A 144,179-nucleotide genomic window follows, 5' to 3' on the forward strand; every position below is an offset into this window, starting at 1 on the left:
ACTGGAGAAATGAGTAGCAAAATCTTCTCCTTAGGTTTTGTCCTTCGGCTGCATGCTTCCTGTTTGTTCTCATGTCTTTCTTCCTTCCTGCTGGGATTTCTACCCATTCTCTCTCAACTGTGGCTTTTCAGCAACATTATTATCATCATCATCAAGTCATGTTTGGTTTGGGAGGAAGATAAGCATGAAATCTTCAAGCACACCTAGTATGTGCCTTAGTCATGGACAGAGCACAAGACTTGGGGAAGGAAAAGTCTTTAAGGATAGAAGTACCCTTCTTTCCTACAATTTCATTTCTGTATGATGGATTTTTTGGATGGAAGATGACATAGCAGCTCCATATTTTGGGGGGTAAGGAATGGAATAAGTCCATGTGGCACAATTTTTTGTTTGACTAATGCCAAAAGGTGCTTTTATAGGAAGAGGGATATTTGGTGAAGAAGCTTATCTAGACCTCAGAAATGACTACATAATGACAGAGTCTACTATGGATTTTCAGCTTGTTTAATGAATAGCTTGGACAACTTCATAGTTCTTAATACAGACTCTATTGTGAAAATGCCTGAGAATCTCTAGCAATATAGCTTGTGTGGAGGGCAAAAATCAGTAGGAGAGTTGTCCAGAACAAAAGCATAAAAACAAATATTTTTCACCTAGGAAAGAAGATAGAATCAATTCCCAAAAAGAAAATGCCTCCTATCATCCGAAAGTACAAGTGGCTGTTTTGTTTTCTAGCTTTGGCACAAGTGGTTTTTCATAGCCTTATATTTCTGCCTTTCACCTCTCAAAGTTCAGCTATCATGCTGGGGATTTTTAGGGCTCACTAAACATTCCAAGTGCTTCCCTATATTTCCCCTGCACCGTTAGACCTTTAGGAATGAGGTGTGGGTCACCCCACGAAGTAAGGAACCATGACCAGCTAAGGTACTTGCTGAAGGCAAAGGGAATATGGAGTGAGTAGGAGAAGAAGGTAGTTAATATATACTAGTTACAATCATGTGCCCAGCTACAGAAACAAGGACTGTAATTGTCAAGAGTATTTCGTCTTTATTATGTTATGAATATGTGTGTGTGTGTATAATTTTAAGTATATATATTTATTTTCTTTTATTTCCTTGTCATGTAACATGACTAATATTTTGCAGTATTTCAGGATTGTTAACTTCATATCATTGTTTTTTTAATATTACAGGACAACAAGCAGAAGAGTAAAACATCCCTGATGAACTTTCCCTCTGCTTCTGGGGAAGGGGGTTATTACATTTTCAGTTGTCCGCAGGGTAATTATATCATGTCAGGTGGAATAATAACCTTGTTACTGTCTTTTCTGAGGGCTAGGAAGGGTTAAGGAGATGTGTATGGTGCCCTGTGGGACTTGTGGGTTAGGGTGGCGCTTTGATGGTCATGTACCAACTTGACTGGGCCACAAGGTGCCCAGGTATTGGGTCAAACATTATTCTGGGTGTTTCTGTAAGGGTGTTTTTCTATGAGATTAACATTTAAATTGATCGTTGTACAGAGTGAAGCGGATCACTCTCCTTAATGTGAGTGGGCCTCATCCAATCAGTCGAGGGCCTGAAAAGAATAAAAAGGCTGACCCTCCCCTGCCTAAGAGAGAATTCTTCCTGCTTGACAGCCTTCAAACTAGGACATTGTTTTTATGTGCTCTTATATTCCTGCCTTTGGACTAGAGATAAACCTTGGCTCTGCTGGCCTTCAGCTTGCTGATGCGCCCTGCAGGTCTTGGGACTTCCCCACCTTGATCATCCTGTGAGCCATGTCCTTATAATAAATCTCTCCGATAGACAGATAGATGGAAAATAGCTATCTATCAACTGATCTACCTTTACCCTCTTGATTCTGTTCTCTGGAGAACCCTGATACAGAGTAGCTGCCGCTCTATCATTCCCCCCCTCTGTTGCAGTGAATATGGAAGGTATGGCCTCCATGGGGTGTAACTCAAAATGAGAGACACCCGACCTGCATCAGAATTCACCTGAGTGAGAAACACACCTTTATATGTCACATCACTCGGACAACCAAGTATCCTAGCACAGTATTTTGGGATATAAGCTTTATTATCTGTGCAAGACCATGAGATTTAAAACTAGTAAGATACATACAATCCCCAAATATCAGGCCATATCATCTGATGGGTAAAATAAACATACAATGAAATCAATAAACCAATATTCACATCATTGCTTGCACTTATGCATGCAGACACACCAGGCTTTTTATGATCCCCATGTTTTCCAGGACATGCCCCAAGAAATGCTACACGTGTGTCTGCAACCCAAACTCTCACTCCCATGCACATCTGGCACCCATCTTGTTCTGCTTTGCTGTACATCCACTTTTGAACAATTGATGCCTAACAAGTCATCCAAAGAACCTTCTCATTGCTGCTACCCTGATTACAACCAAGAGGGCTGCCTGTCAGGGGAATCAGAGCCACAACATTGTGGAACCTACAGCACAGACGGTAAGAACTTCCTTCTCCAAGTTTTTTGCTAGTTTTTGTCGTCTGGATCCCCAAACAAAATGTGATATACAAATATATACCAATTTTCATAGTCCTTCATCAAAATAACTTCTCTAACATTTAGTGATCAGAAAGAATAATAAAAACAGAGGGTCTGAAGGAACAAAAGCTATGTCATCCCCACCATTCATTTCCCTCTCCAACAAAACTGGTTTTATTTTCTTAATTTACCAAATAAAAGCCCGCATATAGTTCAGTGAATGTGCATATATACTGATGGTTGGTACAGGTAAATATAAAGAAGAAAATGTCTATTTAAAAAATTCTCTTTTACAATGTTAAAAGTAAAGCTGTTTTTAAAATTCATCTGACCAGCAAAAGACATAACACTTCCCCAGTACTGCTACATTTTGTCTGCACTTCCTCATGCCTGAGTGTCATCATGATGAGCCATACTTGTTCCCTTTTCTGTCAGTATTCTGTGACATATCAGAAGATGTACACTGCCATCTAGACAGGTAGATAAACTGTGCTACCTAAGCACTGACATAATTGCAAATTACAAACATCAAGAGAACTAAACAAGTGATAGTTAATGTCCCAAACATAAGAAGACAGCACAACTGTAATTATTTGTAATGGTTTAGCTCAGAGTAATTCCAAAGGAAAGATAAAATCTGCAACGCAGGGAACTGATTCTGTGTGCAAGCTACAATAAATTTTTCTGTGAATGCATCTTTGTCTAATTATTCTTGAAAAGATAATGTCATCCAGCACCCAGAACACTGAATTATTTTAAAGTGAATCCCTTCAGGAAATATCTTAATTAAAATTGCTATATGCTCTCCAAATTTCTTAACCTATGCCATTATACACTAATAATATGTAGACCTACTTTCCATGACACAGTTATATAAAAAAATAACTGTATTAATCTTTATCAGTGGCCATGCATATGAAACTCATACTTAAGAATATTGATGTTTATTTTATGTACTACTCACCAGAGGGTAATATATGGCAGAGGGTATAACAATGTGGAAATCAACATTTCTGAAATGGTGTTCTCGAAGGACTTACCAGATAACTTAATGCATGATGAACACTTTTTTCTTGGTTTTCTCTCATTTATATCAAAAAGCATCAAGCACCAGCACCTGCAGAAAAGTTTAGATAAGACAGAATAGTCACTAATGTAACAGGAAAGTGTACAATAACTAATTTTAATGCTGGTTGCTTAACTATGATTTTTTAAATTATCTCCCCATGCTACCATGTTGTCATCCTTCCAGTTCATATCAGAAAAGCTTTGGGGCTTGAGGGAGGATGCCTGCATTAGGTTTTCATTATGCATCAATGTTGGAATCTGATATTCTAGGAAAATATGGTTATTCTGATTGGCTACTATCAGTAGATTCTATAGATCAGTAGCTGTTCCACTGAAGTAAGTCTTGGGTATCAGATTTTTAAAATAATTCCTGTCCATGCTTTTATGGAATTTTTTCACTTTTAGAAATTTTAAGATCTCAGAGTGAGCTTTTAGGTTTTTTTCCTATCACATTAAAAAAGATTACTTAGAATTTCTTTTCACTTGATTTGGCTTGTTTCCCCTCTTTGCATTTACCAAGACTTAGCACAACCTAGAATATATTTCTATTTATGCTCTCAACTGACAGGCTTGATTTTTCCTCTGAACTGTACCAAAAAGAATAATGATGTATGCTGGGAAAATTCATTACTGTTTCAGGGCAAGTCATTGTCTGGTTTCACCTTAAATAGTTGCATTATGATTATTTGTACACATAAAATTATATGTTTAAGATGTGTTAAAACTTTTATGGCAGCAGAGTTCATTAAGTTTTAGGTGGCAGCAGTTTAAACATGTTACAGAAAAAGTTGACAGCCATTTTTCACATGTAGGGTGTGAAAGCAGAAATTAACAAAATGGGTAAATAAATTGGGACCTCACAGGGTTTTCTTAAATCAGTCCTAAGGAAAGGAAGGTGAATTTTTACCCATTAATTTCCTCTTCTCAATACACCTTTAGAGAAAATGACATAAAGAGATCAGTTTTTGTTCCCGTTATCAAATGAAAATAGAGTAACCAGGTTGAAAGTCTCAATCAAAGAAATGAGATGGTAAAAATGCTAAACACTTATTACTCAATTGAGAGTTGGGTATCTATATAAAAGCCTGCCCAAAGGAGACATGCACTAAGCTTTCAAATACCACTGGCTCCTAGCACAACTATGAAAGATTTATGAACTTTAAGAGTAGAAACCATGATATGGAAATCAATTCTGAAAAAATATCAGAAGTTGGATATTATATACATATATATATATGTGTGTGTGTATATATATATACACATATATATTATATATATATATATATGCTTGAGGGTCCAGTAAATGCACTGATCTGTGCCTACCAAATTGTAATTGCTTAAATCTTGCTCCATGTTACCTTTTTTCCTAGGCTTTTCCTTTTACAGCTTACTTGAATCAATATTTATACTGAATATGATATTTAGAGGTTTTACATTTACAGAAAAACACATATGATTATGAAAACATAGATTTTATGTCTTGTTTCCTAATACATGACTAGAGAGATGAATTGTAAAGTTAACTCACTATCCCAAATGGTGATAACAATTTGCATTTCATGCAGAATTCCAAGAGGTCATGGCTTGTTCATGAGACTTTACGTATCTTCATACACATATATTACCCCCAGTCCAAAGCAGAGACTAACAAAATGTATCTTGGATAGTTTACCATGCAGCTGGGAGAAACAAATAGAGCCCCTGAGGCGTATCAGTGGGATGGGCAGTGCTAGGGAAAATACTATAAAAGGAAGCTCCTCAGGACAAAAAACCCACCAAGGAGAGGTCAGGAGCCTGTAAGAGCAGCAAGATAAGCTGATATTTGGGGGCAAGGTCATACTAGACTTCTAATATAGGACAGACAAAATGAGGCAGGCATGAGGCAGTACAAAGTTATAATCTGCTCAGGTATCATAGGAAGTTTGTGCCTGATTGGCGACAGTGTGCTTCTCCCTTAATATGAGGAATACGGAACATTTGACAAAAGCTATGTTACTGGTAGTTTTGTTATATGCTTATACAGATGATGCTATCTGGGGAAATGTAGTTTAGGGGCTTATGAAGTCATGCAAGTTCCGTCTCTGTGGGAGACCATTATACATTGTGAAAGAACCTTTGTTGGCTAAAGACCAGGATCTTTTAGTATATGGTATTTCAAGATACTGGCCCTAGATGAGCTATGTGCCAGCCTATTAAGTTGCCACACAAGATTCCTTTCAAGAGCAGTACCCTATGACCTCCAGCCCTTTTGTGCTTCTAGAGACCTAGAGGGACCATGAGGTCAGTCTCAGGTTCTGGCTCCAGTCCTCCCTTCACTCATCAAATGTTTCCCCAGTACTGTAATACACACTCAATATATTTTAAGAGACAAGAAACAGGAGTCTTTGTAAATACATATGGTGTTTTGATGTGGGTTCTCTCTGTGTAGAAAACCATGTGTAATCAGCTTCTCATAGGTATGCCAGCCTTTAAAATGAGAATAGGACAAACCATTAGCTATGAAAGATGTATCTCCATGACTCTTGAGGGAACTCCAGCTTCTCTGTAAGTTTTCCCGAATGGTTTTGGGAATTTCCTTTGGGCTTATTCTTATTGTAGCACTGTCATGATATATTAAAATTGTCTCTGTGATACCTCCCATTATACTGCAAGCTGTCTGATGGAAAGGTGCCATACTTAATTTATTTTTTCATTCAAACCCTGCATCCAATTCATGAGAAGTTTCCATCCTCTCTACTACTAAAATTTATCTGTTCCAACTCCTTCTCACCAACTTCACCATTATAACGCTACCCAAAGTCCCATAATCTATTGTTTGGTTTCATATAGTAGCTGCTCAAGTGTTCTTCTTGATTTCTTATCCCTCTATAGTTTGCCCTACAGAATACAGCCACAGACGTGTTTCTAAAACTTACATTACAATCATTTGTCCTTAATCACACCTCAAGTAACTTCCAACGGAAAGGATGATTAAAGCCAAACCCCTTACCCACTTACTTCTCTAAATGTTTCTTTCCATTTTTTCCATAGTTCATACAGTTTAGGAAAAATGGCTTGCATTCTCTTTCTTGAACATTCTACATTTATTCCCCAACAGGGTCTTTGCCCTGTCTGCCCTTCTGCTTAGATTCTCTGATCCAAGATCTTTGCATGGCTATCTGCTTCTAGTCACTCAGGTCTCAACTCAAGTATCACTCTCCCAAGGAGATCTTCTTAACTCTTCAGATAAAGTTGCCCACTCTGCTCCAGTTACTCTTCTACATATTTCCCTACTTTATTTTTTTCATAGCACATTTTAGTATCAGAAATTATCATATTTTTAATGTGTTTATTGTCTATCTCATCTCACTTGAAGACAAACTCCTCGAGAACGCAGACTTCATTATGCTCATTATTGTATTCTCAGTTTTGAGCCTGTGCTTGATAAACAGTAGATGCTTAATAAATATTTTGACTGAATAGAGAGTTGTCTTGTTAACCACTCTACCTCCAGTGGCTAGCACAACCTTAGACACATTTTGGATACATAAGAAATATTCATTGATTGAATTGGTGTTTTCTCCAAGAGTTAATGTTCTTGACAATTTTGTGGTACTATGGGTTGAATTGTGTCCCCCAAAAAGATATGCTGAATTCCTAAAGCCTAGTACCTGTGAATGTGATCTTATTTGGAAACAGTATCTTTGCTGATGCAATCAAATTATGAGGTCATTTGCTACTTAAGTGGCCCTTAATCCAATATGACTAGTATCCTTACGAGAAGAGCCAGAAAGAGACAGAGACACAAAGGTAGAATAGCATGTGGTGATAGAGGCAGAGACTGAACTGATATGTCTACAAACCAAGGATTACTGGTAACCCCAGAGGCTAAGGGAAAGGCATGGAAGAGACTCTCCCTCCGAGCTCTCCAGAAGGAGCCAACCTTGCCAACATTTCGATTTTTGGCTTTTGACATCCAGAACAATAAAAGGATACATTTCTGCTGTTTTAAGTCATGCATTTTGTGAGGCTTTGTAAGGGCATCCATAGGAAACAAATCCACATGGCAAAGAGGAAAAATAAGGATTGGGAACATGGGTATTAAAATGTGAGATGCCAATTTCCTTTACTATCATTCCCATACTGAGATGTCAGAGAGTGTTCTAGTTTTCTTTATTGACTAGTCATGTCGCTTAGTTTACATTTTAACCTCTCTGAGCCTGTTTTCTCATTTCTAAAATACAGTTCGTAATGCCCATCTTATAGGGTTATTCTGATATTAACACAGTTAACTTATGCAATGTACTTAGAACAGTGTCCAGTATGTAGTGAAAATTCAAAAAAAGATTACCCATTATTCTTACTTGGGGGCTGAAAATAGTGACTGTGCATAAGATTGGTGCTATAGCTACAAAAATTCTGCATTTCACTCAACAGTTTATTCCCACAGCAAACATTCATGAGTTCCAAGTATTGTACTTCTCTCACTTTGTTTCAATGCCAGATAGAGCTCTTTAGCAGAGTTTCCCAGAATCTTCTCTTTTTAGGAGGAATCTGGAATCAGATTTCAGCTTAATATAAGGTTTAACATAATAAAGTAAGTTAGTTCTGTTTAAATTTAGACAGAAATACTCATGGGGTGGTGACTTACCCAAGTGCATGTTTATTTGTCATAAAGACATAGATGAGATTCATAAACAGATCTGATAAAGCCCGCTACATTGCCATCTTTAATAGACCCTGTAATATGCTGCCCAGGGCCCCTTTTGGAACTTTCAAAAGGCATAATGACCCAGAGGGTAAAAGGGCTCCTAACTATCAATCCATTCTGGAAATTGCTCTTCTTTGAAGAGAGTCAGTTAACCTAAGGCCAATGCCCTCTTCCAGGGGGCAACCTGCATCCAAGATGGGCTGCTATAAGGGGTACAAAGATTCATTCCCTTCTCCCAACTCGGAACAACTCCAAAGGTTCATTTCAACTTTAGAGCTCCCCATGAAATGAGCAGACTTTTCCTGTTGGATTAAGGTAATGCTGTCCATCTGCCCAATGCCATTTCCATCTCTTCCGCCCCAGAGTTGAACCCAAGAGCACTCGTTAATAGCCTTTTTTTTTTTTTCCAAATTTCTGTCTCAGTCTTCTTGAGGAGGAACATCATCTGAAATAAAGCCACCAACCTCATACAAATTAATTAGCCCACATGAGCTCTTAAAGCCTAATTATTTGCCAGAAAGAAATTTGAAACTTTGATCTAAATATGAATAAGATGAGCTCATTTGCCACAAGGGAGGAAAAAAGCAAGTAAAAGGGAAAAAACAGTTGTCCATAATTTATTCACATAAAAATAATAAGCCAATGCTTCACCCTTTCTTTGTATCATTCAACAGTTGAATCTAACAGTAAAATTTGCAAGTCAAAAATTATTGCTTTTTATGTTGATAGACACATAAAAATGGATGAATGGAAAAGAAGTCGAAGATGTCATAACCCTTGCTAATACCACCTTTACATTTCTATGGCATTGGTGATTATAAAGCCTTTCATATGCTTGCTTTCATTTGAATTTCATTCTAATGTTGACAGAGGTGAAGAACAGATACCATTATTCCCTTTGCAGAAATGAGAAAACTGAACTGAGGTTTTTTTTTTCCTCCAAGTCCAGTGGAATAGTAAAACTCCATGCTGATCTTCTAACCAAGAATGTATTGCTCCTTAAGTCTCCCTGCAACTGTCAGGGAACTATGAAAAGACTTGGTCACATAGTCAGGTGCCGGTTGGATGGTCCTGACTCAGCATTCATTAGCACTGAGGACAGGTGACAGCAGCATTGGAAGGGGACGAATAAAAAGCTTACCTAACATAACTTTGCTGTTGTTGCTCTTAAAGCCAGGTTTTAAAGCTGGCATTTATTTTTAGGTGTTTGTGCCATGTGTGTTACACGTATTACATAAATTCATCCCAAGAACAACCCCATGAAGTAGGTGCTAATAAGCATACTGGGAACCAGGGCTGTAATTAAGATCAAGCATTACAGAGAAACTGCTTTAGAATCCTACCTCCATGCCTGAGCAACCCTGGGAAATATTTGACATCTCTAAACATCAGTCATCTCTTCCACAAAGGGATGAGTGGCATTATGCCTACTCCATAAAGTTACTGTGAAGATTGAGAGGTTAAGTATGAAAAGGGCATAGCTCGTAATATAACTTCAAGAAATGATCATTGTATCCATTTTACAGATTAAAGAATATGGGCCCAGAAAGACTGGTAACATGCCCTAGATCACACAGCTTGCTAGTGGCTGTGGATTTTCCCAACCATCAGATCCCCTTAGGCTAATATTTCATAACAAGATTTACCATTAGGCCATTTTTTCTGACATCTTTAAATGAGACATTGTTAGGACACATAGAAGGTGGTCCCTGTGGCCACATTATCATTGGGACTCGGCTCAATGGGAACTAGCAGATGGAAGCTTCTGGCATAAATTTCCCTTCCAATTCAGCAAAGAGCCAACATCCTCAGGCCTGTCTCACCAACCAGGCTCCAGGGCTCTGGCTGGCAGCCACTGTCTTAAGCTATTGATGTCCCAGGTGTATGCAGAGGCAGGGGAAGTCTGGGAGAGAAAAAAAGGAAAGGGTCCTTTGTGGACTGACAGATGGATTCAAACTCAGAAAGTACAGACATCCGCTTTGTGAAGGATGATTTGTTCAGGAGATATTTCATGTCCAGTATATTCACTTTCCAGGCACTCTAGCATTTCTGAATGAAAATGTGTGCTCAAACTTTCTTTTAAATCCTCCAAAACACCACTGTTAAACTGATCTTAATTAACACATTTTCTATTAACTGGAATGATCTGAAATTCTGAATCCATCATGCAAGACACCAATAGAATCGGACTGCACACTGCAAACGTGCATACTGCAGTGTTGTACATCTGCCTAGATCACCTTTAAAACAATTAAATGGTGGATGTGTGCCTAAATTACCACACTGTGTTCTCTGTTTAATTTCAAGGTTGAAGTGTCTTCCCATCACAAATGTGGGTAAAACCCTAGAATGCTTGGGGGACAGAATGGGAATTAATGGCTCTTTCTGTTGTTTTGATTTCCGTATCTTTGATAGCTTTGTGCGATTTGAATAATTGTAAGCTTCCAGCATGCTGATAAGGTTCAGCTACATTATTCATTTGCATGAAGTGCTGATCAATTAAAGCCTCTCTCTTTAAAAAAAACATCCTCCTACCCTACATCAACAAAGCTTAGGATGCTCCTAGCTGTCTCTACTTTCTGTTCCTAGAGAATCTCTCCAGTAAATTCCTATCAATCTTTGCCTTTCTACTCTTTTTATCCTGACCTTATCTGTGTTCCTACCCTTGCTCTATATTTCTTCACTTTACGATTCCAGTCTGATTACTGTACTTTTACCATTGATATCAGGAAAGTTTTTAATTAATATGACCCTTATTGGAAGAAGATTGTTAATTCCATGATTGCTGATTTACTGGCAACACAAAAAATGCATACATCCAAACCCGGCTGTGAGGATATGCAGAACTGTTTCTTAAAATGGGAATGTTTTCCTCCTTTGTCTTGTCCTGTAAGAGAAGTGTGATGGGTAATTTCATGTTTCAACTTGCTGCGCCTCAGTGTCCAGAAATGTAATCAAATATTATTCTAGAGGTTTCTGTGGAGATATGTTCAGCGAGATTAACATGTAAACCAGTAGACTCTGAGCAAAGCAGATGGCCTTCCCTAATGTGGGTGGACCACATTCAATCAACTGAAGGCCTGAATAGAACAAAAGACTGACCTCCCCTGACCAAGAAGAAACTCTCCAGCTAATGGCCTTTGGGCTTAACTGCAGCATTGGCTACTGTGTGGGTCCCCAGCCTGACAGCCCACCCTGCATACTTCAGACTTGGGAGCCTCCATAGTAGCCTGAGCCATTTCCTTAAAATAAATCCCTTTCTACATATATGTTATACACACACATCCTATTGGTTCTGTTTCTCCAAAGAACCCTAATGCAAAAGATAATCCACAGAGAATAACTACATCTATTTTACAACTGTGGAAAGAAGGACTAGTGAAGCTTAAATGTCTAGGAGCTTTCCCAAAGGTAATAAACATTTCATGTAACAAGTCTGCAGACAATTAAGTATGAGATATTTGGAATTAAATTCATTATGTTTTCTTGACAGTAGGAGTATAGCATCAAAAAGGAATAAGATGGGCTGGGAAACCTGGGAGAGTTAGGGAGAGTAATTCAGGCAGGAAAACATCACACACAAAGGCAAACAAGTGCGCCTGAGGGAAGGGACGGTGCAGCTGGTTAGATCTCCTGGGAGCCCGGATGGGGAGGCCAGGTCAGCCTCCTCCTTTGGAGCCCCGCTCTCGTGGCTTCCTTTGCACTTTCAAGAGCACACTTCATACTCCTTGCTGGGGTCTAGAAATGCCAACAAGCTCTTTCTCTTGCTTGCTTCTCTAAGATCTCCCCTTCCTACTTTCCTCTTTTGGGGCTTGTTTCCCATCCTCCCAACCCTGGGGCTGCAAGTTCATCCCCACCTCAGGTCTCTGCATACCTCTACGTGTACACTCAGGCCTTGGAAATAAGATCACCTCACTGCCGGCTCCTTCTCGCCGTTCAGGTCTTCCTCTGTCATAGACCTCTTCCCTATGCATCCTACATAAGGAGGTAAGAACCTTCTTGTCTCTCTCTCTCTCAAATACTCCACTCTGTTTTATTTTCTTCATAGAAGGAAGCAGTATCAGTATCATATTTATTTGTTCATTTTAATGCCTGTCATTTGAGTACCTCAAAGCCACCTAAGATATATTACACACTGGTCTAAAATAATGTATTAATTTAATTACCAATCAAACATTTTACTGACGCCAGGTCAGTAAGGGGCATTACGATTGAAGACTGCTCATAGGTAATCATGTTTAGTAGAAGAAAAGGGAGGGGAGCCTGTTAGGACCACTGAAGGCAAAAATATCCATAGTCCATAGGTACAGTTTTGCTAGAAATGACAGCTGGAGGAGAAGCTCAGCAGGAAAATGAAAGAGGGACAAGTAGAGATACTGATAAGAGAAGGTCACTAGGAGGGCAGTGGTGAACAAGCCAACCCAGTAAACGTGACGGTCTGAGATTCTGCAGACAGGACCTAGAGAACAGAGCACAAGGAGGCAATGGGAAGAGGCATCAGTCTGGAGCAGAAGATGAAAAAGAAAGAAGCACTATACCCAAAATTCAGTGTATTTAATACTGCTGGCAAGATGACTTTAAGTAATTTACAGATAGATCTCTTATAAAATTATTAGTTGAATATTTCCTAATATGTCCTAGAATACCTTAATTAACATATCAAAATGATAGTTTCATGACTGTATGAGTTATAACCATGCTAAATTCTTTTAAATGCATCAATTTAACAAAAAAAGTTGAGTGTATAATTTTACAGTTAATATGCAAACATGTTACAAAAATATTCATGAAGGAAGAAAATAAAAGAGTTTAGAATATGAGGTTAAAGAAAATGGAATATATTTTTGCCTCCCACACTGTTTCCTAAAAAATGTCCCTATCACTTCAACTAACAATTTCAGGCCTGGATCCCAAGCCACGTTGCCCTTCCTATAATCTGCTATCCAAATTCTAGCACTTTCTTATCCCCACCGACTTAAGATTGGTAAAAAGAAAAGAGCCTTAGACTTAGAAGTATAAACCATAGCTGTGCCATTTACTTGATGCATAACTTAGAGGAAGATACTTAACTCCTTGGCTTATCAGGCACCCTTATCAGGGACTGCTGACCGTGTGCCCGCTGAATCTGACTTCAGTCCACTCTCTCCCAGCCAGCTTCTCTGGCCCATAGCTACCATTCCATTCCTTCCACTTTCCACTGCCTCCTCCACAGCTGTTCTTGAACTCCACCATCTATCAGAATCACCCAGGGTGTTGGAAATATGCAGCTTTCTGGGATCATGCCCAGAAATTTTGATCCCTATATGTCTGTGGATAATCCGCATTCTAGCAGGCACCCTTGTGTTTCTGATGCCAAGGTCGCATATTAGGAAATACTCCTCAGCTCTCAGTTTCAGCATTAGAGCTCTAAAAAGAGGTACAAAGTTGTCAAGTTACTATTATTGCTGTTAAGTTGCCTGTGAATCAGTGGCCTCCCTTCCCATCCTCTCTGTCTCCTAACTCTCTAGTCCTACCTGTTTACTGTCACGCTTTCTTTCTTTCCATGGTGGTTTAGTCTAGCCACACATCTTAGCCTCTCCAGTTTATCTCACCCACCTTCAGTCAGGTGGCTGCATTGCCATTCCCTCCAGACTAATAAACACACAAGAGAAAAGTCATTACTATTGAAAAAGACACCTAATGAGCTACATAGTCCATAACTGCTCTTGGACTGAGAAATAGCAGACATCCCTGAACCCAAGAGCCCCCATCTACAGGCTTCTGTGTTTCTACAGTCTGGAGCAAATCCGCCTAACCCCAGATAATTGTTCAGCTGCCCCTCGCAGCTGCTCTTAGAGCCTGTGTATAGATAATCAGTGATGCACTGCTCAAAAAAACTAATAAGGTTAATATCTACTTTAGGAGGAGATACAAGAAGAAAGCAGAGAAGAGCCATAATTAGGGGTCTGGAGGGTCCTCTTCTCTTTCCCCGTGACATATTGCAAAACTGATTAGGGATCCTTGGCAAGTGTAGGCGGAGATGCTAGGTTTGCACAGTTGTTATAACACATAAAAGAAATGAGAGAGATAGCCTTCTCTTCCACCTCCCCTTTGTTGAAGCATGTTGCCTTCCCCCAAGTCTTCCCTGAAGATCTGAGCACAGGCTCTTTTTATGTACACATATTCTGCTGAAGGCTTCAGAGTCACAAAACAGCCCAGGAAAACAACACCCAGCACACAATATGCACATTGTTTTGATTGAGACATTGCTGTTTGAAATGCATTTATTTCTGCCTCCCGTAAATACTCCCCCACAGTTGAAGGAAAAAATTACAAATGCATTGCAAATAGAGGCCCAGACATCTTACACTTAAATTACAGTCACGTCATCCCAGTCCTATCCGATCTTTCAATTATAGTCATTAATAGAGGATGTAACCCAGAAACAATTACATCCATGAAATTCTAATGAGTCTCCTGTAGTTAATATAAAAAGAAAACAATGGGAAATGCATGCTGATGCCAGAGTCTAATCCAATTCTGTCGATTAAAATAAAGAACAGCATTTTTGTAACATGTAAATCTGATTCTTTTTCCTCTACTCAGTTTCATTTCTTGGGGAGTGACAGACTCTCTGCATAGATTTGCTTATCTAACAAGTTTATTGAGCTGCCCTCCCTCAATTATGGCCAGAGCGCATCTGAAAACTCACCAGTGGGGAATATATTTTGCTCAGGGATTACTCTGTCAGGGAGTCTCATATTTCCACATGAAAAGTCCATTCTTATTTACCCAACTTAAGTGGGAATACCCCTCATATGTTCACTAGGACAAAAATAATTATATTAATTATAATTCTGGAAGAACATGGTGACAGCTTAAATTTGAATCTTTCTATTTCTCCTGGAAATAGAACAACAAAATAATGAAAAGAAAAGGGAAGAAAAAAATCACAGACTCCATTTTCACTTAAAATAGGAGACAAAGAAAATCCACAAACTTCAAATTATGTGTACATGCTGCCAAAAGCAACTGAGACCAACACAGCTAGGCATGAAGGCCCCAGAGCAGCCATGAGGCAGCCATAGGGAAGATCAGGGGGTGCTGACACTACAGAGGCCAGTTCCAGAAACCAGCAGCAAAATAAACATCTGCTCTCCAAGGACAGGGTCCCAAACTGTGGGCAAACAGCTTTAATAGCACTGACAGACAACAGGGCATGAGAAGGGGGCATTTGGAAGACTTAAGATTTGCTGAGACAAGGGCAGAGAAGGATATATTTAGAAAATGCCACTTTCTGAAAGTCAGTGAGTCACACTGGAAGGCAAGAAGTGAGTCACTGGGCAGCAGCCAACAGAATAAGTAGAGGAGATACAGGACTGGATGAGGAGTCCCTCTCCAGTCAAGTTAGGTTTGGAGAGACAAAGGAAGGATGCCTACATAGAAGTGCCACATTATAAGGGACGATTTCTGACCCCAGGGCTGATAGTTAACAGAAACTCATTGCTGAATATTTTTATTTTTTTCTCTAAATCGTAAATGGTTAGCTGAGATATTGGTTTTAAATTGGTCAGTTCCCATACCATACTAGTGCCCATTCCATTCTAGCTTGAATTGTGAACAAAGAAAGCTATCCCTGTCCATCCTACCCCACCTCATACTCACATCCAAGAATGTTTTGCACTCATTTATATATGAGAATGAAAATAGGAAAAGGTAAAGACAAAAAAAAAGTATAAGAAAAAATGTGAAAAAATTATATATATATATATGTTCCAACAGAAAGGAATACTCAGTAAAATTATCTTACTACATAGCAGATAAAAATTTTAATCCAATATCCCAATACAAATTTTTGAAGTAACAGTGGACTATTTACAGCCATAATGGAAGATCACAAAGAAGAAATACAAGAGTTCTGAGATAACACACACAGTAAGAGGTGACTGGCCAGAAAAGTTTTAAAAAAGAATTAGCAGAACTCAGGAAAAAGGACAAATTATTTCAAAAATGAAAGAGAATGACAAAGAAACTATAGTATAGAATAGTCTCACAAATAGAAGCAAGAAAATGAAACAAATAAGAGATGGAAACAAGGAAATGTTAAATGATAGATATAGAAGATAAAGGAAATTTAGTACAGGCTCAACTGAAAGTTCCAAGGAAGAAAAACAATGGGAGAGAGTTACTATTTTAAATTATATCCATTTTAAAAGTGTTCTAACTGAAAGAAGATGTCAATCCCTATATTGAATTTAGCTCAAGACAAATAGGTCCCAAGATATATTCTAATAAATTTATTAGGCTTTAAAGGTAAAGAAAAAAATTCATTGGATAGACAAAACCATTAATACTCTCATAAAGGAAAAAGTAAGGTTAGTGCCTGCTATGGGCTGAATAGTTGTGTTCTCCCAAAAATTCATATGTTAAATCTTTGGGAGGTAATTAGGTCATGAGAGTGGAGCCCTCAAAATGGAATTAGTATGGAGCAACATCTACAAGATGTTTAAAGAAAGAAAGTATAAGCCATAAAAGAAAATCAGGGATAGTGATCTTGATATTAGATCAGGCAGAAATTAGAAAAAAAGTATTTTTTAAAAAAAAGAAAGAATACATCACTTTATAATAGTTAAGTTTCAATTCTTAATTAAAATATGATAGTAATGATTACCTACATATCAAATACCATAATGTAACTTTAAAAAGGGGGAGACTGTGGAAAATTACATTCTCTCTTCAATTGCACCATTTCAATTAATGGAAACAGAGAGGCATTTCCACTACAGTCAGAAAAAAGGCAAGGATCCACAGTCACCATTACCTTTAACATTATTCTGAGGCTTATAGCCAATACAACTGCGCAAGAGTACAAAATTAGAGAGAGAAAAAAATCCTTAAAATTGAGATGAAAGAGGTAAACCTCTTTTTGCTGATTATCTGATTATATAACTGGTAACAGAGAATCAAATATAAAAGAAAGAAAGTGACAGACTTCTATGAGGTTTTAGGGTTACAGAAGTAAAATAAAAGATTGGTAACATTCATTAAATAATAAACAACCAGTTAGAATATAAAATAAAAGAAAAAACCAATTTATAAAGACAACAACAAAAAAAAAGTGAAAGAAAAATATTCTCACACACTGTGTCTTCTAAAAAGGACTTCAGCAATGTGTTCCATCCTACATATTCTTAAAATGTGGCTTACGTATTTATCCTATCACAAGGTGGGATCCATGTCCCTCCCCTCATGAACTGAATGGGCTTGTGAACATGACTGAAGTGAGGGTCTGTGACTTCTAGGTTATCACAGGTAATCCAGTTTCCATCTGGGCCTCTTGGGACACTCGACTTTGGAACCCCAAGCACCATGTAAAATGACCAAGGCTACTATGCTGTGAGGCAGCCCAGGGGACATATAGAGGCCATGTATAGGTGTCTCAGTGACAGCTCCAGCTGAGATTCCTGACAACAGTCAGTATTGACTGCTAGACGTGTGAATGAAGATGCCTTCAACTGATTCCCCCTCCTGCCAGCTTCTGATGCAGTTCCAGCCTTTTCGGCTGACATCATAGAGAAGAGAGAGAGCCATTGCCATTCTTTCCTTTCCAAATTCCTGACCCACAGAATCTATGAGCATGACGGAAGTCTTGTTGTACACACACACAATACGTTTGGGTGGTTCTGCAGCGTTAATAACTTAAGAATAGTGAATAAGAAATATCCAAGCCCTTTGTGAGGAAAATGTTAAAGCGTTTCTGACAGACACAACAGTATACTTGACCGAGGAAAGGACAAGCCATATTCTTTTTATGGTTTTTGGGGGGATAGGGTAGAGAAGGAAGTTGTTTATTTACGGTCGCTGTTGTTTTGCTTTGTTTTGGAACTCAGAGAGGTGATTCAAAAAATGCATATAGAAAAATTAAAAAGTAAAATGACTTGGGAAAACTATGAAAAAAAATGACAGAGAAATTATTGGTATCATCTCTTAAAGTTATTGAAGCATATTACAAAGCTTCTATAATGATCAGTATATAATAAAACAGATTTTGTAATGAGTCACTAATCAACAGTAAGATCAATGACACAAAAAAATATGAAGTCCAGAAATAGATAGAAATATGTATGGAAATTTAGCATATAATAAAGGTGATATTTTCAAATAGAAAGAAAAAAAATAAGTGTATTAAGGCAATTGCCCAGCCCCCTGGAAAAAAGACAAAATTTGATCCATACCTCTAATCAAATACCAGAATACTCTCTAAATGTTAGACAAATGAAATATCAGAAGTATGTAAAACCATAGAAGTACTGGACTAAAATCCGAATAAATTATTTTATAACTTTGGGGGAAGAAAAGCTTATTTAATTATGAACTTAAAAAAAATAGAAATCTTAATAGAAAAATTAATAAATTTAAAAATCTAAGAATAAGAACATTTGCATGATAAAAATATTAGTGCATTTTGTTATGTAGCTCTATTCCTATTATGTTAATGTATGTGTGCAATTTAATTAGTAGTTTAAAACCTATACATGCTTATGTTACTCTACAAGAAGATATGTCAAAGAAATAATCAATCTTCCCATATTTTCTTCCGTCTGCTACCTCTATAGCTTTTCTTCTTCCTTCCTAACTATAACCCTTTAGTAGAATTCGTGCCTCATACTGAAAATTACCGAGTATCATAATTCTTCCAAGTGGTAAAGATACCTCAAGACAAATGCTGGGCATAGAAGCCACAGGGCATAAATCTGCAAAGAAGTAAAAAGCTAACCTTTTCAAACAATATGGCTTCTCTCTCACTTACCAACTTTACATTTCCCTGTATGGCCCCGGAAGATGACTGGTTAGCCAGAGATGGGTAAGATTCCTCAAGGGAGGAACAACCTAAGACAGGCACAGTCGCAGGGGGGCCATCAGAAGAGAAATTGGGGAGCAACAGAGGGGATGCTTAGAACCTCACTCCCCCTGTTTTGAGAGAAATCTTCTACATCCGTGGATGTTTTGTTGCCCTTGTCTGGCTTGGATTAATACTTAGTCTACAGGCACACACCTGATCATCTACATTTGCCCTCTTACAGCACTAAATTATGTTTTCTACTTTTATCTTGCATCTACCTACCACTTCAGCATTTTATTAAATAATAATAATAATAATAATAATAATAATTAATAATAATAATAAAGGAGAAATGTGGGATCCACATATAAATCAAGTATAAAAATCAAACGAATAATCATATTTGACCTGATTGTTTATAGTTCATGATGCGTGGTCAAAACCGAAAGTTTCTGTGATGACTGCCTTTGCACTGTTCACCATGTAAGAACTTATTCACTATGTAAGAACTTGTTCGTTATGCTTCAGAAGATTGGAGACTGTTGAGATATAGGCTTGGGGTTGATTAATGACTGTGCATTGAGTCCCCTATACAGAATTTTATTGTTGTTAACAACCATTTGATCAATAAATATGAGAGATGCCCTCTCAAAAAAAAAAAATAATAATAATATAATCAACTGAATATTTTACAAAGATTTTGTAATAAGAAATAAAATAACAAAACTCTGCGGTTTGAAAATTAAGCAACCAGAATGTAAAGTAGCTTTCTATGTAGAATGCATACATATGTGTAAAGTTGCTCATTAATTGATTTAATTTTTCACTTAAGATTTATTTCTGTAGGTCCTATGTCTTTCAATAGAGTAGACATTAACTAAGCATTTAGACTGACTGGTTTTCATTTGATTGTTTGTTCCCTAATTCCCCTAAGCCCCTGCCTTAACCTGCAGCCAGTACAATAAACACCTCTTATGATCTAGAAAAATATATATATATATTAGTGCAAAGCTAAAAGAAATAAGATGGAAAAACTATTGGCAATTTATATATCACAGACATAGGGTTAACCTCTTTAAAAAGATGCTTTTAAAGAAAAAAGTATTTAGAGACTACAATCTGATTGTTGGGGTGCCCATAAGTGGTTGTTGTCCCTGCCTTCAGGACTCCTTAGTGGCCAGAACTACAAGTATATATATTTTTATAAAAATGAAAATTAGTGATTTTCATAAAAATGAAAATAAAGTGATTTTACCAGTTCACATCTCAAATTACAGGTTTTCAATTAATTTCTTTGATTTTATAATTTTTCCATGGTCTAAAAATATTGATGTCTATACAACTAGTAATATGTTAAAAGTAACAATAATAATAGAACTGAAAATAAGTCTACTGAATTCTGTCAATTATTTTTTAAATGGATGTTTGTCTTCAGGGTACATCTTATAAGAGTTATACAGTAAAACTACTGCATTTTAAATCATACAAAATAATCATTTTTTGTGTGTGGTTATTCCACATATGATAAATAATTAGGATCATTTGTTTAATCTTTATTCAATTTTTAGTGATGATCCTATTTGTATTTATTTCTTATTAAAATTTTGTAAAACATTAAATGATTCCAAAATAAAAATGTAATGCAATGTATTTAGCTCAAGAAATTGCTTCCATCTTGATTCTCACCTCTCCTCCTCTCTCCTTCTTTATAAGGGGGAAGGAGAGAATTTTCTGCATTTTTTTCATTTACCCAAATACCCTGGAGCTACCTCATATCAATATATAGATCTTCCTCATTACATTGTACAGAGGACTGATACTCTATGATTTGAACATATAATTTATTGAATCAGTTCATTGTGGATAGACACATAAGTTGTTTCCAGGTTTTTGCATTTTTAAATATTATCAAACTTAATATCCTTGTCCATAGGTAGCTTCAGATTCTAGGAAGGATTTACTCTATACAAGAATAAAGACAAATATTTTACTGGATATTTCCAAGTTCCCTTAAAATAGCATTTCGCATTCCTACCAGCAATAAATGAAAAGTGCCTGTTTCCCCAGAGCTTTGCAAAAAAGTATGTGATCAAAGTCCTTGATACATTTTCTCACCATGGTTTTAACTTGCAAATCTGCCATTGTGAATGAGTTTAAGCACTTGTTCATAGTTTTGGGACTAGTCACATTATTTTTATTTATTTGTCAATAATTAGTATTTTTCTCCTCATTTTAAAGAAACTCAATATATTAAGGGACTTCAACTTTTGTGTTATAAAAGGTATTTTCCCAATCTTTCATTAATACTGTATATTTTGCTTATTGAGTTTTATTTTTTTTTATACAAAGGTTTTTTTAAGTTATTTTTGTGATAAATTTTCAAATTCTCATACAGTGATGACTTTCAAACCTATCCAGGCTTCTACACTGAAGCTCAGATATAGATGTAGCCATCTATTCAATGTCTAAATCAGGCCACCTAATTCCCATTTATTTTCTTTAGCGTTCCTGATTAGTTAATGGCAACTCTATCTTTCCAAGAGCTCCAGATTTATTAAAAAGTGGCCCTGTGTACTGTCCTTCCTCACGTCTAAATTGTCAACAAATCTTGACTTTAGCTTCAAAATAGCTTGGGCTCTGTCTACTTTCACAGTCATCACTGTAACACCTTGGTTCAAGAGTACATCATCTCCTACCCAGATTATTGCAAATGTTTCCTTACTCTGTCTCTACCTTTGCCCTTCCTATTATACATTCTCAAAATAGTAACTAAAGAGCCAGGATGGCGGCGTGAGTAGAGCAACGGAACTCTCCTCCCAAAACCACATAGAATTATGAAAATATAACAAAGACAACTCTTCCTAAAACAGAGACCAGAGGACACAGGACAACATCCAGACCACATCCACACCTGCAAGAACCCAGCGCCTCGCGAAGGGAGTAAGATACAAGCCCCAGCCCGGCAGGACACGAGCGCCCCTCCCCAAAACTCCTGGTGGGTAGAAAGAAACCGGAGCGGTATTTTTTTTCTTTTTTGGCGATTGCTTTTTGGAAGCCTTAAAGGGACAGGGACCCCAATACCAGGGAAACAGGGCAGTAAGACCAGTGAGTGGGCGCCAGAGACCGGCGCCTGAGGACAAAGAAAATTGCACGTTTTTCCCTTTTTTTTTTTTTTTGGTGAGTGCTTTTTGGAAGCCTTAAAGGGACAGGGACTGCAATACTAGGGAAACAGGGCAGCAAGACCAGTGAGTGGGTGCCTGAGACGGGCGCCTGAGGACAAACAATATCGTGCGTTTCTCTCTTTTTTTTTTTTTTTTGGTGAGTGCTTTTTGGAAGCCTTAAAGGGACAGGGACCCCAATACTAGGGAAACAAGGCAGCAAGAACGGTGAGCGGGTGCCTGAGACCGGTGCCTGAGGACAAAGAAAATAGCAGGTTTTTTCCTCTTTTGTTGTTGCTGTTGTTGTTTCAGTTTGGAGAGTGCTTTTTGGAAGTCTTAAAGGGGCAGGACAGGACACTTAGCCCAGAGGCAGGGAATCTGGGGATCTCTGGGCACTCTAACCCCCGGGGCAACAGGGAGCACAGAGGCCCCTTACAGAGATAAATAGCATCCCGGCCGCTCCCCCTCCAAAGGGGCTCCACCATTTTGGAGGAGCAGCCCCAGCCAGGCCACACCCACAGCAACAGCGGAGATAAAATCCATAGCAACCGAGTAGGTAGCAGAAGCCCTGCCTGCACACAGTTGCCAAGCATAAGCCACGAGAGGTCGCTATTCTCCCAGGAGAGGAAGGCCACAAACCAACAAGAAGGGAACCTCTTCCAGCGGTCACTCGTACCAGCTCTGCAAACTATCTCTATCACCATGAAAAGGCAAAACTACAGGCAGACAAAGATCACAGAGACAACACCTGAGAAGGAGACAGACCTAACCAGTCCTCCTGAAAAAGAATTCAAAATAAAAATCATGAACATGCTGACAGAGATGCAGAGAAAAATGCAAGAGCAATGGGATGAAGTCCGGAGGGAGATCACAGATGTCAGGAAGGAGATCACAGAAGTGAAACAATCCCTGGAAAGATTTATAAGCAGAATGGATAAGATGCAAGAGGCCATTGAAGGAATAGAAATCAGAGAACAGGAACGTATAGAAGCTGACATAGAGAGACATAAAAGGATCTCCAGGAATGAAACAACACTAAGAGAACTATGTTACCAATCCAAAAGGAATAATATTTGTATTATAGGGATACCAGAAGAAGAAGAAAGAGAAAAAGGGATAGAAAGTCTCTTTGAAGAAATAATTGCTGAAAACTTCCCCAAACTGGGGGAGGAAATAATCAAACAGACCACGGAAATACACAGAACCTCCAACAGAAAGGATCCAAGGAGGACAATATCAAGACACATAATAATTAAAATGGCAAGGATCAAGGACAAGGGAAGAGTTTTAAAGGCAGCTAGAGAGAAAAAGGTCACCTATAAAGGAAAACCCATCAGGCTAACATCAGACTTCTCGACAGAAACCCTACAAGCCAGAAGAGAATGGCATGATATACTTAATGCAATGAAACAGAAGGGCCTTGAACCAAAGATACTGTATCCAGCACGACTATCATTTAAATATGATGGTGAGTTTAAACAATTCCCAGACAAGCAAAAGCTGAGGGAATTTGCTTCCCACAAACCACCTCTACAGGGCATCCTACAGGGACTGCTCTAGATGGGAGCACTCCTAAAAAGAGCACAGAACAAAACACACAACATATGAAGAATGGAGGAGGAGGAATAAGAAGGGAGAGAAGAAAAGAATCTCCAGACAGTGTAAATAACAGCTCAATAAGCAAGCTAAGTTAGGCAGTAAGATACTAAAGAGGCTAACCTTGAACCTTTGGTAACCATGAATCTAAAGCCTGCAATGGCAATAAGTACATATCTCTCAATAGTTACCCTAAATGTAAATGGACTTAATGCACCAATCAAAAGACACAGAGTAATAGAATGGATGAAAAAGCAAGACCCATCTATATGCTGCTTACAAGAAACTCACCTCAAACCCAAAGACATGCACAGACTAAAAGTCAAGGGATGGAAAAACATATTTCAGGCAAACAACAGTGAGAAGAAAGCAGGGGTTGCAGTACTAGTATCAGACGAAATAGACTTCAAAACAAAGAAAGTAACAAGAGATAAAGAACGACACTACATAATGATAAAGGGCTCAGTCCAACAAGAGGACATAACCATTCTAAATATATATGCACCCAACACAGGAGGACCAGCATTTGTGAAACAAATACTAACAGAACTAAAGAGGGAAATAGACTGCAATGCATTCATCTTAGGAGACGTCAACACACCACTCACCCCAAAGGATAGATCCACCGGGCAGAAAATAAGTAAGGACACACAGGCATTGAACAACACACTAGAACAGATGGACCTAACAGACATTTATAGAACTCTACATCCAAAAGCAACAGGATATACATTCTTCTCAAGTGCACATGGAACATTCTCCAGAATAGTCCACATACTAGCTCACAAAAAGAGCCTCAGTAAACTCCAAAATATTGAAATTCTATCAACCAAATTATCAGACCACAAAGATATAAAACTAGAAATAAATTCTACAAAGAAAACAAAAGGCTCACAAACACATGGAGGCTTAACAACATGCTTCTAAATAATCAATGGATCAATGAACAAATCAAAATAAAGATCAAGGAATATATAGAAACAAATGACAACAACAACACAAAGCCCCAACTTCTGTGGGATGTAGCGAAAGCAGTCTTAAGAGGAAAGTATATAGCGATCCAGGCACACCTGAAGAAGGAAGAAAAATCCCAAATGAATAGTCTAACATCACAACTATCGAAACTGGAAAAAGAAGAACAAATGAGGCCTAAAGTCAGCAGAAGGAGGGACATAATAAAGATCAGAGAAGAAATAAACAAAATTGAGAAGAATAAAACAATAGCAAAAATCAACGAAACCAAGAGCTGGTTCTTTGAGAAAATAAACAAAATAGATAAGCCTCTAGCCAAACTTAGTAAGAGAAAAAGAGAATCAACACAAATCAACAGAATCAGAAATGAGAATGGAAAAATCACGACAGACCCCACAGAAATACAGAGAATTACTAAAGACTACTATGAAAACCTATATGCCAACAAGCTGGAAAACCTAGAAGAAATGGACAACTTCCTAGAAAAATACAACCTCCCAAGACTGACCAAGGAAGAAACACAAAAGTTAAACAAACCAATTACAAGCAAAGAAATTGAAATGCTAATCAAAAAACAACCCAAGAACAAAACCCCGGTGCCAGACTGATTTACCTCAGAATTTTATCAGACACACAGAGAAGACATAATACCCATTCTCCTTAAAGTATTCCAAAAAATAGAAGAGGAGGGAATACTCCCAAACTCATTCTATGAAGCCAACATCACCCTAATACCAAAACCAGGCAAAGACCCCACCAAAAAAGAAAATTACAGACCAATATCCCTGATGAATGTAGATGCAAAAATACTCAATAAAATACTAGCAAACAGAATTCAACAGTATATCAAAAGGATCATACACCATGACCAAGTGGGATCCATCCCAGGGATGCAAGGATGGTACAGCATTCGAAAATCCATCAACATCATCCACCACATCAACAAAAAGAAAGACAAAAACCACATGATCATCTCCATAGATGCTGAAAAAGCATTTGACAAAATTCAACATCCATTCATGATAAAAACTCTCAGCAAAATGGGAATAGAGGGCAAGTACATCAACATAATAAAGGCCATATATGATAAACCCACAGCCAGCATTATACTGAACAGCGAGAAGCTGAAAGCATTTCCTCTGAGATGGGGAACAAGACAGGGATGCCCACTCTCCCCACTGTTATTTAACATAGTACTGGAGGTCCTAGCCACGGCAATCAGACAAAACAAAGAAATACAAGGAATCCATTGGTAAAGAAGAAGTTAAACTGTCACTATTTGCAGATGATATGATACTGTACATAAAAAAACCCTAAAGACTCCACTCCAAAACTACTAGAACTGACATCGGAATACAGCAAAGTTGCAGGATACAAAATTAACACACAGAAATCTTTAGCTTTCCTATACAATAACAATGAACCAATAGAAAGAGAAATCAGGAAAACAATTCCATTCACAATTGCATCAAAAAGAATAAAATACCTAGGAATAAACCTAACCAAAGAAGTGAATGACCTATACTCTGAAAACTACAAATCACTCTTAAGAGAAATTAAAGGGGACACTGACAAATGGAAACTCATCCCATGCTCATGGCTAGGAAGAATCAATATTGTCAAAATGGCCATCCTGCCCAAAGCAATATACAGATTTGATGCAATCCCTATCAAATTACCAGCAACATTCTTCAATGAATTGGAACAAATAGTTCAAAAATTCATATGGAAACACCAAAGACCCCGAATAGCCAAAGCAATCCTGAGAAGGAAGAATAAAGTGGGGGGGGATCTCACTCCCCAACTTCAAGCTCTACTACAAAGCCATAGCAATCAAGACAATTTGGTACTGGCACAAGAACAGAGCCACAGACCAGTGGAACAGATTAGAGACTCCAGAAGTTAACCCAAACATATATAGTCAATTAATATTTGATAAAGGAGCCATGGACATACAATGGCGAAATGACAGTCTCTTCAATAGATGGTGCTGGCAAAACTGGACAGCTACATGTAGGAGAATGAAACTGGACCATTGTCTAACCCCATATACAAAGGTAAACTCAAAATGGATCAAAGACCTGAATGTAAGTCATGAAACCATTAAACTCTTGGAAAAAAACATAGGCAAAAACCTCTTAGATAGAAACATGAGTGACCTCTTCTTCTTGAACATATCTCCTCAGGCAAGGAAAACAACAGCAAAAATGAGCAAGTGGGACTACTTAAGCTGAAAAGCTTCTGTACAGCGAAAGACACCATCAATAGAACAAAAAGGAACCCTACAGTATGGGAGAATATATTTGAAAATGACAGATCCGATAAAGGCTTGACATCCAGAATATATAAAGAGCTCACACACCTCAACAAACAAAAAACAAATAACCCAATTAAAAAATGGGCAGAGGAACTGAACAGACAGTTCTCCAAAAAAGAAATACAGACACATGAAAAGATGCTCCACATTGCTAATTATCAGAGAAATGCAAATTAAAACTACAATGAGGTATCATCTCATACCAGTAAGGATGGCTGCCTTCCAAAAGACAAACAACAACAAATGTTGGCGAGGCTGTGAAGAAAGGGGAACCCTCCTACACTGCTGGTGGGAATGTAAATTAGTCCAACCATTGTGGAAAGCAGTATGGAGGCTCATCAAAATGCTCAAAACAGACCTAGCATTTGACCCAGGAATTCCACTCCTAGGAATTTACTCTAAGAACGCAGCAATCAAGTTTGAGAAAGGCAGATGCACCCCTATGTTTATCGCAGCACTATTTACAATAGCTAAGAATTGGAAGCAACCTAAATGTCCATCGGTAGATGAATGCATAAAGAAGATGTGGTACATATACACAATGGAATACTACTCAGCCATAAGAAGAGGAAAAATCCTACCATTTGCAGCAACATGGATGGAGTTGGAGAGTATTATGCTCAGTGAAATAAGCCAAGCAGAGAAAGAGAAATACCAAATGATTTCACTCATCTGAGGAGTATAAGAACAAAGGGAAAACTGAAGGAACAAAACAGCAGCGGAATTACAGAACCCAAAAATGGACTAACAGGTACCAAAGGGACAGGAACTGGGGAGAATGAGTGGGCAGGGGGGGATAAGGTGGGGGGAAGAAGAAGGGGGGTATTAAGATTAGCATGCGTGGAGGGGAGGGAGAAAGGGGAGGGGGGGCTGTACAACACAGAGAGGACAAGTAGTGATTCTACATTTTGCTATGCTGATGGACAGTGACCGTAAGGTGGTTTTTACGGGGGACCTGATATAGGGGAGAGCATAGTAAACATAGTATTCTTCATGTAAGTGTAGATTAAAGATTTTTTAAAAAAGAAAAAAAAAAGAAAGAAAGAAAAGGGGGATTACTCCTTAATAGGATAAAACAATTGGTAAATCAAAGATTAACGCATGCTTTAAATATCCTTAATGTTGATCACTTAAAGAGTGTCAGATGATCAGCTATGGAGGTACTCTTTTCTGATAATATTCCTTTCTCTTAATAAAAATAAAAATAAATAAATAAATAAATTAAGCAGTTCCTGTGTGCTGACCTCCAATGAGTTGTACACAGTGGTATAGAGGGCATGTCAAAGTGTGGGCAAAGGGTCTGTTTCTTTCTATGCCTTGCTTGGCTACCCAGAAAATGAACTAAGATACGATATGAGGAGGAGCTTCCGGCATCAGCACTCTCTGGAGGACTCGTGCCAGGAGATGATCATCAAAAAGCCTCCACAGGGATCCGGACGATGCTGCGGTTGTAGCTGCATCCACCCCACCGTTTCCGGGACTTGCCATTGGAATGAGGAGGGAGATGTCTAGGCTGGCATGTGCATACAGTGAGACAACGAATTTGACTGGATCTGTACTGTTGGAACTCAATCAGGAGTTGGGAGGGGTGCAAGTTGTAGCGCTCCAAAATCTTACGACTATAGACTATCTACGGTTAAAAGAACATATGGGATGTGAACAGATCCCAGAAATGGGCTGCTTTAGTTTTTCTGATTTCTCTCAGACGGTTCAAGTACAGTTGGACAATATCCATCATATCATAGGCTAATTTTCACAAATGCCTAGGGTGCCTAAATGGTTTTCTTGGCTTCACTGGAGATGGCTGGTAATTATAGATTTGCTTTGTTTATGTCACCGTATTCCTATTATGTTAATATGTGTGCACAAGTTAGTTAGTAGTTTAAAACCTATACATACTTAAGGTACTCTACAAGAAGATATGTCAAAGAAATAATCAATCTTCCCATGTTTTCTTCCATATGCTACCTCTATAGCTTTTCTTCTTCCTTCCTAATTACAACCCTTAAATAGAATTCGTGCCTCATCGAATGTACCAAGTATCATAATTCCTCCAGGTGGTAAAGATACCTCGAGACAAGTGCTGGGCATAGAAGCCACAGGGCATAAATCTGCAAAGAAGTAAAAAGCTAACCTTTTCAAACAATATGGCTTCTCTCTCACTTACCAACTTTACATTTCCTTGTATGGCCCCGGAAGATGACTGGTTAGCCAGAGACGGGTAAGATTCCTCAAGGGAGGAACAACCTAAGACAGGCACAGTTGCAGGGGGGCCATCAGGTGAGAAATTGGGGAACAACAGTGGTGAAGCTTAGAACCTCACCCCCCACCCCCTGTGTTGAGAGAAAGCTTCTACATCCATGGATGTTTTATTGCCCTTGTCTAGCTCGGATTAGCACATAGTCTACAGGCACACACCTGATCATCTACAATTGCTCTCTTACAACACTAAACTATGTTTTCTGCCTTTATCTTGCATCTACCTACCACTTCAGCAGTTTATTAAAAATAAAAATAATAATAATAATAAAGGGAGAAATGTGGGATCCACATATAAATCAAGTATAAAAATCAAATGAATATTCATATTTGACCTGATTGTTTATAGTTCATAATGCGTGATCAGAACCAAAAGTTTCTGTGATGGATGCCCTTGTACTGTTCACCATGTAAGAACTTATTCACTATGTAAGAATTCGTTCACTATGTAAGAACTTGTTCGTTATGCTTCAGAAGATTGGAGACTGACGAGAACTAGGCTTGAGATGGATTAATGATTGTGCATTGAGCATTGACCCCCCTATACAGAATTTTATTGTTTTAACAACCATTTGATCAATAAATATGAGCGATGCCCTCTCAAAAAAAAAAATGAGCTCAGAATCATAAATGTCAAACAATCTATCCTCAATGGCACAAGACTGAGGATGTCTTATGGGAGTTCTAGAAAACTCAAAGAACCATAACTCTAGGCTTATTTAATCTCTTTCCAGGCTTATTAAGAAATATGAAGATACCCAACTCTTTTAATGTGGCTGGAGTAACCTTGATGCATAAACAGAACATGAATGACATATGAAAATGACATTGTTTAATCTCAGTTATAAATACAAATAAAGGATTTTACATAACTCTTAAAAGACTATATTAAATAGAAAAGCACTGTTCTAAAAATAATGCATCACTACTACAGTTTATTGCCAAAACACAGGTATTACTTCAAGTTGTAAAATCTTTTAATACAGTAACTACATGATATGTTATAAAGAGAAAACAATGTAACCATCTTAATTGTTACAAGTTGGGACAATGAATAGTTTTAGCAATTTAGCTTAGCAAAATTTCTAAATGTCAAATTCTGACCACATCATTTGTTGAAGGAGGATGGGCAATGAGTTTTCTCATATAATATTGGTGGGGATAAATCAATACAGCTATTATGTAGAAAAATTTTACAGTATCAATTTGATTTTTATAATTGTTAATAGGCATATCCTCAAACAGACAGTTTACACTTGTAGTTACTACAGAGAACACTCTCACATAAGTACTAACATATTTACACAAGAATGTTTATTACAGCATTGTTTGAAATAATGAAAAATTGGAAACAATATCAATTTTCTTAACTAAATAAAATGTGATACATACATATAATGAAATAATCTGGATATCTATATGAATAGCTCTTAAAAAACCTGATGTAAGTGATCATTTATGTAAATATTAAAATGCTAATACTTAAAAAAAATAGTAACTAAAATAATCCTGTTAAAAATGTTGATCATATCATTTCATCCTCCTGCTAAAACCTTCAAATATACATGTGAAAGCAAAACTGTTCCATTGACCTGTAAGGCCCTACACAATCCAGCTGACTCCCACCTACCTCTGACTTTATCTCCTACTACGCTCCTCCTTGTGGAGCTTATTGCAAAAAGACTGGCTTTGGTGTTACGGGAATGGTCCTAGCCGGTGTTCCTCCTCAGGGTCTGCCCAGTCACTTCTCGCTCTGACTGGCTGTCCTTTCCTGACTCCAGGGTGATTCACTCTCTCATCTCTGTTATATTTTTATTCTAAATCTACCATATAAATGAGGAATCCCCTGTTTAATCTGGGAAAATTGTACTGCCAAACTCCAGATTTCCTTGCTGAGCCATTTTCTACATAACATGAATTACCTACCCAAATTTAACCTACTATACATTTGTTTATTTGGCTAATCATTGTTTTCTGTACACTCACACGAGCAACACAAAACATGCATGATCCTAAGCACTGTGGAAGACTGTTATTTCTGTCTGTTTGCTAATTGCCATTATCTTTACTGCACCTAGAGTGTGCCTGTCCCAGAGTCAGTGCTCAGTACATTGCTGAAGGAATGAATTAGTGAAGCAGATGGATAGATGGAGAGAAAGAACAAATTAACCTTTTTCTGTAAAGTCCTATTACAGCAGAGGATTATTTTTCCATCACCACTCCTAGCCCTACTGCCCTTTTATTTCACATTTGCAACTTGACTGATGAATTCATATTTTACAGCTCTGAAATTACAATGACTGATTCTTTTTCTTTTAAATTAATCACAGTGAGAAATAAACAAAAACCTTGTTTGGCTCAAGAAAGAAAAAATAGCATTGTACAATGAAAACAACTAACATGTTTTGAGTGCTTACTAAGCTCTGGGTAAGCAGCTTTATAAGTATCAACTTATCAAATTCTCACAAAAACCTTGAGCAAGGTCACAGAGCTATTATGGGTAGATCATGGATTCAAACACAGGAAATCTCTCCCCATGGCCAATGTGCTCAGCACCGTCAAACTACTGCCTCTATATTCTTAAGGCTGTAGAAAACATTACTGCTCCCATTTTAAAGATGAGGAAATTGGAGGACCAATTTTAAAAAACCTTGCACTTTCATTAAGCCAGCAAGCGTAATCAGAGCTAAAACCAGCCTTTTACCTGTAATGTATACTGTTTCACTATTTTATTCTTTAAGAAAAGATAAACATTGTAATAAGCTTTAGCAGTAGGTAAATCCATCTATCCATTTTTCCATCTATTTATTCATCCAGATATTCATCATATATTTATTGAGCACCTGTTATGGCAACAGATTCTATGCTTGTTTTGGGAATATAACAATGAACAGGACAGATATAACCTTCACCTTCAGGGAGCTTATAATCTCAGAAGGTATACATGGAGGTATTTAGGAATTTGGAACGTGAAAATTCCAAGCATCCACAGCCAGCTGTTGAACATGAATGACAGCATATTTTTGTGCCTGAGAGACTTACTTAAATTGATAACTATCCTACAAATTAACAAATTTTTAAATAAGCAGCTACATTAATACCACATTTTGTGCACTGTTAATTGCCTTTTTGATACTGACAAATCAAAGATTAACATTCACAGAGAATCAAACATTAATTAGGAAAAATAAATAATCGTTTTATTTCTGGCCAAAAAATTCCTGGCTGGAAATAACAGACTTCCGAGAAATTACCCTTTCAAGCTCTGAGTACATCTATTTTCAGGACATTTTCACTCATGGAAAATTAGCTTCCTTTCTTTGGTGACCTCTGAGAATGAACATTATAAATATAGTAGAATAACACTCATGATTCCTATGAAAAGAAAAACTAATACATAATTCCCCTTCAGCTAAGGGGACCATTAAGTAAATAGCTCACATAAAACTATGTGTAATTATAGCTCTTCTGGTATTTTGGAACTCTTCTAAATGTTTATATGCTTGCAAGGGTCAAGAGTTGACTAGGAATTACATATGCTGTCCTCCTACATAATCATATAGAAACTGTGATTTCTAATATGTCCTACAGTTGGGTGAAATGTGGAGGCTAACCATCTGTCATCAATAATGCTGTCGAAAAGATTTGGAAAGTGTTCGATTGGGTCTTGGCAGTGTGTTATCTGTTAAAATATTGTTGGAGGCAAACCTAGGAAGTTCTGATGCATTTAAAGGAGACACAAATGTCTCAGCACATGGGCAGCCGGATACCACAATGGCAAAGTGCTTTCTTTAGTAGAGGCACAGATTTCAGTGCAAGTCAATAAAGAAGAGAAGCATTGCTGTGTTTATACAGTCAAGCATATATGCTAGGCTCCACAATAGAGCACTTTGCAGCACTCAGAAAAGATGGCATTGAAAGGAGAATCTGTTGAACACGTTTGGGAATATTCCTCTTGCACTGAAGAAGAAATTGGAGCATAGAGAGATAAGAGGGAACGCCTGATTGAAAATTAGGCATTAAGAGACAAAGGTAAGGTTCTGCTTATCAGACAAAGGGAAGTAGGACTGATAACATTATGCGATTTTAGACTCCAAGGTGTTAATATTAGGTCGGAAGAAAAGAGAGAAGAGTTAGGGTGGGGTCAGGGTGGTGATAAAAAGCAGGACATGAAGGAGGAAGAGACCATTTAAAGATAAGACATGGGTCAGTTATAAGAAGGATTTGATGGAACAATCAGGGAATATTTCTCATTCCAGGCCCTGGAGAGCAGCCAAAGTGAGCTGACCATGAATATCAGACAACCACCTCAGGATCTAGCAGGCTCTGCTTTCCAAGGGCTTCTGGATTTGTTTCCCAAGTCCTTGGGATCTTCTGGAAGTTTACCTGGTTGCCGCTGCCATTTACTCGGCAGGCCTAGTGAGTATCCAAGCACAGAGATTTCAAACCAAGCTGGTTTTTACAAACAGAATTACTGACAGTGAGGGCCACAGTTAATCTGTGGTTACTGTACTGTATGGAGGGTGATTCTAAGCAGTTTTTAGCAAAACATTAAAGAACTATTTTTGGTGGAAAAGATAAGGTGTAAGAGAGAAAAACAATGCCACCAAAAAATTTCCCTTTATTGAGGATATTTTTATAATAAATTATTTATACTTTTTAAAAATGTAACTTGGATTGATGGAAAAAACACTGGCATCAAATAAAAGGTGAAAACCTTTTTTTTTTCTGTTAGCTCTGTGGAATATAGATAAGTCTGTGCCTAATTTTTTTCTTGCTATAAAATGGGGATAAGTCTGATATCACAGGACTATAGGGTGGTTGTCTTATGAGAAGTTAAAAAGAAGCAAATATTTAATGCAAGGTCAAATCAAGTTAAAACTTAATTTTAATTTTCTTAAATAGCTTATGTTATATATATATGCATATATACATATATATAGATAATAATTATAGATAATATATATATGCATATATGCACATACATAGATAATAATTACCCCTTAAATGAAGCATCTTCCTGTCTGGAAATTTACAAGAAAGGAATAAACACTCATCAGTCTGTATTGATTTAATGAAGCCTGATTGGAAGACGAGAGATGACTTAAATGACTTGAGGAATATGGGCCCTTTTAGCTTATATTGCTTTGTGCTCAGTTTATCATTTATACTTACTTATATGTCTTAAAGATAGTTATTAATATATTTCAGTGAAGTGTATGTTTCATGACCCACTTGTAAATCGGAAATTCTTTCGCCACTGATAAAAAGAATGAAAATTGTTTCATCTCCATCTTTCGAGTGCATTTGATTGCCAAATTATTAGTAATGAACTAAGGAAGGCACTGCATGAGAGAAGAGGGAAAGTATCTCCATCATCAATCTTTCACATACACAAATGGCGGGGGTGGGGGGAGAGATATTTTCTTTCAACATTAGTATATGCCTTGGGGACCTGATGCTTCATCAGGAAAGGGCAAGAGGAATTCAATACCATCAGTGGCAAACAGAGAGTAATGAGGAAAAAGTAACGTCTTACGCACACAAACATACATTTCTCTCTTCTTGATTGACTGCCTTATTTTATTAACACAATTCTGAAATACCTCCTTAAACAGCAAGCAGGAATGTGTTAAGGAATAGATGAACTTTAGTTATGTTTTAGATTGAGGGTTAAAACATACACACATACTCATAAAACAAAGTAACTCCATTAATTCCCCATAAATCATGGGGTGCAATTCCAGACCAAATGAAATTTGAGATTTACTCTTTTTTGAACTACTGTTTTCTTTCATAAGTAAGGAAAACCCAGAATTGGCTCTAATTTCGTACATATTTGCATATGTTATAGCCAAAGACAGACCTCTAGCAATCCCCGAGCAGGGAAGAGTAGCTAGCAAATGCAAAACAACATTTTTATTCCCTGAAGTAATTATTTAATTAATGTCTTCTGTCATCTGTCTTGATTATAGCTTTAGTAATGAAAATATCTTTCATTTTACTAGTATATTTGAACTTTCTACTTCATTTATATCCTAGAATCAAAGTACACAGTTTTGTTTAAATAATAAGCAACCAAAAAATATCACCCTGGGAATACACCTATAATATCATTACATCAAGCAACATAAACCATTCAAACATCTTTAATAGTTGAATTTTATACTAATAAATACATTATTATGGATCCATTTTCAGACTCTAGGGAGCTGTTGACATTTCCACTTGAGGGAATGACATGATCATAGTTGGGTTTCAGAAAGATTCCATACACAGCAAAATGGAGAAACAAAATAGGAAGACGGGGCAATGGAGGCAGGAGCCAGGAACTCTTGAATCAATACAGTAAGATTGGGGGGCAAACTGGGAAGAAAGACTCAAGACTGGTTTTCTAAATTAAAGTTGACATACATTTAATCATCTGTGTTTTGTAATGGAAAAGGAATTCTTTCATTTAACAAACATATGTTGAGAAATTTTGTGTTTGGACCACTGCAAAAAAAAAAAAAGGACTATAGAGATGAATAAGAGGATATAAACAAATGATTACGATGTGTGATAAATATAATTTAAAAAAATGCAAGACATGAACCTAACAGAGAAGAGTCAAGAAGGACCACACTGAAGAGGTGGTGGCTGGGCTGGGACAGATGACTGAGAGCACGAGGAAGGGAAGGCCGGCCAGGCAATCCCGAGCAGAAAGGCAGAATTCAGGCCTGGATGAAATGTTTGTGCAGGGGTCACAAGTGGCCAGGGGTGTAAAACGTGCAGGAGGAGAATAAGAAAAGGAAGAGAATCTAGGTAGGAAAGAGCCTTGCTTATATCTTATTGAAAGATGTCGCTCAGAGACCTAGTATTGTCCGTTCTGACAGAAGCTCAGAGGGCGGAACGATGAGAAAACTAGTATGCAGGTGTACTAATGTCTAAGGATGCGGTAACAAATCACCACGAAGTCTGTGACTTAAAATAACAGAAATGTAACGAAGGTGTCAGAAGGGCCACACTCCCTCTGAAGGCCTTGGAGGAGAATCTTCCTCGCCCCTTCCAGCTCCCGGGGCCCTGCGTCCTTGCTTCCTAGCATCGCTCATCGCTCCCTCCATCCTCACAGGGCCTCCCTCCCTGTATATGTGCCCATGTGTCTTTTCTGACTTTTTATGTTTCCTATAGGGAGGGCGCTCACTCTGCTCACTCTAATCCAGTATGACCTCATCTGGACCCTTACTTTAAGTACACTTACAAAGACCCCGTTTCCAATCAAGGCAAATTCTGAAGGTCTGGGTGGACATGCATTTCTGTGAAACATTATTCAACCCTCTACAAGAAGCCACTACAATCACTCAGGCAGGGGTGTGTGAGGAGATATAAAAAGGTGGGCAAAAAGGCAGTTACAGTGCTAGGAAGTCATGGTTGGCTGAAGTGGAGGAAGAGGTGAGGTTAGGAATTGAGGACAACTCTCTTATTTCTGGCTGAGGAAACCAGGTGGATTTCAGTACCACTGGTTGAGATAGAACTACGGAGTAGGAACGGATTTGAGAGATGGGTTCTGCGGTGTGGAGGGGGTAGACGAATTCAGTGTCACACTAAGTGAAGTGCTTTGAGTGAGGATATCCTTGAGGGAAAGAAAAGTTTTAAATTGACTTAGATGACTGGGTGGGTAGTAGTGCTATTAAACCATGATTGGATGAACAATGGAATAAAGACTTTATTTTGTGTAAGAAAATAAGGTTGGTTTTGGAAATCTTAGGTTTGAAGGGTATGTAATATCTGCAAGAGGAGAAGCAGAGCCTCAAGTCGAAAATTTGCCTTTGGTTCTCTGGAGAAGAACTGACAATGTTTACCAGTTTAACAGAAGAAGGAAAGCGTGTCTTAGGAGGCTAAGACATGAAAAGCAACAATGAGAGTGCAGTGTCAGTAAAGTTCAGGTAGGAGTTTCAATAAGGGAAGGTCAGTAGTACTAAAACTTCAGTAAGAATGAGAACGGGGGATGATCACATTGCATATTATTAGACATCATTGTTTGCCTGACTGAATTATAGCACTGGTATCCATGCCATGCTGTGGTAAGAGTCAAGTGAATAATGACTTAGGAAGTAGAGATACACAATGCTGTCAGAGTAGACATCAAGTTGTTAAGCAATTTTTACAGATCGCAAATAAAAATCTACCTAAACAGACGTGCAAAAAAGAAAAGAGTAGAAATAGACACGTCAATTACAAAAAAGTACTAGCCTATTTATTGCTTTATTTGCTAGTGCCACTTATTTTAAGTGTTCTACATGCTCTTACATTAACCTGTTTCATTTTCATTGTAACTCCCCAAGGTCTTTTTCACCCCTGCGGCCCAAAGCTTAAAAGACAATATAGAACAAGGTAGTTGCTATTAATTATGAAAGCTTGGGGTGGAGTTTCTCCAACCATTGTCAGTTCATGGATAAAATGGGACACAGAACTGGCAGGGACCCTCACTCCACTGATTCTTGTTCCCACCTGCTAAACAGAACTTCCTGGTCACTAACTGTTCAAACTGTGGGAGTAATGAAGCACCCGAAGACACGGGGCATGATGCTTATGAAGGACACAGATTAGACACATGTGAGATAGCATGAACCTGTCACTGCTCCCAGAGCAGAAGGCTGAGCTAGCACTTCTTGGTACTTGGTCAACCACCAGTGTCTGTTAAAAGTCTACTGAACAGGCTGAAGGGCCTAATTTGATTTTCTACTGCTTTCTATTGTGTGAACTACCATCAGTTTCAAAGAGACTTGACCCACTCTACCTGATTCTGCTGCCACCAGTGTATCTAGAAATTGTTGAGAGAGACAAAATAATGTTGTGATGGCAAGTCTGGTTTGACCTAAAGTCAGAACAGGTGACTTAAAATATTTCTCCTGTTTTGCCCATGTAGTGTCAAACAGCCAATACAACTGGACAATGGCAGGAATTGTTTTTGTGTGTGGGGAAGTAGGTAGTATCAATCAAACATTGTCCTTTAACTAAATAGGTGAAATCAACAATCAAGTCACTGTTGGGTATTTTGGAAAGCAAAGCTAAGTGAATAAATGAAATTCTGTTCTTCCTAGACCACATAGCTTTGTTTCTTTAAAAGGCAATTGTGTGGTTAAAGACGACTTAAACTTCATAGGACACAGTTTTCGGAGCAATGTGGAATGCTACATATAAATTAAGGTTCTCCCTTTATTAGCAGATGGCCATAAAAACCTTCTTCTAATAAAGATTCCTTAAGTTTGACTTACTTGGATTTGTACCCAGGGCCCAATCCCAAATTGTAAGCCTTCAAGGAAAATGCTGGAAAAGACACTCCAATTAAACATGCCACATCAAGAATAGACATCAGGCTTCCAGGAGAGTGTGCTTCTGGTGCCATGTGGTCCCAGAGGTAACAGGAGCATTTTGAGCATGCTCTATCTCTACATCAGTTGCACATGATTCAGTCTCCAAAGAACAGCTAACTTTTAAACAGTTACAGTCTCCCTTAGCAAAAGAGGTAAGTGTTTTCCATAACAAGGTACAGAGACATTGGACATTGACTTACGCCTTTTTACTAAAAAAGAAATGTATACGGATGGGTGGGGCTGAGGATGGAGGGTTTGACTTTGGAAATGTGCCTAATTCCCATGCATCACATTTGTTTCCTTCCCAGTCTGAATTCCCGTGACCTGTCAGAAAAGGTACAATCAACCTTTCCTAAATAACTAATGCTAGGAACATTTATTACATGTCGCTCCTTAAATTAAGAAAATGACAAGTACATAAAATGTTCTATGCAAGTGCTTCTGTGATTTACTTAGCAAGCATCCTGAGCTAAGTAGGAACTGAATGAGTTCTACTGCAGGGTTATACACATCAAAATTCAATTAAGTCTCTGACCTAATGTCCCCGTTTCATCGATTAGGAAAGTCATGGATGGACCAAGCCATTCATAGAAGGACTGTGCAATTGTGAAATCTGAGCAGTCTATATATATTTTTTGCCTGTGTGTTCTTTTCAAGTCTCATTAGATTATTATGAGTGTTACAGCTGTGCTAATCTTGTTCTAAGAAATGAACTTTTAAAATTGCACATTTTAAAGTGACTTCTAGAGTTACCATGGTAGCTTCATTATAATGCACAGAGATGAACATTATCACAGCTATGCCTGATCTATCCAGGGCTGTCAGGAAATGAGAATTCCACATAAAGTACGTTCTCCAGGAGGGCTCATAAAACTTGCCAGATCAAGTGCCTAGACTTTCAGTTTAACAATTTTAAATGAAAAGCTTTCTATCACATGCTGCATGCATCTGTTTCCTTAAATGTATTCTTGATGACTCAGGGTCTCTGTTATCAATAGCTTATTGTACTTAGACCTACATACACTACTGTTTGATTTTTTTTGTCTTCTTTTTCATCTCAGTTTGCCAGCTGCTTATGATGACTACACATGAAGAGTCATTTCAGACCCTGGGAGAGTAAGTTTTTGTCTCCCACCTCCCAAAAAAAGGAGATTTATATAGATATGTCACCTAGACAATCCAAGTCCTTTTCTGGGGCTTGGGAGCCAGAAATGGCAAATTTGTACTGACATGCAATGTAGTTGGTTTCATAACCCCTCATTCTAGAAGCAAATTTGGTATTTTGTACTGGTTTCCCAGCTCTCTTGGTCCAAGATAAGCACTCCTTACCCCATCCCTGAGACTTGCCACATATTGATGGGCTATTTCTTAACTTCTTAGGGCTGAGTACCTTAAGTAGTCTCTTATACAGAAGTTTCTAGGGCTTTGAACAAAAGGCTAGGACTCCCCATTCATCACAGGACTTATCTAAGGTAAGGATAATAATACCTCATTATAGGATTAGAGAAAAAGTAGAATTTCATACATAGTAAGCACATAGGAAATTTAGCATCATGTATTTAATTTCTAGGTGTAATTACATTTAAAATGAGAACCTCTCTTTTCTGCATTGAAATGCAACTGAAAAAGTCTGAATTCACTCCTACCTGACTTTGTAGCTCACTGGAAAGAATGATATACAAAATTACAGAAGGAAATTCTCCACTATTGCTATAGAAATGGATCATCGAGCCTCTTACAAGCAGAAGAACATGCCCCACCCTTGCTTTTCCATAAATGCAGAAAAACAGTAAATACATAGGAGAGATTGACCTTTACTGTCCACTGGCCAAAGAATTGTGCCTTCCTCTTCCTCCTCCTGCATTTCTCACTTCCTTCAAGCTGTGCTCAAACGGTGCCCTCACAATTCAGAGTCCTATTTAAAATTGCAACCCTCTACCCACTTCCAGGCCTGCTCTTTACGGCACTTCCCACGTCCAATGTACTAGACAATTTACTTTTTGTTAGGGTATTTACTGTCCACATTTCCGCACAAGAACGGAAACGCTACAGAGGAAGACTTTTTTTCCCCCCACTGATGTATCTCAAACACCTAAAACATCGAATACTGTTTATTGAACGTTATGAATAAAGTTTTAGTATTGATTTTCAGAGACTATTTGGAAAGAGGGAAGAAAACAGAACAACATAGAATACTACTATTCGGGTACTAATTTTATGAAAGTTATTAAACACTAATTTTAATTGATAATAAATTAAATCAGCAATACAAATATATCAAGCTAAACCAAAGAGAGACTGTTTTTGTTCATTATTTGGAAGACTTATTTTTTTTTCTGCAACAGAAACTTCTGGTTTTAGTTGACTCCAACTCTTATTTTCCTCTGGTCATTCTGTAGGAATGCTTACTGCACATGGATCTTACCATGGCTACGAAGAATTTGGTTGTGTATTTGGCTGACTTTCTTCAATTAGATGTCCTCAAGGACACCATCTTCCACACCTGACCTGCTCAAATGATCAACTCAGAGTGCTACAATCTTGAGGACTGTAAATACAGTAAGTAGCCCCCCTTATCCAACGAAGATACATCCTGACACCCCCAGTGGATACCTGAAAACAATCATAGTACCCAACTCCATGTTTACTAGATTTTTTTTTCCAATACATACATGACTACAATAAAGTTTAATTTGTAAGTTAGGGACAATAAGAGATTAACAATAGCTAATAATAGAGCAATTATAAGTTATGTGAATGTGTTCTTTCCCTCTCAAAATGCCTTGTGCTGTACTCACCCTTCTCCTGATGATGTAACATAAGGAAATGCCAGGCGAAAAGCTCCTGTGGAGTGAACGTCCTAGGCACTGTGACACAGCCTTACACTACAATTGACCCTTTGACCTTGTGTCAGGAGGAGCATTGTTCCTGCCTTAATTGAAGGTGTCAAAAGTCAAACCTCCAAAAGTCAAGCCTCCAAGAGGTGGGGACTAGGTATTGTGGAACCTGCCTTCAGTCACACATGGTATATTTTCATCTTCAGGTAGCTTCACAATGGTAGCCTAGAACAGTATTTCTTAAACTTTAATGTGTATGCAAATTACCTGAGGATCTTGTAAAAATGCTTATCAAAAATAGATCTAGGTAGGGCTCTAGGTTCTGCATTTCTAATTAGCTTGCAGGTGATGCTGAGGTATGGATGCAAAAACACCCTTTGTATAACGAGTCTAGATTACAATTTTTTATTGGCATTAACCTGTTTCCTCCTGAGTTGAATGTCAGTTTGATTTCTTAAAGAGAACCTACACACTTTTTCTTTGATGGTTTAAAACTCAAAATCTGGTAACATTTTTACTCAATAATATTATTGATTTCAGGTTTGCACATAATAGCACTGTAAAATAAGAGAGTATTAGTTTTTAGGAATGCTCTAAAGACAGGTGTAGCTCCTAATGAGATTCCAATTTAGGACTCTAATGAGCCTCACTAAAAAGTGAAGTAGGAAATGGCAGATTTGTTTTGATAGAGACCAAGAATTTTAAGTGTGTGTTGGCTTTACACTGTCTCTGAAACTCTGTGCTATGAAAACACAGGAGCCAGGAAATGAGCCCAGCCAACTGCTTCCACTCTCTAAAGATGTCAGAGTCAGTTCTGTGCAACACCCAAATGTTTCTCTTTCAGAAGTGAAAGGAGAAAATGACACCATCATTTGTGGCTGAGTACACACCAAGAACTTTTTTCTCCCGTAAATTGGTCACACCTTCTTAAGTAAAAGCATCTTTCCTCTGTAAGGCCACTGAAACTTGTATCTCTTACTCTAGCTTAGACTTTCTTTTCCCAAAAGTGGGCAAAACTAATGAAATCATTTTGTTGTGTTGTTCCATTAAGAAAAAATGAACTAGCTTAGAAGGAAGAATCAGGATGTGTATCAGGAGGGGACTGACCAATGTTGGTGTCCCAGGCACTTCGCAGTTTCTTGTTTTCATTCAGAATTATAAAATGCTAATTGCTTTGACCCAACTGCCCTGTGCTGGGCAGGTATGAGTTCCACACTGGTCACTGAGAGACTGGGAATGCACCAAGCATTCTCCTCACTATTAGCAATTTTATTCACTTGGAGTTCTTTTTTATGACTCAGTGCAGCCCTTGTGCTAGGCTAGGCAAAATTAAAATCCTTATTTAATTCAACCTGATGCAGTCTAACTGGAAACTGAGTCCGTTGCCTTTTCTCTTAAAAATGTTGGTAATATCACTGTGACTGGAGCAGTTAGAGAAACTTAATGCAAGAAATAAAATTGTGTCTTTGGGATTTCAAGGTGATGGTGCAAGAGTTCTTATGGTCTTGCAATTGCATTGACACCAAGATATTTGCCTCTGAAATTTGGTAAACTGAGCTTGAAATTTGCATGAGAGAAATCAGATGTAATATCTCAAAATCTAGTAATTCTCCTTTTAGAGCACATGGTTTCTGAAGGAGAGCTGGAAGACCATGCTGCAACTAAAAGCCAAGACCATTTATGACAAAATCAACCTCAGAAGTTAATGTAACACTCAAAAGCAGGGGTTTTTATCATAGGAGCTATGCCTAGATGCTTCTTAAGTTTTATGGGACATTTGTATAGTTTATGGGATGAGAACATAAACTTCATCAGATTGCCAAATGGTTCTTCAAAAAGGTGAAGAATTGACCCAGGAATTTCACTTCTAGGAATTTACTCTAAGAAGGCAGCAGCCCAGTTTGAAAAAGACAGATGCACTCCTATGTTTATTGCAGCACTATTTACAATAGCCAAGAAATGGAAGCAACCTAAGTGTCCATCAGTAGATGAATGGATAAAGAAGATGTGGTACATATACACAATGGAATATTACTCAGCCATAAGAAGAAAACAAATACTATCATTTGCAACAACATGGATGGAGCTAGAGGGTATTATGCTCAGTGAAATAAGCCAGGTGGAGAAAGACAAGTACCAAATGATTTCACTCATATGTGGAGTATAAGAACAAAGAAAAACTGAAGGAACAAAACAGCAGCAGAATCACAGAACCCAAGAATGGACTGACAGTTACCAAAGAGAAAGGGACTGGGGAGGATGGGTGGGAAGGGAGGGATATGGGCAGGGAAAAAGAAAGGGGGCATTATGATTAGCATGTATAATGTGGGGTTGGGGGGCATGGGGAAGGCTGTATAACACAAAGAGACAAGTAGTGATTCTACAGCATCTTACTACACTGATGGACAGTGACTGTAGTGGGGTTTGTGGGGGGGACTTGGTGAATGGAGGAAGGAGCCTAGTAAACATAATGTTCTTCATGTAATTGTAGATTAATGATAACAAAATTTAAAAAATTAAAAAAATAAAGGTGAAGAACCATTTCACTATGTCTATCAAATTTAAAACATTCATGGTTTTAAGCTAAACATTCTTTTTCCAGGGACCTGTACTATATAAGTAGACATCCTAGTAAACAAATTTGATATACAAGTTTTTTTTCTGAATTATAATGGTGTAAGAATAGAAAGAATTTAAATATCCATCAGTAGAAAATAGTTTAAACGGTCACAGCACATTTGCATTATGGAATACTATACTGCCATTACAAATAAGTCTCACATGGAAAACTAAAATGCCCAGTTAATTTAAGACTCTTTTGTTCACCAGATGACCAGTTAAGCATCTGTGATGTGCTAAACACTGTGTTTGGTACTAAGGATAAAAGTGAGGAGATACTGACCCTTCTCTATTTTCCTTTTGCTTGAGGTCTAGACGAGATCAATATGTATTTATCACATTTTGATAAAATTATAATAAAACAATAAACAATTAAAAGATAATAATAAAATTACAGTGCTTGCTTGCAGGTATATATCTGCATACACAGACCTGAAGTTTGAAAGGATATAAGTCAAGAAACAAGGTTTATAATATCTGTGATTTGGAAAGGAAGAAGAGATTTTTAATTTTTGCTTTTATTTATTTTGAATTTTATTTAAAAGTATATATTAATTTTGTAATATTTAAATATTTCTAATTATGTACTTAAAACTCTGGGTGGGGGTATTGTTTTTAAACTGTGTAACTAGTTGTTATAGTCTTCATAAAGTAACAATAATTTGTAGCCTTCAGGTTTTTAAAAAATCAATTTCTGACTGATCTTAAATAGTCAGCTTATTATTTTGTATTGAAGACAATTAAAACTATCCATTGAGTCTCTATTCTACTCCCATGTAACAGCGATTACACATGAATACACTTCTTTTCCCTCTTCTTTGGGTGTATTGTAGATGTATAAGCTATTTCCCAATCCACAGTATTTTTTGGCATCCAAAATACTGACATCCACCCTGGAAGAATTAACAGTTATTTGGGTTAAACCTACAAATCTGTTCTTGTTTTGTTTCGTTCAGTATCTAACCACCAACCACATGCTCTTGGAGACCTTACTATGTGGTCAGTTCCCGGAGTATACTTTTAACTCTCTAAGGCCTCAGTATTTGATATTACTGTAACTCCGGGGAGGGGAAATCCTGGGGCAAAATACCTTTGAAACAAAAATCAATCAAAGGGAGGAATAAAGTTTAAAACCCATTTATTGCTCACAAGCAGTGGTCCCCCGTCACTCTCCTGCTACAACAGAAGCGAGCAAATCCTTCCCCCAACCTCCCTGATACAGATAAGCCCTCACTCGCCCATGTAATTACCCACTGATATGGAGACAGATTACTTCTCTCCACCCCTTGGAAACGCTTGCTGATACGGAGATGCACTAAAACCAGGAGAGAGATTCTAGAAATATGACAATTTTACCCACAACGACTTATAACATGTTTTACTGATGTTAAGTCTTTGTGGGGACATCTACAAAGATATTGTGCCTGTCTTGTGATTTTATTATTCATTGACTCTTCCATGAATGCAAACATGTGCCTTGTTTGAACTGTCTTTGAAGGCCAGGGCAGGGAAGCTGGGGTAGAGAAATCCATGAACATTACCTAAAAAGTCATTAAAAATCACATTAGAAAAATAGCTCTTAACATGTTATTTCCCAAGATAGAGCCCTCTAATGTGAATCACTGTCAGTTCTCTTCTCTTTCTGGGGACACAGGAGTGTCACCCCTGCTAGCCACCTTGCAGATTGGTGGGGCCACTTGCTAGTTCTGTTTAATGGACTAGGCATAAATTAATGTACATTAATTCCAAGCCAATACCTTTACTTGATAGGGAAAAGCCTTTCCAACATGGCTTTTCCCTTCCACAGTGAGTTGGAAAGTCACACTACATGTAGAATATGCAGCTACTAGGTGAAATTACATAATGGTAGCATTATGTCAGCCTGGATCCCTGAGTGGCTTCATGGACACTAGCTGTCCTTAGAGAATGGCCTGGACCATAAGCATGAGAAATAGGCCTGTGTTATGTTAACAACTGAGACTTCAGTGGTGTCTCTTCCTGTTGCATAATCCAGCCTGTTTTGACGAACAGAGTCATTCCCATCCCAAACAAATTTCAGTTTCTTTTTATTTAGTTTTGTGTAAAAGATGTTTTTTAAAGTCTTTCACCTACTAGGCATTACCTCAGTTACCAGGAATACAAAGGTGAGAATCTCTAAGGAAAAGGAGCATTTGCATTAGAACCATCTGGAATGCTGCTAAAAATAAAAATTTCTGGAATTTATTCAGACTTATTAGAAGACAATACCTAGGCATAGAGACCTAGAACAAGCTTACTAGAGAGGTCTTGGACACCTACATATTTGGGACTGACATAATGGTAAATAAGGGCTCATAGGTTATTTTTTATTTTTTCCTGTAGATATAAAGAGAGGATGACGTCCTACCTTGTGAAAACTATGGGACACCCACTAGAGTTCGACTTAACACACTTAGACCATAAGGGCACCATTCAGCTTTGCTTAAAACAAAAGCCTGATCTCCATTTCCAAAATGAATGGAAGAATTCAAGGGATTTTCATTGTCATAGACCTTTGCAAATTTAAATTTAAAAAAAAGAAAAGAAACCTATTTTTAAGTGACTATAAATTTCTCATCTTAATTTATAAACTTATAAATTTTGAACACCAATGATGGGATGTGATGAAGTGGCCGAGGTGGTAATAAATATTTTAAAAGAAGTTTCTTGAATCTGATTTGAGTGTGGAGACAGAAACCACTAATTTTTAAACACCCATGTGTGAAAAGAAATCCAAACGAAAAGGAAGTCTTACTTTTCCAGCAAGAACATTTAAACGCTGACACATGCTAGGGCGATGCTCTTGCCCATGTGGGTGTTGTTCTCAGTATGATTATTATGAGCTTTCAACACATTCATGCCTTTGTTCTCCTGCTGATCCAAATAGAATGCACTTTGCAGATCAATAAATAATTATCATACACAGAATTTATTAGTGCCATTCCCATCACTTAGCTGTCTGCAGTCTGTTAACTGCATTTGGGCAGAATTTAGAATTTGAATAGATGTAATAGCTAATAGTTTGTCATGACTGATAAAGGGTTTTATGAGATGGGAACAGGGAAAGCTCTCTTTTTACTATCCTGATGACAGCAAAACTGGGATTATCTGTAAGGTAAACAAAAATTTAGCTCATCGGTCTCGATTTCCAGACCCACTGTATATTGATTTTCTGTCGAGAAGACATACTGCTCTTGGAGCGTGCTGCCTGTATTCTTATTTATTTATGTATTTATTTACTCATTCATTCATTTTGCAGTGGAGTAATGTGGCTGCCAAATAAAATCAGCTTCTGGAGTAGTGGAATATATCAAAGCTTTTGAGATATGCACTCAACCTAGGAAAACACTCTTTTAGGAATAATGTAAAAATTGTCATGGAGGGTAGATGGTTCCTGTCTACTGTGAGCTTTGAATATTCACACTACAAAAATGAAGGTTTTAGAACTAGGATTCCACAGTGGGTGAGTCACTGGGTACAGTCCAGTGGAAATACAACATGGGATCATATACTGCTACCTAAATCCCATTTGATCTCCTTCCCTTATACCATTTTCTTTCTCCAGGTTAAAGAGAAAATGAGCAGTGGTCACAGCTCCAATTTCCTACAGACAGCTAAAAAAGTGCAACAATAAGGCAGTAATTTATTTCAGGAGCTCTAACCATTGGGGATTCATGGTGCATATTAGCATAGTAAAGGCTCTGAGAAGTCCTGTGGAAATGACACATGTTTTCTAAATATACTTTTTATGCCACCTATTAACTTCCCACAGAATGCATGGAAAATAAGGTCTGATTACATCTCCAAGTCTTATCCCTTACCAATCTGCATCTGAAAATATAGGTCATAGACACACATCCCTCCATCTCTACAGTTTTTACACATGCTGTTCTTTTTACATAGATTTTGCTTTGTTTTTGTTTATGTTTAGGGGTTTTTTTGCTCACCTCTCTGCTACTGCCCTTCCCAGCCTTAATGGACTAAGCCTCACCTGTAGTCTAGCTCACAGCTTAGCTGTCACTTTGACAGGGAAGTGTTACCTAACACCCTAATTATACACACCTGTCCTCTGTCCAACTAACCCAGTATTTTTGTCATAGCCACAGTCACCTTTCATTATAATTATATATGTAATGATATCACTTCCTTGATGAGTGAGTTGGGTGATAAGCTCTATAGACCTGTATGCCCTGGTTTTTGATTCAATGTTTTAGCTATAGCATCTTGTATGCTTTTTTTATTAAGTTAAATGAATATCTTGAAATGTTCTTGGGGCTTTCAGACTAAGAGAGCCACAGATTCTCAGTAAATTATTGTGCTTTTGATCTAAATGAGTGATATTAGGCCATATAAATTGTTTTATTTTACTCTATTTTTTATTTGTTTAATTTAATTTAATTTTATTATTTTATTTTATTTTATTTTGTATTTTATATCTGTGCCTGTCTTGGGCTCATGGTATAGTTTATGAAACAAAACCAGAGGTTTCCAGACTGTGGAAGTTATGACCCCTTGTTCTGCCAGCACAGCCATCCCAGTCTCTGTCAACAGTGCTGCCACCACTCCAGCCTTTGCTCTGCTCTCCTACAGCCTTGCAGCCCTGCCACCATGTCACCTAGAGCACTGGGCAGAGCTCTTTATATAGAGTTCATAACAAGGTACTGCCCACACATGTATAGTGAGCTAGCTGACTAGGGCCAAGTGAGAATCCTGGCCACAGGGACCTTCATTTTATCCATGTTTATTGTCAAACTACTGAGACATCCACGGAATGTTTCAAAGCATCAGGTAGACTTGAGGCAGGTTCCTGGTTATTACTGTGGATCTAAGAGCCACACAAAGTATATTTTTTGTTATTTCCTAGGTGACTCTCTGAAGACAGACGCCAGAAGCATGTGGAGTAACTTAAGTTTCTTTAATATTTTAGTTGCACTGCCGAGGAGTGGGGCCATGGCCAGTGTCCTGACCAGTCTTCATTCTTAGAATAATTTGGTAGCTCTGGCCGCCTCAGTCTGTCACGGTGCTTCAGTTTCTCTGGAAAATGTTTAATACTGAACCTCTGTGATGGTTAATTATATGTGTTACCTTGGCTGTGTGAGGGATACCCAGGTAGCTGGTAAAACATCGTTCCTGGGTGTGATGGTGAAGGTGTTTCCAGAAGAAATCATCATTTGAATTGATTGACTGGGTAAAGATGATCTCCCTCACCAATCACCAATGTGGGTGGGAAAAATCCAATCTGCTGAGAGCCTCAGCAGAACACAAAGGTGGAGGAAGGGTGAATTTGCTCTTTTTGAGTTAGCACATCGATCTTCTCCCACGCGAGGATGCTAGCTTTCCCGGTTCTTGGGTCTTCAGATTCAGCCAGGGATCACACCACTGGCTGGCCTGATGCTCAGTCCTTGGGGCATGGATAAGAAGCACACCACTGGCTGTACTGAATGTCCAGTTTTCAGAGGGAGATAATGGGACTTTTAAGCCTGCATAATCACATAAGCCAACCCCTCATAATAATTATTTTTCCATCTATCTACCTGTATCATCTATCTATCTATCATCTATCTATCTATCTATCTATCTATCTATCTATCTATCTATCTATCTATCATCTATCTATCTATCAATCTATCTATCTATCTATCTATCATCTATCTATCTATCTATCTATCTATCTATCTATCTATCATCATCTCTATCACTTATGGATTCTGTTTCTCTGGAGAATGCTAACTGATCTACCCTTTTCATAGATTAACATCTATTCAATCAATAAATATTGTGACTGATAATAGTGCTAGGTTGTTGTGCCTAGAGAGTAAAGGCTGATAGTCTCTAAGAAATATGGATATAGATATTGTGAAAAAGAAAAGTTATAGCTATGAAAGAAAATGGCATGGATCAGAAGAGAGTTTACACTTGGCATCAAGGGGAAACTCAGATCTCAGTGGGAAAACACTGGTCCCTCAGGGAGGAGAAAAGCAGAGCAGGTACCCAGTTGTCAGTCAACTCTTCTATTTCTGGATCTCTCTAATGCTCCCCAGTGGTTATAGCTGTATGTTTGCCTCTTCAGAGTGAAAGGTATTTTCTAGAATATTGTTATATGGTTAAGCGAAAGATACATTGTCTGTGGGCTACCTAGAGCCCCCATCTCATAATTGGATGTAAAAATCGAAATGACGTAAAAGAAAAATAAACCACAAAACAGAATTTAAAGCAATGACACAGTACAATTAGAAAAGATAAACTAACTGATAATGAAATGCCTTACATTATTCAGAGTAGCTGTGTACAACAGGTCATTTCTTCTTGCTACTATAATTAATGTTCAGAATTTTGTATAGTGGTGAGGACTTACAAAATTTAATGGAGTTTATTTTATTCATTTTCAGTTACAAAAGTAAAATGTGCATTTATTTTATAATTATACAAGATACATAATGCTGTATTTTTTAAAACATTAGGACAAATTATGTAGATTAGTGTCGTGAATAATGTGAGGCTTTAGCTCTATACTATCTCTAAACCTGTTTTATGTGTCAAAGAGCATTAAAGATCCTACAAATTCTAGCATAAATGTCCTGAGAGTATCCTGAAACTGCTTGCCCATCCCCACCAATCCTGTCCTTACTACACACAGACACACACACGTACACACTCACCCTCTTCCCTCCTATATCATAAAAACCTCCCTTTCTCAATCATCCTCTCTAGCAGCTCTGCAGCCTTGCCCATAAAACCATCTTCCTCATCTTTTGAACCGCTCTCTCGGCACATGTAAACACATTCAGAAACATGTAATTTTCACTCATCATAAAAAGCACACCGCTGTTGACAGCAGTACACATATGCATATATGTTATAAGCTCTCACTATGAAACAGCCATTTAGACTAAATAATAATGGGAAATGATTTACTTGGTTTATTCCCCATATTCATATTTTATTTATTATTGTAATTAGCTTGATGCATATAAGAAAGAGGGAGTGCCATTTGCATTTTCTATGGATAGGTTTCTGTTTTTCTCCCTCCACTTTTCAGTTACCCATGAACGAATTTTAGTAAATAGAAGAGGAGGGTTGGGGGAAAGGCAGAATCTCTGACCTTTGCAAGCGATGATGCTGTAAATCTAAATATTCCAAAATAAGATGTTTTAAAAAGTAAGAGAAGGAAACCCAAAAGCGAGGATATAAGGAAAGCAAGAGAAAGGGAGAAAGTGAAGAAAAAGCAGTGTGTGGTTTTGAGGACCCAGAGACAGCAGACCTCCCTGCATTAACAGCCCCATCACTCTGCCCACATTGTGTGTGTCTGATGATTTGTGGCGATCAGTTTTTAGTACTGAGGTATAGTGTTAATTAGGGCTTATGCACCTCCAAGCCAATTAAATCTGGTTTATTAATGCATAACTCATTACTGTTTTGTATAGCAAAACACTTAAAAGGATTTAAAAATTCTATCTTCTGATGTGGCCTGAAATATTTCAAGGAAACACCCATTGTCAAGTGAGTGAAAATGAATAATTATGGGAGCCCTAAAACCCCCCAGTTGAGCAGACAAGACAGCTGCTATTATTAAGCACTCCAAATTGAAAGTATGGATTCTATCATTACAAGAACAAAGACAGAGCTGTGATAATTATGGAAACGCTATAACTTCCATTATTGCTAATGTTTTTGGTAGAATGTTTAAAGCCGCAAAAGGTTAAGCTAGCTCAGTTTCTGTATCTTGTTACTCACTTAAATGAATGCGTTTTTCTACCAATTGTAGTCATAACAGAGCTTGCAATCCCTGCCACATCATGATAAGAAAGTGCCGATTTGGGCAAGAAATTAAATGATAATAAACATAGTGTAGACTCAGTAGGGGTGATATTGTTTAATGTCAGTGGTGATTGAAACTACCTTCTAGATGACTGAAGCTTTGTCGGCCTTGTCTGTTTATATTAATTTCTCCTTTTCAAAGGCCATTATCTTAAATTGCATGTTATATAACTTGTGCCGCCTCCTCCAGCACACAGCACCACTTCTAAAGCAACTTGATAATGCATATTGTAAGGGGAAAAAAATCTTTCCTAGGCTCAGCACCCGAGGAGATTACAATCTGGAGACTGTAATGGGAATGGATTAAACTTCGTACAATTTCCTTTTGTCATGTGAATTGAATCCCGTTGTGCCATTTCTATACCCCTTTCAATCCTTGTCACAAAAATGATCTATGAAAGTGTTAGCACTGCTCAAGGAAGCCTGGTCTGGTTTTAACCCAGTAAGGATCTTACAGTTTGGTTGGCTCTGAACTTTCCTTCCCTGAGAAAACAAAGCAAGAAGATTGGGGGACAAACCCACCCAACAGACAACAGAACATGGAAGTGGTCCTTGTCCTTTGGTTCAGGTAGGCTTAACAAGGACCATCAATGATCTTCATGTAGATCCTATTCAAAAAAAAAAAAAAATTGAAGGGAAGGGGAAATGTCACAACATAAACCCAGTCTTGGGACAGCAATGGCACTCCTCTGCAGAGGGAAACCAAATAGTAAAGGACAAAGGCCCTTCAAGCTCAGCAGAGCTTCAGATTTTCAGGTTCCAGTTGCAGACTTTTCCTCAGATGTTAGCCTTTCCACATTTTCATTAACAGCCACTCTTAACCTCTGAGGGTAGATGGAATCACACAGATGTTAATGGTGTCCACAGATTTTGAACTTGCCTTGAATTGTTGTCACACCAACAGAGAAAACAAAAACTTGCATATTAAGGAGGAGAATAAGAGATTCGCTTCCTCAGAACTTGATTTTGTTTTGATCTCTGGAGTGTCTTTGATGTCAGGCAAAGCTGCTGCGTGCAGTCCAGTATCCCGTACTTTGCTTGTGTGCACATAAAACTCGTTTGGTTGAAGTTTAAAAGCAAAAATATTTTTGCTACTTATTTTTATAGTGACTTCAAATAACTCCATGATTACCAATAAAGAACTAATTTCTCCAAATAAAATCATAAAAGTCACTACATTAAGAAGCCAGGTGAACCCGTCTATCTGATCTCTGTCTTGTTTTAATGTAATTCATTTTCAGGCAGATGCTTTTCAAGTGGCACATGTTTGCCATGTAGCTACTTGGAACATAAAATTTGGGATCAGGAAACCAAGGCTATAGGTGATAAAAGTCTTGGAGGATGAGCTATTTTACCCCAGGGTATCAAAGATCAGCATTATCCAGTGGGCTTTTTCAATATATTGACTTTAAGAAATATATATGTGGCCATTCAGATGACCAAAATATATTTCTCAGATATATTTGGTCTTCATCAGGGTTCCTACAAACGCTTCAGCACCATTAAGGTGAAATGGGATCCTAATAAGGAGACTTTCAGGACCCCTCCAAGGTCAGGGGCTGGTTTCCAGGGGGATTAACCAAGTGATTAGAGGGTGGGAACTTTTACTGCTTCCCACCCCAACCTCCAGGATAGAAGGGGGCAGAGGAACTAGTTGAATCAGTCAATGGTCAATAACTTAGACAATCATGACTATACAATGAAAACCTTCATTGAAACTTGAAAGAAAAGCTTTTTGGCCCATTTTTTTTTCCTTTTTATCTCTTCAGAGAACTTCCCATTTGAAGAACCACTATGTTTCTGCGTGCCTCTGAGCTTGGGCCCAAGTTCCATGAGGACAAACGCTCCTTTGTTTGGGGCCTCTCCCTCTGTATCTCTTCATCTGGTTGTTGATGCATATCCTTAATCATTTCCTTTAATAAATTCATAAACATAAGTGTTTCCCTGAGTTTCTGTGAGCTGAAGGAGGAGGTAGTTGGAACCTCCAATCTGTAGCCAGTTGGCCAGAAGCACAGATAACATCTCTGGGGCTTGTGAGTGGCTCTGGAATGGGGCTTGGAGGGCGGTCTTACAGGACAGAGTTCCTAGCCTGTGGAGTCTGATGCTATCTCTGGGTAGGGAGTGTCAGAACCGAGGTGAATTCTTGCACACCCTGCTGGTTTGAGAATTGCTTGGTGTGGCACATGGGGAAATCCCCCCAACCCCCAAACACACATATTCAAATTGGGTCCAGGAACCCTAGAACAATCATAGATTTGGGCTGTGCTCTTTTCTCAGGACCAACTCAGAAACAGTCTCCTTAGGCTTTAGTCCTGTCACAAATCTCCAGAGGAGCAACTGAATCTTTCTGGAAAGAGATTTACCAACAGAGAGACCAGCCAAGTGGAAAACATGCCATGTTGCTGCTACATCTTGAATAGACACAGGTTTATACAACATATGATACCCCAGCCAGAGTGGCCACAAACTGGCCTAAAGGGTATTCCATTCAGACCTTAACCCTTTTCCCCCAGGATTTTACCTAAGAATAAAAATTGATGGAACTGAAGAGCCAAGTAGTAATATTAATCAATATTTACTAAATGCTTGTCCTGTGTTAGCCACTATCAAATCAGTTTACATGTGAATTTCCTTAGTTTTATGTTACTTATGAGGGAATTACTATTACTGCACTGTTTTACAGAAAAAATCCTGAAGCTCAAATGAGGTATATAGTTCAACCATATAGTTATACAGTTTTATAGTATATAGTTCACACACCAAGTAATTAGGCAATTTAGGCTCAAAATTAATGCTTAATCAATTATTTTACTACCTCTCTATAATACTCTTGCTTTTTATATTGGGTTATCTTATTAGCTGATTAATAATAACTGTCCAGGACCTTCTAAAACTGTTTTGACTTTGAGTAAACTTTCATTTAAAAAAACATATTGTTGAGAGGGTATTGATACAGCATGATTGAAGGCAATTGCTATATCTCTTCTGATTTGTTTGTTTTGTTTTGTTTATTCTAGGCACCAAAATATCCCATGTACTGTCATGAAAAAGAAAATAAACAAACAGGTAGTTATAAATACAGGTAGAGATACAGATATAAACACAGATATCAGGTAAACTATCTAAATCAGAAGATGGGAAGTTGCTTTTTTGCAATCACAACCAAATCAGAATCTGAAAAGTCTTAATTTAAATGCATCTCTCTCAACCTTACAGGTAAAACTACTCATTACACTGCATTATTTCAGGTTATAATACAAAGCAACTGCTTAGACACGTGGAACAAGCTTCCTTTTACTAATCTTCTGATCCTACATCCTATTAGGATTCTTTTTCTTTATCTGCAGACGGTCCTGGTTCTCCACCATAAGAGCTTTCTGGAAACAGGACTAGACCCAGGTAAAGAAACTCAGTAATTCTGTTTAGTAGTTGCCTTTTAAAAAAGCCCATTAACTTGTAGCGGTACATCAGGACTTGCTTAATCTTCCAAAGTCTTGCAATAAGAATTTAGCATTTCCTAAAAGACAGTATTTATGTTACATTGTTCCTGTGCCTGAAACCATTGACAAATAAAAAGTAACAAATTAACAACTCTTTAGAAGCAATTATCTCTGCATTTTAGAGAGAGAGCTGGTAATTATTGATAGAATTTTATAAGATGGTGATATGAAAATCAGTAAACAATACCAATAACTAATATTGGTAAATGTATTGTTTTATTATAGACTGAACTGTTGTTCTTTGGAATTATGGTTTAATTTCCTTTTAGAAACAATAAAAGGAGTAGTTAGCAGTAAGAATAGTACTGGTTACTGGGGGGGGTTTCAGAATTGTGTGGAGGGCATTTTTTGGATATATCAAATGGTGAGTGTGTCAAGGCATTTAGTAAATGGGGACAATGAATGCTAAGTGTCCTGTAAATGCATAGCATTGCCCTATTCAACTTTTAAATCTCTTCCCAGACATTCAGGTGTAGGCCTCAGATGGGATCATTAATGTTGTGTGTATTATTTTAATACAATTCCTTCTATTTCTTAAAATTGTGAAAGCTAGGAAATTACACTGATTTTTAAAATTACATCATTGGTAGTTTTCATCTGTTAATTTCACTTTAAGAAAGGTAGGGTATTTTACAAAATGTTTGTTACATAAAACATGTTGTCTAAAAAAGCTGAGATCTACAGGGTGAAAAATAAAGAAGGCATTAGAGTAGAAAAGCATAAGATTAAATCTTGGAAACCCGTAAACTAGAAAATGTCTACAGAAGTATTATGATGGCAACATTTAAGAGGTAAGCACTACTGGTATCATATTGTAGTGCCCAGGTTTGGTATAATAGCTTGACCTTCTCAGCGCTTAGAGACCAGGGAGGCAAATATGTTGACTCAGTGATATTTTCAATAGTGTCTTGGAGTACCATTTCAAAGAGTTCAGGGAAAAGTTTTTCACTGATATTTGTCTAAATCAGGTTCTTGTTGTGTGTTCGCCATGGTGGTTGCATGTCCACTTTTAGCTGTTCTTGAGAATTATTCATGACATTTCCAAATGGAACTCTTTAAAGTTTAAGCAACATCTAAGAAAATCAATCCAGAAATCCTTGTATTAACAGCTCAAACTTAAATGTATTTACATTCCTTTATATTTTAGCCTGTCTGAGCTATATGACTGAAGTCTTGCCCCCAAATATGACCTTTTGAATAAGCTTCAAATGCTCAATGGGCCAGTTGGAAAAAAGTTCATGGGCATCAAAAAAACTTCTTTTTAGAGAATGACCAGTAAGAAGGCATACGTAGTCACTCCTAGTGGGATTCTATCCATCTTCTAAATAATTCAATCACCTGTGTAATCGTAAAGCTTAAAGCATACTGAACTTTATCTCCCTTTTACTTATTAAACAAACATTGACATCTAGCTATCTAATACAGAATTATCTTCAAAGAACATCTTTTTATCAGTTCATTTTTTCTTTGAAGCCAGAGGATGATTAATGCAGGTAAGATGTAACTCAAGAAAGAGCATCTTATTAAAATCCTTAGTTGAACAACATAGTAAGATTTTCTCTAAAAAGTAGCTTAATAGTAATTTTTCTAAAAACAGAAATATACATGAACATACGAAATGTCTAATAACATGTTGCTTGAATGAGAAAGAGTGCAATAATGAATGACTGAATATTTCTATGGCCTGTTTGTAAGCACTATTTAAAACTCCATTTTAGAGATATGAGTTAAGCTAAAAGAATGCTCCAGACATGCTTATTCTTATAGAAATACCATAAAAAGATCACAGTTGATCATACCAAAACAAATAACAATTTAAATGTATTTGGTGCTTTCTATGTGTGCCTGGTACTATTATTCAAATTTTATAACTTAACTCCATCCTTAAAACAACTCTGTGAAGTGTTGTGCACCATTTTATAGAGTAAGAATCTTAAGTGACGTACCCTAGGATGCATATGACTGGAATGAATTAAAATAAAAATTCTATTCATTTAGCCAATTAGTAAGATGATCAGATGGGTGTATCGGTGAAAACTCATAATTACAGACTTAAAAGAGTTAAGACTTTTTCAGTAAACACTGAAAACACGAATTAGCTTAAGCACAAAAAGGCAGGAGCCTCACAGACCTCAGGGTCAGGATGACGGCTAGATCTGCGGAAGGACAAGAATCAAGACAAGGAATGCTGTCTGGGGCATCATGGGATTTTTCTGTTTCCCCTACTTGCCTATCTGCTGGGCTGTGGTATTCTTCTTTCTCTCTGCTCCCCAGTTCACACGACCATCCAAGGCTTTCAACCCAACTTGTTGCAATGCCAGTCACAAAGAACAATTAAAATTCTCTCCGTTCAAATTTCAAAATCCTAGAGAAGGACCTTTAACCGGCCAGACTGAGTCCAGTGTTTGGATGAAGAGTGCAAATGTGCAGTTCTGTCCACCTTCTCCTTCAGTCATCTGCTGCACGGTTGTGAGCCACGCAGAACAAGATGGCTGCTGGGAGGCTCTCCTGTGATCCTGTGGAGCGCTAGTTCCCGGAACTGCAAACAGATGACTTATCAGACATCCATAGCAACAATGAGAACCTGAAGATGACAAATATTCCAGAGAGAGTCTTGCTAAGTTCCTCTAGACAACTCCCTCCTCGTGCTGGTCTATAGTGTTACAGGATCATTTTAGCACATCTGGGTCAGATTGCCAGGTTTTCTCATCAGAAACTACACTTTATAAACTTTATGTATATACAGATATCACACACAGACACACACATAAAATTTCAGATTCTAGGGAATTAACATTAACTTACAGGAGATGGCTTAAGACAGCCTAACTTAAAAAACAAAACAAACAAAATCTTAGCCCCAATTTGACACTGAAAAATAAGTCTGAATCAAGAATTATGAATAATCCTGGATATAAGAGACTAAGTTATAGATCAGCTTCTTGATAAAAACAGGCACAATCACATCACAATCGTTAGCAAGTGAACTGTCCTTTCTCTAAAGAAATAAGCAGGGCAAACCTCTAGGACACGGGAGTAGGTTCCACTAGGTAGTGTAGGATAAAAGCCTTGTTCTCCTTTTTGTACGCAGTCTGCCCTCTCTTAATAACAATTGCCTTAGTTATGTTCCAGGCATAAGGATGCTATGGTGAGCCAATTGGACTATTTCCTAGGCTTCCTCAATAAAATATTTGCAAACACCTCTTGACATATATAGTTTCTCAGAGGAATCCTTTCATCTTCTTTATTCTAATTTCTACTAGTTACATCAGAAAGTGACCTTTTGTGTGTGTCTACATGTGTGTGTATGTATATGAGAGACACACACACACATGAAATACAGCTTGATTACAATCAAGAATATTCTGTACAAAAAGACCTAAAATAAGAGATACTGTCAAGAGTTGAGGAAGTGGATGGGATCAGAACCAACGTCCAAGTATGAGAGTGAGTGAAGATGGCCCAGGAAGTCTGCCACAAATACCACTTGTGTAAGAATTGTCATCTAATATACAAACTAATGCCTGTAAATGCCAGGCTGGATAAAAATGCAAGATCAGTATGTACCCAGATGAATGAAGCATAGTGTGGGATGGCGAAGAAATGATGAATTGGAATTAGGTGAAAGCAATCATAGGCAACCTACCAAAACATTTTCATTTGATTGGATGAGTGGTGAACTGCACAGGTCTGGGGACACTTCTCATGTTAGTTATAATATATTTATATAACAAGTATATGGCAGATAATGAGAACATATCTTGAGAAAGGGGTGTCTCTTTTTCAAATTCATGTGAAGCTGCTATATAGGCTAAAGTACAAATTATCTTTTTGAATAGGTAGAGGCTAATATGATTAATGGCTATAAAGGAATTAAGTTATCTTAACTTCTGATCAATGTTAACAACCAACCTTTCCAAGAATGGACAATGCTTGGCATGATGTTGTACCTTTTATCTTTTGTCACCCATCAATGCAGGCCGCCAAGTTATCCACGTAGCTATCGTAACCAAAACGAGGTAGCTTATGATTTTAGTTAAACAGATTCTGAACCTACACCATTTCACAGCAGCAAAACTTTCTATTCTAATAATACAAAAAAAAAATCCTGTCTTAGAATTTTATTGAAAATTTTATTGAGAATTGTAAAGAAACCTTTGCATTTCTTCCTTTCTCCTTCTCTTTCCCTTCCTTCTCCCTCCTCTTTCTCTTCTGCGTCTTCCTCTGTCTCTCCCTTTCCTTGAAGTAAATTGTGAGTTTTTAGAACATCTTTGAATTTCCTCTACATATGTGGCTTGTGTGGGAGAGACAGACCAAAGAGAGAAAGAGATCATGGGAGCGAAAGCTTTGGTAACTGGGCTTGTGATGTTGAGGGACGGAGGCAGAGAACACCTCTATCAACCCTGCTGTGTTAACAGAAGAGCATGATTCTTACCACCCCTTTTGCAGGACTGACTAACCAGGAGTTGATTTTATAGTTTTGAAAGCCAAACAAAAGATGAAAGAAAACTCCTCTGTTTTGCCCATAATTCAGACCTGGAGATGCATATAGTCCCATAGGAGGCATGCAGCAGGTGTGAGAGCACGGGAGGTACATAGCGGGCATGAGGGCATGGAGGGCGCATGGTGGGCATGAGGGCATGGGGCTCTTGGTGTTGCCTGTCAATTACTCTCTATGTAATTTGAAAAGTTTTCTATTCCCACAGCTTTATGTAATATAGCAACAGGAATAGATTCATAATCCTTATCCAGCCTACTGGAGGCTCAGCCACTGTGACAGATGTCTTCTCAATTTCATGTTGTGGGCTCTCGTGTATTTTCCCCTCCCTCTGTAAAGTATCTTGTATAAAAATGTACATTAATGTATCTGATAATGATGACTACATCTAATAGGGACATTAATTTTTGATGTATAACTTCAAAGAAGTCGTCTACTAACAGTAATGAGTCAAACACACGATCACCAATTCTGCACACATTATATCCGCTAGAGTTTATGGCAAAGATTACTAGATAGTGAGCGAATGAACTCTTGAGGTCTACTTTTGCTTTTAATATTTGGACTGATTGATCTTTTGGGAATACATTTAAAGGCATTATTTTGTCTTAGAGCCTTGGAGATTTTGTCTTAAATTTATTTGTGTGTGTCTTTGTTTTCATATTGGAGATAGTCTATCACTGAATAGAAAATGTAGAGTAATCTTCAAGCAGTTCCACAAGATACAAGAGTAAGACAGAAAGGTTGTCTGTACCACCTAAACTGATAACTCTTGCAAAGGAAATTCCATGCAGACTCAATACACAGTATTTTTATCTCTTACCCAGTGGACTTCTGGATACATAAGGAAGGAACAACTGTATTTCCCTCTGTTTAGTTTCTTAACAAACCCTTGAGTTTAAGATATACATATATATATACTACAAATACCCATAACAAACACTAATTGGGCTTAAAGAAATACCTTTAGGGTTTGATATTACATTTATCTTTGTGCTTCCTTTCCCTTTGAATAAAAATTATTTGTTTTTAAGTATTTACCACCTGGCTTATTTCATCTGATTGGTGCCTCAGTTCTCACTTTCACTGTATTTTTTAATATATTGTATGAACTGCTTCCTTTAATTAATTTTGTGAATCTCAGAAATAGGTATGGATGATAACAATGAAGTGTATGCCTTTCAGAGAGAAAGAGATTGGGAGAGAGAGATCACTAGCTCTCCATGGCAAGCAGGTCTTTCCCCTACAAAGTTCTTTTGATTTTTTTCAGTTTGTCATCAGATTACCCAGAAAGCACAGGTTAAAAGCTTAAAAAAAAAAAAATCTCCCTCAGTTGAATTTGAATGCTTTTTGAAGAGCTTACACCATTTCTTCTCCATTTGCAAGTTTTCTTATTGCTCTGACAGTAAGTGGGAGGTGAGCTGGAAAGAACTGTGAAAAATATATGCTTGGTATGGATAAGTCTGAGATTTCTATAAGCAGTTCCATTTTCTAATATCTGAGATCAATTTCTTGTAATGACAGTAAATAAAAACCTGTTAATGCATCACTTGCAAGCCCTAAAGCTGCCCATTCTACAAAATGTATTTCTCACTGACTTTCATTTATCCTTGACCCCAATAGGAAGTATATTTAGCTGTATTGAAATTAATTTATTGAATGACACTAAAAAACATGCCTAAATGTTAAGATTGCCTTTTTTTGTATGTATCAAAGGTCCTGGGTCTAAGTGGAGAGCCAGTGGCCCTTTTCTGTTAGAAGAATAGAAATACTCAGAGGATAGAAAGGGAAGAGGCAGAAAAGTATTTTCCATCAATAGATCAAAGGTCATTTTCTTAGTAGTGAAAGCCATGGTTTCTGGCAATAAGATCATCGGGTAACAAATACCAGATGTCTCCTTTACACTCCATGTGGCCTTAGCTTCTGTATCTGTAAAGTGGGTGTAATAATAGTATCTAGCTTTACTGGGATGGTTTAGTGCAAAGTTCTTGAACAATACATGCTCAGGAGCGTTAGCTACTACATAGGACAAGTAAATACGGCACTTAGAAAAGTTAGGCTTCATCCAGTTGGGGCCTAGATTAACTCCAGTCTCTCAGGGCCGGGGGAAGGGCTTCATGTGGAAGAATGCTCCAGGAATTAAATGGCAAAACACGCAACATGGTCAGATCTTGTCACCAAAAGGCTTCCTGAAGCCTGAGTGGGTCTTTGTCATGGGTGATGAAGAGATAAGCTGGAAATCAGAACAGCTATTTCCTAGGTGACCTGGGAAACCTGCTAACTGGAAAATCTGGTGCTTTTCCCCAGGTTTGGAAACTGTTGGAGGGGGATGTCAGAGGACTCCTAGGATAAGCTGGCATATAATGGGCATTATTTGGTAGCAAATTCTTAAAGAAGAACTCCAGTTGTTATGTTGCCTTGTCCACCAGGAACCCTGATTTAACAGAAAAGGTCGGCTCTGTGTCAGCAGGCTTAGAGAAGTATCTAGTAAGATTTGGAGTTCAACCATATTTGTTAAAATCTAGCCATTATTCCCCCAGTGACTGGAAGGGTAGTCAGATTATGGCCATTACCTGAAAAAAATCAGTCTCGACCTTCAACATAACATGCAGGTTATTTCTCAGGCCACAGAGTTTATCTTTAGTTGGAGGCCTAGAGTTCCATAATCCTCTCTTTTTCCTTTTCTATTGTTTCTTCAGGGCCCAGATTCCATTCTGCTTCAATACTTTGTCATCAAAGTTTCGTCCTAAAAGGGATATGTTAGATCCTTACACTCTCCAGAAGGGATCAGCTACAAAACAAAACTCATTGCTAATACTGGGTGTCTCTTCTAGCAAACACCTAATGCTTGAGTATGATTTAAAATTAAAAAAAAAAAAAAAGACCCTCTCCATTGTGACAAGGAGGTTGCAAGGAGCACGTGACAGAGAGAACCACCTCCTGCCACAACATGATAGACTATTGGGAGATCTTCTCTAAGATGATGTTTCACTGATAGTCTATGATTCTGTAATTATATTTACCTATACAGAAAAATGTAGCCTTGCTTCTGCTGAAGCCAGGATACTTCATAATCAGACAAAGTTTGTCCAGAAATAAGTTGATAAATAAGGGATCAGTGTTGCATCCAATTTTAAGGAGACTTTTGGTGATTTAAGAGTCTAGGTTGTAAAGGAATAGTGGTAAAGAGAAGAACATGGTAGAAAGAGAAGAAAATGTAAAAAAAAAAAAAAATTAAAGGAAAGGAAAGGGATACGTAAAATAAAATTTGTGGCCTGAATAAACACAGCCTATTCAAAAGGGCAGAGTAACTAACCTTGCTGTATTTTGAGGTAATGTTTATGGTTCACATGATTTCAGTGAACTATTTAGCACTATTCCTTTTTTCTCCAAATTATATTTCAGTGATTATAAAAAAGGGAAGACAACCATCCCTTTACTTTTTCCATTTTAGAGTCAATAATTTGGTGTCATTCCTCAAAAGGTGAAATCTAATCTCACATGACCTCCAAGGTCTTTTTGATCTCTCCTCTTCAAGATGCTAGGAGCCTATGAAATGCTAAACACATAACCCAAATCTTCCATGACCAACTTGATTTCAGATTTCCATTGTCATCAAGCTTGTGGACTAGATGGATATGGGCTTTGTGGAGTGGTTTATAATTTATCTGGTTGTCTTTCTGTTCTTAATCCATCTGTGGGAGTGACAGTTTAACATAATCACTAGCTTCAAATAAGTAATTTTATTCACTATCGGTTTTTAATTTTATTTCCTCACCCCTTTATTAATGCAGTAAAATGGCAGTTAATCTGCAGAGCTCAGGCAAGCCCTGTGTTGTCAGTGTTAATTTCACACTACTGCATCTTCATGTTTGGTCCTATACAGCAATTAAAGGAAATCATTGTAAATTGAAATTAAGCTGATGTATAATCCTTGGTTTTAGTGTGCATGAGACCAATAGATGGTTCACAGCAATCTTTATTTTCTTCACATAACCAAGATTTTCCTTCTCTAGTAAAATAATTAGTCATGTGCACTTCTGTGTCAGTGTCTCTTATTTTATAATATGCAACCTATCCTTTAGGCAGATGGGAGTTATTCTTTTAACTTTGTTAAGATTTAAATTTCCTAAGGGCAGTGGTTCTCAGTTTGGTATCCAGAGGAGCAGTGTAAAATCACATGAGGTCTTAGCTTATCAGACTGCTGTAACAAATTACCATAGACTGAGTGGCTTAAAAACAACAGAAACTTATTTCTCACAGTTCTAGTGGCTGGATGACCAAGGTCAGGGTTCCAGAATGGTGAGGTGAAGGCTCTCTTCCAGGTTACAGACTAATGACTTCACTTCTTAGTTGTGTCCTCAGATGGTGGAAAGGGTTAAAGAGTTCTCTGGGGCCTCTTTTATAAGGGCACTAATCCCATCCATGAGGGATCCACCCTCTGGACTCAACTATCTCCCACAGGCCCCACCTCCTACTGTCACCACACTAGGGGTTAGGATTTCAACAGGTGAATTTTAGGGGGATGCAAACATTCAGACCATAAACATAAGTTCTTGCTGCAGTACAAACTCTACTGAATCATAAACTCTGGAGGGTGGGGCCCAGCAATCTGTTTTAACAAGCCTTTTAAATAATTCTAGTGTATGCTAAAGTTTTAGAACCACTGATTAAGAGTTTTTAAGGCATTTCAGATGGTACATCTATTTTACTCCTCACAATAGCCTGCAAAGTGGCATCACTAGCCCCATTTCATAAAGGAAGAAAGGGAGGCTCAGAAAACCTCAAGAACTTGAACATAAATTTACAGTATTGGTAAACTGTAGTTCCAGGATTCAAACCTGAAATTTCACGGTGTTCTTTCTCCCACATTCACCGATTTCAAAAATATCTCAAAGGAATTATCATGTGGATGCCTAATTTATAAATTAGATAAAATCAGGTATTTCTTTTATTGAAATGAAGTTATATGAGACTGCAAACTGCATAAAGCCCCATCCACTTACTGCACCCCCATCTCATACACACATATATTATCTTATATTCCCATGGTGGACACTCAGCCATCTATTGGTGAATTCTTCAAACCATGATATACAAGCTCCATTTTAGATTCTGTCCAGACTGGTAAATGCCTTGAATGTCATGCTAAAGAATGTGAGCTTGACTTACAAATCAGTGATTCAGCTCTTCTGGACCATGAATGGACACTTGGTTGTGGAGGAAGGATTGGAATTTTACAAGAGATCCACTAATCTAGAAGCATAGCAAGCAGTGACTTTAGACAGGAGTATAAGTAACATGTAATCCAAATACTGATCACATATCTAGTGATCAAAAAAATATCTATTTATCTAAGGTAAATATTAAACATTAAATTCAGAGTAATTTTGTCATCTGGATTTTTCTCAAGTAACAGATATCAAAAGTTCAACTACTAGTACACAGGCAAACAAGAATTTGTTTATGTTACCAGGGAAATTCAGACTTAAAGTTTGATAATTTTTGTCATTATGCTTCTTCCTGGTTCTCTATAATCTATTCACCACAACTTCTGCCCCCATTTGAATTCAGGGCTTAATTTGCCTTGACTATCAAAATAACTTGAATAACCATATAATTTGTCATTCAAAGTAGGATTCTTTTCAGAGTGAAAGAGGGCACTGTTAGTAATTACACTGGGATAGCTGCTCTAAACCATGGCAAGCCTAAGCCAATAGTGAGGTGGGGTGATCCCAGCAAACTCCTTCCCTGCTCTGGCCCACTTTTCTCCTATGCAACATGCACACAGTTTGCACGATTAACACATAACCCTACTCATGTCACTCCCTTGCTCAGAGCTTTCTTCATGTCCTGACACAATCAAATTTTGGTTCTTTGCATGGGACATTAAAGATCCTGCAGGATTTCAGGATTTTATTTTAATCATTTTCTCCAGTCAGGATCAGCTGCATAATTTTTGAGGCCTGATGTAAAATGAAAGCATGGTGTTCCTTGTTCAGAAGTTATTAAGAACTTCTAGTTATAAAAGAAACAAGTCATAGGGATGAAAGTACAACATAGGAAATGTAGTCAATAATATTGTGATACCTTTGTATGGAGACAAATGGCAACTACACTGATCAGGGTGAGTATTTTGTAAAGTATATAAATGTCAAATCACTATGTTCTATACCTGAAATGAATATAATATTGTATATCAACTATTCTTCAATTTAAACAAATTATTAATCAGGTACCGAAAGAAAAGAATATCAAGATGGTGACAGCAGAGCAATAACCCAGCATAATGCCCTGAAGACCTTTAAGTCACAAGTCCATAGAGGCTGGTCTGGCCTCCAATCAAACCAGGCCACCTGCTGGCTTCCTGCAGCTGTGGTACTTCCTACCTTTCTCAGGCCCTGCTCAGAATGTTTTATACCCGAGTTCTGTCCCTTCTAAACTCAATTTGTGCTCTGACGTCCAGCTTAGAAACTATTTCTTCCTCCATAAAGTCTATCTTAATTCTATTAATGTCTTCCTTAAAGCTCCAATTCCTTTCATCTGTGTGCTTCTCTTAGGTTATATCACCTTGGTCTTCTTTCTGTCTTACCTTAATCATCCTTACCACTTAGTTTCTAATCCAGGATAGCTATACAACACAGTAAGGATTCCAAGACAGTTTGATGAATGAATGCATTGGTGAATTTAAAAAATTCACCTCTTTTCCAGATATGTAGAATATCATTATCAGGTGACAACAATCCCAATTTCATTATACGTTTTTCAACATTGCCTGAGGAGGCCTTGGTTTATCATCATTTGGGGACATTCTTCACTCTGTACTTCAATATGTACATATAGTACCTGAAATTTCCTTTGTTCTTGGACCTTATGAAGGAGGGCGATCCTGTTCATTAGGCACATATCAAGTGCCAAGTAACATAATAGGAACATTCACAAAATGTATCTAATTTAGTACTTGCAAAGCCCATGTATTAACATGTCCATGTTACAATGGAAGCGAGCGAGACTCAACACGTAAAGTCACCTACCCCAAACCACACAGCCTGGGACAGAGTCAGAATCCAGAACAGTATCTGCCTGTCTCCTCCCTGTGCCTCCTACCATACAACATTGCTTTCCTAAGAGCAGCTCATTAAATGATAGGTGATGGCAATCTGTCAATTTAACATTCAGTTTATGAAAAGATGACAATGAACCAGTGACCAATGACTGGGCACTTCCACAGAGGCAGCCACCTGGTTGCACCTTCTCCCTGCATTTTGAAGGAGATGAGCCATCTCCAGGGTATGGTCAGTTCTGAAGCCACTCTAAAAGACTGTGTGGCCTGACAGGGGTTCCAAGGGTACCCACAAAATTCTGATTTTCTCTCCCTTCTGAGTATAACTGGACAAATCTCAACTTTATGCTGACCCTAGTAATGTTCTGTAGCCTCTAAATATTTGTTGGCTAAAATGAGTAAGTAGAGACATTATGAAACTCCTGAATTCCCACAGATGACTCTAATGAGAAACACACCTCAACTAACAACTCCAGATGGAAATAAACACTCAGGATCCCACGAGGGGCCACAGACCCAGCCCACCCCAACCACCACCACCCAAGGCTAAACTCCCTTAGGTGAGGACAGTTCTTTGCAGAACTCCCATATCTTGATTACAACATATGTTGAGTCCTTGGTGATGTTAAAAATCTTGACTTTGGCCTAGAAATCATAATACTGAATTTCCTAATTACTGTGCAGCCCCAAGAATTGCCCTCAGAATCAGCACATTATCATTTGCATTTGACAGTTAGGAAATAGCTGATGCTCAAAGAAGGAAAAAAAAACATCGTTATGAAAAGCTCACTTTAGAGCAATTACTCTGGATGGAAGCAAGGGTCTGAGCTCCCTGAGAAATGGCAACAATCAGAAGAAGGATTGTGCTTCAGTGACTGATTAGAAACATTGGTGTCTAAAATGAGAAGATCACAGTAAGCTAAACAGTGCTGCAGGGGTGAATGGTGTTTTTAACATATACTTCAGAGACCATCCTCCTTCTCTCTTCAGGCCTCACGTTATCTCAGAGCTTATCACTTCATTTCTAAGGCAGATCACAGAGACAGAAGGATAAACAGTGAGGCTATTTCCCCTCTAATTCTGGCACTAATCCATTCTTTAAGATTCAGTTCCAAAGTCAAATTTCTCTGAAGTTTCCCTCAATTGCCAAAAAGAGGATGCAAAATGTTACAGTAGAAAAGATTACAGATTTTGGATTCAGTTCAAATGCTAATTCTTTGATCTACTTGCTGGGGACCCTGGCCACATGAATTAACTTCTCTGAGCCTCAGACAGCTTCAGTGATGAGACTCACCATTGGGGTGATTTGTATGAGCTGGTACATAGTTAATAAATATTCATTCCTTTCCTCTCACCACATCCCCACTGACATGACTTGTCTCCTTTCCTATGATGCAAACTGTTTTTTTTTCAGAAAGGAGAGAAGTGCCTCCTTGTAAGCTCAGTGTGCCTGCTGCACTGCATGCTTTTTGCAAGGACTTAAATTATTTTTTTTCATGTAAAAAGACTGATCTTCCCTTTGAAAGGCAAAACTAATAGTCATTAATATAGACATTTCTCCAAAGAAGATACACAAAAGATCAACAGTTATATAAGAAGATGCTCTACATCACTAGTCATCAGGAAAATGCAGTCAAAACCATGGAGATCACCTCACACCTGTTAAAATGGCTATCATAAAAACAAACGAGAAAAAAAACCAAGAAAATAACAAGCATTGGCTAGCATGTGGAGAAATTAGAACCCTGTTCACTGTTGGTGGGAATGTAAAATGGTCAAGACACTTCGGAAAAGAGTATGTAGTTTCCTTAAAAATTAAAAATAGAGTTAACGTATGATCCAGCAATCCCACTTCTGGGTACTTATAGAAAAGAATTAGAATCAAGATCTTCAGGAGATATCTGTACTTCAACTTCTTTGCAGTATTCTTTACAATAGCCAAGAAATGGAGACACTGAACGTCCATTGGCAGAAGAACAGATAAAGAAAATGTAGTAAATACATACAATAGAGTATTACTCTGCCTCGGAAAAGAAGGAAATTCTGCAATATGCTACAACATGAGGAATCTTGAAGACATTATGTTAAGTGGAATAAATCAGACACAAAAGGACAAATACTGATAGTTCCATTTATTTAAGACATCTGAAGTAATCAAACTCATGGAAGTAGAAAGTATATTGTGGTTGCCGTGGGCTGCAGAGAGGGAAGTGGGGAGTTGCTGTTCAGATAGAGACAGAGTTTCAATCATGCAAGATGAAAAGGTTTCAGGGATCTGCTGTACAACAATGCGTGTATATTTAACAATACTGTGCTGTACTCCTGAGAGTTTAAGAGGGTAGATTACATATTATGTATTTTTTACTATAGTAAGAAAATAATACTTATGAATAATCTATTGCTAGTCCTGATTGTTTGTAAAGTTCTTATATTTAGAAATCTCTCAAAAAAAATCTTGGAGGAATGGAAATATTTTTAGTGTCTCACTGCTTTAGTCCCCTGGGACAAAAGAAAGTCAAAATGTAGTTTTCTCTGAGCAACACTTGCCTCTAAAATGTGATTCTTGACCTGAGTATAGAGCAGCTCACCCAGGAGGTATGCCAAAAGGGCAACCATATATAGTCAAATGGTTAAGAGCTCAAGCAGAGAGGGCAAGTCCCAGTCTCATTTCTTACAGAATTTTTCCTTTGAGTAAATTACCTGGGCTTTGGGTACCTTCATTTACTCAGATGTGCAATGAAGATATTAAGGCTTCTCTCATAGCATCATTATAACAATTAAAGAGGATAATACATCTAAACCACCTAGCTCAGTCTATGTGTTCTTTTAACTTGTACTCCAACAGGTAAGGTGCTCAGATTGCAAATGACTGTGTATGTGCATCTGTGTGTACATGCCATTGGCTTGTTTTCTACAGGCTAACCCTATGAAAGCATGGCCCTCACATTTCTGTTACAGTTAAATAATTATTTCATGATGTATTATTTTGTCAAATTCAATTTTTTTTCAAGGTGGGTCACTTTAATCTTTTCATCTATAAATTATGAACTCTTGTAAGACAGATTGTGTGCTTTTTTTTCTCTCCTGATTTTCATCTCTCCTCATGTCCACTCCAACCTCTAACAGATCAGACTGTCTATTGTGAGGTCTCAGCAACATTTTTTTGAATGAATAAACATTTATAAATTCAATTTTCAGAAAGCAAAACATATTGCAAGTATTTCATCAGAAGAGAGAACTGAACTTGCTCATTTTTTTCCAAGCATTTCAAATTCAGAATACTTTAATGAGAATGTTCATGTAAACATTTGCCTTCTGAGGGGGCAATTAATGGAAGACTTTTTATTTTATAGAACTATACAGTCAAGAAGATTATAAGGGATCTGACCATTCATTTTCTATGATTTCTAGGCTTATAAAATAGGAAATTAAACCCGAATTGACTGTCCAGGGCTCAGGCCATGGTCTTCTGGCTGCATTTGATCAAGATTCCTGGCTTCACTATACTAGAAACCGTAGCTAATACAACAGCTCCTGGTGTACTTCGGACTGTTCCCATCTGTGGGGAAGTAAATACACTAGCATTTACTCCTCTGTACCCTCTTAAAATCTCTTTTCTCCTTTCAAAATTACACACATACACACACACACTTTTTTACACACTCAGCCAAGGAACACGTTCCAAGTCCATCTGACCACCAGGGGGCCACCACGCGAATGGACAAGCCCAGAGCACACTCCTGCTTAAAATATCCCACTCACTCTGTCAAGGAAACGATTGTGTGAATTACTAGAACGCGAAAAACATTGCCTTTCAGAAACTGGAATCTTTGTTTAAATGAGAGTACTATAGCTGTGTAAAGTCATTCTGTCAGTAAAATAAAGTGCAGCACAAGAATTTAGTTTCACTACATTTTCATTCACTGAGCTCAAATTGTCATTTCCCTTCAACAATAACTGGGTATTTTATAGTTTTAAGGAATTATTATTTTTTGCATGATTTATGAAGTACATAATTTATTAACTAGTAGTATATGTATATAACTTATTATTCTATGTTTGCACATACATTGGAGTAAGGATTAGTATTAATTTTTGATGAGATAAATGGTATTATGGATAGTTTTTTTTTAAGTCCTTAGCCTTTAAAAATATACTTTAACTCTCTATGGATGAAAATGAAATGATGTCCAGGATTCACTTTAAAATATTTTAAGAAGAAATGAGAAGTATATGGGAAAATAGATTAAAGAAAGGAGACCATGTGAATTATATAATGATCCAAGCATCACAAAATATTATTTACATACTATATTTATATTTATGTAATATAAATGTATATCTAAATGTCATGGGTAGATGGATAGAGAGCATAAAAAGCCTATGATAAAATTCAACTCTAAATAATAGCAAGATCTGTAGAATAAGAGTACAGGTAATTTTTATCTTCTTTGAAATCTTTCTGCATTTTAGATAAGAAATACTTATAAATAATAGAACCAGAGAGAAACTATAAACACAAGTATTCAAAAATTATAAGTATTTGGAGACATTAAAAATTGAAGATGAATATAGATGAAAAAACAAAGATTAATTGTATAAAGAGGCATAAATATTCATATAAAAATTATATAAAGATGAACATAGCTCCATCTATTTTCCCCTAGTGTATTATAGAAGGTGGTCATATCAAACTACTGTTGAAATTTCATGATGGATTACGTGTTTTATATGCAAACTACAGGCTGATTCCATTTTTCCTCCAAGTTTATTTATGCCTTAAGGACTTCTTAGAATAGGGGTCTTCAATTAAAGAAGATACATCCCACCCAGGGGATAATTGGTCATGTTTAGCAGCATACTTAGTTGTCATAGCTTGAGATGAGAATGCTACTGGCATCTAGTGGGTGGAGGCCAGGAATGCTGAAAAATATAATACAATATACAGGAACCCCCCACAACACAAAATTAACCATCCCAAATTATCAATAGCACCAAAGTAGAGAAATCCTGTCTTGAGTCATGCTATTTCAGAGCTGGAAGGAATCTTAGTTCCACACAATACTTTCCTATTTGAGATCAGGAAGCTAGAAATTATTTTTTTCCTCAATAAGTATAGAGTCAAATACTATCTGCTGGTGAATTAGACCTGAATCAAAGAAAACCCTGTTGAAAACAGCTCATGGTAAACATTTCCCCTGAGATTTATATTTTATGCTATTTAGTGTCATCAGTAGAGGAGATTTTCAACTCAGGCATACTAGTGTGGTTAGTTTTGGTTTTTCCCTTACACAAAGTAAGTGCTCATCAAATTTGTGGACTCTAAGCCAGAGAGTACTTATTACAATAAGAAACTTAATCTTTGCTCCAGAACTTGGCTCAAACTTCATTGCCCCAGTTAGACCTCTTGAAAGAGATTTTGTTGGGAAGAATTGTTATTATTGTCCATAACCATTTGTAAACATGGGAGATTGATCCAAAGACCAACTTTTCAGCAGTTTTAAACTGTACTCTTCCATTTATCTTTGATATAACACAGAACCTCCACAGAATTGTATAGTGGAGAGGAGAGAGCAAGGATATCCTACTGTATTTCATGTTGCAGAAAGCATGGAAATGTTTCCAGATCTCAGTAATACAACACAATAATATAACCAAGACACACTGTTTCAACACACTTGTGATTTAAGCGTGCATTTAAAAATAGTTCCTCATGTTGAAAATCAAGCCAAAAACATTCCTCCTAAATAGATGGATCTGAGCATGGAGCTTCAATGGCTGCCAACAGCACAAAAATAGGGATGATCAGACACTGCATGCCCCCAACAAAGAATACATCACCACCTGTGTCTGTCCTCCCACTAAAAAAAAAAAACTTAAAAAAATAAAAATAATTTGAGTTTAATCAGGTCTCCAATTACTAATTTATATGAAACCCAGAGAATGAGAAACTGTGGATCAAATGACCCATGTTCTTCCATAAATAAGTTGCAAAAAAAAAAAGGTTTTCAAAAGTAGTGAAGGTGGAGGAAAATTGCTGACACGTTAAAGACTTAAGTAACACATTAATAAAAAGCAGGCAAAATAAACGATAGCGTTGAGGAAGGCACACTTGGGTGATAAAGAAGATATGAGAGACAGTGATTAAAGTTGGATGATGTTTTCATTCAGGAAGGCAAAGGAGGGCTGTGATTGAGACGAGCCACCTGGAGGTTCTCTTCGGTAACTATCAAGTCTTGTTTTATAATCTGAGTGACAGATGCATCATAACAACCCATTAAATTCTACATGTGGTTTATACAGTTCTTGTATATTTAGTAAGAAGTATATTTTTTAGATTTTATAATAAATATTTTACTGAAGCTTTTATTTTGTACCACATAATTATTTTATAAAAGCAAACCACTTATGGTCTAACATTTGCTCCAATATCTCAGGTGATCTTACACACAGGAAGGAAGGAATGGCACATAAAAGGCAAAGGGTCAGCATTGCCCACCCAGATGACACCATGCAAGCAGACTTTGAGTTGAATGCTCTTAAATAGTACCTTTGGCACACGTCCTTTGCCTCACGTTCACAGTCTCTTACCACTGTAACTGACACAAGCTGGGAAAAAAAAATGGCTTTCTAATATAAAAGGTAGGTGCTCCCATAATGATAGTGCTTGATCACTATTTCTCTGACAGTTTGCTACCACTGGAAACTCGTATCTCCAATCCATCATGTGAAACAAGTACTGCATGTTTGGCAAAATTACATTAGCATTTCATTAAATATACACAGTAAAATGGGTGACATTTCAGAGGCCCTAATGACCTGTCATTTGCTGGAGTTGTTTAGGTCAGTAGCTCTGATCTTGAAGCTCATTTTATAGCCAAGTCTCAATTACCCATGGGTAGATTATCCACAGGAGACATTGCATGAAATTCACATCAACAGTCATTGCTCCTTGTCTGCAGATGTGATACCATGGGGATGCTTTAGAAAGCATTTGCTCCAGTGCCTTATTTTGCAGATGAAGAAAATGAGACTCAGAGGGGTTAAATGAATTGATTAAGGTTGATCATCTGATAAAGGGTGAAAAGATGGGACCAGAATCTGGGTTTGTTCGATGCCAGGACCATGTTCTTACCACCAGCACCTTCTGAATAAGTTACATACTGTGTTCTTTCTCAGGTGTTGTAGGACTTAACCTGTTTGTAGTGGTGTTTACACCATTTATTACATCATTTAGGACCCAGAAATACTACCACTACCACTACTATGTAGAGAAAAATTGTCCTTCAGTGGAAAAGGACACACTGTCTATAGCAGAAATCTCTCCATTTAAAAATGTTGATTCTATGGAAGCTATTTTACAACTGTGTAGGCTGTAGATAACTGAGAGCAATAGAAACTAAGTCATGACTATGGACACAAGAGCTCTATCCAGTGGGCATTCAATATCCCCCCTCCACCACTTTGAAAGATGCCAGTTTGCCTCCCTTTTCAAAATTATTTTGATATTCCTAATCTATAAATATGCATATTCTTTAGATTCTCTTTTGAAGTGGTTATAGTATCTGCTTGGTTCCCTTATCAATGAATGAGTTAAGTAAAATTTAACACGTTCATTTTTATGTCTGTATGAATGTCAGGCTTTTTACCTTTTTTCTGAAAATTATCTTTTGATAACAACTACCACTACTACTATGGTTTCTACTACCAGAGATCCTAATATTACTAAGTTAACTAGAGGCTTTGAGTTATCAGAAATTTGCCATATTCTTCAAATTGGGCTAATATTTTACTTGTGTTCACTCATGTAATCTTCACAAAAATCCTAAGAGGCTGGCAAATCTGATTACTAACTCCCTTTTACAAATGAAGAATCTGAGCTACAGAGAGGTTAATTCACTTGCACATGGTAACATAGTTGGTATCATGCCTAGACCCTGATGCCCTTTGCATCCTACTCCAGAATTCATGCTCTTAGTCATAACATTATATTGACGGTCAGCACACCACCATTTAATTCAAATTATTCCCTCCACTGAAGAATGGAACATGAAATACTGACTATTTAAAAAGAAGTTGGGCAACTCAGGTTAAGTTGATGTTTTGTACCAGGTTATTATATTCCTGTCTTTATATTGAGACTGAAATAAGAATCTGAATCTGGACAGGGGTGAGGCAGAAATCAGTATAAAGTCAAGACAATGAAGTTGAATTTACTTAGCTTTTCTAATATTTATTTGATATATTTTGATCATTATATTAAAAATATTTTGTACCATATGATCTTGCTTACATGTGGAATCTAAAAACAAAGCAAAACAAAGCAAAACAAAATGAACAAAACAGCACTAGACTCACAGACACTGAGAAGTTACCGGTGGTTACAATGGGGGAGAGGCAGGGGGTAGGTGGGTGAAATAAGTGAGGGAGGTGAGGTGGCACAAAATCTCAATCATAATATAAATTAATTGCAGGGGTGAAAGTACATCACAGAGAATATAGCAGCCAATGATTCTGTAACATCTTTCTATGTTGACAGACAGTAACAACACTACTTGGGGTGAGGATTGAATAATGTATGTAACTGTTGAATCACTACTGTAGACTTGAAACTGATATAATATTGTACATCAACTATACTTCAATAAAAATGAATAAAAATTATTTTTACTACTGACAGTATCACAGTTCTAAATAATAAGGTGCAAATGCACAGGAAAAAATAGTCTCCACATGGCAATGAAAAGAAGTGTTAGAACTTCGCTATCAGGGGCTATTTCCTAATTTTCTTCACTATTATTAAAAATTATACAATATCACCAAAGCTAATAAAATATAGATTGTATACAGAGGCACCTTTATTTATCCAACAGAGATACTTTTAAAAGGGTATTTGTAAATATTTCCATATAATAAAATGATATGTAACCTTCAGAAATTATTTGTCCTTATTAACTTCCATGCATTGCTCATCTTCTGGCTTTTCATTTTTGCACTTGAGAATCTTATCAAATTTCTCCATCTTCTACATTTCCATGGCATTCTTTTATATTTTTCTCTTTTGGAACTCATCACATTCCACATTTATTTATTACCAGGGTCACTTTGCCCTGAATTTTTGCCTGCAGGGCCCTAGTAAACAGACTGCCAAGTGACATGGTAGCTTCAAGTTAAAGCTTCAAGTTCGGTAGATCCCTTATATGTCCACTACTGGAAATATTTCCTCATTGAGAAGTTGGCCCTCTAATTCGGCAGGATTAAGGTTGAGGCAGTAAGAAACACAAATCCACAAATGAATTAAGAATTAAGAATGATGATGAAAAGCTAATGTGACTTAGACCTTTTGGTTCCCAGACTCGTGTTCTAGCTATTGGGCCAACATATATCAGTCACAAGTTCAACAAACATGTGCTCTCTGCAAAGCATTTCTGAGCACTCTAGCATTTTCCATACCCATCTTCTTAATCTCATATTCCATTGTTCATCAGGTGTGATGTATTTCACCTACTAAATCTGTCTTGTGCTTGACCGCAGGACTACTGCCTTATTTCAAGTCCTTATCCTCTACTTAAATTTTGCAATGCTTCCTAACTGGTCCTTTTCCTTCTTGTCTTGCATCCATTTTTCAATGGTGCCAATAAGCATAATCCAAATGAAATGCCCCCCACTCCTCTGACCTTTTTCTAGGTCTACCTTTAGACCTGCTTCCAATCCTTATTGACCATTTACGGCATTGTTCATTATCCCACCCACAGCCTCAGATGGCTCTTCAAACATGAACACTGGCATTGCTTTCTGCTTATTCTGGCTGCATCTCTTCACTGCGTTTCAATTCCAACCTCTAGCTATACTTCCTCAAGCTATTCTGGTCTGGTCTAGACCTGGAAAAAGACCACTAGGTCTAGACTGGACTACTGGGGACAGTTCTGCCAAATGTTCCCTGGCCTGCCAACAAAGATCTGGATACTTCTTGTCACTGGGCTAAGTTATTTTATGCCATGGATGCATTGTACATGCCACTCCCTCTGTCTAAATACCCTTTCCTACTTCATGCTGGCAGGATCACTATTCAAGAATCAGTCATATATTTCTTTCTCTAGTAAGCCTCCCTTAGGTATAATAAAATATTCAGGCAGTCTTATAATACTTGACACAGATCAGTACCATAATACTTGTCACATTAATAATAATAACACATGGCGCAAGGTGTATTAAATGCCATTATATGCTGGTCTCTGCATTAATCACTGACCTATGTGGATCAGTCAACCTCCAAGCTGCAGGCTTCTTGAGGAAAGGAATCTCTTCCCTTCCCGTTCAATGTCCAACATAGAGCCCAATTCAAGCCATAAGGATGGGTGGTCATAAATAATTACTGAACTAAATTGAATTGTTTGGGATACACTCAATTTACCATCTTTCTTTCTACACAACAGTAATTCTTTCATATTAAGTCATCTAACACACTAAAATTTCAAACTTAATTTTTGCCCAAGATGGCCTTTTCCAAACAGCTGGCTTCCATCTTGTGCAATTGCATTTACCCTGGTTGCAGTTTTTTTTGTCTTAACAGTAACAGCTTCTGAGCAACAGAAATAACTTGAAAACTTGTTATTCCAGTTGGAGTGGTGAAGGCAAGGGTGAGGAGAGTAGGCTAAAGCCCCATCCTGCTTGGCACCTGGAGTGTTTGCTGTACTTTCTGTTATATGTGCCAGGGTCTCTATTTAACTGAGTGGAGGATTAAGGTATTGAACAAGCAAAGAATTGCTCAACTCCCTGGGGAGGTGGCTCTCATTCAGCATTTGAGAGGTAACTCATGGAATCTGAGTATGATCTGCATTAGAGAGACCACCGTCTGGCCTGTGTACAAAGTCTTTTCTGCTCATCAAGGCTGAAAGCACTTATTAGTCTGCTCGTGGGAAACTGAGAGTCTGCCTTGCCTCTGGGCACTGAAGCCTGAAACGAATTAAGTTTTCATTTCTCCCCTGGCTGTTTGGGTTTGAACCATCTCAAAAGCAGGCTAGTAAACAGGCAGACAAGATTCCACTTGAGTTGCAACCTATTTATGATCTTAAGTGAAGGACTTTCTGGAATCACACAGCAGGCTGAGGCCTGTTAGATGGATGTGAAAGAATCAAAGATTTGTGATGTAGACACAGGGGGTAGGGCAAGGAGGTGCTGCTGAATGAAAGTAAATGCATTTTTCAACGTGTCTCTGTGTGAGGAGGAGGTCAGCAAAGCTACAGAGTGTTCAGAAAGTGATCTGTGTCACAGCAGACGGCAAGCCGCCTATGTAAATTAAAGGTTTAAGCCAACGTGGAAAGCACATTTTCAACAAGTAAATAACGCCATTTAAGGAGACGCGATTGCTGAGGCAGCCTCATTGCCTAATGGGGGCCTAGTCAATCATTCAACAAATATTTACTGCCTAGACTTGGAGCTGGCACTGCTCTACATGCAATATAATGGCGAGCAATAACCTCCACCCCAGGTTCCAGTATTTCTTCATAGGATGCTAAATATATATATATGAAGAGATTTTTTTAACCCTCAATTTTTAATAGGGACCTGAAAGAAACTAAAAAGTGTTGTTCTGTTTCAATCGATATAGTTACTTGGGCAAACTATACAAAGGTATTCCTATTCTGATCTCTGTAGAGGGCCCTCCCACAGGGCAACCCTAACACACACGCACACATGCACCATCAGGCCCTAACCTTTGTGACACCTCATTTGAGATCTGTTACAACCGTAAGTTTTGACTGCTCTGGACTTTCCCATCATTCAGGTTGGGAGGCTGGAGGGTCTGAATCATATTTATGAGGGTCGCAACTGCCTGCAGAAATGTAGCTTTAAGCTTAAAGTTTAGAAGTTTAAATTGTCTGGATCAAGATTATACAAATTATGTAAACAACTGACCATTTTTTTCTTATCTCATTTAGTCACAGGGATTCCAATTGCTTAATATCAGAAATAAACATAAGGCTACCTTCACAAAGATTTCAGTAACTCCATTAACAGGTTGAAAGAAGAAAAGAAGAAATAGGACAAAAAGAATTGTAATAGAGCCACATGAAGTTATAAAAAACAAAATCATCATTAGAATACACAAACCTAAATGTACCGAATGGCAGTATCAATCCCTGTTGGCAGAATGATCCATACATTATGTAATGAAATGTCGTCTCTTAGAGAGAGCATTCCAACCCTCCTCTTATCGGAAACAAAATCCTGATAAAGTGTGGATTTAAAAGGGTTAGGTGCCTAGCTGTGTGCCACACATTCTGTGATTGTGCGTGAACACTTATTAATGACACTAGATTACAAATCCCCCAGACGCAAATATTCATTCAAATGCCTGTGTTCATATATCATAAGTTTGTATCATCATTGTGAGTTTCACTTATTTAGCTAGAAAATTAGATGAAATCAACAATAACTTTTCTTTTGTTCTCTTGCTTGGCTTTCAAATGAAACTGTAGTGTACATTTTAATTTATGGGTCATGACGTACTGTCGATGCTGGTCCTGCATGGCCCTCTTTTATTTTATTTAGTTATTTATTCATTCGTCTCAGTAACTAAGAAACATCAGTGAACCCAACCTCCCAGCCAGAAACTAGAACACTGACAACTGTTTACAGATATCTCTGCACCTTTCTGCCCTGTCCTCTTGCCTACAGCTCCATCCCATTACCAATTACACTGCCTTTCGTATTCCCTTGCTTTTTAATAATAGTTTTATTACATGTAACATATGGTTAAGCAATGTTTTTTTTATATGGAGTTGTTTTTCTCACTTAAAAAAAGGCTATTGCATTACGTATAACATCCAAGGTATTTTTGTCACTCACTCCATATTGTATATTGTCCGACTCATCCATATTGTATATTGTTATGGTTCATTCATTTCCACTGCATTAACTATATTACTATCAAATACTACATTTTTGAGTGATTATCTTTATCCATTTTCCTCTTAATGGTTATTTGCATTTTATACAGATTTTTTTAACTTTGCTTTCTTTTTGGTATTTATGAACAATGCTCCTATAGACATTCTTATACATGCTCCTGGTGCACATAACCAAGTGTGTCACTTGAGTTCTTATCTGCGGGAAGAACTGATGGATCATAGGATATGTGAATATTTATTTTCATAAGACAATAACAAATTGTCTTCCAAAGTGGTGGAACCGTTTTAGACTCCTCTCAACAATGGTAGTACTCTGGTCTACATCAGACTTTGTTTATCTACATCTCTCCAATACTTCATATTATCAAACTTCTAATTGTTTAAATCAAATAGATAAAAAATGGCATTCCCTTGCAGTCATTAGTTATAGTAACTTGATTATAAATTGTTAGCTACATCTTCACATGCTTGTGCCTAATGCCTTCCAGTAGGTTTCTTACAATTGCACTAGGCAGCCTAAAATGAGTAATGGATTCTGGGTAGGAAAGTGTTGCTAGTCCAACACTCTCCAATTCAGTTTCTAGAATATTAGCTTTTTCATAAACAATACATAGATAGGTCTTCTATCCATATGATTTAATCTATATTGCTGATCTATTTGTCTCCGCTAAATATAGTTTTACCACCTTTTAACTCCAAAAATTACAGAGGGAAAGTTGGTAAATCTCAAAGACAAGGGATGTTTCCTGAATGTTGCTGATCCTTTCTTTTATTTATATATGGAAATTAGTTCTGATTTGGAGGTGTATGTGAATTATGAAATTAATTTATGTTGGACCTAAGATCTGTTCTCTGGATGCATTGGACTTTTCTTCTATGTCTTTAAATGTCTCTAGGCTCTTTTGGGGACTAAAATATATATAACAACATTAAAGATATACAGAAAAGATAATTTCCACATTCATTCTTGTGATATGGGGATTTATTTGATTCTTAGATAATATAATTTATAAAAGAACTCAAGGAGTCTAAAAACTCCTTAGGAAGCTATAAATCACTGCTCTATTGACAGTGCCATAGTAAGGAGTAGCAGAGATCACCTACAATTTGTTTCATGTGTTCCATTATGGAAATTCCAATTATCCTTCACACTGTCCAAGGGGTTGCAGAGGATGGTCTGATATAGAGGGTTTTCATTCCCTTGGGTCTCTCATGGTAGCAAACTATCTCATTTTGCTACACATCAGAAAAGGAAGAGTAGAAAGTTGAGAAAAGAATTTAAAGCCAGAATCACAGAATCACGAGACAAGTTGTCTCCAGTCCAACTTCTATAGATGCTACCTTGCTTGAAGGCCTGTGGTACATCTCCAAATACAATGGTAATATATTCATATCATGGATGATACGGCTCCACTAGAGGAAAACGTAGAAATTATATAGTCAAAACTCAATTACTAGCCTCTCAAAATAAAGAGCTTTTCCCTGTCATGATTAGAATTTGCTAGTATTTTTGGCAGAAATTAGAGACAGATTTGTTTTTGGAATTCATTTCAAATGTATTTTGTATATATTCATCAGCAGAGAAATGTTCAGTTACTTTAAAGAGAAAAAAGAGAGATATTCCAGTTGCAAATAATATCTCCTCACAAATGTACTTTATGTCGTTTAAGTGAAAAATAACCCTTAGAGTTCTTACATCTTTCATTGTATGGTTTTGTAACAGCCAAACAGAAAAAAGTCAATCTGTAGCATTTAGTTGATTATTTTCATTTCTCCATTTTAACGAAGTAGACTTTTGTGATTACATCTAGTATAAATGTATCACCATCAATAGTGGTGTTTTCACCCTTTGTAAATAGAATAATTTCCCAAATTGGTTATAGTATATAGTATGTATTTCCATTTAAAGTATACACTATTAACGTGCAACTTGTTTTAAGCATCCTTTATAAACTAGGGATGTAATGTACAACATGATGACTCCACCTAACCCTATTGTGTAGTATGTTTGAAAGTTGTTAAAAGATAGAACCTAAGAGCTCTCATTACAAAGGAAAAAAAACATCTTTTTCTTTTTTTCTTCTTTTAAATCTGTGTGTGATAGTGTTAACTAGACTTATTGTGGTAATTATTTCATAATATATGTAAGTCAAATCATGCTATACATGTTGAACTTATTCAGTGCTGTATATCAATTATATCTCAAGAAAACTGGAAAACAGTGCACTTTATATAAAATTAGACAATAATAAAAAATACAATACTCAGAACAGTAATTGACATATAGAAAAACTCATTAGTGACTTATTAGTATTATCATTTTCCAGGTATTATTAGAGTTGGGTCTACATGGATGTGCAAATGGAGAAGAGAGAGAAGGGCATGGCTTCTACCTACACATTAATGTCCTTCACTTTGTGTGTGGAGAGACTCTAGTTCTCTCCTGCATTTTAAATCTATATTCTCAACTTTCCATGCTCTCTGGATGACAGCATATGGGCAATAGTTGAAAGGAAGGCAAGTGAGGGATTGGGCTGTTAATAAAGTACAGAAAGAGAAGACCAAGGATATGACTTTGGCTATCCTCTAAATTTCAGGGATAATAGAAGAAAGAACAACCAAAGAAAACGGAGGTAGAGCCGTCAGGGAAAGTAAAATATCAGTGATGCCAAACTGAAGACAAGGCTTTCGGGCAAAACGGAGACAAATATAGGGTCACATTGCTTGCTCCCTCTGTGTTGCAGGAGGAGCTATTTTTTTCCTACTTTGAAGCACATCCGAACATAAATATGATATTTTCTGAACGTGTCCGCAGCTCAAACAGGTACAATAATAAAATACCTAACAACTTCTCCTAAACCTAGGGCATTTAATCATTCATGGAACTTGTGAGATTATTTAAAATGTACTTCTCATCAGCACTAGCAGCCATTCTACAGTGATTTAAATTTTGCCGTCAGAATCAACAGCTGGTGAGGGCATTGCTGCTTATATTGCAGAGCTGTGCCATCTGCTTTGGCAGCGCAATTTGCAAGATTTTTAGATGACGTATCTCATAATTGTTTTATATGTGGGGTCCAAGATAAATCCTTCTAGCAGTGTCCTTGGTGGCATCAGGATGGGCATTTATTATAGTTTTGAATAAGCCCCTACCCAATGATATGATACTATGATATATCCCTGAAATTAAAAGAATAATATCATATAAATATTCACAACACATAGATGGAATTTGCGATGCTGAGAGCTGCTTGAGTAAAACCATACAACCAGACACATTTGGGACCCGTGCTCTGCAACCTCAGCTGTCGCCAGGCTATAGTGTCTGTGTTCATCATGGCTCCATTTCACTGTTCCCTCAGAGGATGTATGACAAAAGTTTTACTTCTCCTCAAAACCCAGACTTGGCACCTCCTCCCTCACCCTTACTTATGGAGATTATATTCTACTTGATCAAGAAGGTGAGACCATAAAACCACAGCTCTCAAAAAAAAAAAAAAAAAGCCACAGCTCTCTCTGCTGTCTCTAGTGCCTAGAGTGTATTTCATTCACCTGTGTCCTTTGGGCATTTCCTCCTTTCTTAGGAAAAGAGGATTCCCTCTTTCTATTTGGAGCTCTCTCCTGAGAATTCCAGTCTCTCCTCGGGCACCTTCTTTCATCAGTCACCCTTCCTCTGCCTTCTCTTCCGTCTCCTCCTGTTCCTTCTCAGGTTTCCCCTCTCTCTCTTTCCCCCTCTGGTCCTTCCCTCAGCCTCTTCCTTTCTCTTTTATCCTCTCTGTCCTAGGTCGTTCCATAAATTGATACACAGTTTTATGCACTTATGGAGAGCTAAATCTCTCCAATCGTGAATAAAGAAATGCCTTTCTATGACCCCATACTCCCCTCCACCTCATTTTTTACTGCCAAAAACCCCTTGAAGAATTTCCTGCTACTTGCTATTTCTACTTCCTAATAAGCAACTTTATTCCTCACCCTGCTCTTGCAAAGGTCACCAAGGTAGTTTGTATTTTCAAAGACAACAGGTAATTCTCAGTTCTTATCTGACATAACTGGCTGCAGCATTTGACCCATTGGATTAGTCCCCCCCAATTCTGAAAAGTTCTGTCATCTCTGTATCTCTGAAACACCATGCTTCTTGGTGCTTTTTACCTTCATAGATGTCAGGCCCTTTCGCTTTTATTTGGCTTGATTTTCTTCTCCCACATTGGTTTTACTGGTACCCTGGTTCCAGAATACATAAAACAGATTGATCAATTCTGTTTTATACTTGCACCAGAGCTGCCAATATATTCAATGTCCTTCTACAGCAACTGTAACGTTCTGAACTCCTGCCTTTAACAAGGACATCTAAACAATGCAGGCCAGACCCCTAGACAGGGAGAGAGAAAATAATGGAGGCCTTGATCTGTGTTCTGTAATTACTGATGTAGAATGAAGTCTACTCTATGAGTAATTTAAGATGAGCTAATTGTTGGCTTTCCATTCATGAGAGGTGGTCTCATCATTTGATGAGAAAGTATGGTGGAATTAGAGGCCTCCTAACATGTAGTTTGTTATGATTGGCATATAGGGTTCAAGGCAAGGAATAGTGGGATATGAAGATGGACAGGTAGAAAGCAGCCTAAGCATGAAAAGCCCTCTATCTTATGCCAAGACAGTGGTTGTGTGAAGTATAAACAAAGAAAAAAAATGTATGGAAGTTGTAAAAATACATTTGGCAGGTGTCATACCCAGAGATTTTTGAATCATTAGGTCTCAGTTGAGGGTCAGAAAAAAGCTCTCATGTGATTCTGAAGAAAACCTTCAGTTAAGAACCATTAGGCTAAGAAGTTTTAATTTTAAGAGAAAAATTATATAACTGAGATAACTGACATAATTAGACATTTATGATTACCAGCTTCAACAAGGCTTCAGCACCACTTAGAAATTCATCCACATCTCTCCAATAGTCTCTTCCCACACTCTCTGCAAGATGTAGCCTTCAGATTCAGACCCCCTCATTTCCCCTAATCAAATTCACAACCTATCTTGTCTGGATCCACTGTTTCCTTGTTTTCCTCCTATAGCTATGGGATCAGTATCTCTTCCCCTCCTAAATCTTGTATTTTTCCACATGTGATACGGATGCCATTCCCCACCATTCTTCCAGAGAAAGTTTTCTTTGGTAATAACCTCTTATGCTTGATTCTTCAGACTTGTTCTCTCTTTTCTACTAGGTATTTCTTATTAGCATTCAAAGGTGCTAGCAACTCCAGTAACCCTGGAGAAGGACGCAGCGAAGTCCCGTCTTGAAAACTCTCTCCAGTTGCCATCTTTTCCGTTACCTACGTTTCATAGCAAAACAACTTTAAAAGTTGTCTTCTTCCTATATCCCCTCTGCCTTTTCCCAGCTCGCTGCTGAAACTTCTTTCCATGAGCACAATGACCATTCTGTGGCTAAACATAATAGCTAATTCCCAGACTATTTAGACCTCTCAGTACTATTTAACACAACTGCACAGTCCTTCTTTCAATCTTTTCTCTTGGCATTTAGGATTCCATCTTCTCATAGTCTTAGTCTCTCTTCCTCAAGGTCCTTTTCTGGCTCATCATTACCTACTTAGCACTTAATTTTTAGACTTCCCCCTGGGCCTTCTTTCTTCTCATTCTACATTGCTAACTTCTTGACCTCTTTTACTTTAGTAATTTTAAATATCATCTTCATACCAATAGATACCAAATGTATGCCTTTTCTAGATCTCTATTCTAAGTCCAGACCTATATATCCAACTAGAATTTCAAACACAACTGCATTCTTCTCTTATTTTCAATATGCTTGTCTACTCACTTTGCTTCATAATCCAAAACTATATTAACTATATCACCCTTAAAAATACTTTATTTGCCAGTTTACATCTATCTTATATATAAATATATCTTAAATATACCCACTTCTCTATGATACCACAGTCACCTTAGGGTCTAAACCATCATCTTGTCTTGATTAGAATACTGAACATTAAAGTTCCTCAACTTCTAATTTTGACTAGCCAAATCCATTATTTTAAAATACAGTCAGAATGAGTCTTATAAACTGAATCAGATTTTGTTACTTCCCTGCACTGGACACAAAATCCAAAATCTTACATACAGCCTATTACTCTGCACCATCTAGACCTTCCTCTAAAGTCTCGCTGTGTTTCATTGTCTCCCTCATCTGCTGCACAACAGTCACACAAGCCTTTCCCCTGTTCCTAAAACATGACAAGCTCTTTACCACCTTAGGAACTTCACAAAGGGGCCATTCATTCTGTCTGCAAAGTTCTTCCTACCTCTCTTCTCTCCACTATGCCCTTTTACCCTCTGCTTAGGTTTTGCATTATTAACTCTACTCCTCTTTTAGGGTACAGTTGAAATGCCACTTCCTCTGCAAGGTTTTTCTCTTGACCCTCCTTACTGCATGAGGGCCTAATTATAATCTCTCATTACACACTTGCTTTTTCCTTTGTATTTATTATTATAACTAATTGCTAAACATTAATTTCTCTAGTCACTACTAGATCACTGATAAAAGAAGGACATTCATACCCATCTTACAGAATTAAACAGGGTTAGAAGGTAAAATAGATTATCCAGATGAAATGAACAAGATCCTAGAAACACCCATACTAGTAAAACTGACTTAAGAAAACATAGACTGTATCAATAAACATACCAAAGGGAGGAGATTGAATTTGTAATCAAGTAATTTCTCACAAAAGCTCAGTTCTAGATGGCTTCACAGGTGAGTTACATCAAATATTCAAGAATTAATACCAAAAGCTCTTCCAAAAACCAAAAGAGGAGGGAAAACATCCCAACTCCCTCTAAAAGGCCAGTATTAGACTGACATCAAAACCATATAAATCCATTATAAGAAAACTACAGACCAATATCCCTTATGAACACAGATGCAAAATCTCTCATAAAATACTACACACCACATCTAGCAATATATAAATAGGATTATATTCCATGACTAAAAGGAATTTCTCTCTGGACTGCAAGGCTAGTTTGATATCTGATAATCAGTCAGTGTAATACACCATGCTAATAGAATTAAAGGACAAAATCCACATGATCATCTCAACAGAGGCAAAAAAAGCACTGGACAAAATCCAACATTCTTTTTTGCTGAAAAAGAACTTCCTTAACCATGTAAAGGCATCTGTGAAAAACCCACAGCTAACATACTTCATGGAGAAACACCAAATCCTTCCCTGCTAATCAGAGAGACAAGTATGTCCATTCTTACTATTTTGATTCAACATAAAAATAGGATTCTTGGCCAGAGTAATTAGGCAAGAAAAATAGATAAAAAGCATAGGGGTTGCAGAGGAAGAAGTAGAACTACTCTCTCTGCTGGTGGCATGGTCATATATATAGAAAATTCGAAGGAATGCATTAAAAAACTATTAGAAATAATAAATGAGTCCAACCTTGTGCCTGGATACAAGCTCAAAGTACAAAAATCAATTGTATTTCTAAACACAATCCATGAATAATCCAAAAATGAATTAAGAAAACAATCCACCTAGAATAATAGCAAGATACATAAAAACCTAGGAATAAAATTATAACACATGGTACTTTTCCACTAAAAAAGATAAACCATTACTGAATGAAATTAAGGAAGATTTGAACAAATAGAACAACACCCTACATTCCTGGATAGGACTTCACATTGTTAAGATATAATACTCCGCAAATTGATCTATAAATTCAATGTCATCTTTGTCAGATTTCAGTGTATTCTCTTGAAGTATTGAAAAAGTTATTCTAAAATTCAGACAGAAATTCAAGGGACTCAGAATAGCCAAAACAATCTTGAAATAGAAGGACAAAGTTGGAGGCCTCACTCTTCACTTCCCATTTTCAAAACTTCTTGCAAATTTGAAGTGATGAAGACAATGTTATGCTGACATAAGATCAGTTATATAAATTAAAGGAATTTAACTGGTAGTCTAGAAAAAATATCCTTACATTTATGGGCAATTGATTTGCAACAAGTGTTCCAAGACAATTCCATGGTAAAGGACAGTCTTTTCAACAAATGGTGTTGGGAAAACTGGACATCGATATGCAAAAGAATGAAGTTGGACCCTTGCCTTATACCATATAGAAGATAAACTTAAAATGGTTCACAGATAAAAATAGAAGAGCTAAAACTATTCAGGCTAGAAGAAAACTTGGGAGTAAATCTCTGTGACCTTAGGTTAGGCAATGGCTTCTTAGATATGACATGAGAAGCAAAGCAACAAAAGAAAACATAGATAAATTAGTCTTCATCAGGCTTAGAAAGTACACAAGCCAGAATGTGAAAAGGCAACCCACAGAATGAGAGAAAATACTTACAAAGCTTATAGGACAAAGGGCTTTTAATACAAAATATATAAAGATTCTTAATTACTCAATAAAAGAAGACAGTGTGCTATAGACTTAATGTTTGTGCCTCTTTCCTTCAAATTTGTATGTTAAATTCTAATGCCCAGTGTGATGGTATTAGGAGGTAAGGCCTCTGGGAGGTAATCGGTGCATGAGGGCAGAGCATTCATGAATGGAATTAGTGGCATCATGAAAGAGACCCCAGACAGCTCCTTTACGCCTGCCACCATGTGATGCCCAGCAAGAAGACAACTTTCTATGAACCAGGAGCAGGCCCGCACCAGACACAGAATCTACCAGCAACTTGATCTGGGGCTTTCTGGTCTCCAAAATTGTGAGAAATAAATTTCTATTGCTTATAAGCTACCTAGTCTATGGTATTTTTGCTACAGCACCCTAAAATGACTGAGATAGAATCCAAATAAAAAATGGGCAATATATTTGAACAATCATTTCTCCAAATAAGAAATATAAATGACCACTAATCACATAAAAAGATGTTCTACATCATTAGTCGTTAGACAAATGCAAATCAAAACCACAGTGAGGCACTATTTAATACCCATGGGAATGTCTAAAAAGATGACAACAAGTGTTTATGAGGATGAGGAGAAATTGTAACCCTCACACATTGCTCATAAAGTATAAAATACTGCAGACATTTTGGAACACTGGAAGTTCCTCAAATTGGTCCCATAAAACCTAGCCATGCTGCACTAGGTATGCTCAAGAGAAATGAAAACATGCCCACACAAATCTCATTCATGAGTGTTCATACTAGCATTATTTATAATAGCCAAAAAGTGGAAACAATCTACATGTCCATCAACTGACAAAATCAATAACCAAAATGTAGTATATCCATGCAGTTTGAATATTGCTTAGCCAAAAAAAAAGAATGCAGTACTGATACATGCTACAACATGAATGAGTCTTGAACACATTATGCTAAATGAGGGAAACCAATTACAAAAGACCACATATTGTATAGTTCTATTTGTTTGAAATGTCCTGAATACACAAATCCCGGGAGACAGAAAATAGAAATAGCAGTGGTTCCCCAGTTAGTGGACTTGGCAGTAGGAATGAAGCATGATTGCTGATGGATACAGGTTGGGGGTTCTTTTTGGAGTTTTGTAAATGTTCTAAAATTAGATTCTGAATCTACTAAAAAACCACTGAACTGTGAGAAAAGCAAACCGACCAACCCAGTTTGTAGTAAATAACAGAAACAATAACAAAGGCTTTTAAAAACTCAGCCCAATACCACAATATTTTAAACACCTGAGAAAAAGATAGAAGTTGGATTTCAAGGCATAAAGGTAGAACCATTAGACATAAACCTGAGCACCCAGGGAATAATGTTCAGTAAATGTAACTTGACGATTCCAAGTTCCTTGAGCTGACAAGGTCCTCCTGAGTTCCTAACATTCATCCTCCTGCCCCAGAGAACCAAGCCCAGATAGGTGGGCCATTTTAAGTGCAGCTTTTAAAGCCAAACGAAAGCCTAGCTCCACAACCTCTTTCAGGTACAGTTATCTGAACTGGGTGGGATGCCGAGTGGCAGGGGCAAGACTTTCTGCTCTGAGCCTTTAGAAACATGACATTGAGCACTCTGAGAAGCAGATGTTGGTAAGAGATGGCAGGAAAGTAGAAGAGAAAGAGTATAACTAAATGCTTCAGAGGAGAGCGTTCCACATAGTGGCTGAAATTTAGGAGCGGAAAAGAGAAAGTACAGCCAGCAAAAGGCAGAGAGAGTAATGGAGCAAGAGACACAGAGGATAGAATAGTGACAGAAGAATTAAAAGGATAAATCAGAGCAACTTTGGTAAGAATGAAAAGTTGAGAGAAGAGAGGAAAAGTAGGGGGAAAAAGAACCTTTTTTTTTCTTTTAATACTTTAACCTTTTTCTCCCCCAAACTTTTGATAAATATGGAGTAAAATAAGAGATTTGCCACTGGCCCTTTGCTCCACCAACAGAAGGGGAACTCTAAGATGCAATACAATTGCACACAGTGAAATTTGTTATTGACTAAAAATTGACAAAAGCAAAACCTCTTGATAAAATTTCTGTCTGCAAAACTTGATTTTGAATTAATGTACTTAGTAGATATAATGTCCATCAAGTATTCCCAATCAAATAGATCCTATCATTGTTGATAGGAATTTTAAAACTTTATTAAAAAGAATTCATTTTCTCTGAAAATTTTACATGGAAAATAATGATTCTGATGAGACTAATTTCAGCAAAGTAAAAATGAACATTAAAGATTAGGTATGTTTGAGTACTAGGTAGGAAGTTGATTAAGGTATTAAATTGGCTCAGTGGTAAAAAAAAATCTCACTACAGATTTTTTGTTGTTGTTCAAATACATTCTTCCCTATGTGCTCTGCAGACCTTTCTGCAAGTGTTGTATCTTGACACATAATGAGCTCCTCTGTATCTTTTTTGAGGAAGCTTGATTTAGTTGCCCTTCTGATAAACAGTATAAATGCAAGAGAATAAGCAGCCCATATTCCCTGGGCTTGGCATGAAGGGAGAGCAGATGATCTGATAGGCTTTGTTGCCTCTAATTTTTGTGACTAATACAGAGGTTCTGTTTTGAAAGCACCCAGATCTGGCTCCATTCTGGTTTAGCTAAGAACAGATTTGGAACAAAATGTACTCTTTCTCAAGAGCCAGGCCCTCAGAACTATCCTAAGGATAATTGTGGAAGGCATAAGCACACCAAGAATAGTTCAGGATGGCCTTGAAGACTGCCGGAGACCTAAAAAAAAAATCGAGGGGCCTTGTAAATTCAGACTGTGGGTCTAAGAGAAGTGCTTCAGTGTTAACATGAGGGACTCAGGTTCCTATTTCCTGTCTTAAGGTTTCTTTATGGAGGGGCCAACCCTGGAAAAACAGTCCCGTCTCTTGCCTATGTCCTCTCACTCCTGTTGATGTGATTGGTAAAGTGAGAGAAGGAACTTGGAATATGCTTCTCAGCACCCCCTTGAACTCCCTTTGGAAGACAGCTTTCCCTCCGAGAAGATGAAATCTTTGCTTCTCACCACCCTCCTGTCACTATTTCCCTATCACGACCATTATTTTTCTACCTCTGCCTGGTGAACAGAATGATAAATCTGTCCCATTCTGGGGTAAAGAATTGCAAGTTCATTTGCTAATAAATGCATTTGCCACATATGCATCTATGTTCTCCAAATAAAGTTGGTATGTTGGTGATCATCCTGAGTCTCATTTCTTAGATGGCTCCACACTCCGGCAAGGAAGAGAGGAGTGTTATTTATTGACTGCTGAAGTTCAGACATAGACCCCAACTTGCCTTCTTCTTCCTCTTTAGCTATTTCCTGCAGTGGAAACCCTTGGAATTTTTTATTATGGTGTGCGTGTGCGTGCGTGCATGCGTGCGTGCGTGTGCGTGCATGTGTGTGTGTGTGTGTGTGTGTGTGTGTGTGTGTGTGTGTGTGTGGGCAAGGAATTCACATCCTCTACCTTCTAGATTCTCTTGCAATGACAGAGGCAGCTGGCTATCCAAGTCAGATTTTAAAGTGTGTGTGTCCGTGTGCGTGTTTTACTTGTTTGGTCATTTTTCTCTTTATTTTTAGGCAAAGGAAATAAAAGTAGGTATTGGGGATACAGTTAGAGTTTTGGTGATCTTGTAGAAATTAAAAGCCACAGGCTTCTTTGAATTTTGAGGACACAAAATTCTTAGAGAAAAAGAAAGTAGGCAATGACAGGAAGCTGAAGTAGGTGGGCAGTGAGATACCTGTTTATAATAAACAGGTTTATTTCATGTAGGAACAACATTGAAACAAACAGAGCGTACTTTTACATGTTATCTGTGGGTGACATAATAAAATAAACAACACTTTGTTGAATAAAGTTCCTCTTAAAATCTCAGAGCACAAAAATGAACAGGTGGGACTGTATCAAACTAAAAATCTTCTGTACAGCAAAGGATACCATCAATAGAACAAAAAGACATCCTATAGTATGGGAAAATATATTCATAAATGGCATATCCAATAAGGGGTTGACATCCAAATTATGTAAAGAGCTCACGCACCTCAACAAACAAAAAGCAAATAATCCAATTAAAAAATGGGCAGAGAAGCTGAACATACACTTCTCCAAAGAAGAAATTCAGATGGCCAACAGGCACATGAAAAGATGCTCCACATCACTATTCATCAGAGAAATGCAAATAAAAACCAAAATGAGATATCACCTCACACCAGTTAAGATGGCCAACATCCAAAAGACAAACAACAATAAATGTTGGTGAGGATGTGGAGAAAAGGGAACCCTCCTACACTGCTGGTGGGAATGTAAACTAGTTCAACCATTGTGGAAAGCAGTATGGAGGTTCCTCAAAAAGCTCAAAATAGAAATACTATTTGACCCAGGAATTCCACTCCTAGAAATTTACCCTAAGAATGCAGGAGCCCAGTTTGAAAAAGACATATGCACCCCTATGTGTATTGCAGCACTTTTTACAATAGCCAAGAAATGGAAGCAACCTAAGTGTCCATCAGTAGATGAATGGATAAAGAAGATGTGGTACATATACACAATGGAATATTATTCACCCATAATAAGAAAACAAATCCTACCATTTGCAACAACATGGATGGAGCTAGAGGGTATTATGCTCAGTGAAATAAGCCAGGTGGAGAAAGACAAGTATCAAATGATTTCACTCATCTGTGGAGTATAAGAGCAAAGGAAAAACTGAAGGAACAAAACAGCAGCAGATTCACAGAACCCAAGAATGGACTAACAGTTTCCAAAGGGAAAGGGACTGGGGAGGATGGGTGGGAAGGGAGGGAGAAGGGGAAAAAAGGGGCATTATGATTAGCACACATAGTGTAGCAGGGGGACACAGGAAAGGTAGTATATACACAGAGAAGATAAGTAATGATTCTTTAGCATCCTACTATGCTAATGGACAGTGACTGCATGGAGCATGTGGGGAGGACTTGATAATGGGGGGCATCTAGTAACCATAATGTTATTCAAGTAATTGTACATAAATGATATCAAAATAAATAAATAAATAAATAAAATCTCAGAGCATACCCACATATTTTTTGTGAAATTGATCCCAGATTTGGAAAATTGGTTTGAATGTCATGAGACTTAACTTTTAAGTAAAATGGGCATTATTATAGTATTATTACTTTGCAATCAGATTGGTAGGTTTTCCCATATTCCCAGACCATATTGGATTTATTCAATAAAGTAATGAAAAACACTCTACATGGGTAGTGTGTGTACCTTGGGGGTTAAATTTCTTCTTAAAGCCTGTATTTGTCATTAACATCACTAAATGCCAAAAACTGTTACCTCAATTAAATGAAGAAAACAATTTTAAAAATCCTTGAGAAACAAAGGGAAAAAAACTCTGAAATATGAAAAGTTACAATGCTTCTCTGGCTACATGGAATGGCCCCAGAGGAAACTGCAAAGTAGGTAAAGTTTGTTTTTCAACTTTTTCTTCCTCTGGTTCCTCTCCTTAGGCACTTTATAATCTTATGCCATCTTTTCAGGACTTTGAACTTGACCTGTTTGACTGAGACAAGAGGAATAAAGCATCCCTACCTACTTTTTTCCAAATACTCCAGTCCCTTTGGCTAATTGTTTTTATCCTTCAATAATTAGCTGAAATGTCCCCATCTCTGAGTTAGCAAATCTTCTCTCTGTTTCTATAACTTCCTATATACATACTCAAACAGGAAAGAACAGAAGGGATGTCTTAGCCCAAAGGACAAACCATGGGCTTGACCTTTGTAGGTGTAGGAAGTCTAAGCAGATGCCCTTTCTCACAAATCAACAATCACCAGACAATATTTGTCTGCTTGCCTTCACCAGATCTAACCTTATTCTACTACTCCATTCCAAGTTGAAATAAATTGAGAGAAGCCCACTACATGGGTATTCCTATTCATAAAATCCCCCAAGTGTTTTAACCTACATCAGTGCAAAGTTTCACTGAAATTACTGACAGGGGTGCAGAACCAATCAACTGATTTGATTTTTATCATCATCATCGGCATTGTCAATACACTCCTAATGAGTGTCCCCAGAGTGCATTGCACATGGCATTCAATGCTAAGAGCTCATCTTCTTCCCCCAGAGGACATTCTAATGAACAGTGAAATAGCTAAAATGTAGACAGAAAGAGAAAAGGCTAGAGAAATTGAAGGAATTAATCACTGGCCCCTAAATAAAGAGCTGCCTGTATTTAACTGTTTCATTCTTGATATCAGAAGGCATTCAGTCATTCAAATATATAAAGAATTGATTTATATACAAACTAAATAAAGAAATATGATGTTGCAGATAGAATGCTTGTGTCCCCCCAAATTCATATATTGAAAGCCTAATGCCCAGGGTGACAATATTAGGAAGTGGGACATTTGGGAGGTGATTAGGTCACAAGGGTGGAGCCCTTGTGAATGGGATGAGTGCCCTTTTAAAGAGACCCCAGAGAGCTTCCTCACCCCTTCCGCCATGTGAGAACACAGCAAGAAGTAGCTGTCTATGAACCAAAAATTGGACCTTCAGCAGATCCTGATCTGCTGGCATCATGATCTAGGACTTCCCACCCTCTAGAACTATGAGAAATAAATGTTGTTAATAAGTCACTCAGTCCAATTTATTTTCATTACAGCAGCTCAGACTAAGACAGATGATGATTTTAAAGATAGATATAAACAATAAGCCAATGTACATAAAAATCTATAGTCTAGACAGAGAAATAAATGACATACCTATGTTCATAGATCCGTATCTAGACATACACACACACACACACACACACATACAAATGTCCTATGAAACCTTGCTAGCAGCTCTTAATATATTTAATATGAGAAGCAGATAATACCTTTGATTTTACTGATTAAAACTGATTGAGTGGCATTAAGGATTTTCCTCAAATACCACTTGAAATTCCTAACTCAAATGTCTATGATTAGAAAGAATGTGGCATTCTTGGATAACAACCAGACAAGAACAAGTTTGAGCAACTGTGTGAGGAAATTTCAAGTCTAAATACAAATAGCTAAAGATAGATATAAGCCTAGGCCTAATTTAATTTATAAGCCCCAAAGTAGTATGGGATTAGTTAACCTAGTACAGATGAGTTCTCCAAAAGGGCTTTATCTTTAGCCTGATTACTGGGAAGTAAGCCCACACGTGTAGAGATCTGAATCACTGGTTAATAAAAGAGATTTCCCAAGCAGTATGTTAACATTGAACACATTTTAAATAAAATTAAATACTGATACAGGTCACATTCTGTTGGTATTACCCGGGTAGTGTACTGGATAACTAAAAGAGCTTCACACCTCATGTGATATATTTGTCTACTCATTTAAGCGACATACTGTTTTCTTAAGGTGGGGTCTATTTAAGGATAAGAGCAGTACCTAAAGACGGGGGTAGGTCATAGAAGACCTCTCAAGATATAAATATTTGAGCTATTTCTTGAAGAGAAAGGGTTAAGAGGAGAACCTTGGAGGAGTTCTTAGAACTGTTGGAGAGGGACAATGGGAATAGAATTAATGAATGTCCTGAGACAGGAGAGAACGTGGTTTGTTTGAGGAACATAGAAGAGTGGTTAGATTCTCATAACATATGAGGGAGTATAAAATCGGCTCTTAAAAACTCTCCATTCCACCCTAAAGAATTAGAATATCCACAGGCCTAATAATTCTGTTTTTGGTGATATAAGTCATGTGACATTCATCCCTGCAACTCTATAAAGTTTGATAATTTTCACCTCTGTTAACAATGGAACATTCATCAAAACCTGAATATTAGTTGGTTGATAAACCACTGCCTTTGTTAAAATATTACTTAAGTAATTTAAGTTATAAAACTTTAAATAAATAAACATTTTATTCCTTTTTAAAGGAAGAAAGATGTCTTCCATTTTTACCAAATGCTCTTCTCTATTCTGTAAGAGACTAACCTCATTATAAGCCCCAGGAGTATTCTCTCTTTCCCACAAAAGAGGGAGGGGAGAAAAGATAAATTTCCAGGGATGGTTTTGCACACAAATAATAGGTGTAGGTTTCTAAAGGATGGTTTCCAACCTGTTAATAGTTTTCAATACACAACAGCTGCAATCCATGAAAGAGATAAATATTCAGAGCACAAAGCACTTATATGTATCGAATGTATATTCATGAACAAATGTCTTCCCCTGCCTTTAATAGTTTTTGCTGTGCAGTCAGTGAAGAATGGCCCAACCTTCTCCTGGCTGCTACTGTTGCATCTACTGCTACATCTCCTGGATGTCAGTTCTGCAGTGATTACACACAGGACAATAGCCCTGAAAGAAACAAAAATGTTCTCAGAATCAGTCCCCACTTATTCCAGATTGGATAGCAGCACCTCGCTGCATTAAACATTAATGGCAGGTTTCATATAGCTGCCAACTTATTTTTCAGGAAGAGCATTGTACATTCAAGCCTTGTGCGGCCGTATGTGCCCTGTAGTATCTATGCTTGACCCTCCTCTTTCAAATATGCTTTGTCACAGCACTGCCTCCCAATAGGCTTTGCTAAGAATACTGGAAGGGGAATTTGCATACACTGAATACCATTCTCAGGTGATCACCGGCACCCAGTTGTCATGGCCTAGATCAGAGTGTTCTGTGCCACATGGAGGCAAAAGAAGAACACTGCAAACTGTTCAACAAAAGCCTTTGTTATTCATAAGATTGGCGGATGGTATACGTTTTTGAAAATTGGCATATTGTGTGATAGAAGTGTTGCTTGCTCCATGAATTTCTCCAGGAGAAAGGCAAGAATAGAACCAGGTGAAGAAATGTGCCTTTTGTTGGACAAGAATAGGGAGTCCTTCAAAGGTTTCAGGAAACTGCACAAAGCCTGCTAAAAATAAAATAATAATAACAATAGTAATGAAATCAAATCATTTAAATTGTAATGTGGGCAAAGGAGTCATTTGCTTTGCAGACAGGGCCTTCTCATTCCCTCTCTCACTCAGTTTTTCTTGGTCATCTCCCTGCCCTCCTTTAGGGTTACAGAAATATAATTCCAGTTCTATCAGAAATGCCCAGCTTCTCTCTCTCTCATGGTATTTGCTGTCAATCCACTCTAAGAAGTGTGCTTTTAAGACCACAATGATAAATCGAAAATATGGTTTGATACCATTCTTTCCTATATATTTTTATAAGGATATGTACTTGTATCTTAATTTTAGTTTGCTTATACCTTATAAGTTAACTTATACCTTATCCTTCTTGGTAGTTTATACAATATATTGCATCAGAATCTAATTTTTAATCTACTATAAAATATGCAAAGATTTTAACTCTTTGTGTCATGAGGCCAAGATTGCATATAATAACCAGTATTTGTTAAAATTTTCAGAAGCACCTTGCTTTATATGTCAAGGTCCCAGAAATATCATGCACTGTAGCTGTACTTGGCTAGGATGAAGTTGTACCTCTTTATAAATTAAATAGTTTCAGTATTTAAAGTATAATTTCAATATTTAAAGCAAAGCTTATTTTGCCTTTGATCATATTATAAAAATTAAACCTCCCATAAGGAAATGTCTCCAAAATTTCCATAAATAAATAGACGAGGTTCTCTAGGAGGTGATGAATCCCTGCAGACCTATAATTCTCTATATCCCTCCACTTCTGATTATACAGCTTAAGACACCTTTTTATCAACTCTTTTCCCTTATCTCAATGAAGCGCTTAGATTCTTCTGTGTCAGATTTTTCCATGTCAACTTTATACTATCCTTACTAATGTAGAGCAGTCCATATTGCCAATGAACAGCATAACACACCTGTCACTTTATCAGAAGAAAAAATTATATAAAAGGAATAGGAATTGATCTCATCTAATTAATTCATTTATTTGAATTATTTCTTACATGCCTATCATGTTCCGGCACTGTGATATTTGCTGTAGGAATAGCATCTTCCCTCAAGACATCCTTAGTCTAACAGAGACACCAAATGAAGTGGCCATGCAGTTAGGATGTATATGTTAATTGCTCCAGTGGAGGAAATACAGGGTATTATGGGATTTGGAGAGTTTAAGATACTTGTCCAAGATCCCACAACAAGGAAACAATCAATCCTGTATTTGAATCCAAGTTTTCAGGCTCTTAACTCTAAATGTACTACTTATATGAAATACTGATTTAGCTGTCCTCAAGCCCCCAAACGTAGAGGCAGCCACAGGAAATTCTTGCTCCCTTCTCTTATGTAGGACTGGTTAAAATTATGTCATATGGCTGATCTTAGCCATAAAGGAGTTGGAATCTGGGGAGGAGAAAACAGGAACCTCAGGATTCAGTGAGCAAGGGTTTCATTAGAAAAGAGTAATGGCAGAAAGTCTCTGACTGCAGATGAGGTCTGTTCCTGTTCCTTCTATGTTCTTGGATTTCCTCTGGTCTTGGGTCAGTCTAACTGCACACTTCATCAATCCAGGCTAGAATGGGGTTCATGCTATTAGTTGATTGACCCATTGAGAAATTGCTGCTCACTGTACTCTGTGGCTAGGAAGATTTTGTCTTGAGGAGGGAGCAGTGGTGACCCAGATCCAGCTTCCCACTGGCTCCATTGCTTTGTATTCCCTATCCTAATACCTGGTGGAGCCCATACTATGATTATTCTCTTTACCACCCTCCCCAAATACCACAAGTTAGTGGTTAGATTCTCAATTAACTTTTATGTGTATCAACCATGAGGTCTTAAGGTAAGATAAACTAATCATGGCACAGAAACTAATCATAATATTTCACAATGTTTCACAATTGTAACCAGCCTCAGAACCATCTCTCAAAAGGTTAGAAGACATGACCAGCTAGGTACAGGCATGTGGCTATAGAACAGAAGCTTTCCTGGTAGTATCAATTTGTAATATCTTCTCTATTCTATCTATCTTATCTTATCTGACTTTTAATATCTTCTCTGGTCTAACTTATGTGAGTCCTCTCTCTTTTTCCTTGGTGAGTCTAGCTAAAGTTTCATCAACTTTATTTATCATTTCTAAGAACCAGATCTTAGTTCTATTGTTCTTTTTTATTGTCTTTTTAGTCTGTGTTATATTTAATTCTGCTCTAATCTTTATTATTTCCTTCCTTCTACTAGCTTTTGCTTTGTTCTTCCTTTTCTAGTTCCTTGACATGTAAAGTTAGGTTGTTTCTGTGAGACATTTCCTATTTCTTGAGGTAAGCATTTATCACTATGAACGTCCCTCTTGGAACTTCTTTTGCTGCTTCTCATAAATTTTGGTATGTTTCATTTCCATTTTCACTTGTCTCAAGGTAGTTTTCAATCTCTCTTTGAATTTTTTTCTTTGACCTATTGGTTATTCAATAGCATCTTGTTTAAATGGATTAAAAGCTATAACATAAGAACTGAAGCCATAATACTAGAGGCAAAATTGGTGGTAAACTCCTGGACATAGGTCTTGGCAATGATTTTTTTAATCTGACACCAAAAGTAAAAGCAATAAAGAAAAAAATAAGCAAGTGGTACTACATCAAACTAAAAAGCTTTTGTACAACATCAACAACAACAAAAAATAAGACTTACCAAAATGGAAAGGCAACCTAGTGAATTGGAGAAAATAATTGGAACATTGGAAATCTTATATCCATAAGGGGCTAATATCCGAAACATACAAAGAACGCATACAACTAAATAGACAAAAACAATCCAATTAAAAAATGGGCAGATCTAAATATGTACTTTTTTCCAAAAAGATATACAGATGGCCAATAGGCACATAAAAAGATCCTCAAACTGATTAATCATCAAGGAAATACAAATCAAAGCAACAATGAAATTCACATCTGCTAGAATGGCCGTTATCAAAAAGACAAGAAGGTGTGTTGACAAGGATGTGTAGAAAAGGGAATCCTTTTGAAGCGTCATTGGGAATGTAAATTAATGAAAGCACTATAGAAAACAGTATGGAGTTTTCTCAAAAATCTAGAACTACCAGATGACACAGCAATTCCACTACTGGGTATTTATCCAAAGAAAACGAATGTGCTAATTCAAAAAGGTATGTTCACTCCCATGTTCACTGCAGCATTATTCAAAATATCTAAGACATGGATAACCTAAGTATCCATTGATGGATGAACAGATAAAGAAATTGTGGTGTATATATAATGAGTATCATTCATCCATAAAAAAGAATGAAATCTTACTATTTGCAACAACATGGATGGACCTCAAGGGTATTAAGCTAAGTGAAATAAGTCAGACGGAGAAAGACAAATACCATACGATCTCTCTTAGAAAAACCAGGCTCAGAGATACAGAGAATAGATTGGCAGCTTCAAGAGGCAAAGTGCTGGAGAAATGGGTGAAGGTGAAAAGATTGACAGAAAAATAAACCAACTGAGATATATTTCTTATTCATGATCAAATTCATAAAGATTTTGATTCTTCTTAAATTGGTTTAAAGATACAACACAATCCCAGTAAAAATTTCAGCAAACTGTTTGGTAGATATGGACAAACTTTGTAAACATTGAGTAGTCTGGATAATACTGATGAAGAACAGGTTGATGAACTCACACTTACCAGTTTCAGGATTTATTGTAAATCTTTACAATAATCGCAAGAGCACAATATTTAAAAGTGAATAGATACATAGATAAATGGAATGCAGCAGAGTGTCCATGAATAGACCTATGCAAATACAGACAACTTGACCTTGGTCAAAGCCCTAAGGGAACGTGAATACAGAAAAGAGGGTCTTTCAGTCTTCAGTCATCATGAACAAATGATGAGTGTGCCAGGGGATGACCACGAGGAAATAAATGAAAAGACACAAACTTTGCACCTTAGACAAAACACTCAAAATCACTCACTGCCTTAAACATAAAAATATGTTTATGCAAAACTATAAAAATATGCAAAACTATAAAAATTATAAAACTATAAAAATTATAATGAGAAGCTTAGAGTAAAAATCTATATAAAAGAGTTTCATGATCAATTTTCATATATAACACAAAAAAGCCATAATCCATGAAAGAAAAAAATAAGTAAGTGTGGACTTTATCAACTTTAAATTGTCTACCTCTGTGAAAGACCATGTTCAAAGAATGGAAAGATAAGACTCTGACTAGGAGAATATGTTTTGAAACACATATCTGAAGAAAGTTTTGTATGCAAATGTTCAAAGAACTAGCAAAACTCTATAATAAGAAAACAAACTCCCCAAAATAAAATAAATAGGGCATATGGGTTGCCACCTTAATGAAAAAATGGGAAATAAGGATGTATAAATTGCCAAACATTATGGAACTACTGGAAAATGATGTGCACTGTGCATTAAGGAAAAGCACATTAAAATGCCAATGAGACACCCTATTCATCTATTAGAATGGCTAAGTATCAAAAACTGACAATACTAATTGCTGGTGAGGATGTAGACAATAGGAAATCTCATTCATTGAGAGCTGGCACAACCTCTTGGGACAATATCTTACAAGGTTCTTGTGAAGCTAAGCCTAGTGTTATCATATATGATGCAGCAATTATGCCCCCATATATTTACTCAACAGATGTGAAAACATACTTCTACATAAAAATACCAAGAACCTATATAAAGCACATTTATTCATAATGGGCAAAACCTGAAAGGAACTAAGATGTCCTTTAGTGTGTGAACACCAACCACTTGAGGCACAGCTGCTGGAGACACTTGGGGCTGCAGGCGCAAGGCAAGGAAACACACGAGTTGAGGCAGGGTCTAGATTAGTAGATGAAAACCATGGTTGTCTAGATATACAGGAGGCACACAGTGTGTAGGCTGAAGCACAGGTGACAGACATACTCAAAGGATGGAATGGGATGCAGAGATGCAGAGTGAGACATTTGAGGTCTGGAACCTGATGCAAACACAGGAAGCAGACACTCTCAAGGAGAAATGTGGCTGCAGGCACAGGAGAGAGAGACCCCAGATGCCTGTTACGGGTTTCCAGGACAGGAGATGAAGATTCTGTGGCTTGGTAGGGGCTTCAGAACGAAGAAACAAAACACTGGACTACTCCATCACAGGAAGATGGGCAGATCTGCTTTGTGAACACACTCTCCAACTTCCTTCCTGGACCAGGTTGATGAATTGGCACCTGCTGGGTCTATGTGACAGGAGTTCTCATACGTTCTGCCATTCTCTCCAGCTGTAGGGAATCTGACCTGTCTAATAGCACCAGAGACTGAATTATTGGTGCTGTGTATTGTGCAATACATGTTATGTAGACAAATAAAGGCTTGAATAAGTAAGCAAATGGATCTTTTTTAAAAAAAAGTTTTCCCAGTGACTGTTGGCATAGGTGTTTGTCCACAACGAGTGTGACCATAACTTTTTAGAATTAGTGACTACAAAGGATTGAAGGATCTGATGTCAACCTACACATCTAATTCTGCCAGTCCCCATTTTGAAATTCATTAGAGAGGGAAGTAATTCTTTAGGTAGTCTCCTGTCATGGTAAGAAGATGAACTGGGGCAGATGCATGAGATGAATTCTCTCCACTCTACTGAGAAGCTCATCCTCCTCCTGTCTGTTGTCCAATGGGGGCTGGATGCCCCACCTCTGAGGCAGGTAGGCACCCGGTATCAGAACAAGGGTGTTCTCGCAATATAACAATATTGGTATAGCTAAACCACTTTATTATATACATTACAGCTTTTGTACAGTCAAGGTGAAGCAAAATAAAACCGATTAACTGGTCTATGCTATGGTGCTCTAAGAAATAGAGAAAAATTCCCAGTCCATCCACACATTAATATAGAGTTCACAAAATCTATGAACTCAAGGGTACTACCATTTAGGATTCAACACCCCTCCCTGGCCTTCTTACATTCTTAGGTGAGTATGTGCCTTCTTTATGTCTCATTTAGGTCTCAGCATTGGCAAAACTCTATTTTCACTTATATAAACTCACCCTTTACAACAGGATGTTATAGCGGTCTCAGAGGTTCCATTCACCATTATTTGAAATAGATTTACTCCCCTTCAAAGAATTTTGTCAGGAAAAAAAGCTAACATTTTTTTTCCCCTTCATGATGCAGGAGCCACTTTGGGGTGGATGCAGCCAAGTTATTCCCCAAGATATAAATTATACATATTTGGTCCCTTTTGAAAGCCCAGTGGGGAATCTGGCTGATGTGCGTTCACAGGCCTTACGCTCTTTCACATGCTTTCATTCAGCCCTCACGAAACCCAGGAGACAGATCATGCTATTAGTCCCAGTTTAATAATACTTAATAATGAAGACACTAAATCACTGAGAACCAAAATCATGTGACCCTCTAGTAAGTCTAGTACCCGGGATGTAAACCCTCCTGATACTAAAACCAGCATTTCTTTTACATACCACACTGCTTTCTTCCATTATAACACCTGTGGGTATTTATCCTTCTCTCCCTTCCCTAGTGTCCTCCATCTAACATAGGGTCAAACGGACAACAGAGGGACTATTTTAAAATAGCAGGTAGAGCAAGGAGCCCTGAATAAGAAGCAAGGCCCCAAGATTTTTTTTTTAATTACAGTTAGCTGCAAAACCTTCTAAAATGGAGTAAGAAAGATGATGGGGAGAGAAGAGATGAAGAGCAGGTAAAAGGTGTACTCAAAGGACCAGGGGCAGGTACCCATTTACTTTGAAATGAAGGTCAGTGAAAACTAATAACACTTCTTTTCAGATTTCTTGTAACTTCCCCACTAGTTGCATTTTTTTGTTATCCTAGACTTGTAGCTACTCAAAGGGGAAAAAAAAAACTCTTTTCAAAGATTAAAGAACTTTGCCATGGCACTGCTCAGCTGAGGAGCAACTGGAAATTGAATTAGGGGTACATACAGTGCATCTGGGCTCTGGAGGAGGCACCTGAATGGAATAGCAGGTGGTAGCAGTGGAAAGGGGCAAATTTAATGAGTCCTGAGACTTTGAGAAGAAAAGAGTTCTTCTATTTCTCCTTCAATAATATTACAATAGTTGATATTTTGGGGTGCTTTCCATGTTCCCCCAAACTTTTTAAACATATAAGATCTTTAATTTACTTAATTTGCATAAAATCTTATGGATATGGACTGTTATTACCCTATTTTATGGAGAAAGAAACTGAGCCCAAAGTAACAACTTGCCCACAGTTATATAAGCCATCTTTCTTCCCCTTTATTTTCTGTGTTCCTTCTTAAACCATTTCTTAAAGGAGAGGCCTGCATGTATTTGTCTCTCACTTACTCTTTGACCCAATAAAATTTGGCTTCCAGGCTCTCCACCCGCTTGGCAAAAAGAGAGAAGAAGCTGCAGCCTTGGAACCCATGTCGGTTCATTGTGAAGGAAATGCTCTGAAATGTACAACAAAGTCCTAGAGGTCCGGGATGTTCTGGTGTATTTGGCAAGAAGTCACCAAAGGTAGAGAGGGAGCTTGGTTATGCCTTATGTTAAGGTGAGAAGGGGGTGTTCGACATTGTAGCCCTTTGTGTGTACAAAAGATCTCCTCCTTTAATACCCTCCATGTAAAAATTACCAAAAAATCACCTACTTGACTACTTGCATGTGAATAGCATAGTTTATTAAATAGACTTAATAAATAATAAGACTGCTCTTTATTGGGCCATGTCCTTTGCTAAGAACTTTATATGTACTGTCTCACTTAATCTTTACAACTCTGTCAAGAAGACTCTTAATTACATTCCTTTCACAAAGAAATCAAGGCTCTTTCCTGGCAAGAAGCAGAGCAAGGATTTGAACCAAGGTCAGTCTGACACTAAAACCTGTGCTCTTCAGCAATGTTATTCCACATCTAAATGTGATTACCCAATATCACTAGTCATCAGAGAAATACAAATTAAAACCACAATGAGACACTAGTATCTACCCATCAAAAGGACTGAAATTGAGACTGGCTCCAACTCCAAACATTGGACAGGCTGTAGAGCAACTGTAACTCTTACACACTGTTGGTGGGAGTATATTATTCTACTTACATTTATGTTTCAAACTTCCCATAATAAAATAAGCTTCTAAAAAATCATTACCAAGTTCATAGTATTTGTTAGAACTGAAATCCAAATGACTAGGGTTTGTTTGAGGACAGATTGCTGAACATTAGGACCCAGTCCAAAAAAACAACCCTGATTATGCTTTTTCCCTTCTGAGACTCAGATGAGTTTTCTACTCTCTGACCTAGAGAATAAAGTGGTTCTCCTCAGCATGGCTCACAAGATCCTTTATACCAAACATACATACCCAAAGCAGTATTCTTTGTGATGTATTATTATATTTACTACTTAACCTATCTCTATGACTATCTTTATTGTCCTATTGTATAAGTAAAAGAATTTATGTCCATGAAGGGACCCAAAACTGAGTGGATAATAAATGACAGGGCCTAGAGAAAATTCAGGTTCTGGACCCCTCCTTCGATTTATTTCTCCATCATTCATTCTACTTCCTTTGCGACAGGAAGAATCCTAAGGCGGCTGGCAAGAGTTCGCCCCACTGCCCATACACCCTGTTATAATACCCTCCTCTTGAGTGTAAGTCCTCGTAGACAGCAGGGTCCAGAGAGAGGCTGAGCCACAAAGCCTTGGCTTCGATGCAGTCGGTGCTGCTCCTCCCAGCGGTGGGCTCAACTGTTCTTGGTGTGAAACCCAGCAAAAATGTCCCTGCAGCTGCTGACGTCAAAGTGTCCATCATCAGGCACCAACATCCTGTTGCCAGACAATCCCACTATTCTCCTTTTAAATGATGCCTTGAAGAGAATATGTCTATTTTTTTCCCCAGTAGAAGTCTATTATTTTTCAGCAGAAAGGAGATGTGTGTATGAGTTCTGCAGGAGTCCACCAAATGTGAGCCAGGTATTCTTCCTCCATTCTGCTCTGATGCCTGTGCCACATACCAAATGGCAAGTCAACACACTTAATCTTTTGTTACCAATTAAGCACTCTCTTCTTCCAAAGTTCTCGTCTATTTAGTTTGCACCATTCCAATAAACTTGCAAAGAACTACAGTCTATAATATTAAAACCCACTTAACCTTTAAACCAAGTAAACATTTTGATCCAGTTGTTTCTCTGAGATTACAAAATGTTGTGGATGTAAAATTGTGATTTTGTTTAACTTAGTTCCATGTGTTTTTGGGTCTTGTCCACCTAATCAACCAGGCTGAAATACTCATCAGATCATTGATTAATGTAGGTCCTCATATGGAGCTCTATTTTGAATTGAACATTTTTGGCTTAGAAGGGAGGGGAGGAAGGAAAAAGAGGTCAAAGTTTATTGAAAATAAACCAAGACTATGGAGGAACATATTCTGTTTTTTTCTTGTTTGGAATATTCTCTCTGTTCATACTGCTTTGAATCATTTATGGGCTGTATGTGATAGTTCCCTGGCTACCTGGGGTAAAAGTCACAGACAAGACTCTCCTGTGGCAGCCAGCTCACTGTGGGACTTTCCAACAGTTTTCCCAGAATGCATTCAGTGTAGTGATGGCGAAACACGTCTTGCAAAATAGCTCCATGTTCCGAAGCAGAACAGTTCCAATGTTCTTGATTCTATTTTAGGCTTATACTAAAGTTATCTGCCCGCCGCAGTTTCAAGTCTTTAAACCTTGTCTAATTTTTTTTCAGACTTAGTTTGGTCACCATACTAATTTCCTAAAATAAAGAGATTATACTGCCTTCTAGGGTTAGAGCTAAATACTAGATGTAATATTGTGTTAAACTGTACATTTTCAAACATGATAGTCTCCCTTTAATTGGTAAATACTTAGGAGGCTACCACTGGTTTTCCTACAAACTGTGAAGTGAAAAATAGTTGATAACATGCTCATGACTTGGAAGGCATCAAAAAGTGCTTCCAAAATGTTTTACATTTTGCTCCTGTGCATTAACTCGTTTTAACTTTTCTTAGTGGGCTTTGGTAGTGCCGATAGGCTGGCCAAACCAAATTCCAAAAGTTAGACAAATAATGAATGATGGGTAGCAGAAAAAATAAAAGATAATATGAAAAGCAGATAGTTCTTAACTTTCACAAGTCAGTTTCTCCAGAAAAAAAAAGATATCTCATACTTTCATTCATTACACAGGAACATCCCCTTTGAAAGTACACACTTGCTGATGAGTGAAGAAATATTTTGAATTCTCCAGTGATGGTATTTGTTCACTTGTCAATAGTTGAGGTTTAGAAACATTTTTGTCTCTGTGCCCTTTTTTTCTTTCAATCTCCTTCTGTACTTATTACTTTATTAAATGAATGAAAGTGAATAAGTGAGAAGAGTAATATTATGAATTGCAGTATGACTGAAACAGAGATACAGTCAGTATTATAAAATATCATTGGGTAGGTATACTAAGTCAGGTCAACTGTTTTTTCAACCATTAAAGAAAAGAATAAAAGAATAATATAACTTAATGAAAATAGATCTCCAAAGATCATTGTAATAGCAGAGATTTCTAAACCAAATCTGTGAAACAGGAACTAAGATACCCACAGCAAAGGTCCATTAGGATTGTTGTAAGACTATTTAATCATGATGCAGTTGATGTGTTTGTACCTGGCAGTCACTGTGCATTCAATAACTAATAGCATCTTCTGGTGAAAATAAAAGAAGTCCGGTTAAAAGAGGACAAGTACAGAAAATGTGTTGATGGCTCTGCCTTGGTTGCTTCTTATACATCTCAAATTCTATTTCTTCTAAAAAATACCTTTTCTTGTTGTTGTTAAACTAAAATAAATAAAACATTCCATTTCATACTTTGTAAAATGCACTCTCACACCCCATTTGCCTTCCTGTGCCTTTTCCGTCTTGTCTGTTGTGTTCACTGCTAGCCTCTTTTGCACATTTTTGTCACAGAGAATTGCCAGGTGTAGGTCAGCAGATGTCACGGGGATAACAAAGAAAAGGAAAAGCAGCTTTCTAGCCTTGTAAGCACAAAAACTAATCACACTTCTTTCTCTGTAAAGAGGCCAAGTCAGTCAGCCCTGCACTTGAACTTGCTCTCCTCAAATAGTTGAGATGGGAATGTTGGTTAATGTATTTAAACGGAAATATATTATTGTCACTTTCCAAGGACTACTCTCTCCATTTCCATACAATTAAACCCACAAATGCACATGCACACACACACACACACTCGAAGATCACATTAGTGTTGCATAATCTCCTAAGAGTGGCACATTCCACACAAACGGAGCAGCAGCTTCCATTTGCATGCTAATCATCAGATTAACTTTGCAACAATCCATTCCCTATCCCAACTCACATCCTTAGAAAAGTGTGAGTGACAAAGGAAAAAATACTTTGACTGAAGACCTTACCCAAGTTTTGTATAGTTTTATATGAGCGTGGACATTGCTCTTAGATTAGGGATTTCAAATAACAAATCATGGTAATTCTTAGTAACCATGGAGCTTAAAATAACAGCAGCCACTACATCAACAACAAAGTCTCCTAGAAAATCATATAAAGATTACAAAATCTGGGGCATAAACCATCAAGACTAAATGGGTTGCAAATATATTATTATGTTTGTGTAGCTGAAAAGGCCCTAGGCTAGGAGATGACACACGGATTCTAGTTCTTGATTTACTATCTCCTGTTGATCTTAAATAGGTCAATTAACTTTTCTGGGCCTCAGTATTCATCCTGACTTCAGGATCCTTTTGAAGGTTGAAATAGTGTAAGTGAAAGCACTGTATAAACTTAACTTGTAGGCTAGTAGAAATAGCGAGTAATAGTAATGAATGTTTACCGAGTACTTTGTATGTATCAGACACAATTTTAGTAGTGTGTGTGCGTTTCTTGCTTAGTTTTCATAACCACACTCTGAAGGAGGAATTATTAGGCCCATACCACAGATGAGAAAACTAAGGCTTATAAAGGCAAGCAGCTGGACAAGTTCACAGCAATAGTAGGTGATAGAAAGAGGCCTCAAACCCAGGCGTTTGGGCAGCGGGAGTCCAGGGCCTCATGCCCCCATCTTCAAGGTTAGGACCTGAAAGACCTTCAATATTGGAGAGCCCACCCTCACTTGTTTTGCAGAAAGTGACACTGGGGCAAAGTGAATATAAAGTTTACACCATAAAATACTAGACAGCTAGAAGACATTTCTCCTACTGACAACATCAATGTTTTCTTCTCTGAGAGCCAGGAGAATAATATGTAGGACATTGTTAACCTGAGTAAAGCACCAGACCCAGATAGGAAGATTAGAAGCCTCAAAATGGGAATGTTACAAACACAGATGGTGGGACTGATGGAGAAAAGAACATGAAGAATATAGATGTTTCAGAAGAGGATACAGACTCTACAGAGGTGATGACTTGATTTCCTGGTTTGCTTTTTCCCCGTGTTATTCTAGAAAGAACAGCCAAAAGCTGGGAGATTCAGTGTGAGCTTTGGAGTCAGGCCTGAACGCAATTCCCTGGTTTATGTGTCTCATGAAGTAAGATACTACCAACTTGGAGAATTTCCACTCCAAGGATTAATAAATGGACCTTTTTTTCATTTATTAATGAGATGATGCTTTTAAGGTTTTCCTGACAAGTTTGGAAAACACATCTAACCATAGACGCCCATCTGGGACAAACTGTTGAACCCTGGAGAGTGTGAGTGGTTGAAACCTTGTATCTGTGAACAACAGTGATAGGAAGTCATACGGTGACAGTAATTATTCACCTTCATCCCAAATAATCTATTTTATATTTTGGCCAATATATTCTGGAAATTTCTGTGTTTTACATGTAGGTCAATAAAACATAACTCTCAACAGTTTGGAGAGATAAGTATTGGTTTCATTTTAAAACTTCAGAAGATGCAAATTCCAATAACATTAAGTACAGAGAAAAAAAATAGGAGAAATAATCTAATCACTTACTATAATAAAACCCAATTTTGTTTCAAATATTACAATCCAGGGAAGGATAAATAATTTGCATTGGGTCACTTATTCATATAATTTTTTAAAATAATGCCCTTCTCAGTACTATCCCAGGCATACGTATAAAAAAACAAAAAAACAAAAACAAAAAAACACACAACTATTGTGTAATATAGTCAATAGTGTTACAATTTTATAGCTTAAAATAGTTCGTGTAAATAGCTTATTAAAATACTACCACATAAAAAGTTCCCTTCTCTTGGAGTATTCTAATTTTTAAAAGATATTTAGCATTGAATCCTGTAACCAAAATCTGGGTTTAAGTCAAACTGACCCAGGGCTATAATCTAACTCTCTTGACAGACAAAAATAAGAGAATGGTAATCACTGGGACTAGCTCACCAAGAACAGCAGAGCTGTATTTATTACCATCCTAATGGAGAGGCATTCTGCGAGCAGTATTGCTTATTTCTTTTCAGGCTTGACTCCCTGGGGAAAGAGTTCAAGTTGATCACATCTGTAGCTCTCTCAAAGTGAACAGAAGTCCTATGTAATACAGAGGCTTAAAACTAATGAGAGCAACTATCCTTTATTAAGCATCTACTATGGGTCTGTAATTACATAAATTTTCTCATTTAATTCGTGTCACGACACTTAGGAGGGTATTGTTATTCTCATTATACAGATGGAGAAACTGACACCTCTAGATCTTCTATAACTTGCTTAATGGTGGTATCTATTACAAAACTATTACAGTAATTATGTCCAGAGTCATTATTAACAAAATGAAACGGCTTGACCCTGGGACTGTGTTGCAGCTTGAAAGACAGAAGCTCATAGAAGCTCACCACTTCACACAATAGAACATCTTCCACTGACACATTAACACCCATCTGTGATTTTGCAGGTGAATAACAGTTCCTGGTAAACCAGGCAGGAATCCTGACATTCAACCTTTCAAATACATACTTTGACATGTTTCCTGGGAATAGTAAACCTCAAAAGCAAAATGTCCATCCATGCTGTAAATAACTGACTGCCCTCAAATAGGAACCTCTGCATTCATAAAGGATCATTGCTCACTGGTTCTAAAAGGAAAATCTCCTAATTGAACACGTTCTTCTATCAGAACTGAACAAATGATCAGACATACAGTAATAGGAACTTACTTTCCAAAGAAAGCTAGACAGACAGGTTACCACTGAATGACAGAATCTGTGCCTACCATAGAATACGGCTGTTTAGAGTTTCTGTGCCAGAGACCTCCACACCTCTCCCTGGAGGTCTGCAAAGGGATGGGATATTTCTGCCTTTGAGAAAGCTCAAAGAAAAATTAAACCAATTTGAGCATAAGAATGGAAGCAAAATGATTCCCAATGAACCACATGCCATTTTAAAATAATGTCTTTGACCAGTTTGACATGAAATATACAACGTGTCACATGCACGTCTTTTCCTAATGACAAGGGCAACCCCATCGGCTGCATCCCTGGATCCGTTCCTTTCTTTCTTTTCTTCCCTAGCTTGTACCTCCATTATGTCAAATCTCTCATGCAGTTCTGGTCTCACTAAGGTCATTGCGTGCTTATTTCTGTTTTTTTTTACCCTTTAAATAAAGCCTTATAAAGGGAAAACATGCTTTTTAAAAACCAAGATCATCGATATTCATGTACACACATACACACACACCGAGCAAACGAAGAAGAGTTTAATCAAAGTGATGCTGTTTGCTGCTAAGAATTAGATTGGCTAATAAGAGACTTTTGTAATCTTATCTAATGCTTTACAGACTTTTTAAAAATTCATTCTTTTCTAAATCTTACAAATAAGCAACTATGCTCTTTTGGGAAAAGCATAAGTTACGCAAATCTGGTCAAACGGAAAAATTATAAAAATGTTTCAATCCTGCTTTTAGAATACATTTAAAACTGAGCTTAAGAATGTTCTGTTTGGAATCTTCAACTTGAATGTATGTTCTAATGGCTCAATTTCTGAAAAAGGAATGCAATATTTGAATGTTAGCCAATAGTTGAGAGATTATTCATAAATACAGCAAGTCCCAGATGTGCCAGACATTATACTCATTCCCAACTAACTGTTTCAGAGTTTAGCAATATATTTGGAGGAAGGAGGTCCTGTCTGATAGAGGCTCTCCAAATTCTAAAATTCCCATCCTATTTTCATTTTCGTCAAAATGAAATTTACTGTGGCACAGCACAGACCTCAGGCACTATTCAGCTGTTCCGTGGGACAGATGTTTTGGAATTAACATAATGACAGACAGACTTCCTTTATGAAAGGCTTCTGGAATGAGGGCTTTGGTCAAACTGGTCATGCCTCTATTAAAACCTTTCACTCATCAGGACAATACTTGCATTTTTACACTTATCTCATCTGGCAATCTCATCTTGATAAAAAGTCAAGTTTCTTTGAACTTACTTGAAATATCCCCTGATTTTCAAATCCCATTCCAAACATTTAGAATGTTGAATCATCACAATTGAATGTAAGGTTTAACTTTTTTTTTTAATCATCACAAATAATAGGTAAATGGGGAAATAACATCAATATAGAACAAAGACCTTTGAGTAACTGGCACCCCAGCTTCTAAAACAAACAAGAGACACAATGGGTGACCTTTCCTGGGTTAAACTCTAGATGGCCCCAGGAAGGCATCCATGGCTTAAAAGGGCCACCTGTCTATTGTGTGCCCTTAAGAAAGTAAGATGAGTCTTTTCCTCTGTGTCCAGGACTGATGTCCACACTCACCAGCCACACAGACCTGTGAGCCAATCCCTCCCAGATTTCTTGGCCTGGATTGTTGATGAGATTGTGGAGAGTTTGGGTATTTTTTGTAATCATCTGATACTGCTAATGTTTACTTAGCCTGACCCATCCAGTCCCTGGGTGTGAGGTATTTTCAGAGGTGCACTGACTCATTCAAGCACGGAAGTACCATTTAGGACCTTGCAGCAGTAATCTATTAGATGCCACCTGGGTCTGTGTGGAGCCAAGTAAACATCCCCAGGTCCTATCTTTGATTTCACTGAATGTGGTGAGAGGCAACACATGGCCTTTACAATAACAGGTTTGTATTCAGTCTTGTTTGAGAGTTGGAACTCAACATTTCCCAAAGGTTTCCATTACCTGACTTTAACTCCCACTATCCTGGCAGACTCAATACATTATTTCCTGATACAAAATAATTCCAAGGAATACAAGTGTGGAGTTGAAATACATCTATAGAAGGAACTAGATTTGCCATAGGAAATTGGCTACTTTTAACTCTTCTCTGGTCATAAAAATAACATCATTAAAACCTACTTGTGTGGGACAGGTACCCTTGAAGGGTTGCCATTTATCAGTCCAGAGAATGGAATACAGGTTTGCCTGCTGCTAGAGTTTTCTCTAACACGTTTCTACAAATATGCATGCTGTCATATTTGCATAATATCTGAGTTGCAGGAATTCAATTGCAAAGAAGACATGGTCCTTATTTCTTAAAGCGGTTTCAGTTAGTTGGAGACAATTTAACTCCATGTAACAGATAAGATCAGGATGCAAATGGAGTTGAAAGATTTCATCTCACAGTATCTTAGGGGATTTCAGGAAGAGATTTTCAGAGGAATACTTCCTGACTAGAAAAATGTTGCTTAAAATACCTTTTACTGTATACAGCCTGACAAGAAAAATGAATATTTACATCATTCGTGCTGTAACCAATCAATAACATTACTCAGATACTTGCTTCTGGGCTTTTATGGAATTACCAGTTAGGTAAACTGTCCTAGGCAGCAGATTTCCTATCAGAATCAAATTTAACCTTCACAAGAAAAGGGAAATCTTAAAACTGTAAACATTAATCTTGACTTTCTAATATATGTGCATAGAGCATAGAGTAATAGATAATATGGCAATAAATAAAGATGGGAGTTCTGGGTTCTAATCCATATCACAATTATGACCTTAGGCAAGTCACCAGACCTCCTTGTTATCAGTTTTCAAGGGGAAATAACAGGGATTTTACGTCAGAAAATCCTAAATTTGAATCTCGTCTCTCCCCTGTTACTATCTGGGCAAACTTAAGATCAAAATACCTGTTCGCCTTTTAACTTTTACCATGAGCTAACAGGAACCATCTGAAAGAGTTGTTTTGTGAATGAAATGAGATAACCTATGAGGTTCCTTGCACCTTTCACACTCTAAATAAATGTTATTTCCCCTTGAAAATGTCTAGATGAAAATATTTTGGGTAATTTATAGGCTCTATTCAAATGTAAGCAATTACTATTATTATTTATAGCTTATGCTTAAAAACTAAAAATTAATAATAACAAAGAAGAATATTCTTAGCCAAAATAAGTATCAGTAATTTTATGGTTTGGAATAGTTTCAATATCTATTACCTCGCCCATTTGTTTTTAAATGAGATGTTCTACCTTGATGAGAAGAGCCATGAGTAATTCCATATTAGTATATGTTTCAGAAAATGTCATAATTCAACACTTTGCAGCTTTTGACAAGAAATCAGCCTCAGACTACATAAATGCCAATGTTATGTGGCTACATTTGCAGCAAGATTTTAAATTTTACTTGAATAAATGATTATCTTAAACATGAACATTTGAACATAGTTCTAATCATTAATGGCTATATGTTCTGCTATGGACCATGGTTGGCATTTGTTTTTAGGGATGACTCTCATGAGATTTTCACTCTTATTTTTAGTCCAAATACATACACACATATACAGATATAGATATAGATATATGGAATTACTTTATGGTAAAATATGAAGACAGAGTAGTTCTTCTACCCTGTTGCTGATGCTCACACTGAATTACTTTGGGAGGATTCAAGAATGGTGATATTAATACATATATATATATGTGTGTGTGTGTGTATATATATGTATATATATATATTCCACTTCCTATTAGAATATATAGAATGCTGGTTATAGCCAAGAGTGGCAATGAGTTTGCAGCTTCCAGAAAACCCTCAAGATTCCATATTTTTTATATAATTTTGATTCATCCTGGGCCTAATTGTTTCTGCCCTTAGGTGTTCCAACTCGGTTCTTTTCATCTTCAGCCAAAAGCTCTAAAAAGCTTTCTCTTGTTAAAAGCAAGTGGAAACTACAGAGTGTTAAAGACTAGTAGTATTTAATAAAGCTTTCCCTGCTAGACAAATTGAAATAAAACTCTCAAAGAAGGAAAAACCTTCACAATGAATACTGGCAGCCTTCCAAAGCAGTTTGTGACAGCAACTGAAGCATAACGAATTCTCTAATTGAAGGGATCCCCAATTATCAACTCTTCAATATATGGGACAGTATCCTATGTGTGTCATGTGCCTGCAGTCCAGTTTATTAAAAATGCAATTATTGGTGAGGTTGTTGGATGCGGCTCTGTGACTTGCCAGAATGGAATTATACTTGAGTCTCTGTTGAGTACCTGTGAGCAAGTATCTCTGCTAAGTGCCAGGAGAGACACAAAGATGAATCAGTCAAGAGTCAACACTCAAGGAGAGCTAGACCTTATCACAATTAACTGTTGTACCAGGTACAAAGTGGCAATCACTGAATTTTCTTTTAATGAAAGTATTATGGCTAATGTTCTGGTAGAAATATAAACAACACACTAAGGGCACATAGAAAAAATGACATGTGTGTATTGGAAGATCTGGGAGGAGGTGGCATTTTGGACTGAGCCTTGGAGAACTAGTAAAATTTTAACAGGGAAAATGGAATGGAGAGAAGATGTGCAAAGGCAGGAAGCTGAGAGGATATGTGTCCACATGTGTTCTTTAAATGGTAGCCTAGCACTGCTACGTGCTAGGTAGGAAAAAATCTAACCTCATCTCTCTTTGTTACAGCTTAAGATGATTTCTCTGCTGACTTAATCAAGCCTCTTTGAGTTCCGGTTTCCTTGTGCATAACCTAAGGGTCATAGCCTCCATCCTGAAAAGGTGTCTGAGCATTAACTGAGATGATTGGCTGATGACAGTTCCGCCCCTACAAAGGCCCCAATAAGCTATAATAAGCCATCCGAGCAATAAAAGCTGTAGATTGTTTGAAACATTATCTGCTTCCAAAGAATAATTGTGGGAATGCCTGAACATAATCAAAGCAACTATTTTTTCTTTGAATTCAGCTTAGCTGTACTCTGATAGTATGCTTTCTTTTTTTTTTTTTAAGCCCTCTACATTTCCTCTCAAGTTAAGGGGAAGCATAATGTTCAGTTTCATGCTCTCAGAGTTTTACATGAATGTTGTAACTTAGATCAACTGACACACATCTTAAAGATTAAAACATATCTTAGTGATTCGTGTAACACAAAGATGGCTTCATCTGTTATTAACCCTTCTTGAAATATTCATCTCTGGGGTTATATTTCGGAGAACTTACAGTGAAAGGCTTTCAGTTACAAGTATTTATGATATATGTTATAGAATTGCATAACATTTTTTAAATGTATTTATAGATAAACTCATAAAATATCTAGACTCCAGGCTTGGCTAGAGTGTTAAAGCAGGAAATACATAATCTCCAAATGGCAGAAATTGGATTGCTGAGGCATTCTTTGATTCATTGTTTATAACAAAATGGCACTTTCATTATTAAATGCTTACAAACATAATAAGTCATATATCAATTGCTTCATATGCATTAAAGTATATAAGACAAATGGATTGTTTCGAAAACTATTACATTTATTTGTCAATCAAGAGTATTTAGATTTCTGCTTAGAAATTGGAAAATATAAATCAAATATAGCAGCTAAGAGTGGGAAATTTAAATTTAAAAAACTTTCACAGATGACCCTAATAAAAAAAAGGCCTTCTTTATTAAAAATATTCTTGTGAAATTTCAACAAAGTGAAAATTCACTTAGGCATTCTCAAAGTAGGGAACATGACAAGGGAGGAGCATATCCCTTTGCCCTTTGGAATAATGTGCTGTCATTTGGGAATGACTTAACAGACTCATTTACACAGCAGCAGAAAAAGGAAGGCAGTAGCTAAGTGTCTGAAATTATAACTGTCCCCATAAATCAGAACAGCAAGGCTTTACTGTGGGTAAGGCATCTTGACTAAGTGTGGTGATTTTCTCCATTTTCCTTCATCTCTAACTCCCCCAGACTGGAGATGCCACTGGCCCTGAAGGCTTTGACAAAAGAGAGATTACAAAACAAGATACCAGGTGAGTCATGAGGAATGAAGGGAAAAGTTTATCGTGCTTTTTCTGATACATCCTTTTACTATGAAAATAGAGGTGGGAAATCGTAAAATTGAGGAGCCCTAGTAGAAAAAGCAAGGCGTGTGTGTGTTAAGATATAGTTTCCAAAACAAGATTGCTTTGTATCACTGCAGAGCCCACTGACATACACACACACACACACACACACACACACACACACACACACACACACAGATATTTTTATGGATTAATATGAGAGCAAACTCTGCCATGCTTAGTAGCATAATTGTTCCTTTTTCAGAATTACTTTATGATAAAAGGTGCTGATAGAGTGGTTCTTCCCCCCGCTGCTGATGCTCACAGTGAATTACTTGGAAGGATCACAGAATGATGACAGTGTTAATTAAAATTTCAACAACTATCATCCATATAATATTTTTTTAAAGTGTTTGCTTCTATTTTATCTTGTTTAGTCCCAGAAACCCTGTGGGGATAGTTTGAGTAGGTGGTGGTGTCATTCTTAACATAAAGATCAGGAACCAGAATTTCGAGAGATTAAATAACTCATCCAAGCTCATGTGCTATACAGCTGGCACTGGAACTCAGGACTGCCTCTCAGTCCACGCTCTTCTAAGCCTCCAAAGAGCTTCTGCATATAAATTACTTCCTCTCATACATACAACTTTTGAAGGTGTGTGAAAAATATTTGGAAAAAATGGACTCTACTTGTCATTTCCTTTTCTTTTTTGGCAGCGAAGTCACTTTCCCCTTTCATAAAGCCTATCAAGCTGACCGGGTATCCCAAGAATTGTTTTCCAGGTTGTTGTCAAGTGGAAATGTTATGGAGAGATAGTTTAATACAATAAAATTAAGTTTATGCCTTCTGTCTGTTATCATTCAAACATCAAATAATAGGAATGGTACGAACGCTTATGTGGAAATAATGAGAGCAGATGCTCTAAATCTGTTTTGCCCAGTACAGGAACCCCAACCCTATGTGGCTATTAAAATTTAAACTAATTTAAATAAGTTAAATGACAGAAAAATGGCAGTTCCTTAGTCACACTAGCCACATTTCAAAGGTTCTATAGCCACAAGGGGCTGGTGGGTATTTTATTGGACACTGCGGATATAGAACATTTCTGTCATTGCAAAAAGTTCTACTGTACAACGATGGTCCAAATTCTAACTGTTGTTATCAGTATCAGCCTGTTTCTTTCTCTAGCACCTCTAACTCTATGAAGCTGTCTTTGAGGGTGAGTGACATCATGTGTGTGTGTATGGGTGTGTGTGTGTGTGTGTGTGTGTGTGTGTGTGTAACATTAACCATGATTCCATTCTCCCAAACAAGGCTAGGAAAACAGCAAGTCACAGATATACATGGGCTATTTATATGGTTTCTCTAGATATGGGAAAAGACCCAAATCTTCATGTTAAATTAGTATCAGTCAACCCTTGCTACCATGTCAGTGACACACTGCTATATTAACAGCTGTGTGTGCTAGAAAGGGGGAAGAGCAGAGCATCTCCAGTTTCTGGGGTTTGAGGGTAGGGAGACCAAACCAGAGGGATCAGCCTTTAGAGATGGAGTAGTTGGACCAAAAACAAGGAGAAGTGATCTTTCTTCCCATGAGAGAGCTCCGTGCAAAAAATCCATCAAGATCTAAAAGCACCCAGGAAATATGTTCTATCCACTCCACCTGGGGATTTCATTTAAGGAACCAGATGGTTGCCTTGGCTGAGAGAGTGAAAATAGAGAAAAAGATGGAAAACTCAATAGAAAGGACTGAATATTGTTCTCACTGAACTATCTGCAGATGGCCTGATTTGTATTCCTGAACTCGGAAAGTAGGTTAATCTGAAGAGGCAGTGGTTTGGGGAGCAGGAAAGCATTCAGGCTAGAAACCTCCATCTGCCACTTGCTACCTTTCTAGCTTTGGTCTCATTTGAACTCTATGAGCCTTCGTTTGCAATCTTCTTCCTTCTATTGAGGGCTAACCTTATAAAAGGCATGGTGCATAGGGAGGGTGACAAAGATGATTAAATACAAAGAACTCACAGAAATGGGTAATTATTAAATTATTCCACCAGTGCAATGCCAGACATATGCCCAGAGAAGCATAGGCCAAAGTCTTGAAAGACGGTGTGAGAGAAGTGGGATTTGGGCTCAATCATTAAGGATGAAGAGCTGTTGAGGAAGGGATCAGCAGCTCATGGAGAGAAGGGAGCATGAATAAAAGAATGGAGAGAAACATATATGAAAACATTTCTGTTTTAAAAGCCAGATCTTTTTCCAGTATGAAAGGAGATAGGCATTTATGAAACAGGAAAATACTCTATGCCTGAACAGGTAAAGAGTTAAAACGAGTAAAGAAAAATTATTGCCTCAAAGGGAAAGGAAAAAAAGGAGTGGCTGGAGATCTCAAATAAACCCTTTCCTACCAAGAAAAACTTTTTCTGTCTTTATATTCTGCCTCTGCCTCTGTGGTTTATTTGTACCCACACAAGACAAGTTAGCAGCTGTGTTCATAAACGTCCCTCTCATTTCTGGTCAGATGGGTCATACAAGCAAATCCCTGATAACAGACACACTAGGCAGGCAACTCCTTGGGATCTCAGCCCATCCAGTACAACCCCACAGACGACCTTCTCCCTGGCTCGCCTGTTGGATCACCTGCCCACACGAGGAATCCCTCTCCCATGGCTCTTAAAATGAAAGTTGCACAATATTGGGCCCCTCTCTGGTAGGGCCTGTTTGGATTACTGAGAAACAAGTTGCCTTTGGATTACCTGAGATTTAATCAGAACCCACAGACCAAATATTCACCTCTTTCTGTTTCCAGATGTCTCATGAGGCTCCAGTTTTTGGTACCTAGACATGTATTATTTGCAAACACAGGGTCCCTGGGTGATGTTCAGAAAACAGCCACTCACTCTCTGCCCACAAGAGTCATGGATCCATTTCCCTAAGGGAGTGTTCTTTCTGCATGCAAAGGGCCAGGTGAAGTGCCCTCATGGACAGCTGCCCACCCTGTGATCTTTAGTTTTTTTTTCATTAACAACAGAAAAAAGAACCTGAAAAACATTGACTCGTTTCTGACACTACTTGCTACTGGCTATTTTTGACACATGAATAATGACACTTAAGTTCCCCTGAGACTGTTAACAAACTTGTGGATAAAAACAAGATATTCCTATTCTCCCTGGGATGTTGGTGGAGAGGATTTGTGGAAAGAGAAAGTCTATATTCTTCATCACAACTCTCTTCTCCCTGCCACCACTACCACCCTGAAGCAACAACATTCCCATTTTGGGAGAGAATGTGGATCTACAGCAAATGTCAGCTAAATCTGGCCTACAGGCCAAATCCAGCCCATCACCTGTTTGTGTAAATAAAGTTTTACTGCAACACAGCCATATTCATTTGTTTACATATCATCTATGGCTTCTATCTTGCAGGGAAAATTGAAACATGGTCCACAAAGCCTAAAATATCTACTCTCTGGCCCTTTCCAGAAAAATTTAACTTGATCCAAGGTAAAGCAGAGCTATACATAGGAAACTGTTTGCTCAATAGTATCGTGTATTAGTTCATTTGACAATCACTTGTGGAGTCCTTCCAGGGTGCTAGGCTCTGAGGATACAACAGAGAACTGAACCAATATAGTCCTTCACTTCAAAAGCTTCCAATTTTCTCAGCCTTCTTGCAATGGTTCCTCTTTTTTTTTTTTCTTCAATATTTGTTAGAGGGCACAAACAAGTATCTATAAAACACAGTATTTCATTATATAGAATAGTGTTTCAGCTAGGTAACCAAATAAAATACAGGATTTGCTGAATAAATTCAGCAAATATGTACTAAATCGAAATAGCAAACTCTGAATGAAGTCAAATCCTGCAAAATTATTATCTCCTTGAGTAATGCATCAAGAGAGGGCCAAAGAGAAGTGTTCAATGGGTTTAGTGTTTTGATGCCATTACCAAGACAAAATTAGTTGGGATGGACAGAGGAGGTGGACTTGAAGCATTAGGACAAAGAAGTCTCTGGTGTGAGAGACGAGTCATGCTATTTAAAAATGATATTAACAAACATTCCACTTTTCAAAATAATAATAATAATAATACAAGGAGATACAGAAAAGAAGAAGGAGAAGGAGGAGAAGAAGAAGAAGCTCTTTTCTGGTTAAAAGAAGAAAAGAAGAATCTGTACCTGATACACAGAGGAAAAAACCAAGTTGAATGATTCATGAGTGCTGAGAAATGTGAGGAGGGCTCATGTGCACAGGCATATATCCCATAGCAAAAACACCTGGCTTAACAAACCTGGGTTCTTAGTCTTGCAATAAAAGGAAAGAGAATTTAGTACATATTTGCTGAATTTTTTCAGCAAATCCTGTATTTTATTTGGTAACCCTAGCTAAAACACTATTCTATATAATACTATATTATACAGATACTTTTTTTGTGCCCCCTAACAGATTGAAGTAAAAAAATAAGAGAAAATCTAGTGGTGGCTGAACTGAAAATCATAGGCTGCGCAAGGCCTAGACTCAGAGTGTGCCCTTGGGCAGATGGAAACCCTCCTAGCAGCGTATCGGTGAGTCCTGCACAGCCAGGCCCGAGAGAAGCACGCAAGAGGCACCATGGTGTTTGCCATCTGAAATAGATGGAAGCAATAATCCTTCTCATCAAATTAGTATTTGTGTTGATGGCAGCAGCAGCTATAATTCACACACAGAGATAAATACATAAAACCAAACACAGAGAAAGAGTTTATAGTGGGTGTTTAAAAAAAAACAAACCTGGACTATATTAGCTAAATCTTAAGCAACTGCTAATCTAAAACATAAATGAGAAATGGCTTGTTTTCAAGTCACCCTGAAGGGCCTTCATCAGGTCTTCAGTTTGTCACAGTAGCAGACTGCAGAATTCTCCTCCCAAGCATTTCCCAGGAATGGTTTTCTGATTTGTCACACATGGTCCCATTAATTGGTCCAGTGCCCTGGCAGAACCAGAGATTCTAAACTTGTCCGGAAGAGGGTTTCGTAATCCATCATGCATCCCACTCTGCTCGGAGCCAAGAGCAGTGGTCTGATCCAAGCGCACGCTCTCGGACATTCACAGTTGACTGAAGGGACTGGATTTCTGATAAACTGATGTAGGACAAAGGGGAGGAGCCCGATAGCACAGGTCCTGCGGCTGAGATTGGAAGATAGAGAGAGAGAGAGCTGGGGGCTCCCCTGGATGGCTGTCCCAAGAGACAAATACGTGGCTGCAGTGGCTGAGGAATGTTGCTCCCTGCTGCCAAGAAGGGTTGTGCTGGAACAGTGGTGAGAGGTTTAGAAGGATCAGAGAAGGGAGGACAGGAAAAGAGGAAAAGGAAGGCCTGGGGAGAGAGCAAATGTTCCAGGACAGATCATCTTGGAAAACATGGTGTCTGCCAGCCAGCCCAGGAAGTTCACGGCGAGGGCCATCCACAATACAGGGCATCCATTAACCTTGGCTTTGACGAGGCTGGGGGAGGGGGAAGCGAGGTGATGGAAACTATGCATGGTCATGGTCTTTGAAAGTGCCCATTTATCTACAGAAGTAAAATATTCTGAAAAGTTTCTCATTCCCACTGTGTTCCTAATGATTTCAGCAGTGAGCCACCTGAATTCAAAATTAAGACTTAACATTGTTTGAAATGTTTCACCGTAAAAAAGATGGAGCAAAATCATAAGAAAGGAATATATTTAACTATTGTTGTTAAATTTAAGTATTCAGTCAGCCTTCTTCTCCGGCTGAATATTCAAATTGGAGAGCCTCAGAGGACAAAGAGAAAAATAAATGCATTTCTGATTAGAAAATGCAAATTAATGCCTCCATTCTGCCTAAGTTCCTCCAATATAGCCTTTCAAGTTTTCTTTCATTACCATCTAACTAGAAAACTTACGTCATTTTTTGTTGTTGGTAGGTGAGTGGGAGTCTCTTTATAAACTTCCTTATTTAAAAAAATGGTACTGATAATTAAAGAAATGCAAATTAAAGCTACAAAAATCACAATTCACCTATAAAAATGGTGAAGATCCAAAACACTGATAATTCCCCAGGTTGGTACAGTTGCTACCAAACAGATATTCCATATAGTCTTGATGGCCTTATTAATTGAAATCACAGTTTGGAAGGACAACTTAGAAATTTATCTACACTCAAAATCCTTTGTCCCAAGAATTTATATCACTGGATTTACTCTACAGAGATAGTTGCCCAGCTGATCAAACATATATGAATGAAGATGTTAACTACTGAGTATTTCATGGGTGCAAAGAATGGAAATGATTAAAATCTCCACCATGAGAAAACTGGCTTATTAAGTTATGGCACAACCTTTCAACAAATATCTTAAATAGCCTTTAAAGGAATGAGCTACATTTACATGGTTTGGCATATATCATATATCCTTTGAATGGGGGAGGGAGTCGCAGAAAAGCATTATAATATCATGATTGTAACTTCATTTTTTAAAATGCACCAATGGATAGATTTCATGAATATTTTATAGGTTTGTTATGCAAAGAAAACCTCTGGATGGCCTCACAATAAAGTGTAAGCAGTGGCTACTTCTGGAAGGAGCTGGTTGAGTTTGGCAGAGATGGGAGACTTACTTTCTCTTCTTACTACACTGTACTTGTTTCCTTTTTTTTAGGCCTGTAGTCTTTCATAATTCAAAATAGTCAATATTCAGATATTTTAATGCACCTCTTTTCAGGAGACTCCTAGGATTTTCAGATTCTCCCAGGTTAAGTGTCATCATACTCAAAAAACATGACTTTTACAATTCAGTACTGACCCTGCCACTTGCTGTCAGTGGTTTTTACTGCAGGTTCCCAAAAGTCCCTGGACTCCACAGCAACCTCTCAATTCAGCTCTTCCTCCCGGCTCCATTCCTGCACCCTACACTCTCTCTACTAACATCACACACAAGCCTTTAAGGACTCTAACACAGAAAACAGGATGAAATTTCTTTACCCACTTCCAAGCTCTCACCATTGCAAAGCTGCAAATTTTATCTCTAATAATAAAGGTTGATGATCCACCATTATAAAAGAAACATTGCTGAATCTTACAGTAGAGCTAGAAGGCTAAGACTATCCACTTGGGTTATTCTCAGCGTTCACTGCACAACAGAATCACCTGAGCAGCTTTGAAAGCATGGAGATACTTGGGCTATCTATCCCCAGACCAGCTGCAACCAAGTATTTTTTGGATGCATAGCAATGATTGAGAACCTTGTCTAGCCCCTTATCAGAAAGATAGGAACACTGAGAGGATGAATGACTTGCCAAAGGTCATTCATGTGCTGGTTAGAAGATGTGTTATTGACAAGATTTTAATTGCTTGTCTAGGATGCATGGTAATGAATAACCCAGAGAGTGGAATTAAGCATAAACTTGTTCTTAAAATTAAAAGATCAGAAGGTATTTTTTTTCTATTAGAAGGCATATATTGCTTGAGAAGTACCATTATTGATGATACTTGCCATGTTAGACCCTTGGACAACAGATCTCATGCTGCCTTGATTATAAGTAAATAATTTCTCAGAACATTATGTGTAGAAAAGTTTAATCACCTTAACTGCTTGCCTCATAACTCATTAGCCCATCAGACGCATGGCAGGAAGGTTCAACAGCAGATTTAAATGTCATAATAAAAGACTGTTATAACAAACTGTTATCTCTGCTTATAGCTCAGCATAAACTAGGTCCACAAAGTAATTTTTAAAATCACTGCATTATGTTTAAGTCTAGGAAACCATCTAAACTGTATCAAATACCCACCAGGATCAATGCACAAGTCTTAAATTTGAATTGTCCCACACACAAATCCCAGGGCATGCCTAATTATCATATTTTTAAGAAGCCATTGTTCATTCCAAAATATTTGTATTGCAACATTTTAAACAATGAAGAATGTGATTTAACCAGTGAAGAATTCACTTTAAGTTCTCATGCTAAAGGTGAAGGTATCCCTCCCAGCCACAGATACATACATTATTGGTGCACAGCTCAGAAAACCTAATTGTTCAGCTTTCCCTTTAAAGCAGTTTGGAGCCAGAGGCTGCTATTGACTATTTTCAGGCAAAATTTTAGATTTCCTGTGTAGTAGTAATCGAGTTTCAAAATCTCAGATACTTGCTCCATAAAGCCCTGCCGTGAGCATACTCCCAAATGACTAATGAGAGAAGGGTAGAATAAAGAGGCTCTAACCCTTTCTAATTCTTTGGGATGATATCTTCCATCAAATCTGTCTTAATCTAAACAGGGCTCAAGCTGGGACAAAGAGCAATAACACATGAAACGAGGAAAACTCCCCGGTGAAGTCATAACACACTTAGACATACAAAGATCTGAAAGTCAATTTCTAGCACTTGCCTTAACGTGTATAAATAAGCCGTTCAAAAAAATTAAAGGAAATGTCTTTGATCCACTGCTGCTTTTTGTTTTTTCAGAAAAAATATCAATCTTAGTGAACACTTCATAATTCTCCATCGACAATATAAGTAAAGCTAGATACCAGCTTTAACCAGTTTTAGTGTTCCTTCCTTCCAATAGGGAGGCTTCAGTCACTGCCCTGGGATAATCCATCATCTTGCCATTGTTTTGTTTCAAAAGTCATTGTTTTTGTTTATCTTCACTTGTGTTTGTTTATTATTTTCCCACATGAGGAAATAGTTAATTTAAAAGTGAGCTTCTATTGGTGTATTTGGGGCAGCCTCATTAAATCTTTCAAAACATTACATTCTCCTTCCTCTGTTTTCTTTGCAGTAATACAATAAACCCTGTGGGTTTTGCCAGAGCTAGACAATGTGGCATTTATTGATTCAAAAACATTTCCCAAGAACCTCTTTTAAAAGTTTCTAAATTCCTTAATAATATTATCCTAATCCATCATGTTGCTTGCTATTTGCATAGTCTTTTCATTGGATAGTTTATGATAAATGGAAGTGAAAGGATTTTCTTACATTGCCATTTTTCACAAGACCTGCTTTCTTACCAGAACAACATTAGAGGCAGTTTCCTCCTGAGACCTCTTCAGTTGGTCCCAGCTTTCTGCAGCCTGCCCTGGCTAACTGCTGATCTTGTGTACTGATCTCTGTGCTCTCTGCTCAGCTGCCCTCCTACATTGACTCCTTGAAGGCTGTCTTCTGGAAAAAAAAATGGCCATGAGATCTCCCATTCAAGTTTATGCAATCAAGGGCCAAGTGCTCAAGATTCTGTCACACCCAAAGCTTCCATGAGTCACTGATTTTTCTTCTTTTGTCACCTCTTTCCAAGTAACTTATGGCCCAAATGGCCTGTCCAAGCATCCCAGAGCATATTCATCAGTGGTTGAACATTGCTGTTGTGGATTAAATTGTGTACCCTAAAAATGAGTATGTTGAAGTATTTCCTATTCTGCAGTACTTCAGAATATGGCTGTATTTGAAGAAAAGATATTTAAAAGTAAATTAGTAAATGAGATCATTTGGATGGTCCCTACTCCACAATGAATGTTGTCATAAGAAGAGGAGCTTGGAACAGACAGGCACAGAGGGGAGACTGCATGAGACACAGAGGACGGTCATCCATATGCCAAGGAGAGAGGCTCAGAGGAAATCCTGCCAACACCTTGATCTTAGACATCAAGCCTCCAGAACTATGACAAAGTAAATTCCTGTTGTTCAAACCTCTCAGTGTGTGGTACTTTGCTATGATAGCTATAAAAACAAATCAACTATTTTTCTCTCATTCAAGTTTGAGCATCTCTTAGAGGCCATGGAGAAGTGTGGTAAAAGTAAGACTAGAAAGAATGCTCTGGTCAAGATCATGCATACGATTAACCATATGTGAGGAATTAGAATCTTATTCTAAATGAGACAGAAGAGAGTTGTGGAATTCAAAAGTAAGGTCAAATCCCTTTCAGAAGGTAAGATTTGTGCAGTTTTGATAGGTAATGACATAAACCAGATGGGCAGTCAATTAAAAATTAAGTGGGTAGTAAGAACATGGGCTCAGGGAGAGGTGATGAAACTACCAATGCCTTCCCTCTAACAACAGCCCATGTAATGTTAGCTGGTATTTAATAAGAGAAATCAAATATAAGCTTAATGGTTTGATTTAATACAAATAATTCTATTTCCTCAGTAGAAAGAGAAATAGCAGTACCTTGACAAATGGCTTACACCTATTACCTAAATATGCACATTCTTTTTTCTCTTCTAAAGTTGATTACTCACAGAACAAATTATAATTATAATTTCTCTACATCTTACATTTAGGATCATCTAAAAATATGTTTTCTCTGGAGACTGATATTTATAGCCTTGCACCATTATGCTATATAGACATAGAAGGTTAGGTAACAGTAAGTCAGGAGATTTTTCTTCTCTCTCTCACCATCAGGCATGAGGTACCATTAGCCTTACATCCCTCATCATTGATATTTCACAAGTAGAAGCTAACAATCATATTTGTGCCACCTTGTGATTTTTCTTTCCCACATCAGAATTCTCCAGTGATTAAATGAAACCTTAAGTAGGTCATAATAAGGGCTAGAGATTATCATTTGCTTGCCAGTGCAATCTTGGAAGATAGCACTACATTTATATAAACTTTCAGACATTTTATAAAATGCTGAACTTTTGCTTCAGCTCGCCTAGTTGAGAGTAGTCACAATACAATTGGGACTTCACTTGAAAATCAGGTCTCCAAGTTTTCCTGAGATGTTGTCAGAGCATATTAAATGTTCACCCATTCTACTATTTGGTTGGTTGGTTCTGGTTTAGACTTCTAATTAAAATTCAGTGAGATAAATCATGCAAAAGTTTAGCACAATGTCTGATGGACATTCAAAAAATGTACAGTGGATGAGTTTTCAAATGAATATATGGATGTATCGTGGACCAGGAATGCAGCTGGTTATCAAGGAGACCAGATGCATGTCCTAGAAAGTTCTCAAGGACTCTGCTGTACCTCTTCTCTGCCTTTTTTCTGCATTGTTGTTCTCCACTAACTGTTTTTCTCTGTTTCTCTATTCTCTTGGGTGTCCCAGTGTCCCTAAGTTTGAATCTTCTTAACATATCAATGTATTGTTTATCCACCCTTCAGACACTGTCTCTTGCTCCTAGGTCCAAATCTCTGGGATGATCTGATTAATTCAGCTCAAATCAGGTGCACCTAAGACCCATTTGGCCTTTGCCAGGAGGACAGGTTTATGCACAAAACCATGGCATAGGAGTAAGTATTCTAGGTAAATAGAAAGTCAGTTCCCAGAGAAAAAAAGAATTGTAAATTGGGCAAATAACCAAAGGGTGTCTTCTGATGATTATTGGGGGAAGTAGGTGGGAAGTAAATTTTTTTTTAAATTACTTACTTATTTAAAATCAGGTAACTTGGGTTTCTGCTGAAGTAGCTGAGGATCCAAGATGCTCTAAGCTAAAAGCTGAGACTTGGGAACAAATTCAACCTGCTGACTTTTATCCTCTCTTTTGGACAAGATGGCTACGGGCAATTTGGGCCTCTGGCTATGAAGCCTGAACCTGTCTATCTGCATTATTAGTGGGTGCTTGATGGGATTGGAGAGCAGTGACTTTGGTTTCTTTCAAAAGACCAAAAAGAAATTTCTTGAGAAATAGTCAAGTAGAAGAAATAGAGTGTAAAATAACAATTAACATTTATAGATTGCTTATGACATGCTGTGCGTTGTGTTGAGTATTTTAAATGGTTTATTTGACTTAATACTTCAATTAACCTATGACATAGATACTGTCATCACCCCATTTTAAAGGTTAAAGAAGCAAGGCTCAAAGAAATTAAGAAATGCTCAAGGTCACAGCACCTAGGAATATGGTGGAACTGAAATTTCATCCTGTGTAATATGACTTCAGAACCATCATTCCCCTAGAGATCTTAACTTTTATTTTACTGCATCCTTCATGTTAAGGAGTGAGTTCTAGGCAGAGCCAACAAGTCATAGAAGTAATGGGCCTCAAATGCCTCTTTCTGGGCTGAACCGTCCTTTGATTCTTTAAGGCATGAGAAGAGGACAGGGAGATAGGTAAAATGATGCCAGATACAGATATTATTAAAAACCACTTAAGAGAATCTCCAAAACAGGCAAAAAGGTTTTATGTGAATTTATTCACTGATTAATATAATACACAGAGAACATTTAGATATTATTATGCATGTCAGCTGTTTCAATTGAGCTTTAAAGCTGGAATATCTTATTCATGGATAGGCAGAAAAGCAGCAGGGAGACACTGGTAGAGGGGTTATACCAAGACTAGAATTAATTCTCTGCAGGAAACACCAAGGAAATACTCTATAACAGGGGAAGACATTTCTAACCTTTTTTTCCTCTCTTACTCCATAAAAGGGGACCATTTCTAGGTAGACTATAAACCCAGATGGAAATTTACTTACAATCTCCAACCACTAATGATTAAAATCCTCTGATGACCTCCCCCCAAGGTGAAATCATATTACCACTTTCTTTTGTTTTATTTTGGATAGAAATGGGCACATTTCTCTTTAATCTATGAATGTAAATATGGATATATAAAGATAAAGTTATGCCAAAGAAATCCTTAACAAAAAAGGAATTTGTATATTTTGCATATTTTCATCATTCCTCAATGAGATAGGCAGACATCTTAAAAGGGAAATCTAAGTGATCTTGATTGTTATACATTATTTAAAATAATGGCCATAATGTATTATTTTAATCTATTCTTAAGGGAAGAAAAAATACCTGGGTGTTTCAGATATCAAGTCCATTTGTTTATTTTCCCAGTGATATCCATATACTTCCCTTCTACAAGCTTCTAGATTTGCTCCTAGTGTGTGAATGGGAATAAAGGGGAGACAGAAACCTTCTCCCAGGGACACACTAAATATGGAAAAAGGGAAACAAGGTCAAAGAGATTTTCATGGGAAAGAGCAGTTAAACCGAAATCCTGAATCACAAATTCTTTTAACCCCAACACAAAAGTCTTCATCAAGAATACTCTTGGTCTTAAATCAAAGTAAACAACACTCATCCCAAGCCTTCTTCAAAATTTTTTTTTTAGGCTAATATATAGATTCAAAATTGGAAAAGATAATTGAATTGTACTATATCAAGTGTTTTTAAGTATTTTTTTATCCAGATTTGAAAAGACGTCAGAGTATGTACTGGCTTTTAAGCGATGCTTTTGTGCATTATATTTTAGTGATTGCTTTTGAATCACAATATACCCCTTAACTTTTCACAGTCTTCTGAGAGTTAATATTGTGCTATTTCATATAAAATGCAGGAATTTTCAATACATAGGTCCATTCACCACTTACCCCTGTTCTTTATAATTGTCATATCCATTACATCTTCATACAGTAAAAATCTCATAAACAATATTGTATCTTTTCCTTTAGTCATATTTTAAAGAAATTATGAATTTAAAAAATGGTCCCTATGTATATCCAGACCTTTTCTAATGTTCGTAACTCCTTTCTGAGTATCTGAATTTCTATCTGCTACATTTCCCTTAATTCTGAAGAAGTTCCTTCAGCATTTTTTTTTGTAGCACAGGTCTGCTGGTAACTGATTCTCTTCATTTTCTTTAATCTAAAAAATATTTATTTCGCTCTAGTTCTTGAAGGATACTTGGATATTTTTTATGGATATAGAATTCTGGGTTGAAATTTCATTCTTTCAACAATGTAAGTATTTTGTTACACTGTCTTCTGGCCTTCCCAGTTTTTGTTGAGAAATTAATGGGATTTAATCACTGTTCCACCATGTGTAATATGTCATTTTTCTTTAGCTGCTTTCAAGCCTTTCTTCTCAACTTTGACGTTCTAGCAGATTGACTATAATGTACATAGGTGATACTTTTCTTTGCATTTGTCCTTTCGGGATTCACTGAGCTTATCATATCTGAAAATGGATGTCTTTCACCAAATTGGTAATTTTTTGCCATTAGTTCTTAAAATATATTTACTGCCTACATCTTTCTCTCCTCTCCTTCTAGAACTCCAGTTACATATACTATACATTTTATAATACTCCATAGGTCTCAGGGACTCTTTTTTGTTTGTTTTTTTGTTTGTTTGTTTCTCAGATTAGATAACATATATTGCTGTATATTACAGTTTAGTAATTCATTTCTCTGTCATCTTCATTCTCCTGTTAACCTATCCAGTGTATTTTAATTTCATATTTGGAAAATATTAGTTGTAACTTTCCATTTGGTTCTTTGATGTAGTTTCAATTTCTTTGTTCAGCTTTCTATTTTTCATTTCATGAGAGCAGAGTTGCCTTTATATTATTATGCTTAGATGTAATTGCTGCCTTCAACTTCTTAATCTGTCAATTATCCTTTAGGTTGGTTTTGATTATCTTTTCTCTTGAAACCAGCTCATACTTTCCCAAATCCATGTACCTCCAGTCATTTTTCATTGTGTACTGAACATAGTGAATCTTCTGAAAATTATTTTTATTCTTATTTTAGCAAGCAATTAATTTTGTTGCTTTCAAATTGAGATTTTTATCTTTTGAGTGGCAGCTAAAACACCAGCTTCATTCTCCAATCCTCAGTTGGACCGCTTTAAGTCTGCCCCACAAATACATGGCCAAGGGGTCAATCTAAGATTTGGGCAGAATTTATATACTGAATGTAGGACTTCTCATCTCTGAATCTCTCTTCTCCTGGATTCCCTCTTGACTTTCCCAGCAGCTGTGTTTTCTCTCATGTCTGTCCTCTCATGTCTCAGGTCAGAAAGGCTGGTGTCACCTACAAAAATGGGACACTCACTTATGTCATTTCATTCATCTACAAGTCAACTTCTGCCCAGAAATTCCAGAATTTTCTTAACTTGCCAGTGCTATAGTTTTTTGTTTTTGTTTTTGTTTTTGTTTTTGTTTTGTTTTTTTGAGAGGGCCTCTATCATATTTATTGATCAAATGGTTGTTAACAACAATAAAATTCTGTATAGAGGAATCAAGGCTCAATGTACAATCATTAATCCACCCCCAGCCTAATTCTTATCAGTTTCCAATCTTCTGAAACATAACGAACAAGTTCTTACATGGTGAACAAATTCTTACATAGTGAATAAGTTACATGGTGAATAAATAGTACAAGGGCAGTCATCACAAAAACTTTTGGTTTTGATCACTTATTATGAACTATAAACAATCAGGTCAAATATGAATATTTGTTTGATTTTTATACTTGATTTATATGAGAATCCCACATTTCTCCCTTTATTATTATTTTTTTTTTAATAAAATGCTGAAGTGGTAGGTAGATGCAAGATAAAGGTAGAAAGCATAGTTTAGTGTTGTAAGAGAGCAAATGTAGATGATCAGGTGTGTGCCTGTAGACTAAGTGTTAATCCAAGCTAGACAAGGGCAATAAAACATCCATGGATGCAGAAGATTTCTCTCAAAACAGGGGGGGTGAGGTTCTAAGCCTCACCTCTGTTGATCCCCAGTTTCTCACCTGATGGCCCCCCTGCAACTGTGCCTGTCTTAGGTTGTTCCTCCCTTGAGGAATCTTACCCGTCTCTGGCTAACCAGTCATATTCTGGGGCCATACAGGGAAATGTAAAGTTGGTAAGTGAGAGAGAAGCAATATTGTTTGAAAAGGTTAGCTTTTTACTTCTTTGCAGATTTATGCCCTGTGGCTTCAATGCCCAGCATTTGTCTTGAGGTATCTTTACCACTTGGAAGAGTTATGATACTTGGTAATTTCGATATGAGGCACGAATTCTACTTAAGGGTTGTAATTAGGAAGGAAGAGAAAAGCTATAGAGGTAGCAGATGGAAGAAAACATGGGAAGATTGATTATTTATTTGACATATCTTCTTGTAGAGTAACTTAAGCATATATAGGTTTTAAACTACTAATTAAATTGTGCACACACATTAGCATAATAGGAATACAGTTACATAACCAAAGCAGATCTATAATTACTGGCCATCTCCAGTGAAGCCAAGAAAACCAGTTAGGCACCCTAGGCATTTGTGAAAATTTGTCTATGATATAATGGATATTGTCCAACTGTACTTGAACAGTCTGAGAGAAATTAAATTAAAACAACCCATTCCTGGGAACTGTTCACATCCCATATGTTCTTTTAACAGTAGATAGTCTGTAGTTGTAAGATTTTGGAGCGTACAACTTGCGCTTTTCCTAATTCTCGGTTGAGTTCCAACAACATAGATCCAGTCAAAATTGTTGTTTTACTGTATGCACAGGCCAGCTTGGATATCTCCTTCTTCATTCCAATGGCAAGTCCAGGAACCGGTGGGATGGATGCAGCTACAACTGCAGCATCACCTGGATCTTTGTTGAGGTTTTCTGATGATCATCTTCTGGTATGAGTCTTCCAGAAGTGCTGATGTTGGAAGTTGTTCTTCATATTGTATCTTAGTTCATTTTCTGGGTAGCCCAATTAGGCTATGATCCTCTGTATAAACACAAACAGACCCTTTGCCCACACTTTGATGTGCCCTTTATACCATTGTGTAGAACTCATTGGAGGTCACCACACAGGAACTGCTTTTTTTTTTTTAAGAGAAAGGAATATTATTAGAAAAGTATACCTCCAAAGCCGATCATCTGACACCCTTTAAGTGATCAAAATTAAGGATATTTAAAGCATGCATTAATCGTTGATTTACAGTTAGTTTTATCCTATCAGGGAGTAATTACCCTTCTCTTTCATTCTTTTTTTTTGTTATCATTAATCTACACTTACATGAAGAATATTATGTTTACTAGGCTCTCCCCTATATCAGGTCCCCCCTATAAACCCCTTTACAGTCAATGTCCATCAGCATAGCAAAATGTTGTAGAATCACTACTTGTCTTCTCTGTCTTGTACAGCCCTCCCCTTTCTCCCACCCCCCATGCATGCTAATCTTAATACCCCTCTTCTTCTCCCCCCCCCTTTTCCCTCCCTACCCACCCATCCTCCCCAGTCCCTTTCCCTTTGGTACCTGTTAGTCCATTTTTGGGTTCTGTAATTCCACTGCTGTTTTGCTCCTTCAGTTTTTCCTTTGTTCTTATACTCCTCAGATGAGTGAAATCACTTGGTATTTCTCTTTCTCCACTTAGCTTATTTCACTGAGCATAATACCCTCCAGGTCCATCCATGTTGCTGCAAATGGTAGGATTTACCCTCTTCTTATGGCTGAGTAGTATTCCATTGTGTATATGTACCACATCTTCTTTACCCATTCATCTACCGATGGACATTTAGGTTGCTTCCAATTCTTGGCTATTGTAAATAGTGCTGCGATAAACATAGGGGTGCATCTGTCTTTCTCAAACTTGATTGCTGTGTTCTTAGGGTAAATTCCTAGGAGTGGAATTCCTGGGTCAAATGGTAAGTCTGTTTTGAGCATTTTGATGAACCTCCATACTGCTTTCCACAATGGTTGAACTAATTTACATTCCCACCAGCAGTGTAGGAGGGTTCCCCTTTCTCCACAGCCTCGCCAACATTTGTTGTTGTTTGTCTTTTGGATGGCAGCCATCCTTACTGGTGTGAGGTGATACCTCATTGTAGTTTTGATTTGCATTTCTCTGATAATTAGTGATGTGGAGCATCTTTTCATGTGTCTGTTGGCCATCTGTATTTCTTTTTTGGAGAACTGTCTGTTCAGTTCCTCTGCCCATTTTTTAATTGGATTATTTGTTTTTTGTTTGTTGAGGCGTGTGAGCTCTTTATATATTTTGGACGTCAAGCCTTTATCGGATCTGTCATTTACAAATATATTCTCCCATACTGTAGGGTTCCTTTTTGTTCTATTGATGGTGTCTTTTGCTGTACAGAAGCTTTTCAGCTTAATATAGTCCCACTTGTTCATTTTTGCTGTTGTTTTCCTTGCCTGGGGAGATATGTTCAAGAAGAGGTCACTCATGTTTATGTCTCAGAGGTTTTTGCCTATGTTTTTTTCCACAAGTTTAATGGTTTCATGACTTACATTCAGGTCTTTTATCCATTTTGAATTTACTTTTGTATATGGGGTTAGACAATGGTCCAGTTTCATTCTCCTACACGTAGCTGTCCAGTTTTACCAGCACCATCTGTTGAAGAGACTATCATTTCGCCATTGTATGTCCATGGCTCCTTTATCAAATATTAATTGACCATATATGTTTGGGTTAATGTCTGGAGTCTCTAATCTGTTCCACTGGTCTGTGGCTCTGTTCTTGTGCCACTACCAAATTGTCTTGATTATTATGGCTTTGTAGTAGAGCTTGAAGTTGGGGAGTGAGATCCCCCCTACTTTATTGTTCTTTCTCAGGATTGCTTTGGCTATTCAGAGTCTTTGGTGTTTCCATATGAATTTTTGAATTAATTTGTTTCAGTTCATTGAAGAATGTTGCTGGTAATTTGATAGGGATTGCATCAAATCTGTATATTGCTTTGGGCAGGATGGCCATTTTGACAATATTGATTCTTCCTAGCCACGAGCATGGGATGAGTTTCCATTTGTCAGTGTCCCCTTTAATTTCTCTTAGGAGTGATTTGTAGTTTTCAGAGTATAGGTCATTCACTTCTTTGGTTAGATTTATTCCTAGATATTTTATTCTTTTTGATGCAATTGTGAATGGAATTGTTTTCCTGATTTCTCTTTCTATTGGTTCATTGTTAGTGTATAGGAAAGCTACAGATTTCTGTGTGTTAATTTTGTATCCTGCAACTTTGCTGTATTCCGATATCAGTTCTAGTAGTTTTGGAGTGGAGTCTTTAGGATTTTTTATGTACAGTATCATATCATCTGCAAATAGTGACAGTTTAACTTCTTCTTTACCAATCTGGATTCCTTGTATTTCTTTGTTTTGTCTGATTGCCGTGGCTAGGACCTCCAGTACTATGTTAAATAGCAGTGGGGAGAGTGGGCATCCCTGTCTAGTTCCTGATCTCAGAGGAAATGCTTTCAGCTTCTCGCTGTTCAGTATAATGCTGGCTGTGGGTTTATCATATATGGCCTTTATTATGTTGAGCTACTTGCCCTCTATTCCCATTTTGATGAGAGTTTTTATCATGAATGGATGTTGAATTTTGTCAAATACTTTTCCAGCATGTATGGAGATGATCATGTGGTTTTTGTCTTTCTTTTTGTTGATATGGTGGATGATGTTGATGGATTTTCGAATGTTGTACCATCCTTGCATCCCTGGGATGAATCCCACTTGGTCACGGTGTATGATCCTTTAGATATACTTTTGAATTTGGTTTGCTAATATTTTATTAAGTATTTTTGCATCTACATTCATCAGGGATATTGGTCTGTAATTTTCTTTTTTGGTGGGATCTTTGCCTGGTTTTGGTATTAGGGTGATGTTGGCTTCATAGAATGAGTTTGGGAGTATTCCCTCCTCTTCTATTTTTTGGAAAACTTTAAGGAGAATGGGTATTATGTCTTCTCTGTGTGCCTGATAAAATTCTGAGGTAAATCTGTCCAGCCCGGGTGCTTTGTTCTTGGGTAGTTTTTTGATTACCATTTCAATTTCTTTGCTCATAATTGGTTTGTTTAACTTTTCTGTTTCTTCCTTGGTCAGTCCTGGGAGGTTGTATATTTCTAGGAAGTTGTCCATTTCTTCTAGGTTTTCCAGCTTGTTGGCATGTAGGTTTTCATAGTTGTCTTTAATAATTTTTTGTATTTCTGTGGAGTCTGTTGTGATTTTTCCATTCTCATTTCTGATTCTGTTGATTTGTGTTGATTCTCTTTTTCTCTTAATAAGTTTGGCTAGAGGCTTATCTATTTTGTTTATTTTCTCAAAGAACCAGCTCATGGTTTCATTGATTTTTGCTATTGTTTTATTCTTCTCAATTTTGTTTATTTCTTCTCTGATCTTTATTATGTCCCTTCTTCTGCAAACTTTAGGCCTCATTTGTTCTTCTTTTTCCAGTTTCGATAATCGTGATGTTAGACTATTCATTTGGGATTCTTCTTCCTTCTTCAAGTGTGCCTGGATCACTGTATACTTTCCTCTTAGGACTGCTCTCACTGCGTCCCACAGAAGTTGGGGCTTTGTATTGTTGTTGTCATTTGTTTCCATGTATTGCTGGATCTCCATTTAAATTTGGCCATTGATCCATTGATTATGTAGGAGCATGTTGTTAAGTCTCCATAAGTTTGTGAGCCTTTTTGCTTCCTTTGTACAATTTATTTCTAGTTTTATAACTCTGTGGTCTGAAAAGTTGGCTGGTAGGATTTCAATCTTTTTGAATTTACTGAGGTTCTTTTTTGTGGCCTATTATGTGGTCTAATCTGGAGAATGTTCCATGTGCACTTGAGAAGAATGTATATCCTGTTGCTTTTGGATGTAGAGTTCTATAGATGTCTATTAGGTCCATCTGCTCTACTGTGTTGTTCAGTGCTTCCGTGTCCTTACTTATTTTCTGCCTGGTGGATCTATCCTTTGGGGTGAGTGGTGTGTTGAAGTCTCCTAAAATGAATGCATTGCAGTCTATTTCCCCCTTTAGTTCTGTTATTATTTGTTTCACATATGCTGGTGCTCCTGTGTTGGGTGCATATATACTTAAAATGGTTATATCCTCTTGTTGGACTGAGCCTTTTATCATTATGTAGTGTCCTTCTTTATCACTTGTTACTTTCTTTGTTTTGAAGTCTATTTTGTCTGATATTAGTACTGCAACCCCTGCTTTCTTCTCGCTGTTGTTTGCCTGAAATATGTTTTTCCATCCCTTGACTTTTAGTCTGTACATGTCTTTGGATTTGAGGTGAGTTTCTTGTAAGCAGCATATAGATGGGTCTTGCTTTTTTATCCATTCCATTACTCTGTGTCTTTTGATTGGTGCATTCAGTCCATTTACATTTAGGGTGACTATTGAAATGTATGTACTTATTGCCATTGCAGGCTTTAAATTCGTGTTTACCAAAGGTTCAAGGTTAGCCTCTTTAGTATCTTACTGCCTAACTTAGCTTGCTTATTGAGCTGTTATATACACTGTCTGGAGATTCTTTTCTTCTCTCCCTTCTTATTCCTCCTCCTCCATTCTTCATATGTTGTTTGTTTTGTTCTGTGCTCTTTTTAGGAGTGCTCCCATCTAGAGCAGTCCCTGTAGGATGCCCTGTAGAGGTGGTTTGTGGGAAGCAAATTCCCTCAGCTTTTGCTTGTCTGGGAATTGTTTAATCCCGCCATCATATTTAAATGATAGTCATGTTGGATACAGTATCCTTGGTTCAAGGCCCTTCTGTTTCATTGCATTAAATATATCATGCCATTCTCTTCTGGCCTGTAGGGTTTCTGTTGAGATGTCTGATGTTAGCCTGATGGGTTTTCCTTTATAGGTGACCTTTTTCTCTCTAGCTGCCCTTAAAACTCTTTCCTTGTCCTTGATCTTTGCCATTTTAATTATTATGTGTCTTGGTGTTGTCCTCCTTGGGTCCTTTCTGTGGGGGTTCTGTGTATTTCCATGGTCTGTTCGATTATTTCCTCCCCTAGTTTGGGGAATTTTTCAGCAATTATTTCTTCCAAGATACTTTCCGTCCCTTTTCCTCTCTCTTCTTCTTCTGGTACCCCTATAATGCTGATATTGTTCCTTTTGGATTGGTCACACAGTTCTCTTAAGATTGTTTCATTCCTGGAGATTCTTTTATCTCTCTCTATGTCAGCCTCTATGCGTTCCTGTTCTCTGGTTTCAATTCCATCAGTGGCCTCTTGCATCTTATCCATTCTGCTTATAAATCCTTCCAGAGTTCATTTCATTTCTGTAATCTTCTTTCTGGCATCTGTGATCTCCCTCCGGACTTCATCCCATATCTCTTGCATATTTCTCTGCATCTCTGTCAGCATGTTTATAACTTTTACTTTGAATTCTTTTTCAGGAAGACTGGTTAGGTCTGTCTCCTTCTCTGGTGTCTCTGTGACCTTGGTTTGCCTACAATTTTGTCTTTTCATGGTGATAGGAATAGTTTGCAGAGCTGGGACTAGTGACGGCTGGAAGAACTTATTGGTTTGTGGCCTTCCCCTCCTGGGAGAATAGCGACCTCTAGTGGCTTGTTCTGGGTAGCTGCACGCAGACAGGGCTTCTGCTTCCTGCCAGGCTGCTATGGAGTTTATCTCCGCTGTTGATGTGAGTGTGGCCTGGCTTGGGCTGCTGCTCCAAAGTGGTGGAGTTGCGTTGGAGGGGAGTGGCCGGGAGGCTATTTATCTCCATAAGGGGCCTCCGTCCTCCCTGCAGCCCAGGAGATGAGTGCCCAGAGATCTCCGGATTCCCTACCTCTAGACTAAGTGTCCCACCCTGCCCCTTTAAGACTTCCAAAAAGCACCCGCCAAAACAAAACAACGACCACAAAAAAAAGAAAATTAAATTAAATTAAATTAAATTTTAAAAAAATGGCCGCTCGTTTTTCTTTATTCTCCGGCGCCAGCCTCCGGCACCCGCTCACCGGTCTTGCTGCCCTGTTTCCCTCGTATTGGGGTCCCTGTCCCTTTAAGACTTCCAAAATGCACTCGCCACAACAAAACAACAATGACAACAACAAAAAAAAGGTGGCTGCTCGCATTTCTTTTGTTCTCCGGCACCAGTCACTGATAGCTGCTCGCCAGTCTTGCTGCCCTATTTTCCTAGTATTGGGGTCCCTGTCCCTTTAAGACTTCCAAAAAGCACTCACCACCACAACAACAACAACAAAAAAAGATGGCTGCTCGCTTTTCTTTTGTCCTCCAGCACCGGCCTCCGGTACCCACTCACCATTCTTGCTGCCCTGTTTCCCTAGTATCCAGGGTCCCACGCTTGCACTGTGTCTGCGCTCTGATCCGGATGGCTGGTGCTGGGTGTTCAGCAGTCCTGGGCTCTTTCTCCCTCCTGCTCAGACCTCTCTCTCCCACGGGGAGCTGGGGGGAGGGGTGCTTGGGACCCACCTGGCTAGGGTTTGTATCTTACCCCCTTCACGAGGTGCTGGGTTCTCGCAGGTGTGGATGTGGTCTGGATGTTGTCCTGTGTCCTCTGGTCTCTATTTTCAGAAGAGTTGTCTTTGTTATATTTTCATAGATATATGTGGTTTTGGGAGGATATTTCCGCTGCTCTACTCATGCTGCCATCTTGGCTCTGCCCCTCTATAGTTTTTTTTTAATGTTGTCCTGAGTCATAATTATTATCTGTAGGAGGGTTAGTCCAGTAAGAGGTTACTTGGCCATACCAGGACTCAGACTTGAGGTTATAAAATATAGACACTGATTCCTTTTGTTCTTTCCTTTTTCTTCTCTTCTTTTTCTGTCTTTTTTTTATTGCTTTGATTGTGGAAATAAACTTTGAAGAACATGGTTTGAGGATTTTATTTTGTTTTTTATTGTTATTATTTAGTTTTTTCATTTCTTTTTTATGAAGTAGACAGCTTCTGTCTCAAACATATGAGATACATTTACTAAGAGAATAAGTGTCCAGAGAGATTTTTAATCAAAGAAACTTTATGACACAGTAGAGTAGGAGTTAATTCCAAATATATTGATGGCACATCTGGTATAGAGAAGTGAAGAATGTGGAAAAAGAGAACCATGAAGAATTTGGCCAGAACTCAAACTCAGGTTTGAATTACTCATAGGCCCCTGCTCTTGACCTCCCATACTCTCCTGAGGAAGATTATTAAAACTAAAATGGTAAAACACCATTTAGCATGGAGGACAGAGAGGAAACCAGGGTTGAATTTTTCAAGGAACATGAGGAAATTAGCAAGGAGGGTTATTTTAGAAAAAGGTATTATCTAATAACAAAAGCCAATTTAAAAATTCAGTTTCTGAATTCTAGAATTGAAATGGCAGGCTCTGTATAGAGAATTAGGCAAGGATCTTGAATATTGTAGAGGAAGAACATTGAAATTTATTAAATATATTTAAATAAGCTTTCTTTCTCTGGGATTTCACCTTTATTGCTCCTTATTATGATTTGCTATTATTGTGAAAAATAAGGTAAAGTATTTTGACCATCTACAGAAGCCTGAGAAATTTTGAGTCCAAAGCTGCAGCAACATCTTTAGGAGCACCAGTTAGTTTATCAGTAGAAAAGCACTTTCTGTCCACCTGTTCATACACATTCTCTGCTGTTGAGTCATTGACACATTAAAGACCACATTGAGGTAGGCTGACAGAAACAACTTACTGATCAACCGAACAAGTGTTTGCATTAAATAATGATCTATACTATGCATAAGCAAAGGTAGGTGCATTCACTGTGGAGTGGCAGATAGAAGGACTAGCGATTTCTTGTTTAGACAGAAAGACCTGACAAGGAAGAGCTCATTAGGGTCTCTGGAGAGTGGCTGATAGCTGAGGAGCTGTCAGCTCTGTCAAAAGACCTTTGAAAACAATTCTTGTTTTTGAATCAGAACTTTTGGCATCACCAGTAGGATGCCAGAGGCTCACTGTTTGCTTCCTTGACTATTTCCTTACCCTTCAGTGAGGAAATACCAGACTTTGCCCAAAGCCTTAGCTGTCTTCGAAACTTTTTTTACTTCTGCATGCATGCCCATAAACAAACTGGAATCTGTGTTCTCAGAAAGCCCTTGTTCTTAGAAATTCCTATTTGTTCTTGCTTCTCTTCTAGTTAATTAATGTCAGGCCTTGCTTTGAAATATGTGACTACTGAGTGCATGTTACCATGTGTGTGTGTGTATGTGTGTGTGTGTGTGTGTGTGTAAGAAAAACACACACACAAAAAAGCAGAAACAGAGCGAGACGAATTGACCTTGACTTTGTGTCTCCAAGATGAACAAAATGAAAACAGTAGCAATAGAAACCTGGACTCACAAAAGGAAAACTTATTCAAATGATTATTATTCAACAAAACATCTGTACAGAACAGATCAAATCTATTTTATATACTTTAATGATCTGCCTCCCAGATTTCTTCTGCTCAGGTATAGCAGATTCTAATTTTCTATCCCAGAATCATGATCTAATCTAAACATATATGTCAGCCCTCAGCACTACTATTCCCAGATTTTATGTCTAGTCAGCCTTGGTATCTTCCCTTGCCTTTCATCTCTTGCCCTGCCCCCAGCATTCCCACTCTCAGTATTACCCTCAGAGCAGTATTCCTTGCAGCTCCAACATCTACTTACAGCTTCGTCTTTCCTGACAGCTGGTACCAGGATTTAGCTGAGGTAGGAGAGACTATCTTCCTATGTTTCTTTTTGTGCATGAAAAAAAATACATTAATAACAGTTACCATAAAAGGCAGAAGAATATTATTCCATTTTATGTAGACAGAACTAAGAAATTTTCATCACTGGCTCAAGGGTATATTGCCAATAAAAGTCTAGATTCCTACTCAGATCTGACATCCACACCTTTGCTTTATCTTGACCACTATACTAGTCTGCCGCCCCTGAAGCCAGCCTCTCTATCCTTGGTTGATGACTGAGACCTCCCTGAAGTTGCAGGGTGTATGGGATCTCACCTCCAAGATTCTGAGTAGTTCAAGAATTCTTCCTAGCAACACCACCACCACTGAATGAATTCCTTTAATGAAATCCAAGACCTCTATCTTACCTTTGGTGTGTGGTTACCTTGATTTTCTTCACTGCCTGTCTGCCTCAGAAGTGGGATAATGGTTTAGTTATTGGCCAGCCTGAAGCAAGTATAATCACTGTTTCTACTTTGTACATCAAGAAGTGAGGTTTAGTAGATATGTATAGCCAAGATCAAAGTCAAGTCAAGACTTGCTTGCCAACAAAACTACTAGTGGGTGAGAACCTCAGCTTTCTGTCACTCAGCATTCTGGTCAAACCCAAAATATTTGTTGACTTGAATTACCCTAAATAAGTACTTTCAATACAATCTCCTTCCTGTGTCAATTCTCTCATGCTGAGCAGGAACCCCTCTATGTTATAACACATTCTGACGTTTCTCAAAATCTTCTTTATTTCCTCCTTTATCATTCAAAATCTCTATAAGAAAAGATAGCATACTCCAAGATTTTAGATCTTTAGAGAAAAATTATTCTTTCAGAAATGTATCACCATGTTGGGTGGAGAAATCCCCAGGGCATTTTCTTGTTCCTACTAGTATAGTAGCAAATGTCCATAATCACCTGCTGAGCCTGGAAAGGTTAAAGGGAAGGATGGTATTAATGGAATCAGTGAAAGCTGGAGTCTTGGGAGAAGGGCTGTCAAACAGGAGCTGTGGCTGTAGAAGAATGGAACCTTTGTCTATGTAGAGAAGCAGGGAAACAACGGAAGGAATAAATACTGTGCTCTCTCTCTCTTTTTCTCTCCCTATTCTCCAATCAACTACTGGGCCTTCCATAGGCTAAATCCAACCAGAAGCCAAAGTATAAGGTAAATGGTGACTAGGATGATTCATAGAGTAGGACAGAGAAAAACAGAGAATGGATATGGAGAGGCCGACAGAGAACCTCCCACCAGAACTACCCTCCCAGTAATTTGTTTGGGCATTTTCTATTAAAACTAAATATAGGCATGCCCTATGATCCAGCAATTCCACTGCTTAGTATATATCAAAGAGAAATGAGTGCATATGTCCACCAAGATACATGTACAAAAATGCTCAAAGCCACTTTGATTATCTAAAATAATCAAACCTACAAACAACGCAAATGTGTATCAACAGTAGAATGGATAGTGGTA

The sequence above is a fragment of the Manis javanica genome, chromosome 10, assembly GCF_040802235.1.
Source record: "Manis javanica isolate MJ-LG chromosome 10, MJ_LKY, whole genome shotgun sequence".
Taxonomy (NCBI): Eukaryota; Metazoa; Chordata; class Mammalia; order Pholidota; family Manidae; genus Manis; species Manis javanica.